The sequence below is a fragment of the Syngnathus floridae genome, chromosome 3 (assembly GCF_059516105.1).
Source record: "Syngnathus floridae isolate MCC-2025c chromosome 3, RoL_Sflo_1.0, whole genome shotgun sequence".
In the NCBI taxonomy this organism is placed as follows: Eukaryota; Metazoa; Chordata; class Actinopteri; order Syngnathiformes; family Syngnathidae; genus Syngnathus; species Syngnathus floridae.
Window position 1 is genome coordinate 11,628,684 of NC_142415.1, and position 113,848 is coordinate 11,742,531.

General features: G+C 40.7%; 6 protein-coding genes and 3 long non-coding RNA genes across 29 annotated transcripts; 4 read left to right on the top strand and 5 right to left on the bottom strand.

The window, feature by feature from the left end:
• Window positions 1-19,143: 19,143 nt before the first annotated feature.
• Window positions 19,144-33,767, bottom strand: stk33 (serine/threonine kinase 33). Of its 13 annotated transcripts, none has more exons than XR_015857699.1 (16): window positions 28,498-28,826; window positions 27,103-27,207; window positions 26,547-26,660; window positions 26,207-26,311; window positions 25,971-26,109; window positions 25,503-25,585; window positions 24,552-24,639; window positions 24,290-24,365; window positions 23,724-23,836; window positions 23,497-23,582; window positions 23,339-23,411; window positions 22,148-22,290; window positions 21,521-21,604; window positions 20,980-21,102; window positions 20,415-20,602; window positions 19,144-19,812 (listed from the first exon to the last, which is right to left on the bottom strand). XR_015857699.1 is itself a non-coding variant. In XM_088371843.1 (16 exons), exons 2-16 carry the CDS (start codon window positions 32,702-32,704, stop codon window positions 20,525-20,527), a joined length of 1,461 nt encoding a protein of 486 aa, XP_088227969.1. In that variant the 5' UTR covers window positions 32,705-32,790; window positions 33,704-33,767; the 3' UTR covers window positions 19,144-20,524. The 13 variants fall into 13 exon arrangements, 8 of the variants coding, with proteins under 8 accessions (XP_088227969.1, XP_088227971.1, XP_088227973.1 ...); XR_015857698.1 differs by having other exon boundaries at window positions 19,144-19,906; XR_015857701.1 differs by having other exon boundaries at window positions 20,415-20,513; window positions 28,498-28,812.
• On the top strand, window positions 28,865-30,565 carry LOC148400525 (uncharacterized). Its single transcript, XR_015857703.1, has 2 exons — window positions 28,865-28,902; window positions 30,134-30,565. It is a non-coding gene; the product is annotated as an uncharacterized LOC148400525 (long non-coding RNA).
• Window positions 33,768-33,901: 134 nt separating the features above from the next.
• Window positions 33,902-35,575, top strand: LOC148400526 (uncharacterized). The gene is made up of 3 exons (XM_088371792.1): window positions 33,902-34,050; window positions 34,180-34,224; window positions 34,390-35,575. Exons 2-3 carry the CDS (start codon window positions 34,185-34,187, stop codon window positions 35,121-35,123), a joined length of 774 nt encoding a protein of 257 aa, XP_088227918.1. The 5' UTR covers window positions 33,902-34,050; window positions 34,180-34,184; the 3' UTR covers window positions 35,124-35,575.
• Window positions 35,576-36,133: 558 nt separating this feature from the next.
• On the bottom strand, window positions 36,134-51,161 carry trim66 (tripartite motif containing 66). Of its 2 annotated transcripts, XM_088371791.1 has the most exons (19): window positions 51,087-51,161; window positions 50,935-50,998; window positions 48,127-48,329; window positions 47,334-47,517; window positions 45,139-45,268; window positions 44,740-44,856; window positions 44,061-44,175; window positions 43,696-43,842; window positions 43,482-43,599; window positions 42,177-42,988; window positions 40,527-40,745; window positions 40,294-40,423; window positions 40,138-40,213; window positions 39,889-40,057; window positions 38,969-39,813; window positions 38,758-38,881; window positions 38,596-38,670; window positions 37,980-38,132; window positions 36,134-37,900 (listed from the first exon to the last, which is right to left on the bottom strand). In XM_088371791.1, the coding sequence occupies exons 3-19, from the start codon at window positions 48,133-48,135 to the stop codon at window positions 37,664-37,666; spliced, it is 3,660 nt and encodes a 1,219-aa protein (XP_088227917.1). In that variant the 5' UTR covers window positions 48,136-48,329; window positions 50,935-50,998; window positions 51,087-51,161; the 3' UTR covers window positions 36,134-37,663. The 2 variants fall into 2 exon arrangements, with proteins under 2 accessions (XP_088227917.1, XP_088227916.1); XM_088371790.1 differs by having other exon boundaries at window positions 50,935-51,159.
• A 1,022-nt stretch (window positions 51,162-52,183) lies between these two features.
• Window positions 52,184-84,009, bottom strand: dennd2b (DENN domain containing 2B). Of its 2 annotated transcripts, none has more exons than XM_088370847.1 (20): window positions 83,872-84,009; window positions 73,691-73,789; window positions 69,120-70,394; window positions 68,604-68,749; window positions 65,051-65,172; window positions 64,693-64,908; window positions 64,163-64,259; window positions 63,989-64,033; window positions 63,500-63,684; window positions 61,954-62,063; window positions 61,572-61,641; window positions 59,784-59,861; window positions 59,385-59,525; window positions 59,074-59,222; window positions 54,724-54,901; window positions 54,385-54,426; window positions 54,148-54,259; window positions 53,262-53,501; window positions 52,875-52,961; window positions 52,184-52,550 (listed from the first exon to the last, which is right to left on the bottom strand). In XM_088370847.1, the coding sequence occupies exons 2-20, from the start codon at window positions 73,762-73,764 to the stop codon at window positions 52,516-52,518; spliced, it is 3,402 nt and encodes a 1,133-aa protein (XP_088226973.1). In that variant the 5' UTR covers window positions 73,765-73,789; window positions 83,872-84,009; the 3' UTR covers window positions 52,184-52,515. The 2 variants fall into 2 exon arrangements, with proteins under 2 accessions (XP_088226973.1, XP_088226972.1); XM_088370846.1 differs by lacking the exon at window positions 83,872-84,009 and adding an exon at window positions 81,188-81,592.
• Window positions 55,924-59,767, top strand: LOC148400529 (uncharacterized). Its single transcript, XR_015857463.1, has 3 exons — window positions 55,924-56,024; window positions 57,995-58,138; window positions 59,045-59,767. It is a non-coding gene; the product is annotated as an uncharacterized LOC148400529 (long non-coding RNA).
• On the top strand, window positions 59,774-62,304 carry LOC148400530 (uncharacterized). Its single transcript, XR_015857462.1, has 2 exons — window positions 59,774-60,394; window positions 61,435-62,304. It is a non-coding gene; the product is annotated as an uncharacterized LOC148400530 (long non-coding RNA).
• A 1,437-nt stretch (window positions 84,010-85,446) lies between the features above and the next one.
• Window positions 85,447-90,637, bottom strand: tmem9b (TMEM9 domain family, member B). The gene is made up of 5 exons (XM_088370848.1): window positions 90,385-90,637; window positions 89,484-89,575; window positions 89,303-89,411; window positions 88,683-88,817; window positions 85,447-86,407 (listed from the first exon to the last, which is right to left on the bottom strand). The coding sequence occupies exons 1-5, from the start codon at window positions 90,454-90,456 to the stop codon at window positions 86,252-86,254; spliced, it is 564 nt and encodes a 187-aa protein (XP_088226974.1). The 5' UTR covers window positions 90,457-90,637; the 3' UTR covers window positions 85,447-86,251.
• Window positions 90,638-91,280: 643 nt separating this feature from the next.
• scube2 (signal peptide, CUB domain, EGF-like 2) lies at window positions 91,281-113,128 on the bottom strand. Of its 7 annotated transcripts, none has more exons than XM_088371569.1 (23): window positions 112,813-113,128; window positions 112,346-112,465; window positions 111,193-111,318; window positions 110,144-110,278; window positions 108,434-108,559; window positions 108,210-108,326; window positions 106,494-106,583; window positions 103,350-103,466; window positions 103,088-103,210; window positions 102,608-102,724; window positions 102,301-102,423; window positions 101,909-102,025; window positions 100,643-100,732; window positions 100,403-100,525; window positions 99,483-99,650; window positions 98,937-99,140; window positions 95,852-96,022; window positions 94,822-94,989; window positions 94,531-94,692; window positions 94,257-94,454; window positions 93,915-94,067; window positions 93,673-93,752; window positions 91,281-92,459 (listed from the first exon to the last, which is right to left on the bottom strand). In XM_088371569.1, the coding sequence occupies exons 1-23, from the start codon at window positions 112,898-112,900 to the stop codon at window positions 92,313-92,315; spliced, it is 3,063 nt and encodes a 1,020-aa protein (XP_088227695.1). In that variant the 5' UTR covers window positions 112,901-113,128; the 3' UTR covers window positions 91,281-92,312. The 7 variants fall into 7 exon arrangements, with proteins under 7 accessions (XP_088227695.1, XP_088227694.1, XP_088227693.1 ...); XM_088371568.1 differs by having other exon boundaries at window positions 98,937-99,143; window positions 112,346-112,462; window positions 112,813-113,127; XM_088371567.1 differs by having other exon boundaries at window positions 98,937-99,143; window positions 112,813-113,127.
• Between the last annotated feature and the right edge of the window lie 720 nt (window positions 113,129-113,848).

The following is a 113,848-nucleotide window of genomic DNA, read 5'->3' on the forward strand; positions in this document are numbered from 1 at the left end:
CGGGGCAGACTTTTTCTTTGTCAGCATTTGAGACATATTCAGAACATGCGTCTCTATTTGTGGAATATAACGGTTCACATCATTATTTTATTTTTTTTATTTTGCATAGCCTTTGCTGGCCTTTGTGAGATTTTTTCCAATGACATTGAGATAGTGACTTTCAAGTCATTTTCGTAAGTTGAGCATGGTTCTTCTGTAGGCAAAGCTAGTCAAGAAGTAAATTAGCCTCTCTTTGTTCAAACACTGAACAAAGCTCTTAAATTCATTCCTGCCCAAATTACATGCACACCGGGCGCCTCTAATTATTTGTTTGGTCATTAAAAACTCATTAAATTTAAATTGTTCATTTGCATACCACTGAGTGTTGCATCATACATTATTAATTGAAGACAAATAAATGAATCCAATTATCCAAAGTAAGTAATGCAACATATGCAGCAACAGAGATGTCGCACTTGTCTTTCTTTTGACATTGAGGCTGTACTTCAGCCCGCATCTAAAAGTGCAGACGTGAATAAACATGAATATTACTGTCGTTGCTGTGGTGTACGACTGCACTGCGCAAATGTGTTTATAATATTTTACCCCTCTATTGCCCTAAAGTACAGCAGACAGTAAAATTTAAAGTCACCACAATAAAAAGCCATTGGCGTCTTGAGAAAGGATCGAATCAAACTAGCATTTGAATAATAGGGGCTTGATCAAATCCTACTGTAATGACATAATTAAGTCGAATGCAGAAGAAATTAAACCACCTTTGAGTCCTTTGCTCCAGAGCACTGTAGCCCCACCCACTTTTTTTACCTCCAAACATGCATGCATTCAGTTGCCAGCACTGTGTTCTGATGAAATTACTTTAATTGGATTTATTTCATACAGTAATAATGAAGAAAGAAAAGCTCTTCAAATTGTAAGTGTCGCCAGAGTGTTCTGTACGTCATCACTGGCCGACTACACTATGTAAGGCATTTTCAAATTTACAGTGTGCTTTATCGTTTTTATATGGTTTTCAACTACATTTATAAGTCTGAGAAAGAGTATACATTGTATGATTTCCATGCAGCCTCAGTTCTCAGTGAATCATGCCTCTCTGTCACAAGTCTGAAAGTAAGCATATACGTATATGGCCCTAAGTGTGGAAAGCAGATGGCGCTGTAGTGAAATAAGTTAATTCATAATGCCCATTACTGTCACCCGCAGGACTGGAGTTGAAATGCACATTTTCAGGATTGTTCGGCCTTAACTGAAGTCAAATAGAATTGAGATGTAATTGCTTTTTTTGGGGTTAGGGTTTTTTAGATTGTTTAGGTGAAGCTATATGGCTGGGGATAAAATGTTCCATCATCTTCAATCTTAAGTGAGAGGCAATTCTTCTTATAACCTCTTTGTTTGTCTGCTGCTTGTGGTTGATCTTTTCTGAGAACTAAAGTTTTATCCCATGTTATTGTGAACAATTACCCAGCAACCCGGGTGGAAAGCACTCTTGCTCATTTACTTCTGACTGAGGCTGTTGTTCTTCTGGACGTCACAGTTATTTCTGTTAGTTTCTCTGCCCACTATTTCCCAGTTGCAGAGATTGATAAACACTCACCTATTTAAAATCACTTCATTAATTAAACGGGATTGAGGAAGTTTCTGAGCTAATGGATTAGACTGGGGCTGGCTGGTTCCGGCCTTTTTAGCCGAGGTCACATTTCATTTGCTGCCTATGTCAAACGACCAGCATTGGGACCTCGGAGGCAATCTAATCAATGTCTGTGTGCCGGAGCCCTCGACTGAATTCATTAAAGTTATGCGGATGCGTCCTACGGCTGAAGGAAAAAAGCCTCCCGATACCGCTGATAGAAATTAGCCATGAATTAAGATGGAGGCTGTGCTCATTCTGGATGCTCGCCAAAGAAAGAATTAATTGGCCATTAGAGCTTCTTGTGCGTTGAATCCCCATTTGTTTGCCGGCATCTTATGAAAGCACCTCCTCTGGTGCATCTAGTACTGAGCGAGACCCCAAACAACCACCCAAAAACTTGTTTTGTTAAATTCGGTGCTAAATTAGGTGTTAGGGCAGGGCAGTCCAAGGATTAGAAAGACATTTTTTTAAACATAGTTTCCACCAAGCAATTGAGTTTGCCATGGTACTCTTTTTTTGTGGTTTTATTTTACTAGTAACCAATGTGTGATGGTAAGAACTCAGTCTTGTCTTGTGTGTGTGTCTTGTATATAAATCACAAGTGAAGCACTGCTATCTGGTTCTTGAATTTGTGAAGTTTTTTCGTTGACTTTAGGAAGTGATTCCTTCACTCTTGTTCACTGAAAGGATTCGTTCTTTTGAACGACTCGTTCACTCACGAGCCAACACTACCGTCAATGTGCCCAACCGTTCGGCCATCGGTGCTTCGAAATAACTTCGTTCTATGGCTCCACATGTCCTCAGCACTGCAGACTTTTATGCCGGTACACCATATGAAGTAAATGACGGGATTTTTTTTTTACCTCATCTAATATGTATCAAGCATACGAGCTGGTGTTTTGGAACAGCCTAGGCAAGTAAAGAAAAAAGAAAAAAAGAAAAACTTGCTAAACTTCTAAAAAGTTACTGTCTTATTTTTTTCCCTGTTGAGAGAAGCGCACAATGCAATTCGGATAGTGCTGCGGGGAAAAGTTTGACAAGCTTTACTACTTTCATCCGCAGGGATGGGGAGTCGAACCCTAAATACGAGGTGCTCGAGCGCAGCGACGGAGCCACTCGCCAATCGTGACGACCTTCGAACGTCTTCTGCTTTCAGTTCGAGTCATTCTTATCCGTTCAGGAGTTCGTTCCCCGTTATTTTTTCAGTTCATATGACTTCAACCAGTAGGTGCCGGTAATGCACATTGAAGCTGGTGCCACCTCGCCGTAAAACAAAACGATAAAGAAAATGACGTAACTTCCCGTTCACGAACGAGTCGTGAATTGCATTTCCCGTTCCCCAACTGAACGGATCTGTGCGTGAACGAGTTAGTGAGTGAGTGGTTTGCATTTCCAGTTAATCGCGAGAACGGATCAGTGAGGGAAAGAATCCTGACTTTCCCGTTCGCGAGCGAGTTAATGGGTGAACTGCCTTCGCCTGTATCAACGGATCAGTCGGTAAACGTGTTGCGTCTCTTGGCGTGCACTATGTAAACCAGATTGTAGATTTACGATTTGCCAAGGAAATAAAGAACAGTGCACTCACTGCAACACCACTTCTTTTATGCACGTTTTCTCCAAACTAACGGCTAACTTTTTTGCATGAAGGGATGCGCCGTTATGCAACAACGGGGAGATTATGCTTATCTTTGGGTAATCTTAATTTTATAACATTTATAGTAGTTTTTCAGTAACGTGTATGTATATATACGCCTAAATATTGTTATCCAATACATCTACTGCAATGTCACATTAGATTGCTGGTTTGAAATTTACTTTTAATATTATTATTATTATTAAATAAACATTTATGTTAAAACTTGTCTGGTGTTTTATTCCTTGTTTTTATATTCGTCAATTAAAACATTAAAATAAGACATTTGGTTAACTGCTTCATATGACAATGTGTTTTACGTTGTTATGAGTTGGTGTCCCCCAAAATTACAAATGTCGGGATAACGTATTTTTTTCAACCTTTTATTCAAACACAAACACATTCGGTATAATAACACCACAACTACAATCCAACAAATACAAAATTAAAACACCAATGTCGGCTGGCATAGCAGCAACACTGGATTCCACCCAGCCTCCTAGGTAGTGGGCGTAATCCATTGGTTTGCTCCGCCAACTTGGGGGCGGGGCCACCTCAGTAGTTACACAAAAATACTTGCATTTGATTGCGTATGCATTCAAAGCGAAGTTTCAATTCTAAAAGCACATAAAGGTATATGCACCTGGGATCGAACCAAGGTCTTACTAAGTGAGAGCCCGAGCCACTGACCAGTCGGCTATTTCCACCTGGCACCCAATCGCCGTCTGCACTCTTTTGTACTAGTGATGTGCATTCCAGTTTGAATTGCAGCTTTCGAATCGGTTCACTCAAAAGATTTGTTCAAAAGAATCGTTCACCGAATCGATCTGTGACGTCACTTGGACACTCCATTAGGTACACCGCCATTTTCAAGTGTACCTAATAACAGGCCACTTTATTAGGGAAATATCATGGTCAAATGTCACAGGTGTCAAGCTCTAGTCCTTAGGCCGCGTTCCAATATGTTTTCCAAGTGACCCTCGTTAAGCGCAGGTGCGTGAAAAGTTTTAGCTTCTTTCACGTGCAAAAGGAGCTAAAAGTTTTCACGCACCTGCACTTAACGAGGGAATTACAAGGACACTCCATTAGGTACACCGCCAATTTCAAGTGTACCTAATAACAGGCCACTTTATTAGGGAAATATCATGGTCAAATGTCACAGGTGTCAAGCGCTAGTCCTTAGGCTGCGTTCCAATATGTTTTCCAAGTGACCCTCGTTAAGCGCAGGTGCGTGAAAAGTTTTAGCTTCTTTCACGTGCAAAAGGAGCTAAAAGTTTTCACGCACCTGCACTTAACGAGGGAATTACACTGACACTCCATTAGGTACACCGCCATTTTCAAGTGTAGCTAATAACAGGCCACTTTATTAGGGAAATATCATGGTCAAAGGTCACAGGTGTCAAGCTCTAGTCCTCGGGGCCGCATTCCAACGTTTTCCAAGTTACACCTGACAAGACAATCGTGGTCAGAAAGTGGGGCTGAGGGCGGGTCTGGCACTTTTCACTTAAACCAGGGGTGTCGACCTCCAGTCCTCGAGGGGCCGCGTTCCAATATGTTTTCCAAGTTACCCTCGTTAAACACACCTGCGTGAAAAGATTTAGCTATTTTCACGTTCTGCAGGAGCTAAAACTTTTCACGCAGGTGCACTTAACGAGGGAATCTTGGAAAACATGTTGGAATACGGCCCCAAGGACTAGCGCTTGACACCTGTGACATTTTGACCATGATATTTCCCCTAATAAAATGGCCTGTTATTAGGTACACTTGAAAATGGCGGTGTACCTAATGGAGTGTCCAAGTGACGTCACAGATCGATTCGGTGAACGATTCTTTTGAACAAATCTTTTGAGTGAACCGATTCGAAAGCTGCAATTCAAACTGGAATGCACATCACTAGTACAAAAGAGTGCAGACGGCGATTGGGTGCCAGGTGGAAATAGCCGACTGGTCAGTGGCTCGGGCTCTCACTTGGTAAGACCTTGGTTCGATCCCAGGTGCATATACCTTTATGTGCTTTTAGAATTGAAACTTCGCTTTGAATGCATACGCAATCAAATGCAAGTATTTATGTGTAACTACTGAGGTGGCCCCGCCCCCAAGTTGGCGGAGCAAACCAATGGATTACGCCCACTACCTAGGAGGCTGGGTGGAATCCAGTGTTGCTGCTATGCCAGCCGACATTGGTGTTTTAATTTTGTATTTGTTGGATTGTAGTTGATGGTGTTATTATACCAAATGTGTTTGTGTTTGAATAAAAGGTTGAAAAAAAATATGTTATGCCAACATTTGTTATTTTGGGGGACACAACTCATATAGCAACGTAAAACACATATCATATGAAGCAGTTAATCAAATGTCTGATTTCTGTTTTAATTGGCTAATATAAAAATAAGGAATAAAACACCAGACAAGTTTTAACATAAATGTTTATTTAAAAATAACATTAAAAGTAAAATTCAAACCAGCAATCTAATGTGAAATTGCAATAGATATATTGGATAACAATATTTAGGCGTATATATGCATACACGTTATTGAAAAACTACTATAAGTGTTATAAAATCAAGATTACCCAAAGAGAAGCATAATCTCCCCGTTGTTGCATAACGGCGAATCCCTTCATGCAATAAAGTTAGCCGTTAGCTTGGAGAAAACGTGCATAAAAGAAGTGGTGTTGCAGTGAGTGCACTGTTCTTTCTTTCCTTGGCAAATCGTAAATCTACAATCTGGCTTACATAGTTCACGCCAGGAGACGCAACACGTTCACTGACTGATCCGTTGATGCACGGGAAGGCAGTTCACCCATTAACTCGTTTGCGAAAGGGAAAGTCAGGATTCGTTCCCTCGCTGATCCGTTCTCGCGATTAACCGGAAATGCAAACCACTCACTCACTCACTAACTCGTTCACTCACAGATCCGTTCAGTTGGGGAACGGGAAATGCAATTCAAGACTCGTTCATGAACAGGAAGTTACGTCATTTTCTTCTTCGTTTTGTTTTGCGGCGAGGTGGACCAAGCTTCAATGCGCATTACCGACACCTACTGGTTGAAGTCATATGAACTGAAAAAGAACGAATCACTTTAGGAAGTGATTCGTTCACTCACGTTCACTGAGGAAAAAATCGTTCTTTTGAACGAATTGTTCACTTACGAGCCAACACTACTGTAAAGCTCCAAGGTTGTTGGTCAGACATTGCCATTGTCATGAAGTTTCATGTTTTTTATCTACTAAGTAACATTTGCGGTTGTCAGTGTTAAGACTTGACAAATAGATTGCAATGAAATTTACTCCTGGCACTCGTGTCCTCCTCAGGCTACTGCTATAACTTTGCAATCCATTAAATTTTCCTTGAGCACCACCATCATTCAAAATGTTAATTTGCCAGCCTTTAGTTTCAAGACCAAATACGTGAATGGCCTTCCCATGGGTCCTAAGTACACTATACATTTATGTTAAATAATTTTTTGTTAAATACATTTTTGGTAAATAAAGAAAATGTAATTGAATTACTGTAAATTCTTCTTGGAAATTGCATTCATCTTCCTCTGCATTTTCATAACAGAAATTGATTCTGAGTATCCATCCATCCATCCATCCATCCATCCATCCATCCATCCATCCATCCATCCATCCATCCATCCATCCATCCATCCATCCATCCATCCATCCATCCATTCATCCATCCATCCATCCATCCATCCATCCAACCCCACCCTTCCATCCAACCGTCCGTCCATCTTTCCATCCATCCATCCATCTATTTTCCAAACAAACATTTTTAAATTTGAATATACAGTAGAGCAGCAACATATTATACACTTTTGTGGCAGCTAAGCGTGAAGTCGGCTGCTTTCCACAATCTGCATTCCGCCTTAAACGCAGCATCTCGCATCATTTACTTAATTTTTGAAGTTTGTAAAGCTTTAATAATTATTTCAGTTTCTTTATTTACAAGTGTGAATATTTTTTAAGTGTTTCTATTAAATCCACGGTCATTCAGCATTTCAGAAAAACTTGCTCAGTTAAGATCATTCAAACATTGCAAATGAAATCAAAGACACCTGCTAATACGTGCCACAATAATGATGAACACGGACACTCATGCTGCTCCATTTGAGCACAGACTCACCTTGACAAACTATGAGTTCTAACAACTTCCAAAAGCGCCGGCTGCTCCCAAATCATGCAGTCAAGCAAAATAAAAGCGAGCTCAGAGGAGAGGCCTCAAAGTGCTGCGGCGTACAGAAGTTTGCATATTGAACCCACTGGAGGGCCATTACAGTTCAAACATTCTCTCCACTGCACTGATAAACAACAATTCCCACTTTGCATGAGGTTTGGAGGCTTCGGCTCATGTAAGTGCTGGAGGTCAGAGAAAGAGCGTGTGCACAAAACACACGCAAAACACGCAAGTCCCAAAATGATGGCCATCAGTTCTTCCAAGGTGGTGTTGATGCTTGTCAAAGTTATTGTAATACACGCAATCATTCTTCGACAATATTTTTTTCAACATACTTACTATACTGAACAGCTTAGTTGTCTCAGTTCACAGTTAGATTTTTTTTTTGCAAACACTCTACATAGATGCTTGATGGATAGAATGAATGCTATTAGTCTCAAGCCAGCGTGACTGTACAGAGCAGAGTAGATAGGAAACAACATGAAAAGAAATGTCTAAAATAGAAGAACAAACCTGGATGCACAGTTATTATAATCATCCAATCAAGGAATTCAGTTACTTTCATGGAGCTCCACTTACACAATCTTGTACAGTATGTGGATGAGATCTCAAATGGTGCTTGTGCTTGCCCTCTTCCTCTGGTGCCAGAGTCACGCATCATTGTCAGCCAGCCAGCAAAACAAGATGAAATAAAATTCTAAGCCGTCCTGGCAGTCAAGGACACCATTCCCTCACCGTAATAGCCTGTATCGCCTAGCCACTCCATGTGTAGCTTTTCTTCATTGCTCTGGGCTTTTATTCCTGGCAATAAGCTCTTTATCACTCCTCAACACAATTCATTTAAAACCAGCGTCAAGAAGCAATCAAACCTTAAGTAAGCGGATTCAAAGTCAGTGTGTTATTGTTAAGCATAGGAGCGTTACTTCATTTCCATAACGCAACTGGACGGAGATGCCAAAGAAGGTAGTAACAATAATAATAATAATAATAGTGATAATAGTAATAATAATAGGAACAACAGTATTTTGTGTCCCTAATTAAAATGGTACTATATTGGTGCTTCTGGGTTTTGGTTCACCTCTTCTCATACTGCAGAATGACTTTATGCTTGGGCTTTGTTGTCTCCCCATCTTGGATGCCGATGATTTAGCAATTCTTGACATATCTATTACACCTCGCAGATTGGCTGCTCTCCTTTCCTGGGGTGAGTTGGTCACCTATAGAAATGACATGTACCTTTCCATTTTTTTCCCTTCAGACGTCCTCGATTCACAGGTGGCACATTTAGGAAAAAGTGGATTCTAATTTCAGCAGTGTTCCCTCACTATTAACCATAGCTACAGGAGACACATCAATCTTGACAAGGTCTTTTTGCACAACGTCCAAAACTGCAATACCACGGTGTGTTTTTCACCTGCTCGCCACAACGATGCCCCTGTATAGGCATTTCTGCTGCCGGGTTTATGATTAACTATCTGCATTATTTTGCTCTGGCTGTGTCCTCAGTGTGGAGATTTACATGCGGGAATTTAGTGGCAGAGATAAAATCACATAAACAATCATCTTTGTTCTGGTGGTCGGCTTCATGCGACCGCTCAGATGGATTGAGCTTCACCTGAATGTTTTTACAATTGTTTTCAATCTTGCCTCTGTATTGATGATGTCCATCAATCAAGTGAAAAGGGAAGACCATCCGGAAGCTAATATATGAGTGGAAGGATTTCGGCAAAACTGCAAGGTCACAGCAGCTAGGCCTTAGTCTGGAATAGTCACATGGTGTGACTTCAGTATTATTATTGCAAATGTGACCCAGTGATTATAGTGAGTCATATACGTACACCAAGTTTAAATCGTTCTGTGACCGAGCTTGTCATTCAGTTTACTTGTATATCAAATCAACGTTCCCCATTCAAACGAATTGAAGATTTTAAGGTTACACTGTAAAGAATCTATCAGTAAAATAACGGTTATTATTGTTTACTGATATCATAGAATACATTAAAATAGTCAATACAAGCTATGAGAGCAATGTCATAATTTCATTCTTGTAATAGACATGCCATACATTAACCAGGCCCAATAATCAAAAAAGTGTTCAAAACAAGTCTTGTTAGCCTGGTTACTAAATTAAATTCATTCGGCGTAGACTGAGGTCACCGAGAGCTGTTTGTAATATTTTGGTTAATATTTTGGTGATTTACCAACATAAAAAAAGACACAAAAAGATTCAAAACGACAAGATGTTGCAGTACACTTCCACCACTGCAAACATAATTCTGTTATAACAGATTCCTCTCTCTAGTGTTTCCTAGTTAATACGCCTACTTCATTACCAGGGGAATAAAGGCTAATGCCAAAAGAAACACAGCCCCAAATTGAAAGGAATTAGTGTAATTAGCATGCTACCAAATGGCTAATGTGATTTCAATTGTAACATTTCATTAGACAACATGTAATCTTACTCTTGAGAACCTCATTTTTAAATCATGCCTGAAGATGTAGCTTCATTTCGCATGTGACCATACCCGCGGCTAAACAAGCAGGTAGTAAAAGGTCTGAGACCAACTTGTCTCAGAAACTTGTATCAAGTACCCCAAAGCAATACTTGAGGAAAAGCACAAGTATCTTAAACTAAAAAACTGGTCATTTTGAATATTGTATCTGACATTTAGTCCAACCTGGTACCAAAATTATATTTTTGATATTAAATGTAACTAAGTATTGAAAGCAAAATATTAAAACAAGTGATTTGAATTTGTTATTATTATTATTATTATTATTATTATTATTATTATTATTATTATTATTATTATTATTATTATTATTTTTCATGTCAGTCATTTGCTTTACGCTACTGGTGTGGTGGTCAAAGGCATTGTTCATTGTTAACATTTACTGAATGGAAATCAGTAAGGCAAAGCAATGCCATTTGGTTAAATACAAAACTTGAAATTCTCTTTGTTTTGTTTAGTTTGGCAACAAACTTCAACTAGGAGTGGCAGTAAACAGATTGGGACCGCTTTCTGCTGCTTGTTGTGAAATGTGTTGATTTCATCACCACCATAAAGCGCTCATATCTCAGGGGGTTTTTACCAACAAGTCAAAGCAAATAATTGGTTGAATGACAGCTCTTATCCTGGCAAAAATAGTCGGTTAGCTCGAATCGTCTCTGCATTTGTGCTGCGTAACATTACAAGACTGCCACCACCACAGCAGGGAGCACAGCAAATAAAAAGCTGTGCTAACTGTTCTTTTGGCTCATAAACTCAGCTAATTAACACTAGCTTCAAGCTCTCTGTATTTTGCCAGCTCTCTGTATTGGTTTTTTTTTTCTCTCTCTCTCACAAGGCCGCAGGACGTAAGCTGTGCAAGGATCTGCGAGCCAATTGTCACCGAAAGAGAACGTGGGATGGTTACTCGTTTGTTGGCTGCGATCATGATTACATGCAGTGTTATTGTCCACTTTTCCCACCTTCTGCTCAATGCCGCCGTGGCTCTCATCTTTTTGCACCAGCCGGAATGAAAATAATAATAATAACGCTTAAGAATAGCACCACGTCAATCTCACTTTCAGTGATTACATTGTTCCAGCCGTTTCCTTTTCCGCTTAAATTATATTTAACTTCATCTGCTGCGCTTTGCAAACAGGATTACGGGTACTTATCTGAAATGAAAGTGCGTTTTTAACGCAGTTTAATAACGAGAGTGGAAAATCCAGTCCGTCGCAATAAAGCTGAAACTAATTCATTGCAATGGCTGTCAGCGGAGAGCGCTGGGAATCTCCCTCACAGGCTACATGCTACAAACAGTGAGAGAAAAGCGGCAGAGGGCCACTTGTGTAATCTGACATGAGCGTTGTGATCACAGCAACACTGAGGGATCTTCATCCCCCGTTTAAAAGCCTCTTCAAAGAGCCAATAAAGGCGACAAAGACAGCGATAATCAAAGTGGGCAACTTTTCTTAAGAGTCTGGAGGTGGCCGCTCGGCCTCATGCATCTCAAGTGGACAGCGGCTTGGAGCTTTCCGTGCGCGCCGCCGTTCCATTATGGTAATAGTGTAGCGGGCGGCCTGTTTGTTCGCCAAACACAATTAACAAGGTTTCTGCTGCACATCAATAGTGCCATTTGCATAGGATATTGATCTGCAGTCCTTATAATCACAAAATGTTAATTGCACCAATTAATTCTCAATCTGTTTGTGCCCTTGTCTGGCCGCCTGGAGCCCTGAAGGTCAGCGTGAAAATGAACTGCTCTTTGATTCTCCTCCAGGAAAAGATTTTTTCCCCAAGACAACAGAGTTTGCTACTCCCGAATCAAAAGGCCTGACCATCCTTTATCGTTATTATCATTCCCTGTGAGTAGCAGCTAATGGGTTTGAAATCGTCTGATCTGATTTGTCCTTTTAAACAAGGTTTTTCTTGTCTGCTTCATTAAGCAGGGCTGCCTCCTCTCCTCTGCAGAGCGTATTTACACCTCAAAAGCACACTATCCGCAGCCTGTGGTGCTGCTGCTGCACCATGTTATTACAGTACATGCTGAAACATGACCTCCTGCTTTATTCTCTCTTTGAGATGATCACAATAATAGTGGTCAGAACTGTCTGCTTGGCTGCTCCTCATGTGACACAGAGGAGGGTTCTGCGAGACTCATCTTTTTAATGATGATACTATGTCGCCGTAATGATTGGAAAATACATGCACTGGCAGCACATACTGTATCTACGATATAACGAGATACAATGCAGGAGATGTGTGGGAATTACTTTTGTTACAATTGGAACTGGAACAGCACTCAAAGCACAGACCTCTGCCAAGGCTACATACTTCTTGTTAAATGTATTTTTGGGGTCAACAAAATAGCACTCTATAGTCAGCGATAGTGTGGCCGAGTGTGTGATGTGAGGAGCTCTGACTTCAGCTCAGGTTGGCTATTTACCAAGCGGTGAGTTCATTGGTTGCATCTGCTCCATGCGCCTTGTAAATAATTTCAGTTTGTATGTGTGTATTTGATCATCCCGTTCATCAAATGGCAGAAAATTTTGCATCACTTCACTTTTTTTTATTATCGGTTATTTGTTACTATTGATCACTATGCATTATGATCTCTTGAATTATATGTAAGAGGGATTGGGGCCTGATTTAATTACTTTTTTAATATGATCAGCAACACTGATGGCTTTGCACCCCCCCACCCCATACCCCTCCCACCCCCAACATCAGTCCGTATCAGAGCAGGAGGACCTTTCCAGTGGCCGTCACCCATGCCTGAACAAAATGACAAATGAGGTGCACTGCGTGAAAGATGAATTTCAATCCACTACACCTGTGCAGCCCAACCAAATCAAAGGACTGATTGCCTCAAATTGCATATTTAGAATGCTTGATTCTTCCATTATGAAACCTATTTACATGAATTAGGGACAATTAGCATTTTCAGACCCACTTCAACTTTGTTCGCCCCCCATCCATTAACATTTGAAAGTGTCGACTGCCAGACACCAGAAAGCCTCGCCATCTGATTTGCGCTGACCCATATGTCGACTGCCTGGAAAGACATTTTATATTGTAACACCTTGCTAAATGAAGGGGCTGGCTCTTTACTCTGTAGACATTGTGGTTGATTGACAAAAGCCAATGTGTGGGAGCCAGAGGTGGGGAGAAAGTAGCAAAAATTTGCACTACAGTATATGGTTGCTTTAGAATGATGACACAAGCAAAATTAATAAATAGTCTCCAAATTATTACTTGAGTGACAGTAGGATTCAGTGGAAAAACTTCTCAAGTACCAAGTAGCTGGTGACTCATGATTAATTTGTTCTACAACAGCGCATTAATGTCAATATAAATATTACATATATCTTTTTATTAACAGAAACTAAGGCATCTTCATCAACAATAACTTGTTTTAAATGAATGTCATCGGGTCTCGTGCACATCTCGTGCACATAATAAACATTATGCAGCATTTGAGTGCATTCATGTCTGCATTGAAAGGATGACGCCCTCTTACTATCATAATTGTGCTATTGATTACACATAACTCACTTTGTCTTATTATGATTACATTTTAACATTGACTTTCTGCATGAGAGGAATTATCTCCTCTGGTGTCAGTCTTGTTGACTTGTATGATCTATGATTCATCAATACCATTGATTTTCCCAAAGTTCATCCAAAACGTTCAATACAACCGCATCAGTATTTTACATAAAAAAGATGGTAGGCAAGGCCAATCTGCATGTCAGCAAAATGTCACCATAATTGAGGCCGGCTGATGTTATTGTCCCTTAACGAAGTTCTGACTGTTTTATAAACAGGGTTGGGACAGGAGACATCAGTCATCAGGGAGCCTGTTAACATTACCAAGGACAGGAACATGTTGAATTAAGCAGCTAGGCGCAGATGTACCTTGCTCAACTCTCATGTGGAATTTTAATGTTCAATCGTGTGACCGTGACCAACACTGAGTGCATGTGTGCTCAGTAACTGGCCACATTATTAGGTATTTTTAGGCACTAATGTCAGATGTCATATATGTAAAAGTAACTAAACCAGTTTACATTTTTCCACAAAGAATATATGATTGTGTTATAATGTCTGTTCCGCCATCATTTGTGTTCAAATATCCATAGTCGAAAGATTTCTAACACTGAGACACCAATGTTACTCATTAGCTTGGCTATGGCATTTTGCATTGTTTTTTTAGCTTTAAGCTGAGCTGACTTTTATAAGCCAAGCCACGTGATTGTTTGAATCAGACAATGTGTATTTCTTTTTGTTTAATATTTAGTTTGATAGTAAAGTGGAGTTGAGCTGCGTCCGCTGCCACTATGCACTGCTCGAATCTCAAGTTTTTATTTGCAAGTATTAAAAAAAACAACATCTTGGTGCTCGAAAAATATGTGAGTCTGGTCATTGGTATTTCAAGGCACCACTGTAATTTGTTTTGCTAGCATTAAAGGATAGATTTAAAGCATTTTCAAGAAGTTCTTCATTAAGAAGTCTTTCAAGTTCAAATGGGCGCCCATGAGCCAAGAACAGATTCGTATCGCCCGTAAACCAATCTTTGTGAATGAAGCACGTTCGGGGAGTCAACAACATTGTTGATCTACAGGATAAAGACACGGGGTTGACCCATGTGGAACCCCGTGCAGTTTTATTTAATGATTTTTGGCCTTTCACACTGTTCACTTATATTTAGGACGTTGCATTGACATCCAGACCACAATCATCCCTCCTCGACTGAGGTATGCCTTGCTAGTTCTCATTGTTATGGTTGAATTTTTGACACAGCTTTTTTATCCCATCTAATTAGCTTGTGAAAGCGAATCCAGCTAATGAAATGGCCAGGGACTGTATAGTCACATCCCTGCTGTGTACTTTGCAGGGGTGCGAGGCTATTTGGTGCACGCACATCTGGATATCTATGGCTGTTGCTCTGCTGGTGGACACTGCGGTGGCAGCAGGCTGCCCTCTGAGGGCTCTGGATATCCAGTGTAAATCCAGCCCAGTGGAGCTGTGAAAAAAGCTAATAATATGTTATTGCAGTCTAGGTCCCCCTGTCGCCTCTCCATCAGAGCACCACTGTCACTTTACACATGGACCACGGTGTGATAATGGACAATAATGCCGAGTACAGCTGAGAGTGAGAACTCCAATCTGCCTCCTGAGTGGTAAAAGGGTTGAGAGAAAGTACAGCCCTCTGCTGTGTGAGAGCACGCCGTATGTCACACTAACACGTTCCTCTGGACATCAGTAAGCATACTTTTCATTGTCGTCTTATTCTATAAATCATGAAGTTTCCGTGTGAGCTGCATGGGGCTTTTCCCCATTCAAAACTCATAATTACCCTTTGTTGCAGTGTGGGAGCTCATTATTGTGCTTTGTTTTTGTTATTATTACAGTTTTAGGCCTCCATATAGCAGCTACTCTGAAGACCATTGGACAATTGTTTCATCATGTGTTTATTCATATTTAATGTAGATGCATTTTAGCCACAAAGAAACACGGTCATTAGTTGGAGCTTTGCAAGCATATAAACACAAAGATTAGTAGGGATAGAGTTTAAGTTGCTCAAAGAGAATTTTAAATGACGTGATCAGCACTGACTGCAGGCGCTACCGCACGCACTGTGGGCACATTGTTCTATAATAGTTGTGAAGTAAAAAAAATAAAATAAAATCCAAAGCGTGAATAAAAACTCTGTTTTTAAACATAAACATGGTAAATAGGAGTGCTTTGAAGCATGCATTGTTTCTCTACATAAGAACTGAGAATGGGGGAAAAGAAAAAAACCAACAACTCAATGGTGAGACATCAACATGACATGACACTTGAGAGTTGGAAGTCCTCCTCTATTACTGTTAGCAAAGGTGACAAAAAGATAGCACGGGTAGCTAGTTTAGGCGTGATTGTTAAATGAGGTTATATATTGCTTGTGAGCATTTGGCCTCAGCAGGCGCAGCATTTACAAGCCCCTTTAAGAATGCTTCCAGTCCTCACACAAGCGTTTCTAAATTCATCAGCTCTGAGTAAATTGCAACCCCCTTGTAATTATTGCAATGTTGAGAGGGCACAGGGGCCATTTTATTTTCTGTCCGATGATTGAATTTCTGCCCTTCCTCGACGGAAAGTTGCATTTGGTGCACGACACGAGCCTTTGTGCTTTTCCGAGCCTCATGGGTCCAATTCCCATTATTTACTTGACTGTGACCCCGTATCGTGAACCCTGAAGTCTCTCATTCTCCACAAGTCTACTTTTAAATTACCCGCCTAATGGCAACCTGCATTTTATACTGAACTGTAATGAACGCTCCAATTATGCTGAAGGTGATGGAGGTGATTTGGATATGAGAGACGGGGTGATTGGATCCCCCACACTTCATTTCACTATCTCTCTGCTCTTCTGGCATTCCCACAGACCTGTGGTCAGCACTTTCAGTTGGGAGGAAACTAAGCCTCCACTTGTGGTAATGCACCCACTCGGTGCGCTGCCAAGCCGTGCACCAATGAGGTGACTGCAGAATTAAGTGCTCGGAATAAATGAATTCATTCTGGCAGAAATGTGTCAAATGACCTTTCTGCTGCTCATTACACATGGCGCACATTACACCAGAGAAATGCTTCTGTTGTCAGCTCTCCTTTGTTTCCCTCATCCTCCCCCCTCCCCTTGTCAAAGGGGAGTGGTAATTAATTGAAATGATTTCCATGTGTTAGGTTGCGTGGATCCCTCCGCAAGGTGTGTCAGAGGGGTCGATAGATATTTGTGTGTATGGGGAGTCAGGTGCTAAGTACTGCAGTCGCACAACACTAAATGACTGCCCAAGCTCTACAAAACCAATTGGAGTGCAGAGGCGTTTGAGGGCAGGAAGTACCCGCGCAGAGAAAGGGAGACGGTGCGCGGGAGGCGCTGAGGCGAGGGCACTGCCCCCGGCTGCTGACGGCGGCGAGGGCAGTCGCCGTCTGAAGAAATTGAAATGTTTTGTACCATTCAAGGCCAGCCACATTTTTCATTTGCCGCCATTTTTCTCGATGATTAAAAGGCTGTTTATGAGAAGTGAACAGTCGCCTTGGAGGAGATAGCCTCCTACCTGCCTGAGCCAATGCGCACAGTAGAGGCTGAGGAGAGCTTATCCTCATACATAGGTTGCTTGGCAGGGAGCGCTGTGGCTTCATGAGGCCCATACATGCTGAATGATGATTGCTTTTTACAGAGTGGCTATGCAGAGACCAATAAATTAAATATGAATAAATTAAAAATGTACTCTGGCAGAAAATTGCTTGGAAAACAACCATCCCGCCATTAAAATATGTAGAATGCTTTTATGTGAAGCAACGTGGGATTAGATATCACTGCAAATTAGCACACCATCCAACCAGAGTCAAGAACTTTTCACTTTCTTTGCTGGATTTTAGTCATTAAAGTCCCTGTAAAGCAAAAATGAATGCCATGTAAATGTGAGACACCACAGAGAAAATGCTGGTGTTAACAATTCAAATTCGGTGTAAAAAATCTGGTGTATAAAATGAACTCCCAAATTCATGGGCGTTTTGGCAAACAGAGCCAGTGCGCCCCTAGCTCCTGACAATTTGCTTGTTCGGTGCTAGTCTACTGCATCAATATATCTTGAATTTCTGAGAAAACCTTTTGCTCTTCGTTGTATGAATTGATAATCATCTATACTGAGTAACGCTGATGAAAACATCCAGTTCTTCGTGACCACTCAGTCGGTTCTTCCATCACCGCGAGTCGTCTTTAACTAAAAATTCTTAGTTACATCCGTTAATTATTTGCAGAGGATGTACAGAAGCATATGAATGCGTTTGTCTCCGCTCCGAAGGCAACACAAACATGGAAGGGGATCAGGATCATCAGCATGTGTGATGAGCTCACACAGATAACGTGGCCACAACACTTCCATGACATTGTAGTTGTGTTACCTCATTACCGCAATGTCACAGCAGCAGCGTGGGGATGTTGTGTTTGGGGAAGTGGAGGGAGGGGGGATGAATGGGGGCATAATAAAGCCAGAGTACGAGGGGGTTGGGGGTCCGCTGCAGGTATCGGGCCTCTGCAGATGAGCTGATTAATTAAAAGGAGCTCAATTAAGGTTACTGAGCTGATCCCCTCCCCACCCCTCACTTTACTCATTGGAAAGAGGAGGATGGAGCAGAGGGGGGTTCAAGGGACGGGAAGCATCCTTGCTTCTTTTGACATTAACGCGCCTGCACTCACTACACGTGCACACATGCAAACACACACAAACACACGCACCACCTTGGCAGGAGTGACAGTCTTCAGGGTCTCAAATGGGGCCCACAGTGTTTTAATCCCTGCAGCCCATCAAGACACCCACCCACCCACACTTCCATCTGTCAGGGTGGAAGCGTTTGGGGGAAGGGGCACATGGTCGCATCTCGTTCCATCCCGGCGAATTTCCTTCGCTTCCTTGCTTTAGCCAAAATTCACACCCCTAAACTAGCCACCATAGCCTCAAGTCACTGAAAGCCAACATTTTTACAAAATACAATTTGTAAGTACCAGTATACATCTGGACCCACCTTCAAAGGTGCAGATTCTTCCAGATTCCCTCGACATCATCTCAAAATTAGATTTTTTTTTTAGCATGTTAAAAAGAAAACAATATGCTGATGTTATAAAACGTAAACTTTAAAAAGGAAGTCAAGTGAAAACTTTTTACAATATTATGTTCTGTGCAGCCCCACTAGTTTAAACACGGCAATCTGATTAACATTGCGCTTGTGGAATATGAAATAAGCAGCAAAATTCAGCCGTTTTCATCCCTCTTGGGCCATTTTGCATAAAGACAAGATCACGGTTACTATAGGGCTCACCTGAGCAAACTCAGAATACAGGTGAGACGTGATTACCGTCAAACATATTATTGTAAAGAACATTTCTGACTTGAGTTCGCCTTTAAAATCGGTAAAAAAAAATCAAAATGATTTATATCAGTCTAATTTTTTATATTACAATAACCTGGCATTCAAACTAGGATGAATAGACATTTTATAGCCACTGTAAACTTTAAAAAGTACAATTGTTGGATTATATATCACTCAATATGTAGATAACGTGCATTCCATTGTGCTGTAGCGTTTTACACTGCGCTCAAAGCGGCATAATCACTTTTATTACTGAATTTCAATGTGATTGGCTGTTGCAATAAGTCAACGGCAGCTACTGCATATCTCAGCCATTTATTTCTTTTGAAGACTCAAAAGGCTTATCATTTGTGAGACAGTGCACAGCATCACAGTTTTGACGAGCAATTTGTAATTAAACAATGTCAAAAAAAATAAACAGGTAGTAAACTTAAGCAACATCTCCAGGAAAATTCAGCATCTTAAAACAATCACAACTTAGATGTGTTTAAATCACAATTGCAGTACAATCTTATCCTAATATTTTATGGTTTGCTTCCTCAAAACAGTGGGGAGAAAAAGACAGTTGAACTTTGACGAACGTTTTAGTCATTTCTTGTGCGCAATACAAACAAATAGGTGGAAGAAAAGACGACAAGCAGCTTGTTTTTGAACACGGGAAAAAAAAGGCCCCGTTGCTGGCACTCATTCACTTTCAAGATGCAAATGGGCGGATTTGAAATTCAGCCTCTGTGTGTTCTGCTTGGCTACTTTAATGTTGTATCTATGCGAGGGATTATTCTCTCTACGGCGTGAAAAAACTGTGCTTGAATGGAAGCGCCCTCAAAGTAGCTACGGCTGCATTCAATGGCCTCCAAACAAGATTAGAGTCGTGGTGCCCTCCGGTCCCAATCCTCTGCATTCACACAGAGCAGAACCAGCCTGTGTGACAGTCTTTCTGTTTTGACACTGAGTGGGAGCAGTCGCTGTATTTGAAATTGAGAGGTCACAGCGTCAGAAGGAAAATCCTCATCGCCCGCTGTAGTGTTGGGGTATCATCTCCATTCAGTATCTGAATAACTGGGCAAATATAGCTTAGAAGACTATTATTTCTTTAGATGTAATAAAAGTGAAATTGTTCAACATTTTGGCACGACCATGAGATAAGCACATCGTATCTGCTACACAAAAATTTGCTCTAAACTTTATAGATAGAAAGAGGTAGCGCTGGCGAACTTTGACCTCAACTAACTAGAGTGGCCTTCCTTTGAGAGGAAAAAAAGGGGCTGAAATTTGGTACAATATAGCACTGCCATTGAACCACCAGACTGAAATAGGTCTCAAAGACACTATATGGTGAAAATAACTCAACTAGCAGAACTCCATCATCACGTCCCTCAATATGTACATGACAACAGACATTTATGGAGACCGGGACAGAGTTGGATATAGCGGCCATTAACAGTATTTCCCTACTTCCATAATACCAACATATTTCTAATAAATGGACTTTGCTGCTTTATAATGAAGAATTTTAAATGCCACCATTGATGTATATTTTCTGTATGTGCAAAGTGTGTTTGAATACCTTCAGAGAGCCTGTATTGTTCGGGCAGCCCGGCAACAGCTGGTGGTGAAAAAGTAAACATTTGCGCAGTCAATCTGCTCTGTCCCACAGACCGAGGTCCTTTGGCAAAATCAAGACAGGAGAGGAGAGATTCTGGATTCATACCAGGAGTTATAAAGTGCACACACCGGCCACATCATTAGGTACACCTGAAATGTTTGCAGCTCTTAGTATGAGATCAAATGTCCTGTACAAACAACAATAGTAACATTAAAGTGACATTTTCAAAACAGAACATTTTAATCTTTGCAACAAAGGCAGAATTTGAGCAGGTGTACTTAATAAAGTGTCCACTGAGTGCATAGAATTATTTATTTGTCACTGTCATCACCAGTCTCGACTCATTACTGTCACATTGCACTATTTTTTCACTTCCCTGCTAAGACCTTATTATTAAATATAGGAAATCTCTTTCAAATCTTTTCTTCATCAAACACTAAATCTAGTTTTTGAGGTCCTTCTTTGTCCCGCGAGGCATTTCTGTGCCTTTAGTCTTGTTTTGACAGTCCCTGACAGTCAGTCATACTTTTAAAGGAGATGGAGGAGATCTCTGTCCGTTTTCATGGGAAGCTGCTTTCTTCGGTGAGTTGACGTTTGTCTTGCATTGAGACTTGCGCGAACGCATACTTGGGCGGGGTTTCACGCCAGGCTGCAGGAATCAGATTCATATTCATATTACGTAATACAATTGTCAATCATATTCCTTTCAAAGGGGAAGAAAACAGCAACATGGTCCTGTCTTTAGTGCTTATTGGTGAAAGGCTATTTTGGCACCATCTAGTGGTGAAAACAAAAGTCTGCAGCATGGGGACTGCTTCAATCCTCCTGCAACATGGTTAAAAAAATGTAATGAGATCTTTTATATTGTTGGGGAGAAACAAACCTCAGCATGAATAAAATAGGTTAGAAAATCTGTCTGGTACACATGTATGCAATGTAGCACGGCAGACTGATTCTGACCGTTGCTTGAAAACGGCCTTGGCCAGTCTAGCTGATCATGCTTGACTATCTTTGCACCTAAGTAATGCAGATGACAGTGGAGCTGAAAAATATAAGTGACAACATACGTGTGGTGTTCTGGGCTTATGTGTCCCGGCAATCATTTTCTCCTTGTCCTGTTGATGGCCACAGCCCTCTTTGGTCTCTTTGGGCTAAAAAGTGTAACAAAAAAAGATGGCAACCATAAATTAAAAACAATCCACATTAAAAACTAAAATATAACATTTAACAGTGTTTTACCAAGTTGGCTGACATGGTGTCATAGTTGAAATGTGTGTGTGTGTGCGTGTGCCAGGTTGTTTCTTTTTCAAGATTTACCGTATTCATCCAGCTTCTACACTGCAAAAACTCTTGTATGAAATTTGTTTTCGTAGTTTAGTGCATACGCCTATGTAGAGACAAATAGACATTTGCTTTAAGTGAACCCGAATAAAGTTTGTCCTCTTGTGTAGTTTTTCCACTTTCAGAGGAAACTTCAACTTTATCTGGTTATGTACTTTTCGCCAGTGGGAAAGTGACGAATTATGTTTACGAATTGGAACTGCTAAGCACAGAATCCTTTATCATCAGAATGTAAAATGTGTATACTCCCGACTAAAACGCAAATCCTTTTTTAATAGAATGTTTACATGAGCGCCATACAGATCGCCAGTAAGGAAATGCATATTCGGGTCTAGTGAATGAGTGTCAAGTACCAGTTTGTTGGATGTGGAGGGTGAGGAGAAAAAGCCGCAGCGATCATCATGGTTTAAGCCATTGCTTTGGAGCTCTGGTGACACTGGTGAAGCTGCCCTGGGAACAAGGAAGGGGTCCAGGGTTTTGTTTGGCTCCTGTGTACCTGTGATGGGCAGCAGCAGAACAAGGTCTTGAAACTGGCTGATTTGTTGGAGGCAAGATGGTGTGTGTGTGTGGCGATCCTCCTATTGCTTTCAATTTATTTTCGGTTTTCAACGCTTTAATGGAAGTAATAACTTTTTGAATGACTATTTTTGACGCTTTTAGTGGGAGATTTTGATTCTTTCATTGCCGTTCGGTTCTCTGAGGCTTTCGATGGGGTGTGTATTCCTTCCTCAAACACAGAGGAACTCAGCTCTTGGTTCCACTCGTGCTGCCGTACTATCATGAATTTGGTGGGTCCATTAAAAAATTGTGCAGTCAAAAGTCACACCTGAGCCTTGGTTAAAGACAGAAATCATGCAGCTAAACACGAGTGCCACAAAGCTGAACGTATGTGGAAGAGAGACAGCTGCAGGTTTCTTATCACATTTTAACAGAAGCAGAAGAGAGAACGTCTGTCTGGTCAACCCTTATACAAGCTAACCAGCACAATCCACATGTACTATTCAAAACTATTGACTCTGTTCTTACCCTCCCCTCCTCAGTCTATTTGCACAGAGTCTTCTCCTGAAATGTGCAATTTATTGGATTCCTTCACTTTTGCATTGATAAGGTTGGGCTCTTATTTCAAACAGCACATTTAACCCCTTTGTCCATATCCCTTATTTGGCTGCTTTAAATATTTGGAGGGTGCTTCCTCTTCAAAATGCTTCACTGTAATGTAAAATAAAAGTTTGCACACCCCTGCTCAAATGCCAATGTTTTGATATATAAAAAAATTATCCAAAAGTAATTTCAATCATTATTCTTTTTTTCCGAGGGGGGGGGCAAGTAAAACCAAACAACCAAGTGGTGCATAAGTGTGCACACCCTCTTATCACTGAAGTGGCCGTGTTCAGAATTAACTTATCACATTCAAACTCGTGCTAAATGCTAGTGAACACACACCTACCACAAAGAAACGGCGATAATCTCCAAATAATATTCCCAATTTTGAAAAGGATTCGCAATGGATATTTTTGATTTACTTAAGAGTTAAAAGGTCTTACTCTTCTCCTGTTCATGGAAGTTGTGCATCATCTCCAACGCATTGAGAGGCATCGCGGGTGTATTGGTGTCACCCTGTAAACAAAACACCCAGTGAGCGCTCCTCGTTCCATTCACTTGGGTGCTTCGGGAATGCATTGACAAGAGGCGGGTTTCTTACTGTAACCCACGGGTTGTCTCGTAACTGATTAGCTGACATGCGGTAAGCGGGGTTTTCTTTCAGGAGGCACGTCACTACCGTTTTTGCTGTTGACAAATTCAAGTCATTCGGAGCATTTGTCATGTCTTTTGTCAGTGACACAAATGTTTCCTTCTTATTTTAAGCCCAATGTATTGTACATTTAGCTTGTGGGTATTTTGGATATGACATCTGCGATAAAATGTCACCTGCATCACTGACTGTGTCCCAGATGGCTGAAGAAAATTGGACTCCTATTGTTCTAATCTCCTTAAGTCGGTTTTCTTTTGATTTGGATACAAATGGAGGCTCCCCACACAGCCTGTTGGAGGACACAGATGAGGCTCATGGATTCATGGATAGTCTCAGGTTGCATGAATAGTTTATACGTGTGGATACAGTTAAGCTCATGATTGTTCACTCAAAACAATTTGTGGATTGAAGACTGTTTTGATTAATTGAGCGGATATCTCGATCATGGAAATGACACAAGAAAATAGTAAAAGTTGTGAAAAGTTCCCGTCTTTAGCATCATTCTACTGGATATCCACAAATGTCGTTCTAGTCAACTGCACCATTGCAACATTCCCTGTAGCATGAATAATGTGCGACGCGACTTTTTATACGCCTTGTTGTCGGCCATGAGTGCATGCATGTCCTAAACAGAAAACAAATGGGTTGAGAGAAAAGAAATTAAGATGCCACAGCATGGATGTCTACCAGGGCTTAATTCCAAATTTGGCCTGAGTATGCATAACAGGAAGTGTATACTTACAAAATATACATAATGACTCCTACGCTCCACATATCACACCAGTGTGTGTAACCACGTTGGCTTATCATTTCAGGAGCTATAATTAGAAACGTGGAATCATGTGAAAATGACAATGTCACATTTGCAACCCAAGCTAATTAAGTTCCAGCAAAGGCCCCCCGGCGGGAGAATCAAAGAAAGCCGACGACACACCGCAGCTCATGCCACCCTTGCTATCGTCATGATCATCATCTCGATGAGGGGATACAATTGTCATACCTACCCATGTACACGGGTGTCCCACAAACGTCTGACAGAATGCTTTCACTTCCAACACCCAAGGTTTTCACTGATAATCCAAAGTCTGCAACCTGGTTGGAGAAAAAAAAAAGCAAATGACATCATCTCATTGTTCCAAAGGAAACTTGCATTGTGTATTCCACCAAACTTGCATAATTTCTCACGGAAATGTGCCACTGCTGGTACGGAAACAGTCAAAAAGTAAAGGTGCATAAGAATGATTCTGGATAATTAGGATATCACATAGTTTGATGGTAGACGTTTTCATCCCAAAAAACAATGGTGTATAACAGAAAATAAAAACACCTTGCTCTGAAATATTGATTAGGGATTTATCCTCCTGAAAATATCTGTCATTCAAAAATTGATACACACGAGCTACCAAGATATACTCGTCTCAAGTCAAACCATAAGTAAGGAATGGTATAAATAACCAAATCACTGACCATACCTCAGCTACGAGGTGTCCAAGAAGGTGCAACATTAAACAGCAGCAACAACAGAGACTCGTAGCCTCAGAACTTTATATACAAATCACTGTAATACTATGTGTCGTCAAAAAAGATCACCATTCAAGCCATTTATTTACTGTGTTTGTTACGTTCGCAAATCGGAGCATGCAACTCAAGCACACACGGATAACAAGTTTGTCTCCCAAATTGGATCTGTTTAGAAAAGTAATGTAGCCAAGCTCCCTTTCAACCTGCACGGCACATATTGCAAAGCTGGCTTGTTATGAATACACAACATGCTGAGCTGAGCTGGTAGTTTGTTTTAAGTCACTGCTACTTTACTTTCGTTCAGGTGTTGAGACCAGAGGGGGGCTGTCCTAATGAGATGTAGTTATTGCTAAATATAGTGGGAATGGTGGGTGCACCCCAATGTCACAGGAGGAGACAGAAACTCTGATGTAAAGTTTTGGAATAATTGTTACCTTAATGTCAAGCTTGCCATTGTAGTCATCAAGAGAATTTTTCACCAAAATGTTCTCAAGTTTCAAATCACGATGCATAATATCTGCAAATGGAAAAAGCCTATTATTACATGCAATGTACCCTGCTGACATAAAAGCACTACGACCTAACAACAGTGAGTGGCCATTGAGGTCAACAAACCAAATGGGACCACACTCAACTAAAGGGAGTCTCTTGACACTCCAATACAACATCGTTAGTATTTGTAGAGCACAGTTGGATTTGCTGTTCAGAAAAACCCACGTCCAGCCGGTAGCAATTTGGTCTCGAGGCACATCCAAATGTAATTAAATGCAATGTTTGTTTTCAAGGGGGTTGTTGTTTGCTGTTCGTCTTTAAGAATCCAAGCACTGGGGTGTCACAAAGCTTTATATCAACGCTTAAGAAGAGGCGCACTGCTTGCAAAGTAACAAAGAGAAAGGTGGTACTTTTTTTGTGAAGGTAGGTGATGGCGTCAGCTAAGCAGCCGATGATGTGTCTTGCCTCCTCCTCAGGAAAGAACTGTTTTTGGTGTAACACCTGCTTCAACTCACCTCCCACACACAGCTCGGTGATCAAATATGTCATCTAGGGAAGAAGCATGGATACACCTCAGCACCCAAAGTGTAAATGTACCTGAATGTGCCCGTACACGATAATAAATGTGAATGACGGCAAGGCCTACCTGAGCTGTTTCGTAGATCTCCACCAGACGTAATATGTGAGGGTGGTCCACTTGTTTGAGTATTTTTATTTCTTGCTCCAGCATCTTGATCTTTGTACTTCCCGGCTAAAAAAAAATAAAAATACACAGTCACATTAAAATGGGATCTTGTTTTTCTCCCAAAGCATTAAAAAAAAAAAAAACAGTAGCGTAGTAGGCTCAAGTGTACATAATCAAAATGAGGCAAAAGTATGGGACACTATAAGACGATGCTGAGTTTGATAAATTCATTGAGTATGTCACATACCGCAGAATTACTGGATTAAACATTTTATTTAAAAAAGTATTTATAAACACTCACCTCTGCCTTGCAAACCGTCTTGATGGCCCACTTGGTCTGTGTCCTAATATGTGTTGCCTCATACACCACCCCATAACTTCCGTGGCCCAGTTTCTTTCCAAATATGTATATATCCTTTAGGGATGAAAAAACATCAACATATCTAATGTTTAACCTCAAACAGGTCAAAGATAGCAAAGGACTTTTAATGAGATTATGTCTTGGAATTAAGGTTCATTAAAGTGCTTCGGATAAATCATTAACCAGAATTCTGTTGTGTGTTGTCTCAATTTAAGATGCTGACAACGTACTGTTTTTCTCCCCCCTCAATCAGTGGAACTACAGAATATAGTAATTTCTATTCAAATGACAAATGATGAGTTTGCCTCTGCATTTGGTTTCAATCTCAGGTCTAATTAACTCACTCATTATCTGTGTGCACGCAAGGCTAGTCACTAGTGCTTTGTGTATTTGAGCTACTGTATACTGCCACAAAATAAACTTTTGATACACATGGTCTGGATTGCAGATGTAAAAAGTGCGTGACTGTGACTGAGAAAAAAAATTCCCACTTTACCTCCACGTCGCCATCACCAATCAGACGAATGTGAGGCACATCCCTCTCAGAGATGCCCTTGGTCCCAGTGTTTTTTCCTAAGGCACTAAATGCTGCTTCTGCCATCTAGAGACAAAAAAAAGTGTTGTTATATTTGTCATAATTGATCAACAATAACTGCTTGGTTGCAATTACAAATGTAACTGAAAAAATCAGTGGGATTGGTTTTCAAGCTACTGGTCGATTAAATAGAGTCCCTCCATAATTGTTTTAAAGACAATTGTTTTTGTTGTATACTGAAGATATTTGTGTTTCAGACCAAAACATAGAAGACAAAAGTCCAGAATTCCATCATTTACTTCATAGTATTTACAATTAGATGCGTTAAACAACTCAGGACACACCAGCTTTAAGCATCTTCTTAGAATCCAATACACACAAAATTTTTATTGATAATGCATTCATGATGGACACCATAGAATGAATTCTGAAGTCGACAAAACCATTTTTGTCTGACATTTTTCAGAAAAACTCCTCCATGGTGTTAATTTATTTTCTACAATAGATCTTGATGGGTAAATGATTACCTATTATCCGATTTGTTGACTAACCTGCTATAAAACAAAGGAACAGTTCGCCCCCATGTATGCATGTAACTTATGCAGGTTTACTTTTACAGGTTTTTTTTATCATCTCAAGCGACATTCTTGTGTTAGCTATGTTAATTAAATGAGTAACTCTGACTCAATCTCACACTTAATACCTTTATTGTAGCTTGTCATTTTTTAATCACTCGTCTATGACCAAACTGCTGTCTCTGTCTGAGCCCATATTAACTTCAAGCGCAATTTAACCACCTTGAAAAACAGTCTCTGTAGCCAAATTAAATGTAAAGCAATTATCAAGTGATGACTGGGCGCAATGAAGTGGATCCACCACACGCACAGCAATTAATTATTAACAAGGAAGCTGTGTCTTTAACCTCTTCACTCTGGTGCATCATTTTAGCCCTGACAGGGCTCTAATAACAGGCCTGTCTTTTCCATTATCTCCTGTCTATTTTCACATCAAAATGATTGTGACAGCTTTTGGAAATTGCAATCACCACAATCATATCTTATTTGTGGAAGGTAGATGTATGTAATGAGTGTATCAAGGGGAGGTGAAAGATAAGAAGAGGCAGGTTCTGGTTCTGGGTACTTCCGATGTCACTACAGACATAAGCTCTTTTAGACCCAGATTCTCATCAAAGGGGAGTAAATTGTCTATTCAGAATTTCCTGATTAAAAGGACACCATCAGAAAAAAATATATAGAATGGTGTTCTAATCCAAAAGCATCTGCATCCAAACGACAATAATAATCCCATCCATCAGGTGACAAAAAGATTATTTGTGACAAGGACGAATCAACCTACCAGTGTTATTCCAGCTCGACTTTCCTCTAAAACAACAACCCCAACAAGAGAACACCAAAATGTTGGCATGTTTCACATTTCTTGGCCAGCCAAAACGGGTCTGGGAAAGGCGCTTCCCTCCCGAGCAGAGGCAGCTTTGGGTCGGCTTTAAAGAGCCGTGATCAACATGAGGAAGCAATGTGCTGCAATTGTCTTGTCTTCTGACAAGAAGATGAGATGCGAGCAAAATGAATAAATAAGAATTTAAAAAAAAAAAGCGCAAGAGAAAGACGGGCATGACGTCATAACCAGGTTGCGTCAACAAACTGCTTTTGTGATCCGTTTTGCCCTTCATGAAATACATCAGGGCGGTGCAGCGACTGACTAAAACGAACATACCAGCTGACTTCAACACACATTAACCAGGTAAAGTTCGACTGGCGTTTATTATACACCCCACCCCATCCCTTGAAAAAAAAAAAGTATACGAATAACTAAATGGAAATTCCTTTTTCCAAAATGAAACTAAAACAAAGGTAAACACATCGTTGGCATTGTTACGCGTGCGAGGTATATGATCCGATAATTGATCATTCGAATCACAAATTTAATTGGTTTTTAAGTCAAATCAATTTGCCGCATTGAAAGATGTTTTCATTGTCTTTTATTTTTAAGTCAAATGAATTTACCGCATTAAAAGAAGTTCGGAAGTCGAACCTGCGAGATGAGCCGGGAGGACCTGAGAAAACCCGACCGCGCGGCCCGGATGCCGACTGACTCCGTTATTGTATTTTCGTTACTTTGAGGATTGTATGAACCTCTAATCATGCCTCCAAAGAAACCAAGTGGGAGCAGTAAAGCCATTCTAAAACACAAAGACGCTCTTGAAGCAATGCGACGGTGAGCGCCCGGCGCGCTGCGGTTGCGCGGTCGGACCAAATTAAGCTCCCTGCGCAATGAGGTCCACTTAAATTTTGGAAAGTACATCAGGACGTTAAAAATATTTTCTAAATTTCAGAGACGGCTCTGTCACAATAATGCGACCAGCTGGTGCAGTTGCGCGGTCGGCGACGCGTTACGGTTGCGCGTTCGGCGGTGCGCTGCAGTTGCGCAATCGGACAAAAATGCGCAGATGAAAAAATGCTTTAAAAAAGGCGGGTTTTTTGTCTTGGAACGGATTATATTTTTTCCCATTATTTGTAATGGGAAAAATAGATTCGGAATTCGACCGATTCGCTTCTCAAACCGCCTTCTGGAACAGATTGTGGTCAAAAACCAAGGCTTGATGGTATCTCTTTTTTGTAAAATTTTAGCACTTGATGATGAACCTCCACTACTGGTTGGGGCTAGGGACCATGTCCTATGGCGGCCGACAGGGGCAAACGCGGAAAATACAGGAATGCTGCAGTGGAAACATTCTTCCTTTGCATGTTTTTTTTGTTGTTGTTGTTGTTGTTTTTAAGCTTTGGTTCGACTTTTCTTTTTTTGCTTGCAGCATTCCTGGACCTGTTGTGTCTCAACCCGATTTTATTGGATTAAAAAGAGTGTTAAAGTTAGTTTCAATGCTTTGTTATGAATGTTGATAGTCGTCCTGGCCAAAACTGACCCAAAAGTAACAGAGGAAAAAACTACAGTGATTATATTTGTTCCCTTCCAGGAAAAACAGAAGCGAAGAGCAAACATCAGTGTTGTGCCAAGCAGACTTTGACTGAGCTCCGTCTCATCTCCAGTTTCTGCAGGAAGTAATTAGAACCTATACTTCATTCAAGTCAAGTCCATACTTTCTCCATCATCCCGACAGAGAGCAATCTCTGCTTATTTATACTCTAAATGGCTTGAAAAAAAGCATTGTGCTTGGTTACCACATTTTGGTCAAAGCACACAGTGGCACAAATAGATCATAACCTTACAAATGTTAGTCGTGATTGAGTTCCCTTCCTGATCAACTATGCTTATCTTTATTCTAACTAATTTTTTGAGTGTTGTTATAATTGCTAGGCTGTACATAGTGAACGCATATCTTTGAATGAATGAATGAATACATAAATAAATGTATAATATATAATAAAATTAGAATATTTAATGGTCACACATAGTATTTCTTCTCACCATTAAATTGTGAACAACACCCTCCAAAATATGGCCAATCTTTAGTGTTAGTGTCAAATATTTAGGAATTACAGTGGGAAAAGTTTTGAAATGTTTTATCTTGGTCTAATTATAAAAAAAAAAAAACGCATTTGAAAATTGGTGAGTAGAATTTTCCTATCCAATGTAATTGATCAATCTCTGGCATTTCTCTGATCCCATCTGGCATATGGAAATGAAACTTCAGTCTTGTACCGGCCACACCAACTGCATTTCAATCTCAGTCACGTTATTGAGCTAACACTTTAATTATTGCACAGACTCTCTGGAGGTTTGTTTTCTTTAATAGCTGAACACATTTGGCTCAAGCAGCACTTTGGCTGTAAAAAAGCAGCCACTAAAATACAGCGACATCAAACAAAGTCTCTCTTCCTAACTGCAATTAACGTGTAAGCTCAATCAATTTTGCTAGAGACCAAAAGTTACATTTTTCAAATGTGGAACTTAATCATTTATTGACAGCTTGGCTTTGATGACAAATGATAAACTTCACAGTCCTAATGAAGCGTGGAATTACATTACCTGATGAGGCAAGAAATTGCATGTTTAGAATGCAAATATAGCACTCATCTTCGTCACCAAGTGATGAGGTGAAACCTAATATCATGCAGGCAGATTATCAAAGCTTGCCGTCTAAATCTGATACAGCGAGGACGTCACGCCGAAGCGCAGAACACATCACTGAGGAAAATGTAGTGGACACTTTATTAGGTACACTAGCACAGTCAAATTGCTCCAATGCAATACAACAGTGCAAATTCAATGGATTTCATTTTTTTTGCAACAAAAAGAAGTCTATAACGTTATGCCATATATAAGGTAAGGCACAGGTGTCAAACCCAAGGCCCGGGGGCCAGATACAGCCCGCCACATCATTCTATGTGGCCCGCAAAGGCAAATTGTGCATCAAATTCATGTGTCATTACTAAAATTGCAAATTGTCTTCACTTTTAATAATATATATATATTTTTTTATATTTGACCAGTTTTTACTCGTCTGATTTGAAAATGAGTTATTTGTCAGTTTGTTTTGTAGCTTTTACTGTCTATGAGGTGCTCATACATTTATTTGGGTTGACCGTCATAATGGCCTTCCGAAAGAAGCTATGACTACAATGCGGCCCACGAAAAAAGAGTTTTGACACCCCTGGTCTAGATGTTTCTCCACCCTGGGTGTTCAAATATCTGTTGCTTAAATGATTATTTTATAATGGGAATAAACAGTTTCAAGCCTTTTCTTTGAAGAATTGTCTAGATGTCATTATATCGTCAAAACTTAACTCGTGTTTTGACTTGACTTATAGACACCACTTGCCCACAATGCTAAGAAAATGAATATACATCACCATCCTGACCCCCGCCCCCTAAGAATTCCGTTTCTAGTGGCCTTGTTTGCTAAGTGTCATCTGGCATGAAAACACGCTTTGCCAAAAGGGAAGCGAAAGATCAACTTGTGCCATTTGCTCAGAGCCCTCCACATGTTGCTGGGAGATAAGGGCCAACAAATTCATTTTTTTTTCCTCATTGGTTTAATCCCGGTTAAAGCCAATCTGTGCCCTCAGCCTTTGGGACGCAACGCGGGCAGACGTCTGGAGAAATGTGGGCAGTGGCAGAAACAAGTCCAATTCCATTGCAATGACAAGCCAGAGAAGTCAGCACATTTCTAGATCAAGTCGACCGCACAGCAGCAACAACTTGGAGTTTTTATGAAAAATCATTCAAACTGACTCGCCCCTCATGTACCACAGCGAAAACACTTAAAACTCCAAAGAGTAACGTTAATCGCACAGTTTGCAGACATTTTTCACCTTTTAACAACAGCCGAAAGAGAATACACAATTTGATCGGATTTCCTAACGGGTGCGTTCGCTGGGAAACGTCGTCATGGCAACGACTGTGAAGCAGAACAAACGCTTGCTATGGACGCTTTTGCAGTGCTCCCAAAACACACATTTATACAAATATCGATCTAAAATTATGACAAAAGTGGCAGTGGGTGATTCTAAACAATCCGATAAACGCGCCTTACCTTGTGGGAGTTTTCATTTTTGAAAGACTTCAAACGAGAAGTCGACAGCATACGGTAAGGGAAGAGGGACGAAAACTGTCGAGTTTAGCCGGTCTCAAGACGCGGTTTACAGCGTCCCGACGAGGTCATGTGTGTTACTACAAGAAATCACATCCATTAGAACCACATCCATCTTTACTTTTGTCCCGGTCAGTCGTCGCCCTCCCGCGGATACAATTGCTACTGCAGGTATTCAATTTAATGCCTTTTTCTCGGCTTGATTGATCATTGGATTTAAGTAAATTAAATGCATTTTGATAGAGGTGACAAAATTACTCACAGGCTATTTAAGCACAAATTTAAAAATAGTAATTTAATTTCAGTTATATTCAATAACATTTTGATAACGTGGCACAATTGGGAAAAAAAATCACTCAATAAGTAGTTTCTGTTTTGTTTTTTCTGGAGCAGTGTGATTTCAAGGTTGGCACATCTGCCTCACAGTCCTGAGGTTCTGGGTTTGAATCTGAGCTCTGGTTAACATGTTAAGCCCGTGTTTCAAACAGCTTCCTCATTTCAAAACCATGAATACTGCACATTAAGATGACCCGCCCCCCCACAATTTTTTTTTTAAACTAAATTGTCCATAGAAATAGAAATTGCATGGTTGTTATTCTATATATGATATACAACTGGCTGGATAGAGACGTGCTCATGTTTTTCCAATCCCCCAATGCAATCATCTCTTGCTTTTCAATCAACATTATTACTATTTTCAGATTTGAGTGACAGTCACAACAGCTACATTATTAAAAGAATAGGATTGTCAATATCAGATTAGCCGTTACCTTGGAAGTTTACTTCGCACCCAGTATTGCTTTTCAGTTCAATGTTGGTTCCATTTCTCCACCCCCATCAAAAGTATATAATAATAACAATTTTTATAAGGCCAGCGCAAGAAGTTTGTGTATTTTTTTCTATTTATTTTGCAGCCTACACATAATGTCTTATACTTTAAGTTTCTAGGGTCAAATGTCATCCTGGTACATGAATTTAGGAAGTTAGACTCACTAGGTTGTGCCATGTCAACGTTATTGTAGCTGTTGTTATTGAATGACTACCCCATGTGAAAAAAATGACACATAGAATTTATCATCATGATGATGACATCATGTGTGCTGTCCCAATATGCTTTAATCAAAGCATTTTGAGTCAATGCTTACAAAGAGTGTGTGATGTCACTGAGCATTTATGTCTCCACTGTATTAGTATGCGTTATATTGAACCATGTTCAGATTCAGTTCTGGGGCGATAATTAAAAGTTCATGTTTTTAAAATGCCACAATTTGGAAACCCATACCAAATTACCTCCGACTGCAGTCTGAAGTCATCTACTTGAGCAGTCTGCTGAGCTGAAGGTACATGTAGGGTACTACACGTAACGGGGTGGGCAAACTTGTGTGTGAGGGCTTATTGACATTTGTATAAGTATCAGTCTTATTTGATGTTTTACTTGCTTACTGAATCAAGTGTTTGATTCCTTTTAGATAAAATGGATGGCCAAGGAGACGGAGACCACAACGGTCCAAATCGTAAGTGGATGAATCCTGATTTCTAGAGCATTTTGTCTCAGCTACACTATATTTGCTGGTTTTGGTGTTGTGGGGCGGTCCCCAGCTCTGGCCGCATAGCAAGTGGCAAAGCTAACATGGATGGATGCATGGAAGAATCATCTCCAAGTCTTAATTATCTTGCAGGCTATCGTACGTCCATACCACTAGGAGATCTACCGCCAACTGATAGTGATGATGATGTTGATGATGATAATGATGACCATGACGATGTTGGCGGTGATGAGGAAGACATGGATTCTGTTTTCCTCATGCATTTGTTTGTGAATCATTACATGAAATTCTTTGTACATCCGCAAGCGTCACTGCAGCAAGCTAACGCTGAAAATGAAAACATTGTGCGTGATTTCAAGATTGAAAAGAGTAATGCTGATGATCTCATTGACCATGAAGATGAGTTGGACGTCACAGTCGGGGTCGAGGCCGAGTTGGGAATCAGCCACACAATGGAGGAGGAAGAAGAGCCCCAGCCGGGACCATCGAGGAACAGAACCAGAGATGATGAGGAGGAAGAAGAAATGAGGAGCAGCAGCAGATATTTCCGCTGGTGGCACGAATTTGATAACAGTTCTGATGGCAGCACTGATTTAGATAATGACGAACAAGACCCCATGCCCGGTGGAGCTAAGAAAAGGTCACGGGATGACTTGGACGGGAATTTGAGACTACAGGGCGACCTGTCCCTGATGACTCTGAGTGGGCATCACGTTCACAGTTTCAAGAATCCCGCGAACGAGGCACGAGGAGCTACCAAGGTGGGCGACTTTCATTTTGGTGCGCAAGAGACTATGGAAGACACGCAGTCCAGAGAAAACTATGATAAAGAAAATAAGAGCGGCAAGAAACGATTCAAAAGATGAGAAATGTTGTGGCTTTTGTCAGAGGGTGGAAAAAAAAGACTGCACATGAAGTTTTCACTTCATTTTAGAGCCACATTTCATTGAGACAAAATTGTTTTGAGTGAAGCAAATAAGTGTTTTTTTTTTTTTTTTTTAGTGATGCAAGCAAGACATTTGGTGCTTCAAATTATAGCCTACATATATCAAAGTCTAATACAAATCTGACTACAGCGGATATTTTGGTACACCATATTTGTAGCGAGCATGTACATAACACTGAATGTCTACATGATGACAAAAATATGGGTTTATGTCATAATCTGGAAAATACTGTTTTTATGCTTTACAAATATACTGAAACTGGATGCAAACTTTGGTACTGTGGACATTTTGGTTTGCATCTGTTACAGGTCTGAAGATGGCATGCAAAATGCACTTTGTTTGAGTCAAGTTATTAAATGTTTTTCACTTCATTTTGGGGCCACTTTTTTTCGTTTTGTATACTTGTCCACGGAGATGCTGGTACGTTTATCCACTGTCACCACGACTAAAATGTAAACAAATAATGGGACCACCTTAATAAATAGCACAATCCCCGCATCAAATAGAATAAATAATCATGTGATTTTTAAGCCACAATCTTATCTTGATTTCAGAGACTGCTGCACTTGTCAGGAATTGTTTTTCTCTCTTATTTCTTTCCTGTCCACCCTTTTCATTGTTTATCAGAGGCTACAGTTGTGTCTAATTAGCATTTGGCAGTATGACTGCTGACTGAAAGGTCACCAACCTTGTGCAACAATGAAACTTAGCAAGTTGCCTGCTGACCATAGGGGTGTGCCACTGCCTTGTTCCTGTAGCGCGTCTATAAAAAGAAACACAAGAATAGCATCATTATACCATGTTTGGGACCAATTATATAAAGCTTAAAAGATTAAGATGTCTCCAAATGTTTTTTTTCTACCGAAAGGGAAACAGTGATCTAGCATTTTTTTTATAGCTTTATACAAGCGCAAACTAAAATGAGTGAATTTCATCAGTGTAATAACTTTATTTCTAAAGCACTTTTCAAAATAGGTTACAAAGTGTTGTGCACACAATATTGTGAACATATACTGTAAAGGTCCAGCTATCATCCGTTGAAAGAAGCAAAACCTAATAGGAAATTGTGCTACAGCTAAAGAAAGTTGCTTAGAATAACACAAGAGCAGGTCTGATTATCAGGAATAAATAGTAATATTGTATCTTACACAGTTACTGCATGGGCCTGAGATACTTGGGCTTACTGGGTAAACCATTTCCTGCAAATCTGGTGAGACTGAAACATTAAGAACAGACAGAAACGTAATATGGCACTATTAAAATGCACACATAAATGCACCGATTAAATACTATTGGTAAGTGGCACTCATCGTTTAATCCAGATCTAAGTAAAGTCTCTGGCATCTATTGTTTTAGTGGAAAAAACAAGCAGCAATTATTTCGAGCAAAACATATACTGTGTCATTACGTGAAGAAATAAAGTACAGTACATACAATGTATGCCACTATATACGCCTTTATATGCCACGGACTATAAATGACATTACAATTTGAATCAGACAGGAAGCTTGACTGTCTCTTATATATAAATAGTATTTACATTAATCAAGTGCAATCCTTTTAGCAACTATGATGAAATCTTAATATGACTTGTTGTGTAAAGTTACACATGTACACGTTTACTCTCACAATCTCAAAAGACAGATTTTCCAAACATAACAAATCAAGGTACTGTGTATAATACAATTTAGCTACATATGGGCAAGTGGTTGTTAGTGCATAAAGGGCGGGGGAATTTTAATGAACAAAATATGTAATATTTATAATACTATTATCTGCAACAGGTTACACAACCTAACGCTCAAAGCACTGAATTCGTTTCAAGATGTCATTATCACGTTTTTTGATTCTTCCAAGGATGCTCCCAGCACATTCCTTAACAACCCAAATGTTGAGCTAAAATATAATAAATCATTAAATAAATACAGATAAAAAAAATATATGTACATTTTTGGTGAATCCAATTCAGTGTTGTTGGTTGGATCGTATCAGATCAGGTTTTGGTTTGTGCTTATGTATGATATTCATAGCTATAAGGAAGTGAAATTTGACCAAGATCCAAAATTCCTTCTTGCTGCCAGGGAACCAAACATCAATATCACAATCAAAGCCACTTAGTGATTTTGTTACTGGAAAAGGTTTTAACCTTAGCACTCTGAGAGTGCTTTTGTTGGATCCATCAATCCATTCATTTTCTACACCACTTGAAGGCTATCCCAGATAACCTTGCGTTAATGTCAGGGTACACCCTGGACTGACTCACGCAAAAAACGTTCATTCTCACGTTTTAGAGGCAATAACGACTCAACTTTACAGACATACTTTTGGACTGTAGAAGAAAGCCAAAATAACAAGGCAAATACCAGCTCCACCAAAAGTCCCAACCTGGATCCCAACCCAAAGCAGATGCACGCTCGAGTTATTCCAAGAAAACACAATCGAAATACACCATTAATAGTTTACATGTGATGTCTCCTTGACTTAAGCGATTGCCTCCTCTTCCTCTTCCTGTGGCACTGTTCCCTCCGCTCCGGCCAGGAGCAACCACCCTCGGTTGCTCGGAAGGCCTCATCATACTCATCGCTGTCACTGTCCGCCTCAGCCACTGGGAAAACTCTGCCTGGGAACACTTCTTCCAGCTTGGTCGCGAAAAAGGCCTCGAGGTCGCGGCCCGCTTGCGCCACCTCCGAATCGGGCTGAGGTTGGACAGGATGACAAAACGCTCACAGCAATCGGCAATAACCAGAACATATGGAAGTTAATATATCAACTTACATAGTTGAACTTGGCACAGTTGTGGAACATGAGATAGACATCCGCCACAAACTGCTCGGGTGAGTTGTAATGTTGTGTGCTCCTCTTATTGAGTCGTGCTCGGATGATGGACAAGTCAATTGGCCTCTTGATGATCTGATAGTAATGACGAGCCTGCAACAAGAAGAATCAACATTTGATATTTTGACTTCAACCCTCAACCCAGCACCACTGATTTCAGATTCACCAACATTCATCCATCCTCTGATTGATTGGTGAGAGCAAAACTAGTCGACTTCTACAAGCAAAACATGTCCGTGGTGATCTGCACACATGACTACGCTTCATAATCTCTCTCTGGTGAATGCTGTTTCACTTTTTTATGTTTTTGTCACATTCTCTAAATATTGATTAAGAATTGATTATGTATGTGGCGCAGTTGCATACTGCCGATGCTATGTTGCAATCTGATAGCGATAGCTCCATTCACCTTGATAAGCGCAGCTAGATTCTTGGTGCCTCAAGGACAACATTGAAGACATCGCACAAATATTAGATAGATAATAAGAACTTCACTTTTTGCATGGAGGCTTTTGACTTGCATTAATTTTCATGAAAGAGGAAAAGCGACACTCACAAGTGGACTGACAGGCTCGTGAAAGGGAGCACTCAGGATGTTATTGAGGATCAGGAGGGTCAAACGTTCACATTTCTAAAAGATAGTTTTTAAAAATAGAGCAAGAGCACAAGTGAGCGTGTGAATCATCAGCAATGGTTTGTAAAAGGATTTCCCACTTACTCTCTGATCACATGCAGACAAGCCTTGCCCTGATGTGTGCTCCCCAGATGTTCTTCTATTTTCACAGTCATACTCAACTTCTGGTTGCACAACATCTCTGCACAAGCTGCAAAGCCAGTCACCTCTGAAAATGACAAGGAAACAGTTGCTTTGGAGACTAGTGCTGAATCGGTGAAAACTTGTATTCTGAGCAAGAGAAGTGGAAACTTACGAAGGGAAGCTTAGCAGAGGTGGGATGTGACACGACAAATGGTAAACCTTAGGACAGCGATCACAGCATAAAAGGTCCCCGCCGATCAGACACACGCCACAGAAGTCCTCACTCTCAGTTTCCTCATTGTCCGCCTCAACTTCTTCTGTCCTCTTTGGCAGGCCAGGATTTGCAATTAGAAGTGGCCTCTGAGCAGGTCCAATGGTGAAGTCTTCCTCGAGGTCAGAACGCAGAGGCTGTGGGTCATCTGGTGTTTCATGCTCAGATTCTATGTCAAGTTCAGACTCCACGGAGTCCTGAGAATCCACATGCTGATCGGACAAATGCTCTGAATCTTTTTCTGCGTCCACCATGGCGTCAGCTTCTGGTTGGGCATCTGATTCGGTTTCTGTGGCACCTGAGTCTGCATCAGCACCTAATTCTCCTTGCCCGTCTTCAGATCCTGCTCCTGAAGCTGATTCTGAAAATGCGTCACATTCAAGACTTGGATCAGAAGCCTCCATAGACTCGTTTCTGTTGCAGCTTTTCAGAACTTCATTCTCTTGGCCTGGACCTTCCAGTTCTGTCTCTGAGGAGAACTCCGGTGATGTATCGGAGTCGAATTGTTCTTCGACTTGAGAGGCGACAGCCTCTGCTGAGACTGACTTGGGGTCAGAGTCAGAGTCAAAGTCGGGTGCAGAGGTATTATCCAGAGGGTCATCAGGTGGCAATCTGGATGCTTTTGGAAAGCTGGCCCTTGGGCGAGTATCCCACTCACTGTCAACTGTGAGCCACTGATGATTTTCAGGAGACCGTGATGATGTGATTGCGTGGGTCTTTATGGTATCAGGACCTCTTGACACAGCCTATAAGAAAAAGAATGAGAAGAAATGTCAGTACTCTATATAGCTTTAGACATCCTGATGATACTTGTATGTTACATTGTGCCAGGTTTGCTGCTGCAAATTATCCTTCTCCATCGTGCCTGCAGGTAAGGGGTCGCTCTGCCTTCGTCCATGTGGGGGAAGTTGAGAGATAAGAACTTTCAGGCGTTCGAGGCAAACCACTGGAACTCTGGCTCTTTCGGAGTCCCTCTCAGAATCTCTGATGCTTCACAAGATCATGAGTGACAAAGTGTAAAAATTGTAAACACCTCAGCTTATATAAATACCACGCTTGACTCTGCATACCCGTTGTGACCGTTTCTTGACACACTGTGCCTTTCCTTGGCATCATGACGGCCCTCGTCATTTAAGTATGGAGGATCTAACAAGGGGGTAAATACGGAGCTTAAATCGCATCATCAGTGACGTTAATAAGTTTAAGAATTAGTCACTTCCCATCACCTGGCTCCGTTTTATAGGAGAGTAATGGAGCCCGCCGACTCCTGGTCAGGATTACGTCGGCTGAGGTTTCCTTGACAATGCAAAGAACACCATCTGAAGCTCTTCTCTGCCTCGAGTCTGTACCGACGTACTAAACACAAAATAATCACCATTACAAATTGTGTTTCAAGACTTCACCAGACACTCGAACTTAAATCTGTATCTGTATGGAATCTTATGGATGAAGTATCTACCTTCCTTGTTGTCATATTTGGAGCTCCCACATCAGGACTGTGAGTAGATCTGGTTGGCCTTTCAGAATAAGAGCCGCCGGCTGGCGCTGCTAGCTCTACAGGGATACTCTGTGAACGTATCTTCCCGCCTGTGCACGCTGAACTTGGGTTGAGTCTGCACTGCTCCACATTAGAGCCACAATTGTTGGCTGTCACAGACACGTCCAGGGACGTAGATCTCTGTGGGGAACACGCATGAGCATAACTCAACAGTGTTTCAAGCTGTGCCACATGCACAGGTGCACCTGTTTGTGTCATGAACAGCAGACAGAGCGAGGATGTGAAGACAACAAAAACATCAGTCAGAGCCGAGCCTGGCACTAATTCAAAGCAAGTGGTCCTTTAGAATCACAGCCGCATAGATTACTCTTATTGTTTATGCAATGAAAGGATTGTTTACAGCAATAACTACGGCATGTAAATTCCTCATTTAGAAAGCAGTGTGTTCCTTTCATGAAAGTAGAAGCAAGAAATTGCCCTTAGGTTTTGGGGGTGTTTTTTCTTTGCTTTTGTTTCTTGCTGCAGAAGTAAAGTTGAAAGAAATCTGAACAACAAAGAATGTTTTGGGGTTTTTTTTGCTTTGACTTGAGGTGCTAGTATTGTATGGTGGCATAATGTATTGCATTTGTCTGACATCGAATCGAGCGTCTTCAAAAAATTGAGACGAGTCTTTAGCTGGTGCAAGTGGGAGGCTGGAAAATCATTTGCTTTTTATACACACACCCTTCTTTCCAAATTGAGGTCAGGACGATACAGAGCACCTGCTCCTGAGGATCATGCGATTAAAACAGTCACCTGCTCCGTACCTCCTCAGCAGATATAGTATAAAGGATTGTGACCGCTTCAGAACATACTTTAATCCTTCTCAGAAATGGTGGGGCAATTTGTCAGTGTGCTAACGGAAGCTGAAATGAGTGTTCCACGATTCCCTGAGTGGCTCATTATCATGGCAGGTTAAGTTACAGGAGTCATTACGCTCAAGTGGGTTTATGTCATGTTCACAGGCTGTGACACAAAATAATGCATCTCGATGCTTCTGTCGCTCTCTTTGTGATCAAGCATCCTGAGGATTTTTAGAGGGATCATTATTGTGGTTGTGTCAGTAAATTGTGACTGTGTTTTTGGATGCTTTGATGTGAAATACGAAAATTCAGTTTCTCTGTCATCCTTTCGTCATGAAAGCAGAAACTACTTTGTGTTGTACCATCTGTTATCAGGCAAGCTGTCAGCTGTGAGATTTGATCATTCTGGCAGTAAATTAAACTGTGTGTTTTTAGTTAAAGGAGTTTGTAGATTGTAATTAAAATAGAATAATCTTGCTCTCTCTTAAAACACAAGTAAATCAGTCACTGCCTGGGTGCCACTATCATATTTGGGTATTAATTTAATAGAATTTTGTCTGTGCCAGTAAGTGAATGATATGAATAATATGAAATGGTTTTGAATCTGTGCCAGTTTTTGAGAAGTATATACGTACAGTAAGTATTTTATTCACTCACCGAACACATCATCTGCAGAACGTAATTCATTACTATTATGATTGTGCTGTTTTATTTAGTATTTTTTTAATTCCTTATTAAGCAATGCAATAGTTGGAAAACTTTCTCTCACCTGGCCAGTCGTTGGTAGTAACAGGGCAGGAGTGATTCGCTGCTGTTCTTTCCTCGCTGCTGAAGAAATCTGAACCTGTTGATGTTGGACAGAACTCTTCTCGCTTCTGTTGGGAAGTGGCCACTCATGTTCTGCCACAACTCTTTGCCCATGACTCTTTTCCACTCTGCATCGCTCGTCCTGACTTTCCTCAGCCACGACGTCTTGCTCCACAATCGTATCACAGAGTACCTCCTGCAGACTTGCGCTGCTCGACAACGTCTCCTGTGATGGGACGTGGCTAGGGTTTGACTGAGGTTGGTCTGCACTCTGCAGACCATTGCTGACTGGAAGCGACCCTCTCTGATGATGGTGACGGAGATGAGATTCAGGAAGTGACTGGGGCTCGGAGGTGCTTGCTTGTGGCTGGGATGCAGGCCTACGACTGCAATTACTCTGGATTGGTCCTCTGAGGGGGGCATGTGATGGAGGCGAAGGGCATTGGGAAGATGTTTGCAAGGCACAGGAGTCACTTGAGTCCCAGCACCTCAGCAGCTGCTGGCTCTGCACCTGGCACCCAGGGCCAGTTGGAACATAGCTGGACTTGTAGAGTGGACCTCCGACTTGGTTCTTGTCCAGATCTGTCTGAGAAGGCATGCCATGCAGGCAACACACTTGGGGCTCATAGCACATCTGGCAGCCACAGACAGGCTCTCGTCCTCTGTGGCAAACGGGTGGCAGAGCCAAGCATGTGATAGGCTGGGGCCTTAGAACGGTGGAGCATGACAAGCTCTGAGGGTAGTGGCAGTTTCCACCTTCCACAGTCAGCTGACCTGCGTAGCACACAGTTACAGTAGAACATATGCAGAAAAATGTCTCACTCAATCATTTATTGTCAGTAAAAAGTATGATTCAGGAGGGCTTGAAATGGTGCCCTGAAGTAAGGGGACTTTTGTAGTTAATAGCATTAAAATTAGTAGTATTAATTCTTACTTTATTTGTTTAAAATTTGTAACTTTTAAAAGAAACTATTCAGTAAGAGGCAACGTCTCAGCTGCAACTGTTATTGAAGGAGCATTTGAAATATGAGCCTGTGAGAAAAGTGACTGTTTATGTTCACATTTATACTTTAGAGCTCAATCAGTCATTTTCTTGCAGTTTGCTCAGTAAAAAGAAAATATTTAGAAACTGGATCATTTATATTAGGTGTTATTTTACATGAACATTATTGCAAAAATCTCATTTCATTCTTGTGGACTCAATCTCATGAGACTTTTTGGATTTGTATCTCGTCCCATCCCTATCGTCGTCTTGTTAGTATCTTACCTAAAGAGGACATCTGTTTGGTCCAGTAGCTGGCATCCCAATTGAATTTGATTTTCACAGGATTCCAAGTTTCAGACTGCAGTAACGAGTCACGCAATTGTTGCATTTGCAGAGAAATCTGAAAGGAAAAATAAATAGTCAAGTAAAGGGATTTACCATTTTATTTCCTTCCGCTTTGCTGGAACAGATTAACATCAGGATTCTGTTGGCGTACCAGTCTCCTGCTGAAGAGCACTGGGCCCCGGCAATGGTGGGTCGTTGCCCAACTGATGAACTTCTGCAAATGGTTGAGTTGGGCACATGTCTCTATTGCCCCCTGCAGCTGATCCTCCAGAGGCTGCTGTAAGTCCTCTGAAATTTTCTGCAGAGAAACAGTAACATCTTTTGTGGCCACTGGCACACAGAGACCAATCACCAAACGACTCTCCACTCAATTTCCGTACATGTTGTCTTAAGATAATTTGATTCAGCACACTGGGTTTTCGTTTGCTTCCTTTAAGGACTAATAACTGATTCCTTACACGTACAAACGCTAACTAGCCGAGAGATAAGAAGGAAAGAAAAAGAAAAAGTAATTACCTCCAGTTGCTCTATTAATAGGTTAGCTCGTTTGTTAAGCTCGTTCATCATAATCATCTTTGCCATCTTAATCTGGTTCTCAGCTTTCCTGTGTGCAATCTTAACTCCATGAACTCTGCAAAAAGACAGAAAATGGGAAATAAAGCTCATTTGGTAGGTCAAAAAAAAATCCCACTTGCATAAGATTGTAAAATAAATTCACAAAGCACAATGTTCAGTCTACAATGGATACAAAAGATCAACAAAAGCGTGTGTTTTTGTGATGGAAAAAAAATCAAGACACTAAAATGATTTCAAAACTTTTTTCCACCATTGATGTGACCTTATAACCTGTACAACTCCAATGAAGAAAAAAAAAATCTTGTTTTTCTGACTATATTTTGCTTTCTACCAGAAGCCTAAAGGTTGTGTTCTAACCCTGAGTACTGAGTTGTTCACAATGCCTTCACCTTGTGAAAATCCCGAGTTCTACCTGAAGAAAACAGCCCCAGAGCATACTTTGACTACATCCCAGGGTCGAGGAACAACAACAGGAGATTCATTTATGCATGCGCTAGCCTTGCCTAATAAAAACAGTACTTTGCCACCATTTAAAAAGAGACCATTTGTTATGTTAAGTTCTTGCTGTCACAATATGACACACAAGTGAAGTCACTAATTTCTTTTGACCCGAACCAACCTGTCCTCTATCTGCTTTGCATTGTTCTCCACTGCAGACCTCCTCTCTTCCACTTGTACCATTAGGCTTTCAAAGAGCCATCGCTGATCCTGGAGAGCCTTCCCAATCTGCACCACCCTGCACACATTAGGTGTAGCATTCACAGCAGGCACCGCAGACGGGAAGTTCATGAATAAACAACGCCAGAAGGAAATGCGTTTCTCCCGGGATGCAGGTGACCTTAGAGCCGACTGCAACATCACCGAAAAACAAAAGCATATGAATACTGAATAGATATGAGGTGAGCCAAGGGGAGTGTTTATGCAGATAGTAATGATAAAAGTCGAACTTTTTAACCTGCACTAAGTCCTTCTTTGCCGTGTCCTTGTGCTATCTGAGCGTGCATGTGTGAAGGCTGACCTGTGGGTTTTGTGGGAGGACAGGTGACAGCCGCTGCAGCAAAGGAGGTCACAAGACTCACAAAGCAGCTCTAGGGGCTGCTGTCCATGGGACTGGCATATAAGGAGGGAGCAAGGATACGACCCTGTACCTGACCAAAAAAAAGACAATATTCAACAGCAATTACAAAACAGGCAACTCGGGATGCACCAAGCAGGAGCATTTGTGCAACAGGTGTGGATGCATGATAACTAGCCGCCTCATTAGGGACATATGCACAGTGTAAACAAAAATCTGGAAAAATAGTTTTGAAGGACCTATTAATTTAACATTAGTGTATTGTTAACGGTGGCACGGTGGACCACTGGTTAGCACGTCCGCCTCACAGATAGAAGGGTGCGATTCAAACCTTGTGTGAAGTTTCTAGGAGTTGGTAATCCTCAAATATTGAATCAAGTCAACTGGCTTTGTCTTGCTTGTCAAACTGCTTTGTTTCTTGCATTGAAAGGAAAATATGCTATGAGGTTAACAATATGTTTATAATGGTTGGTGTAGTGTAATCGTAATATGGGGGCTTCCTTCACCAATGGGGCTGTAAACACAATATACACACAATACATCGTGCATATTTGCGATTGGACACTTGTGACTCACTTATTTACAAATATTTTTATGCACCTATACTATTCTGTTTTTGTGTAATATAAATGTATTGTTTTGGTGCCACCCTGTTGCTATCTTTGTGCTTAGGAACTATGTTGAAGTAAACTGAGAAGCTTTACGTACTGCTTTGGTGCATCTACAATATGTCCTTACTATTCATTGCTACAGATCATCCAACTGCATGAATTCAGACAATTATTTAAGTTTGCCACTACAAAACCAATCTGAGTGAGTCAGCAACAAAGAAAGTGAACAATATCTCAAGCGATCCAATCAAGTGTTTGATGCCGCAGCCAGCTGCACTCCAAAATAACTTTCATTCGCTTGGAAATAGGTCAGCATGGAGAGTGCCAAATACAGCCTTACTGCTCTTTGTTGGCCACCTCACCTCGGCTGACCCGCTCAGGCGCTCACTCACACTTGCGTGGCTTATGAGCGCAACGTTGTTCGGCGTTCACAAACCTAATGTGACTGCCCACTTCCTGTCTGCCAGCTCTTCTCATACTGCACACGTACTAAGACGAAGGGCTCATCATGAGCGAGCGCAGAGGACAAACGAGTGGTCTACAAAAGCTTCTACTCCACTTGAGACTCTTTAAATAGCTGCAAGCTAATATTAGCAAATAATGAAACCTTACAGCCTCTTTACAAATCTGGGACACTTATTTAAATAAAGGTGTGATTAAAATAGCGATCTTCAGGAACCATTTACCACTTTTACTAAAAGGCATACCTTAAATAATGGCCTGGGTGTATTTGAAGTACTGTATGCCTTTTGTGTTTTTAAAGAAGAAAAATAGGATAATGTATTATTAAAAAGACAGTGAAGAATGGAACACTTTTTTTCAAGTCAGACATTGTAGGTGTGCTCATCTTGGCCACCTGAGACAGTAATAAAAGGCAATAAAAGTTTGTCATTGACGTTTGATGTTTACTAACGATAGTTTTCTTGGTAAATAAAGTGGACAGGAATTGGTAAACGTAATTTTTTCGATGGGATGCAATATTTTAAATGAACAGCATTTCCTACTACAAATACTTTACTTATAAAGTATGTATACGATAGCTGCTAAAAAAATAGGCACATTTAAAGTATAACAGCAAATTTTGACATCTTTGATTGCGATTTCACTGAGAAATGATACTACTTTTACTAGAGTATTTTTTTCACTGAGTTGTTAAGTAATTATTTGGAGGACTTCTTTCCACAAGTAGTAAGCCATATTTTTGTAAATGTACAGTATTCTACCAACCTCCACTTGCTGAACCTTATTTTGCTGATTACTTTTATACCATACACTTGAAAACATACTGTATCTGTATTTTCACTTCCTTACTTTGCCAAAAAAAGACTTAATGATAGTTTTCCTCAACCTCCACAAATCATGACACTATCTTAAAACACTTGAATAGGAAAAAAATGTATATTCAACTGGACTTCTGATTGGGATCCGGGGCAGAAAACACAAGGACATGGAGGACCGAGAACACCAAACTGTCAGACGGGCCAGTATAGAAAAGTAGAATAAAGGACTCAATGAAAGAAGGCTTGCCTGGTCCAGAGCCGGAGCCTCTCTGGTGCAATTCGGGCTTTTGCTGGTCGTGCAGGTCTGTGCACTGGGATGATGCTGTGGCTCTCTGATGCTGATGCACATCTGTGCACTGGTAACACAACCACTTGTTGCACAGTGTGCACAAGCTCTGTGCAAGTGTCATCTCTGAGCACTCTGAGCAACTCTGATGAAGGGGAACAGAAGAAAACAACACTTTTAGCAAATAGAACAAAACAAAGGGGTGAGATCTTTTTGCATATTCTCACTCGATTATAGATTTGTTGTCACCCGGTAGACATGTTTTATTTGGATTACATTCACATGTTGTGTCTATGTTAGTAATCAACGTTAGGACTGAACAATTGACCAAATTCAAAACAACTTTGCAAGTAGTAGAATGTAATTTTAAAATCGCAAAGGCGATTGGGGAAAAAAACCAGCTAGTCAGTAGACTTTTTTTTTTATATATATGTGTTGTGTGTTCTACTTATTTCCTTATTTATTTATTAAGAGTCAAGTTAGGTTTATTGCATGACTTTATTGTCTATGAGCATAACTTTTAAGTGTCTATTGTAATCCTGAAGGTTAACTTCAGTGAAGCTTTCACCAGAGAAGATTCACTGATTAGATCAGCATGAATAATAATTTTGAAGGATATAAAAATATTTCTGCATGCATTTAGGAGTGCCAACAGAAACATACTGTCAAAACCTCAGCAGAACCCCAGTATGTGGTACACCAAAGCAACAAATCACACAGCAAAACAAATTATCAATGCAATCCAAAACCTTACCTTCTCCATTTCCGTGCCTTGGCAGAGTGGCGTCGCCTTTGCAAAGAAAAGCGTGAGCTGCCTGGCGCCTCCCTCGGCAGCGGGAACACCGAGAACGCTTCTACCTGAGGCTGGAAGCTCTGTACCCCGGAGGAGACCGCTTAGATGACAGCCTCACGGCACGCTCTCCTTCTCACTTCATCCGTGCGAAGGACCCCCCCTCGCTGCAGCGGAGGAGAGAGAGAGCAAGAGGGTGTCACACTTAAATTCATCCGCTGCTTGCACCGCACAAATTGGGAAAATGTCCCTTTTTAAATAAGACCATGCATAATAATTGGGAATTAGGGAGATGAGATAATTATGGTTTTCTTTTTTAATGGGGCAAAATTTCCCCAGAAGCTCTTTTCATGGAATGGAGGAGGACATTTGTTTGCCAGCAGGTAGGCAAGTCCAAAAGAAGGGTGTTTGGGACAAGACAGATGCAGCTGTGGCCTTCTTCCGTAGCCCTGTGTCAGCATGAGTGTGAGGGCATACAGGAGCTAATGTGGCTCATCAAAAGCAGGTCAGCCTCTGATAAGCTCCAGATGGGACCGGGTTACATTCCTGCAACCCGTGCTAAAATTATGAAATCAATTAAGATTCTCGCGCAGACTGAATGAGATCATTACAATCTAGACCACAGCCCGGATGGGTGATTACATCAACCGATATTAGGCCTTCTCAAATTAATAATTATCATCCGGAGTTTTAACAATTTTAAGGTTGACATAATCTCAGGTTTTCATAAAAAGGGTAACTGCAACTCTGTCAAAGATGATATGTGGCCTCTATGGTTTTTATATGGAAGTCATCACTTTATGGCAAAGAAAATGGAGCAGAAGATATGTAGTTCAAGGTTAAAGGCAATGATCCACAGATCACGTTTTGCTAGTAATTTCACTTCTTAGGTTTCTTATGTACTGCATACATTTATGGTCTAAATCTAAAGCAAAATACATCATACACCCAAAGTTGGGTCAAATTTTTTTTTTTTTTCTTGAAACATTATGGTCACTGTATCAATTGAAACACAAGGTAAAATCTGCACTGCGCAAGCTTTTATAGGTAAAAAAATAATAATTATCTCAAAAACCTGAAAAAATTAAATACACATGTTCAACTAGCTTCAAAAATATGTTTTCTGACCAGTTTAATAAGCCAATTCATCAGTTATCAGAATTATTTTCTCAAATTCACAAATCAAGATTGTGTTGCAAAAGCTCTCTGAAGGTGTTATTTGTCTGCCTGACAACAACCTCTGCAGCAGGCTGACCTACAAATGTGGTAAATTTCACATCCTTGGGTGCTTCAGTAGGGTGCTCAGAGCAAATCCGTTCCCCGCAGTGTGCCCATGGACCCAATTTGAAAACACAATTAGTCGGTCGTCATTCACTCGGCTTTTAATATGGGCACAATGGAACAAAAAGGGCACAGAGCTGTCTCCTGTTAGCTTCCATTGCACAAAGCTAGAATAACATGCCAAAGGCATCACAGTTTGTCTGTTGACTGCCTTTTACTAAAGACCCCTCGCAAGAGATTAAACATTTGCAGTCCAAATTGTGGAATGCACTTCGTTTTGAAACGAGAACTGTTTCTTCATGGAGTATTTTTTTAAAAGCAGATAAATGAATAAAATAAATACACAGGATGTTGAACTACATTGGTGTGATTTATTTTGTAGTTTAATTCAATTTAATTGTATTTATTATTTTATTTGTATTTTTATTGCATTATAAATGTAATTAACATTTCTTTATTCCAATGATTCAATTTGATTATTTTGATTGGAATTGTGTTTTACTGTAAAATAAATGACTGTATTCCACAAGTAGATTGCTTTATTTATTTTGTATTTTACTTTTAATGTAATTTCATTAGATTTCCAATGTTTTCATTTGTGTTTTCATTTTGATTTATTTTTGCGTTTTTATCCTATTATTTGTATTATTTTCTATTTTTTAGTTATATTCCGACATTAATGTCTTATTTGACTACACTCATCTGCGTTTTTGGTTGTGTTAACTATAAAATGTATGACTGATAACGTTACACAGTTAAATTGTTTTGACTCATTTTGGATTTTATTTTATTGGTCCCAACTGACTTTGGGTGAGAAGTTGGCTACGACGTAGACTGGTCAGCCAGCAACCAATCTCGTGCTCCCAGTACTAGAGTGACATTATGCAATTCTATTGTGCATATAGTAGAGTCTAAGTGGTATTAATTGTACCAGTAGCGTGCAGGTATCAACTATAGGCTGCACAACTTTGCCTCACCAGTAACAGTGTTGTCCCACTAATATGCCGAAAGTTGTCCAACAACTGTTCAGATTGATCATACGAATGATCATACAGTTGCAAAAGGAAGTAGAGTAGTGCAAAACAACTTTACGAATAGGACATATATGTGACTAGCGCGCTGAGGGCAAATGACGTTCTGTTCTGTAACTGTTCAAATGTGATAGTGAGAAAATAAATTCCCCCTCGCCTTGCGATAATGATCCACCTGAGCATTAAAATGTCTCAAATGCAAAAACAGGACAGTGAAGCGTCACAAGCCCCGCCTCCCGCATCAAGCGCCTGCAGCTTCAGCATCAGAACACATTTTGGGAGATGACGCACCTATCTATCGTGGCAGCGTGGCGCAGTATAATAAAAAATAAATCAACATTACACAACAACCCCCGACAACGCCGATCACAAATATTAGGTTTATCACTAATGCTGGCAAAATAATGTTTGGAGTAGTCCGAATGTGCTAGTTAAGTGCATCCTGAAGTAAACATCCTACCAGGTGTGCGTCAATTCCCTGTGCGCAGCTCCAGTCCCGCCGAGACTTTCTTTCTTCCTCTTCCCTGAGTGTGTCACAGCTTCAATGTCAGCCTCCCAAATTTTGCTTCGTGCACCCTTCTTCGACTTGTTTGTTAGTTTGTGTTTTTGAACCTTGCTCTCATGCAGCATCTCAAGCGTCGGTCACCGCCAGCGGATGTCGCTCTTTGGGCCGGTCAAATTTGGGAGCTTCACATCTCGCGAATTTATCGCGAGACTCCGTAGTTCTCGTGGATTACTTCTGACGTCTTGTATAACGGGTCATTTTCTTTCCTAATAAAAACAGAAATGTAGATCATTCACGGGTGATTATTTAGGCACTAATATTGTTTTAATACTGGCCACTTTGATCACTTCAACACATCATCATGGTCAAAAGCAACACTCTCATCATGAGGTTGAAACTTTGTGCTTAATTTTTCACATCCTTTCACCTATTTTCCCACGACACCACAGGTGTCAAACTCAAGGGGGTTAGGGTTAGGGTTAGGGTTAGGGTAGGATACGGCCAGATACGGCCCGCCACATCATTTTATGTGGCCCGCGAAGACAAATTGTGCATCAAATTCGTGTGTCATTATTAGAATTGCAAATTGTCTTCACTTTCAATAGTATCTTTTTTTTTAAAATATTTGACCAGTTTTTACTCGTCTGATTTGAAAAGGAGTTATTTGTCGGTTTGTTTTGTAGCTTTTGCTGTAGAGAATATGAGGTGCTCATACATTTATTTAGGTTGACAGTCATAATGGCCCTCCGAAAGTAGCTATGACTACAATGCGGCCCCCGAAAAAAATGGGTTTGACACCCCTGCACTACACTGTACTAATTCTGCTTCACTTTGGCAACTGCCTATAATAATTGCCCAATAGTAAGATTGCCTCTGAGTCGATGGTACTGCTACCATAGTTGCACACAGTGATTTCATCTTAGTTGGAGTGAAGAGTTAAGTGCAGACAAGCAGTGGAAAAGAAACATGTCAGCCCGAGTCAACGGGGAACTAATGAGAGCATGGCAGTGACAGCCACCAGAGATGAAACCAGACATAATTAGGTTAACATAGCTGCTGTTAGACTTACCAGGCCGTATGGGATTTCTGCAGAGGCCTCGGTGGATGCTGGGTGTAAGCTGCTTCTCTTTGGGACACTTGAATGATTTAGAGGAGACAACCAAAGATAGTGATGAAGTTTAACATGTACAACATGCATTCAGAGTTGTTTTAATGAAGATTTTTATTGAAAGATTGCAAAATATCTTTACAGTTCACCTTCTTGATGCACTTTAGAATAGATTCCATTGCTTCTGCCTTGAACTGATGCAGCATGGACGCATACAAACTGTACATTTTATGCCATTGTCGTGTCACATACACTCTTTACAAGTCTACCAGTGGTTTCAGTATGGCCAACCGGCTGTGTATCCTCCTGCCATGGTTATAGTTCATACTCTGACCAGTATCAAGGCCAGCTCACATTGAAATATGTACTGTACAAGTTTACATAAAATAACTGCAGAACGCCAGGCTTGAAATTGGGACGTGGCCACCTCAGTTCTTCTTGTGGAGAAACTTCATTTTGCTCCCTGGAAACGTCCAAACAAACCATAGTAATTAGTTTTTATGTAACACACCTTAAATCATTTTGATAGCACAGTTAGAATAAATAAAAAAATGATTAACGGCTAGTCATAGTTTTATATTTCCCCATCCATTTTCCATAATTAGGGTCGTGGCTGAGCTGGAGCCTATCTGAGGTGGCTTTGGGTTCCACAGTCAATTACAGGACACATATAAACAACCAACCACATTGAAAAACACTCCTATGAACAATTCAGTCTTGAATTAAACTAATACTGCACGGATTTGAATTGCACTCATTCTTTTAAGAAGTCCATCAGAAACCTCACCAAGGCCTTTGAGGAACTTGTTGACGCCACTCTGTTCCGTGTCTGGCAGCTCCTCCAGATACTGATCCACCCTCTGCTCGAACAGACCTGTCCCGGTATAGCCACAAGAGGTCAGTATTACTCCTGCGGTAAGCAGTACAGCTTGAACACAAAGGAGGTCAACACTCGAAACAGAGTGGGAATATGAAAAGCTGTTTGAACGTATTCCTTTGATAACAACATGAAGCCAAAGTTGTCAAATATACAGAAGGGGAAAACTGTTACTGGTAAGACACAGTCATCCTACTAGCCAGCCCACTGGACTAGTATTATTATCTCAAGCAGGACACAAAAGATATCAAATAAATGGTCAAATTGCATTCCTTATGTGACAAACTGAGAGCCTACCTTTGGCACGATTCTTCCTGAGCTCTCGGTCTTGGATGAAGCCGGCGAACATCTGTGACTCCATAAAAACCCCCAGGAAACGGCGAATGCTCTTGGACGCCACCGACTTGCGGAAGGCGTCCCTCTGGAAAAGGCGCTCGCCGCGTTCGTTCTGGGTGATGAACAGAGAGTAGTGGCCGATTGTCTCCAGGAAGAAGCGAATGAAGGCCTCCGACACCAAACTGTTTAAAGAGTTGTACTCTGCAAACACACAAAAGGAGAAAATAACTTTGGATGGCAGGCTGACATGTTTGAAAGGAAAGAAGAGGTCTTTTAGTTGCTCCTATTTTAAGGAGAAACAGAAGTTTGGCTGGACTGGGCAATAAAATGCACCCGCTGCTCTTGACAGCACAGTGCAGATTGAGCTACACGGCTCGTAAACTTTCCGTCCACTGGGCCTGAAATTAACGAACAAGTGATCTCAATTAATGGACACTGTAGGTTTATGACCTTCAAGTCATTCCCCCAGTATCTCATTGAGCTCACAAAATCACAAAGCCACACAGATGGTCAAAAAGACTCCTCCAGAAACTGCCTGAGGTCAACATTTGACATTTTGCTGCCTTTCAGAGACACTTTCCTGTTATGTGTACTGTCTTCTTATACTAACTGCATCACACTAACTGATGTGAAATCCTCCGAATAAATTGTGTTATACAATAGTGTTTGAATTTATTAAAATGTGCCTTTATACTACTTAATGTCATTGGGTCACGGAAAGAACATGTCATCAAGCAGCGCAATTTCTTTTTAACTACGTATACATATTTGCATATAGAAGGTATTGTTGTACTTAACACGGAAGGCATGTTCTGTGTCACAGTGAGATAGTTTGTCGCTTCTTTACCTTCGTCCGACTCGCTGTCTGAGTCCTGACTGATGATATCATTCCTCTGCTCCAGCGCTTGTTCCAGAGCTGCTTGAAGTTTCCGTGGCAACAGCGAGGCCTCGTCATCCATCTATAAACATACGTATAAAAAGACAAACAGCACAATCACTTGAGATAAACAACATTTTACGGGATGATTTTCAATGTGTTTTACAGCCTTGTTAAGGCTCATGCGCCACACGTTAAAGGACAAACCTGTCTGATGAAACGGTCAGTTCCGAGGTCCACCATTAATGCCTGATGAGAAGAAGAAAACTGTCAGAAAACAACGACATCGCCTCGCTATTGTTTACACTCACTAAGCACAACGTGATGACAACAGTGGTATCAAAATATTTGTGTTTGCAAAATAGGGGTAAAAAAAAATGTTTGTGACATAACAGACAGAATAGAAAACCAATGGAAGTATAGAATTGTGAAAAATGGTTTGATACATGCGACAACTACAACATACAAATAAAACTGCTTTACATTGGTCCATCTAATCATTTTATAAAATTGGTAGTGAGGTGAGGACAAACACACTGTACTCACTTCTTCTACAGGCAATTCTTTGAGCTTGGGCAAGGAGTTGGACAGCAGCCCCACCAAGAAGGGAGTAGGACAGCAGACAATGTCCAACATGGACCCGGGCAGAACGGGGATGAAGGTGTGTTGCCAGGAGAAAGGGTAGAGTAGCGCGACCACGGCATGCATGCAGCTGGACAGCGTACTGGCAGAGGGAGGGAGACAAACACGCATAATTACATCACTGCATTGTAGAGGCCACTAAATGAATCTGCTATGAACATTTTGCAAATGTTGTTCCCTATTGGGGCTTTGTGGTGACCACCATTAGACAAACAGGGGGAAAAAAAACTGAATTCTGTCACCACAGAATTTTTCAGATTCTAAACTACAGTAAAATGATACTCGGAAGAGGTCAGACCTCTACCAAGGCTAGGGTTGCAAAATTCTGAAACTTTTCATGTGAAGAAAATTGCGCAATTGCATCTTAGTCTAAAATAAGTGCCTTAATTGGAGGACCTGTAGTTGAAAATAAATGCTGAACACTCAAGCAAATTTTCATACAAACCAAGTTGAACTTTTACTTTTTACATCCCAAAAGTGACTTGGGTGAATATTAAGCTATTAGTGTTATAAAGTTGCTGATCCTTCATACTTTGTCCTTTTGTGGGAATTTTGTTTTATTTACATACAAATTTTCATGACATTTTTTATCAAAAAATAAATACTTGTGATACCTTATAATACTAAACTTGTTTTAGTATACTATTAATTTAACAAAATGTTTCAATATTTCAATTTCTTTCTAGTAACTTTCTTATTCAAGCCATGCTTTTTGTTTTATTATTAAAATATGTGACAGGCCAAGAAAAAAATGTGCAGTGGGCCGTACGTATAGCCACACACTTTATTGACTGCTATGATAAAATGAAATACATTTGTGTGTGAACCCACGTCGAGGCACATGGACACAGAGGAGTTAGTATGATGAATTATTGAGTCACAACCACTGAACATGCTGCAACAGTTAAATCGGAGCCCCGTTGACGCAAATAGCCCCAAAAATGCAGCAGTTCTGTTCCCTTTTGACAGCTGCGGTATAACATCCAGATCCCAAATAGCAGCCCGTCTTTCTCACGATCCGTCACTTGTTGACAGTGGCTGACCCTCCTCTTCTTCCTCCTTCCCCCTCGTCCGCTACGTACGCTGCAGTGCGTTTCACAAGAGAGTGAAAATAAACTGCGGCCCGATCAGATACACACATACGCACACAACAGAGGACCAACAAATCAGTATGGATCAAGAACAAGACCCAAGGATCAAACATGGTATGCAAACACGCCCCACTTGAGATACACTTTTAATGAGAAATGTTTATCTGTGCTCGCTGTCATCAAGAGTCAGCATAAACAAAAGCTGCTCTATCCTTTCTCATTTCACAAACACACACACACACACAGCCCAGTGAAACATAATCAATCTGTACTGATAGACTATGATAGCATGTTTGGTCATTTGGAGTGAAAGGATCATTGCTAAAATATGTTTTCTTGACAGGGTAGAATTAAACTCCATTGGTTGAAACCCAAATTGCAGCATTTTCAGTCAATAAATAACAAGGAGCGCTTGTAGTTTTGTTTTGGCCGATGGAAGGCTTGATAATTCCAAACAGATCAGGTCCCAACAGGGGCTGATGGGGCACAGATCTCGGAAGAGCTTCCTCACAGGCTAAACACAGACACACAAATGGTGATACCAAAAAGATCACTTACATTGAACCGCCCCCGTACCACCACCACACACACCATGGGGGAAGATGAACTTGCAGTGAAAACACTCAGCACTGCCTTTGCGGGCCACGTAAAATGATGTAGCAGGCCGTATCTGCCCCCCGGGCCTTGAGTTTGACACCTATGCTCTAAGTGGTAGAAATATGAAGTATCTACAGGTTGTAAACAGTTCAGACTATTTCCATATCAAACATGTTGAGGACTTATAAGTGGACTCCAAGTCTGTTTATATATTTGAAGAAACTGTTGGAATGTATGGGAATGTTAACGAATGTCATGTGGGTGGGTAGAAAATCAGTTTCACTCCAGTGAGAAGCTATTGTCACTGATGATTTTAAAAAAAAAAGTACTGTTTGCAGGCTGTACAGAATTCCAATTTCTGCAGTAATTGGGTGAGTTCACTTAGAAGAAGGGTAAAAATAAATTGTACCCTTGTAACAACAAATAGTTCTGACTTTCTGCTCTCAGGTTCCTAACACAACTACAGCCATCCTTAACATTCAAATAGCTTCCCCGTGCGCGCTCATCTGAAAGCAACCAGAGAATGATGGAGACTCTCAAGAGGGAAGGAGGGGAGGAGGTGAATAGGCAAAGGTTGTCGTTAAGTGTGCGGGCGTAAACTGTGATGAGTGAGACCAACTGATGTGAAAATCAGGTGGTCCGCCTCCTCCTGACTTGTCTCGTTTTTTGGACAACACCACATTTTTTTGAGTGTGTAGCTTTCAAAAAGATATATACAATATAAATAAACATTCAATCATATTACTAATCGTTAAATGCAGTAAAGTGCGGTGATCCCGCTCAGAAAATCAAACACTATCAAACAAAGTGATCTGCTACTATGGGTTTTATTACTAACACAAGGGAAGGCAATGAAGTCTGAAGTAATAAAAATAAGCTGATAAATATGCTGACAGTTTGAAAAAAAAAATGTATAAGTAGGATGACTATTTTTTTGCACACAAGGCAAAAAAAGTCCATTACATTTATGGGATGGGAGGAGCTTTATTTTGTCTCTATTTTGTGATGTGTTCTGTTGCTGTATTGTTGTTTTACATTATACGTTCTGTCAAGTGCAAAGTAAAAAGTTCTGTTGTGTAAGCGCTCTATAAATAAACATTTATGGTGTTGTATTGTATTTCTTACGGAGCAATAATCATTTTATTATATTCATTTATCATATAATTTTATTTCTTCATGAGTGTATGATGTGTTTAGCATTATTAACTAATTGAACTTGACAACAGAGTGCTCACTCCCAGTCTCTTCAGTTTACCGAGTCAAAGGTGGCATAGCCGATGGTGATGTCATCCAGTTAAACATTCGACATGTAAGAACAAACGATACGTTGAAAATAAATTACCCTTAAAGGAATGTAGGATAACAATGTCCTTGAAAGTGTGTGAAATTCCAGTACAATAGTAACATGCAGACTGAATGGCTACAGAACAAAGAACTATTGTCCAACAGCTTTTCCTCTCACTGTTTCTCTCTTTTTTTGGATGTAGATTTCGAGGGAAAGACGCATACATAATGTTCCACGGAGGAGCTATTTTGGGAATGAATAACGTGCCAAGAGCCCAGAGGGAGCAGCCCTTTTATCATGGCAGCCATTAATACGACATTGATGCAAGGAAATAAGAGCCCTGCACGTAAGCATGCTTACTAATCCAAACAGAGAGCCATTAGTCAGCAGCTCCACTGACTCTATCATTAAGTCTTGTAGATTTTGTAATTACAGACATGATGCGCGTTTCGTGACTCACGATGTTATCTCCTGTAACATCGACCGTTTGGTTTTGTGGTTTCGTGTCAACACTTGCACACGTGGGCTGACGCGTACGGCGTCAGAAGACAAACGGTAACAGCCGATCAGCACACAGGAAGTGCATTCTGTCCCCTGCGCAGTCACTGCCCTCGCTGATGTTTGTTTAAAGTGGCCTATTTTGCGTGGGGACTCTTTTGCATCTCCTCCCTCGCCGCCAGCGTTTGAAAAACGCCTCACTAGCCTGCGACATGTCGACATGCCGGGTCTCTTGAGACTCCTTGCGCCTGACTTAGAGAATATAATTGCCGTACTTATCTTCACTCATCTATTTGTTACTTCTTCCCGGTTTGTGGTGGATGACGTAGGAAGTTACAAATGGATTCGAATGGCATTTGTTTCCGAGTGAATGCTGCATTTGTGTCACAATGACGTACGTGGCAAGCAGTCAAAATACATTGTGTAATCAAATCTTTTATCTGGAGCTCCACCTTAATCTAACAGCTTTTCCCTGGCCCATCAAATACGTTTTGTGGCAGTAACGTATGAGTTTGTGTCACTGTGCCAATAACTATATTTCAGCCAAATTTGGGGTGAAAGGGAATTTGAGCCATTTTTTTTTATCATGGCTAGTTCAATGAGGTTCTCACGAATACTGTATCAATTGAAACTAACCCATACCAAATACTGCAAATATTTTCAAAGTAAATGCTTCTGATTATGTTTTTATTAAATATGGATAATAAGAAAACATTCCACCTTTAATGCAACAATCAATCTGACATTGTTTTAGTGTTTGCGAACTACGGCAGGGAGCCTCACCTGAGTTTATCAGCCACAAAGATGACCCTGCGCTCCAGCAGAAGCGAGGCAAAGACCCGAACAACCTGCCGAACGCCCAGGCAACCAAACAGACTGTCAAAGTCCACGTGCTCCAGTCTGGAGTCGGTGGGCCGCCTAAGCTCGATGACCTGAACAACCACAGAATTAACATCTAACAGTGTAGAGCCAGATAATATCACGTATTAGAAACAAGAAGAGGCTTTCACCAACTTGCCGTTTAAATGACAAGTACAATGAGCATTTAATGTATGTGATGAAAGTGCTAACACAAATGTGTTGACTGTTCTGACCTCATTTCCCGCACCGGGCAGAAAGGTCTTGACTTTGATGAGCTTTCCGGGCGCAGGAAAGGGAGACTCCATCAGGCTCCTCATGAAGGGATAGACCAGCGCTGCTGATACCCCTCGCCGCCGCTCGACCTCATCTAAGATCTAGACGGCAAGAGTGTGTAACATTAAAATTTATTTTTAACACTAAGCCTGCTGCAATTTGAATTATAACATTGTTCTCACCATACACCATAATCAAAAGTGGGCATATTTAATTTGTCTGACCAAAGAATAGCTCTGGGAATTCCGAAACTAAAATAACTAAACAAGAACAAACATAGCGCCGTTTGAAATTGAACCAAAACCACCCACACCGCTTATCTAGGGTACATGTGCTTGAGTGTGTTTGCATGAACTCACAGTGGAGAACAAGTCAAAACAGCCTAGCCTGCTGATGACACAGTAAACTTCTGGAAGCCGAGGTCCTTTCCCACTCGGCTGCAAGAGAAAAGACCAAATTAAACAGCAGCGATGACAGACTTATCAGCTGAGGCTGTTTTTTTTTTATGAGTGAAAGAAGGAAGGGGTAGCAGCAAAGGTTAAAAGGCGTGGAATTCATCTAAAAATAGAACCCTGGCTTTTTTTTTCTATATTCTCACTGACATCTCCAATCTATTTGAGGTGAGCCGCTTCCTAAACACAGGTGCTTTATCTATGCCTCCTGATGCTATCTACCTTCCAAACATACATTCAAAGGACGAGACGTTCCTCGAGACACTCGCGCAAGGCCTCAAGAAACGGCAAACCTCTTGTCCATATTAGGTAGAGCATTTTCCCTTGTTTCTTCTCTGCCTTTCCAAATGGATGATTAAATCAACTGTGTGGAGCTTGATTCAAGTGCTCAGGAATGCTCACTTGCTGCCAACTTGCTGGACAGACAGGAGGGAGGAAACAAAGCCACCGAAGGAGAGCGGCTCACCTCTTGTTCTACCTTCATTAAAATCTTCGATCAACATTCACTTGGCTACAAAGTACGAGTGAAGGAATTCACTACATTGACCTTGCCAGTGACCCTTTGAAAATGTACATAAACATTCGCAGAATGACCAAATTGCAAATTCTGCATCATGAAGCTCAGTACCCACAAACTATAAACTGGGCAAGCAGCTCAATCAAAAAGCTCAATAAAAAAAAAAGTTCAAACAGTTCTGCGGTCTCATTATGCAGAAGAAATGTCCTAAAATTACAAAGTTAAAAACTTTTATGGTTTCAGTTGGTTTTGCCTTCACTCCTTATATGCTTATGAATTTAAAAATCTCAGCAAATCTGTCCTGAAGAAACACTAGTGACAGCTTGTAAAAACTCCCCACGCAGACGGGATCAGATGGCCCATCTGACTTGATCAGAGTGAAAATGGCAGGCGAACTCCAGCAGCATCTTTGACTTTGCTATTTTTATGACAAATACCACTATGGAAACTTCACTATTCAGACATTATGATGAAAAAGACAGCATGTGGTCCTGACCAAGCGTGTACTGACGTTTAGCTGTAGTTATTTTGGCCATCTTGGATCAAAATTTCTGTAGTAATTTCCTTGTTTGGGCACAAGAGCAACAATCCCTGAAAAAAAGCCGGAAAGCCATTTAAGCATTGAATTGAAAGTCTTGATATGCATTTTAAAGTTCAATGTAAAAGTACACTCTCTGTTTGTTCTCACCAATAACAGAACCTTTGCCCCATTGTCTAACAAAGCACGTACTAGTACTTTTTTTTTTTAAAATCTTATTTCTAATCATCCTATATAAGCTGTTGTAAAATCAGCTACACTTTTCACACTATTTGGAAAACGATTTTATAGTATTTCTTAACACACACATATTCGCGTGATGCCTGATTCATAGTTTTTTTTTTTAAACCTGATCTTTTTATGTACTTGTGCACGTCACATAAAAATACATCTTCTATTGTGGATGATGTGACACACATGCGCACAAAGCACGACATCACAAGGCACGGTGTTAACGGAAGCAAATCTTTTTCATTGTGTTCGTACGTTTATCTTCCTCCAAGCCCAGAAATTCAACTATGACGTCACCACTGGAAAAGCCGAGCTCATGTGCAAATGAAAAGGTCTGTCACAACAAACAAGGCTCAGCAGGATGTGCACAGAAGCACGGAGAGGGTGGGGGAGGTGAACGGTAGCTCACCAGCAAGCGTCTGCAGTAGCCGAACCTCCTGCTACCGTCTTCTCCGGTCAACATGAAGGAGAAGGTCTCGCTGTAGCATAGAACAATTCACACAGGGTAAGGCATGACAAAGAATATTTTCTAAAGGCTTCATATGAAATGCAATGTAAAGAAGTGACAAATTCCAATACTAAAAATAATAGGCCAGAATCCTGCAACCGTTTTGAAATTATGGTCAGAAATGCTTCTGGGTCAACATACAGCAGTTTCAGCTTATTGCTTATACTCGAGTTAGGAATAAAGGCTTATAAATATATATGTATTATTTATATATCCATTCACCCATCCATTTTATACTTTTTTCATGTGATGCATGTGTTTCTAAATACACCGTCAGCCATACCTGGAAAACTCTGTGACAGGATTCCAGTCTTTGGCATCAGGGAAACAGAACTGAGGGATAGCTTTGAGCCTCTGTTCTGCCTCTCTCATCTGCTTGGTGAGCCTCTCCAGCTGCAGGTCCAGTGGAAAAGAAAAGACATCTAGATTGTTCTACCCACAAAGATCTGTGTGACATCTGTGTTTAATACAACAACTAAACATGGGCATTGCCGTTTTGACAGATGGGTTAAAGTATGTAAGAAAACAATCCCTTATGCTACTTTGGCACGACTGTATTTGTATAGTACTAGCATGAGTCCAAGGGTGTTAAGCTGATTGTCTAAAGCTAATATAAATTATATCATTTCCTGTATCTTTGTAACTCTTTATTTTACGATTTTTCTTTATACCAAAAAGGATAATAATGCACCCATTTTTCAAACTGATTGTCCTCACAAGTGTTGCAGGCGTGTAGGAGCCTACCCCAGCTGACTGACCTGAACTGGTTGCCAGCCAATCGCAGGGCACACTTAGACAAACAGCCATTTGCACTCACAATCACACCTACGGATAAGTTGGAGTGCTCAATCTGCCTACCATGCATGGTTTTGGGATGTAGGAGGAAACGCACGCAGGCACGGGGAGAACATGCAAACTCCACACACGAAGGCCAGAGTTGAAGTGAACCCAGGGGTGAACGTGCTAACCGGTGTGCTACCGTGCCGATAATAATAATGATAATTTTAAAAAGAATAAAATAAAATAATTGAGTTTTTGTCCATGAGCAGAGTCTAGAAGCAATTCAGTAATATTTGATGGGCTTTTTCACCTTTATCGTGCACACACACAAAAGCGCATATGGCCCGCTGCCATACCATGCGACACGGCCTAACATGACTTAAGTGGAACATCATGAAATAAAATTCCAGTTGCTGACTTTCCGCATCTAAAAAGACATGCCAGCATAGTGCAGGCAAAATGAGAAGCAGCTGGAAGAACATTTCCGCTTGTGTAACCATTTTTTGAAATCCGAGAAACAAAAATTATTAGGGTCGTTTCAACACGCTTCGACAATTGAGGAAGGCCTCTCCCAAGCCACAGTTTTGGCAGTGCTGTCCCAAATTTCAAACCATCCTGGATGGGCACAAACTGTACAACCAATTGCCACCCATTTGGAACAAGATAAAACAATACAAAACAAAACAAAAAATATGACTTTTATGTGGTTGCTGGCTTCCCCAAATATCAACTGCGGGAGAGTTATTCCCAGTTACTGAGTAATGCTTGTTTGTATTCCATTAACATTCCCAATTCCACCCTTTTGAATTTCATTTTGCAGCCCTCCACTTTTACACCTGTTGCCAACAACATGTGTAATCACAATCAAGTGGCCAGTATTTGGGTTACATGTAAATCAGGCCTTAGGTGAGACGGTAGGTTGCTTTTTGTCGGACCGCGCATGAGAGAAAATAAATCACGTTCCTTCAAATTCTTGTCACGCCAGATAAAAGTAAAATATGTCTGAGAGAACCAGCAGCAGATTTTAGTTACGATGTTCATACCCTCACCTTGGGGAACTGGTAAGTGACCTCTGGGGAGTAAGAGTTCTTGCTCTGCTTCTTTTTCAAAGACACAACGACAAAATACTCAAAGAGTTCTCTCTCCTGCCACTCAATTAGTTGCAGCTCCAGCGTGCGGTAGCTGGGGGCCCGTCGAAGGATGGATTGCAATTTCAACAACCTCTGGGTGTGAGCTGAGGAGGCAATGAAAGGAAATACAAAAAAAAATATTGTTCGATCATTAATTAGTAAATTAACAAAGGCGATCTTATGGTACCTGCTGGAACGCACTAAAGATGCTAATGGCATATTGTAAACTTTCTGAAATCTTTGTTAAAGTTCTGTGAACTACTGTGAACTACTGAAATCCCATTCATTTGGCAGAATTTGTAAGGTCAAGCCAGGTCCCATCATAAAAACAAAACTGACATGGGAAACTGCTCCACCCTCACACAAGTCTAGCACCTCAACCTGGAAACTGGCGATGTGGTCACGCACCTTTGAACCTGTCATCAGAATCGCTCTCGCTCTCGCTGTTGTCATCTGGGGGGGCAGACATGAGACAGAAAAGAAGCTTTTCTTTGGTGCAAAGGGCAATTTCACAAACACGTGTTAAGGCATTGGGAAAGACATAGCAAGTTGAGGCCGTTTTGATGACAACGTTCTCCCTACCTCTCAAAGATGAGGTGTCGAGATTGGTCATGGACAGCTTTTTAAGTCTCTTCTTTCCACGTTTACTGCAGTAAATGGAGTTGATTCTCTGGACCAACTGTAGACAGAATACACTGTAGCTTAATCTCAGCAAGAAAACAAAGCACTGGTGTCACAAGTTATAGTTTATAAAACTATCATTACTCCTGAAATGAATACCGTACTCTATGATTTACTCTAAACAAGCCCCATCGTTAGACGTGCTCTACTCTCTCACCGAGGGAACTAAACAGCAACGCATTTTCCTTTCTCACGAGTCAGGTTACAATTTCAAATTGACACATTTAAAATGTTCTTTACTTTTATGATTTAAAATGTTCTTTATTTTTATCATGCTGCTGCACGTTACACTGAAGTCATCTGGCACCCCTCACGGAAACCGCTGATCTGAACCAAAGCAATATAAGAATCCTAGAAGTGTGGAACGGAACACAAGTGGGGCTCTGCGAGGGCTAAGTGGAGATGTTTGTGTTGGATCCAGCGACGTGTACCTTGGGAATCCGCCAATGCCTGTGTGAGGCCAGGTTATCACCGGTCCCGCAAAGGCTATCATCCAGCAGACCACAAGAGGAAGGTGATACACCCATCTGCGGGAGGAGCAACGTTTCATCATGACTGTGGCGTTTGGACAGCTCTGACACTCGGTGGCTCTTTCGGTCATTGGTGCTCAGAAGGCGAAGGGACTGACTGCTGGGTTTGGACGGCAACTAATGACAGAAAGTGGAATATGAAATGATTAGTATTTGGTCGAATGCCAGCTCCTCTGTTGAAAACCTCAGGTCACTTGAACCCCATATCATAAAAGAAAAACAACATGTAATATTCAGAAAAGTGAAGCCTTTGGTTTACCTGAGGTGGAGAGTTTTGCTTCCGGTCCATGGCAGTCCAGGATCTGCTGCTCTCCAAATGACAAGTTTTCCGACCCAAGCTCCTTCGCTTTAGGTCAACATCCTCATATGGGTTCTCCTTCTCTGTGGACAGGATATTCATATTCAGTAAACATTAAATTATAATGAATTTACTCAGGCGTGAAATCCAAAAGACAAATCAAACTGTGCGCTCAAAAAGGGCAGCTGAAGGTGTCAGGAGAACCAGAAAATCATACTCTGATTTGTGTGTAACGTAAGAAATCAGGGAAGGTAAGCCAAAGGTCATTCTCAGCTGGATCATACTGTTTCAAAACAGTTGTTGGCACTGGGCCCCCGCAGAACCCAGTGAGCCGAGCTGAAGCAGATGAGTCACTGTCCAGGCATGCAAACTGTCTGCTCTACTGAGGAAGAGGAGGCTCATCTTCGAAAAGATTTTTTTTGTGATGAAACTGAGAGATAAATAGTTCCTGTGAGCTGGGAAATCTGATTAGGTCTCACAGTACAAATATAAAAAATTAAAACAAGCTTCTACCCATACACTGTTGGTATTGCATTGCAACTTCAGAAAGGGCAGTATCGATCGATCGATCGATCGATCGATCGATCGATCGATCGATCGATCGATCTATCTATCTATCGATCTATCTATCTATCTATCTATCTATCTATCTATCTATCTATCTATCTATCTATCTATCTATCTATCTATCTATCTATCTATCTATCTATCTATCTATCTATCTATCTATCTATCTATCTATCGCTGCCCGTCCGTCCACCCGGGCCAATGTCAATGCTGCTCTGACAATTGCTTTCACCTCAAAGGGCCGTCAACAATGAGTCTTGGGTGTTCTGTTCTGGTCACAGTTTGTGATGTTCCACCACTGTCTCATACTACTGCAAATCATAAGCCAACAAATTCCCAGTTTGACTTCCGAGCCGGAAAAAAAGCAGGCAAAACGTCAGCTTCCGTCTGCATGACCTCAAGTGATTATAAAGTATAGGGCACTTTTTCTGACATGTCAAACGTGACACTGTATTAAAACTTTAATGTGCACACTGTACTTACTGTATGTTTCAGCAAGTAAATTATGCTACAAATTATGCACATTATAGAGAAATGCAGCCTGACAGAAGGCCAACTTAAATAAAGGGAACATTTGTCATGAGTCCAGCTCAACTCTGATGGTTACACTGAGAAAAACCTTTTGGCAGGATCTGACAACTGTGAGAAAGTAAGGGAGTCAAATCAACCAGATGGGAAAATGGGGACTGAATATACAGTAAGTCAGAGCCTATACTTCACACTCCAAAATAATAGGGCGCAACATTTCTGGCAGCTCATTGGACGTGTAATCATTCAGTGAGTCGCCTGACTTAACACAATGGCAAAGAAGACAATCACTTCTTCTAAGTTGTGTGTGACATTTATTTTGGTGATGTGAGTAGCACAAACAACATGCAATCTCGTCTTTTCCGGGAACAATTTAGGATGCTTCAATATGTGGCCCCAAACATCCTATCTGTCTCACAATGCAACATCAGTCTGACCCATTCATACAGAAGCAAAACTTACAAATGGATATGATATGACAGGATAAGCTGGCTCCGGTTGCTAACATGTTTTAAATTTCATACACAGCATCCTTAAAAGAAATAAATGTAATTGTAACTTACAAAGGATAAGAAAATAATGTTTTGCTACTTCCAGAGGGTGAACTCTCGTGTACTCAGGATGTCAAACAATGAGAGTACATAGACTGTGTTAACCTGCAACCCGATATTTGTTTTGTTATTTTAAGGTTAATTTTTAAACTTTAAGGGTAGGACAGAGACAAAAAGATTAGCTTTCCTGAGTTACGTGTATCATCAGAGTTGAGCAAAATGAGAAAGACGTGCACGGCTCCATGCTGGGCAGCAAGTCTATTAAAGTGAAGCAGTGCTGTAATGAGAGCCTGCTGGGAAAATTACACGTCTGGGAGGCAGCTAATGTACTGCGGGGTACAATTTACTCCTCTCCAACATAGTATAATGCAGAGGGTGGACACACCTCGACTCCACTCTGTGATTGAACATCTCTGTGTACACAATGGAATCTCCAGCCAGGGTGAGGCACTGAACAAACTACGTCTGTATCCGCTTACCCGGTGAAATGGACACACTACAGTATCGAGCCCTGATTGTACGTGACAAATAAAGTACATTTGGCAGCACACAATTTCGTCTTTCCTGAAATCATTCTGCCTCGAATCTCATAAGACAAACCACATTGAGCAACGAACAACTTTTCTTAACTAGCTAAATGATACAATTGCAACCTGATCCTGTGTATTCCAAAAACTTTTGGCAGATGTATTTACAAGAGTCTAAGCAGGAAACTACGTCAATGACGGTAACACATAAGACTTGTGTCGCTTAAATCATCAACACAGATGGCTGAATCATGGTATCAATGTTGTAAAGAGTGTGATTCGTCCTTTGCTTCAACGGTTCCCTCACTGACACATCATTAATACATTGCACTCGTCTGGCCGCTTTACCTCAGTGATGCAACTAAACAGCCACAGCAGGACAACAACTGACTTACAGTCGAATGTCTAAAAAATAGTAAGCGAAGACCAGAAGCTTGTACTTTTAAGATCATTTAAAGTGAAGTCAGAAATCTGTTACTACGTTTGATACGCTCTGGTAACAAATGCAAAGACTGAGAACTTAATTTTTTCACCATTTCAGTTTCTCAAATTTTTGGGGTTGTGGCTACAAAAGGCCCAGTAACGCCCCTCCTTCATTTTAAAGTTCAACCTCTACTTAATGTGGCAAACAATAAGCCCTTAGTTGGGATTTCAATGTTCTTATTATCTCTGGAAGATGCATCCTCATAGTCAATCATTCAAAAAGAACTTGAAAAAAATAATATGATCATGTCCCAATATTTGGATTTTATTAGGAATGTATCATTCAAGCATTTTCTTTTAAACCAAATTTCACACAATATCTATGCTATTCCAAGCCAAGCTTTACTCACGCTGACACTCATTTTCAGCACATTAAATACGCCCATGGGAGCTGACAACGGGAATTGGGCAGAAGGCCTGGGGGCATTTTCTTGTGGAAAGGAATTTGGGCTTCAACATGTCCAGCGTTTCATGCGCACATGATCTCACAAGTAATGACTCAGTGCAGTTACAGTAAACTACTCAAGATCCATGTGAGAATGCCTTCAGCTTTACTTCTGTTTTTGTGGGCAGATGGAAAATCAAGATAACTGATTACAAAGTGTTATTCAGTTCTAGTTTGGTTTCAAAATGTAAACTGTAAAGAAATGCAAACAATCTGTTCAGTAGCCAAACATGTTAAGTGCTAATCTCATCAATTAAAGTCTCAGACTTCACGGACCAATTTCACTTTTGTTTGATTTTATATACTTACTCAACAACTGTCACTTAAATACACATATCAGCGACTTTAATCATTTACATCCAAAGGTGTAGTTAGTAGGAAAAGGAGGCTTTCCCTCCTTCAAGTATGCTTACCTATTATATCCTCATACGCATTCTCCTCTAAAGTGCTTTTGGAATTGGGTTGAATCAGCGTCTCTGTGGTTAGTGTGCCATTCTCTGTCGGCAAAGAGGGTTGTGACGACAGCAGACTTGTCGATTCCGCTGATTCACAAGGCTCTCTAAAGGATAAAGTAAAATTGAGCAGATTGCAATGATTGAGTATTGATAGAGGGCAAACAAATTAAAAAACAAAGTTATCATGCATAAAAGAAGTAAAAACTCAAACTGCCTTAATCAGCAAATGATAACAGAAATAAATGTATTTTTTAAAAGGTTGCCAGACATTATCGTATTTTAGTAGCGTGGATATTTACTTGTTTTTCTGACTACTCATTCCACATAGATGTACACATACCAGACATCTTGGGTATGTTTTTGGTGCATTAGAGCTAAGGTCGACATTATGTCACTGCTGAAAGCTTGTGGCTTTTGTCTTTAGGACATAGATGAGTGAGTAGAAAAAGAAATGCTTGAAGATGCCCATCTCACCTGTTTTGTGTTGGGCTGGAAGTGCCACCCACCAACTTCACCGTCCGTGTGGTGCTTGGTGCAGGGGTCGAGGGCAGGGGGGGTGGAGACTCACAGTCTGGAGGTAGTCCATTCATTGACAATGTGCCCTTGTCCTCACGTTTGGCGTCATACTCAAAAGTTCGCTTGGGTTTGGGTAGGGGATTGATGGGAGGTCCACCAGACATCTGTTGGCTGGCTGGTTCTGGGCTTATCGACCTGACTGAAGCCACGCTGAACCTTTGCCTGTGTTTTGCCAACTTATCAGGTACCGAAAGAGAATCCGGTTCCGTGGCTATGGAGTAAATACTACTACGCTTGCTGGTGCATGTGCTATTAAAGTCTTCACCGATCACAAAAGATTTTTGTCTTGTCTTGTCTGAAGCGTAGCATTTACTCAGATAACGAGGAGGGGGCGGGCTGGGATTTTCCTTCAGGGCTTGTTCTATTTTTTGTATCCTGTTGAGGACCGCCGAGGTCTCCTTACGAGCAGACGGCGAGCGTACAAATGCCCCGAATGATTCAGTCTTTGTTATCCGTTTCTGGAAGCGGCCTAAGCCATCTTTGTCGGAAGCTCCTTCCTCTTCCTCTGTCTCTGTGTAGGAGCATTCTGAGAAAGCTGTGCTCATCCTGCGAATCCCCTTAAAGTCAAAAGCCTTCTCGCTACAGGGAGAAGAGAGCAGACTTGGGCAGCCCTCACTGCCTCCGATGCGCTCTCGCCCTGACCTTTTATCCAGACACAAGCTCATCCTAGGCAAAGTGACCCTTCTGCACTCCCATTCTGAAATCTTTTTGCGGACTGTGGTGGGAAGAACACCCGTTAATGGCCTGTTAATAGAAAGGTTGCGCTTGTGATCTTGGTTAGAGAGAGACCCGAGTGAAAGTGTACTCCAACTCAGGGGTCTACCATTAAATCCCTCCGATGGAGAAACACCCCCTTGGTTCTCTTTTTGCTCCTGGGCGTCTTGACTTTCGCAATACTCCTTAGCTTGAGGCTTATAGATGGAGAGACGGTTGTCCAGGCAGCTGATGCTCTTTGACTTTGTCAGACGGTGTCGTGACTCGAGATCACCCGTGAAGGACGATCCGCTGCCAAAGTTTGCGGTCTTGCTGTTCCAGCCAGCACGTGCCAAAAAGCGTCCGTCTGTCCTGAGGTACTTGCTCTGTTTCTCGTAATGCTTCCCGTCACCGAGGAGAGGTGGCTCGCTCGGGCCCTTGCCACTGGACACAGCAGGAGAGGGAGATGCAGACTGGCACCTAATAAGAGACATGAATGAATAAGCAATTCAAGTATTGAAATATTTATTGACAAGAGCACTCAATAGAGCACCAACATTTGTCCACAAATTGGACTCTTTCTTCCTTCTACTTTAGGAAACAGTCCAAGACACAAACCATTTTTAAGAGTCAAGAGCTTTTTAAGTTTGAATGTCCTTAGGAAAAATTGACTTTTTAATTGATCGTAAACACACACTGGTGTCTTCTCATCTATCGAGGGACATCAATATCACACAATGGTAATTTATGAGTTGCTTATTTCTGAGAATTTGACTGTGATCAAACTATTGTGAATTTTGCCAGAGGGTGACGTAGTGTGGCAAACTTAATAACTAGTCAAGCGGCAGCTGTAATGACTGAAACTCTCTGTGAAGTGGTTGACGACTACCAGGCCAATGATTTCATCCTACCATTTGAAGGCTGTCCCATATCAAAGCCTTCCTAAATGGAGCCCACGTTTCTTGCAGAATGCAAAAGATGGGAACATCTTCCATGCCCTCCCATTTAACAAGGGATGGCACAGCTACTGAAGGAGCATAGGCCAGGTCCTTCAAAGGGTGGAGCTCCGAAATTGGGTCACAGCAAGTGACACATAAAACGCCATCTTTTGTGTCCATCCACAACTAAATTTAACGACTTCCTCTCCAGCCCATCCCACACCTTTCCATAAAGTTATGGAAACTGGTTTTGTAATTTGAGTCAGATTGGTAACAACATGCAGTGGATACAAATGCAGGTAGGTAATCAACCACAGATGTGGAAGAAGTCAAATGAGCGACAGAATTAGCAATTCTGACATTAGCAGTACATTTCCATTTCCGTTTTAGTATAATCACAGCAAACTATTCAGTATCTTGCATCAGGAGTGTGAAACTGTTGCCAAAACAAATCCCCCTGCATTACAATGTCAACATAGGTTTTTCCAAATCTCAATCTATCTGTAGACCTCACACAGTAAACAGTTTAAAGATTTAATCAAATGTATAGCGTGTTTTACCTGTAAGTGTCTTCTCAATCCTCGACCGTCCAAAGCTGAGCTGTTAAGTGATACTAGATGCTTATCCTAATGCTGCCTGGACCTGTCGCTTTCTCATCATATTTCATTCTTCAGCTTTCTCCAGAAAGGCAAACATTCCCTGTAGACTGCACCCTTACGTCACGCACCGCACGACTCATAAATGTTGAGTCGACTTCTAATGACTTGGAAGCTGGGTTAGTATTGCAAAAGTGAAGCGTTATGAGATCTGATGTCACAGCTTTGGTTAGAATAACAAGCAACGTGGGAGGAGGAGGCTGGGAGCTGTGGAACTGCGATCCGACAATGCAGGTTGGGACAAATCTCTCCTCACACCTGTCTGCCCTTCCCTGGTTTCGATCCTCATGCTTCAGGGTGGGAGAACACTTTAAAACCTGTTTGCTCCTATGAGATGAAGCCTTTAAAAACATCTATGTTTACACAGACCAAAATCAGTTCAAAATTATTCTATAAATTGGCTTTGGCATGATTATTAATTAATGATAATACAAATCACGCATTACAAATTTGTTTGATGAAGAACGCTATCAGATCCAGCAGAGGACATGATGGATTGGAGTCAAAGGGGGATAAAAGAATGTATTCTGAAGTCGCTCTGGGTTCTTGGAAAAGTTCCAAACTAAATGACCAAATCAGATGTCTACCATGGGAAGGCGACAGAGAAGCTAAATATTAATGAGAATGTTTAGGAAGTAACAGACACAAAAGCTCACTAACATCTCTTCGTTGTTAATCATTCACTTTTTCACAAGTGAAGTTTACCTTTTGAGATGTTTCGTTAGTCATATGTCTCTTATTTGACTTCAGGAATGGGGTCAGTTTACATTTGTGCCCAGTACACAGAGACTGTTGTCTGATGACATCATCTTACAGGCATAAAAGAATATATGAGCAAAACAACAGTCGATATGATACGTATAGTAAATGCATCCATTTTTACACTGTTTGACGTCACTAGGGTGACAAGTCTGGTCACAGGCTCAGTTTGTACTACAAAAGATCAATTCAAATCAATGATTTGGCCGAACTACAGTATTGAATTAAAACAAAATCAAAATATCTGACCTTTTTTTTTCTTTGTTCACAATGTAACTTAAAATGGTCAAGCTGTACCAACAAGGTACTAAATGCACTTGTAAACCATTTTGCTTAAATACAAGGTTGAAAAGCCATCCACCCATCCATCCATGGGGGGTTGCGAAGCAATCCTAAAATATATCATGACTCAGCACGATATGACTGTGTAGCCATTCAGCAACCACATCCTATACCGTGCCATGTAATTACATTGAGTGTGGTATGCCACCTAAAGTGGGCCAACTTTGTCATGCAAGTATAGTGAAAATCTTCAGGTCATTTGAGGTTGCGCTGTATGATAATCTACGGAAACATGCATTTTAAATTGAGTTCATTTTACCGTTAAGCACCAACGAGTGTTAAGACGAATATCTTCAATGAGTCCTATTTACGTGTTGAGCGCAAGGCGCAGCCTAACTGTCTGCATGGGTGGAGTTTTCTTTGTTTTGATATATTGTTCTCTAAAAATTGAAGCATAGAGAGTCTCTGTCACTTAAATATATAAATGGGGCAATCGCTGCAAAGAGGCTCTCATCATCTTTCTCTTTCACTTACTCCTTTTTTACTCTCGCTTGTTTCCTCTCTTTATTATCACAGAATCACAGCGGTAAAAGGTATTGCAGTTTGCGAAGTGTTGCCTTGCGCATCAGGCCCAGACTTAAACCCACAGCTCTAGCACGATGGTGCCTACAACTGTGATATGTAATCCATCAACAAGCATACCATCTTGAGTACTGGCTGATTTTTGCAAACCAAAAATGAGCTTGAGTACTGGCTGATTTTTGCAAACCAAAAATCAGCCAGTCCTCAAGCTGGTATGCTTGTTGACGTATTACATGTCATAGTTGTAGCCACCACAGCAAATTTATCTTTCTGTTTGAAGGAGTTTTCAGAGTCTGGAGCAAACAGATGACAGGATGACTGCCAAGCTAAGCAAGATATCCCATATCATTCCTGGAGCTTGTTTCTCTCATCAGCTCCTAACGTGCTCGCACAAGATGCAGCTCGCTACTGTTAATAGTTGGATGGGTCCCTTGTCCAAAATCTCGCAAAAGCTTTGGAAGTTGTTTCCCAGGAGTAAAAACAAATACTCATTACATCCCAAGAAGCAGTTACATAGTTTAGAGGCAGGACTGTAAGAACATGCGGCGGTATAACTAACCTGTCGGGGGGATCCTGTGGAGCTTTACCCCCTCCTGCATGAGGCACAGCCTTTGGACTCTTGTTGGCAGTCATACTTGCCTGCAAACCACCCACTCACCTAGTTAAAAAATACAAGCATTGTCATCAGTTTTGGAGTTGATTCACAGACCAAGACATAAATCATTATTAAATGCCAACTTAAATTGCCTTTTTTTTCAACAAGGTATACACAGTGGTTTAAAACTGGCAAATGGCAAGAATGTCAATTGATTAAATACACTTCAGGGTGAGGGGGAAAAGCAGTTTCTCCTCCCCATGTGTTTGCCCTCAGACAAGAGGCCATTACTCATGAAAATCACATTTTCCAAAGTAAAAATATGCAGAGCGCTGACAATAATTGCTCAACAGCACAATGAGGTCAAATGGAGATCCTCAGAGATCAGAGATGGAGGATGGGAGGGCGATGAGTAGCATGTCATGTTTACAGGAAGTTGTTATATGAAGAAGCCAGCCAACCAGAAGTGCGGCTGAGTCTTATAGAGACAGATGAGAAGAGCGGGAGCATTCCTGCTGTCAGCTATTTCCTGTGACTGTGGACCGTGCTGCAGGGATGCCATATGCATCACGATTAGATTGTTGTGAGAGAAACGATGCTCTCATGACACTGCAAAGGCGAAACAAAAATTGGCAAGTGATGTTAAACAATGGAAAAAAATTAAGATATGTGGGTTATGTTTTTGTCATGAATATTATAATAATATTTGTAATATGTGCACAAGGCCACATTTACCTGTCATCTTTGTTAAGCCATGGTCATGAAAAATATCTTGGATTGATTTTTTACTTCATTTTAAGAAATATAGTAATATGACAAACTGGAAAGAATTCTAACAAGTGTCATACAGATGTTTTTAATTGTGGCAGGATTCATTGTCTCATACCTGTTTTTTTAAATATTTAGAGTTAGACTATTGGTTAGACGTTTATTTATTTATTTATTTATTTATTTATTTATTTATTTATTTATTTATTTATTTATTTATTTATTCATTTATTTATTTATTTTCTGAACGCTGCAATCAGCGAGTCACAGGGGCCCAGGATGGACTTTTCAGTGTAAACAACAAGGCGTTAGCCAACTGACTTCCTGAACTCTGATAGCATCTCCCCTCGCAAAATCCCGGCCAGAAAAACAACAAACCTTTGGAATATTAATGCACTCCATTGTCACAGACCTACGATGTTATTTGAATAATTGAATAATTCATATGCTTGTATGACCGAATGAACTTAATTACAAATGACACATTTTATCAGAAACACATTCAAATTCTTACAAAAAAATTGTGCCTTGACTTACAAGTTTAAGACCTCTGGGAAAATGGGTGACGAGCTTTAAAGGTGATACTTTTTTTTTAAACCAGCTCGGAGTTGGTTCGTGTGACTTGTCCTTTTAGAAAAAAAACATCAAATGCAACTTGATGATAACAAAATTGCATTGTCTGAGATTGCAATTTCAATCCCAAAAAAAAACACATCGTTCAGCCCTAGCAACCACTACAACAGAACTTGGTGAATTGTATATTCGAAGATTTTCCAATGAGAAAATAGCCTGATGACATCAAAATATGCAGCTCAAGGATATACATATGTTCATGAGGTTCTCCTCAAAACGACACACCGACCAGCAATAGAAATCCTCAGCATCAAACAGTGTGAATGTAAAAAAAGCCAGAAGAAATGTTCCTGTTTTCAGAAAAACACATCTCATTTGTCAAGAGCGACTGGGAAAAATCCCCCAATCAGTCATCATCACAATGACTTAGCAAAGCCATCTCAAGTTTTTTTCCCCAGGTCTTGCCATGCTCTTGTCTACAAGTGCTGGAGAGGCTAATGAATGTTCCCTTATACGGGAAAGAGGAGAACAACGACGTCTTTATGAAACAAACAGATATTGCATAGAAGAGCCCTTTGTGTCTTTGAAAGGGAGGCAGGGTAGGGAAAAAAAATGTCTTATCAGCTTAGCTTATGTGCACATAAGTGTGTATAAGACAGAGACTTAATTAAGTTGACTGTCTTTCAAAAAAGGGCCAACGTGCCCTTGACCCTGTCACGTTTGACAGATCATCTGATATGCAGTTTGCCGCCCAACATGCAAGAATGTCCTAATATTTGCCCAATCCATCAAGCTGCCGCAGCTACACTGAAATTTATCAAAGACTGTTTTCATAGACTGGAAGCAACAAAAGAGAGAGATGAGAACGCATCATCAACTGCACAAACAAACTCCATGAAAGGGCACTACGACTTTTTAATCATTTAACAATGATATGATATCTCAACATTTCATTAATCAGTAGTTCTATTTTCATCCCAAAAGAAAAACAGAAGGACACAGCGGCGTCTCCAAAGGATTAAAATATTTGAAATTCCCCTCACTTGTCTCAAGCTACTCAACAGCTCAGCCTAATCTTGCCCTCAGTTTCTGCTGATCAGCAACCTGCTTGTTAGAAACCACAATGAAGCCGTGCAAGGGAAGCCAAGAGTCAGTGGGAAAAGGAAGAATTAAAATGCTCAGCTATTTCCAATTCTAACCATCAGCTCTCAAACTCATCTGCACCATTGTTTAAGTTCCTTGGAGATGAATAAAAAAATGTCCAATATGGACAAGGACAGTAAATATTGGATTGGTACCATGCAGTGGAAATGGGGCATTAGTCAAATTTCCATCCAGTGACATGTTTAAGCATGGACAGTACACATCAATTTTGTAAGACGGATTATTTATGACAGGAGGCTTGTTCGGTTCATAGCTTGTATCTCGAGAGGACAGTTTAAAGCTTCTATAATGTCTAAACGTCAAAGAGAAAACAACCACAGTTGACGTTACCGACCATATAATCATACCTATATAATTATCCCGTTGAACATATGCTTTGCCTTTTTATGTCCATTTTAGCTTTAGCAGTGCAGTCACGGTGTATTTTGGTAATCGCGGCGGGGGGGGGCTGACCCTCTGAGTAACCTAGATATGAGCATGCACAGCTGCAGAAGCAGGCATGTGGAAAACAGGCTTTTATCCATCTGTGCTGCAGGGGGTCAAAGAGTGTGTGTCATCTGACTTTTCCAAGGACATTAAGTGGATAAGATACATTTGTGTTGCTGTCTGGAAGTCTGAGTTCAGATGGTTTACTGAAAAGAATGACAGAAATTTTGACAGATGTTCTTTTGATGTTGATGGCCTGCTGTGTTTTAACCTAGTGATGGGTTAAATGATAATCAATTCACTTTTGGCAGATTGAGAGAGCTGTTACGGAACTGAAATAGCAAATTGTTAGCCTTACAGCATAATTGACAAAGTCATAACAGCAATAAAAAATACCATTGTGCTTGCTCTAAAAATGTTTTTGTTTGCAGACATTCTCAGTCATATACATAGGTCATGGTAATCCACAAATCAAGGCAACTTCATTCTTCTTGTTTGTAGAATGTGTTGCTGTTCTATTGCTGTTTATTGTTCAAACATTCACAAATGACTTTGGCAATCATACCATTAGGCCACTGAGATAAAGAAATTACCTTAAGGCCTAAAACACATCAGAGCACAGCATAACAATCCATAAATGCCATACAAATAAATATGCAGTCTGAAGTCTGTGAAGAATGACATTAAAGCAATTTGATTGGAGGACGGGTAAACACTTGGATGCCATGCCGTGACTTATCTGCTGCATCAAGGCTTTTCTGTCCTTTATCAGTCTTGGATCTTGGACTTGAAAAGGTCCAATATTTCAGAAGTGTTGGAGAAAGGTATTAGCGTGCCCTCAACAAATAAACTTCATATAATTATCTTTCAGTTCAAAAGCTATACTCATTCAAAGCCACTGACAGCTCCAGTACAGTGGCCCTAATTTTGGAGACAGCGTAAAAACTGGTTGTCACACACACAGGCGCATGATCGAAGGTGGAAGGTGGTCTCCGAGTCCGCCCATCGCAGCATCTGCAAGTTGCCATTTCTTACAAATGTACTTTGCATGCTCCAATGAATACTTGATACTGTCATGTAGACTACGCGTTTCTCCTGCGCTGAATTTAAAAGGAATGAGCTGAAGATAAAGTCCTCTGTGTTCACTCCCACAACGGCGTAGACACCCAATCCTAACTACTACATCCGTTGACGAAAATACCCATAGAAAACTCCACCCATGCGCACCACTACACTGCACTTTGCATTAGACATGCACTGTGGGGAAAAAAAGTAGCTAGGAGGGCGAGCAGTGAATGAGCGACAAAAACAAGAAAATTGTATGACTGTGAGGGCTTGCATTCACACAGCTGTCCACCACAATTTGGATGAAAAAAAATCTCATTTTACGCAACATCAAATAATTAACTTAAAAGTATGTTTTGACTTCCATTTTTGTACCATAATCCAACGGAAAGTCTAGAGGTGTTTAAAGAGGGTGTTTGCACTTGTTATTGTTGTTTTAAAGACATCGCAACACCTGACAAGAACAACTTATCAGAACACATGACCAACGAGGAGTCAATCATGGTGGACAGCATTCTTTGTGAGTATATATGCACTTTCATAATAGCATGCCATGAACGGCCATGCTTGAGACTCATGTCAGTGAGGGGGCACGGCTGGTCAGAGGTGCAACGACATCCAAATCTGTTCAAGAGAAAAATGAGAAAAAATAGTGGAACGTGAAGGAGAATATTTTGTGACCGGGATGCTACTATAAATGTGTTTCTTCAGCATTAAAGCGGGCATTGCACAAGAATCAGCGCTGTACTGCAAAGCTCACATTTCACTAGTCATTATGGGTTCTAACCTCGCCTGTGGTCAAGACCTTTGGGAAGTGACCAAAAGAATGAGACTGTGGATCCAAGCAGCTGACAGGAGTTTCCTCTGTGAGGTAGGTGGGCTTGCGTTTAGACATCTGGAGGGAGGCTTGGACTCGAGCTACTTGAATTTCCATCCAGAGGATTACCGAGGTGGTTTGGGCACCTGATTGGGATGGCGTCTTACATGGTGCTAATGCTATAACATTAACAAAGTTCCTGCTTGGTTAGAGCGGTAAAGGGGAGCATTCCAGGAATTGAGAGCAGTATCAAAACATTTCACCACTTTCTTCCCTCACGTACATGACACTCCCATTTTTACTTTTACATTGTATTCATGTTTCAAACTTGCTGATTTGCACAAACTGCACATGAAATGTGGAACTGGCGATAATTTGCCATCCTTGTAAACATGAACAGTGCAAAAGTGCCAAAAGCCTTAACCATCCTTCCAAACATTCCCCTCAAAAGCCACCAATGTCAACCAGCGCCTATGGAAAATCCACAGGATTCATCCTCTTGCAAACATCATTTTCAGCACATCATATCATATTTAGCGACTCATAGTTGGTGATATGGTTATGTTTGGTGCAACCAACAAACGGAAAGAAAAAAAACAAGGATTCTTAGTGTGGTTTTTAAAAGGCTCCTTTCCATGGAATTATTTGAAACCCAAAACAAGGCATTCTTTCTGAAGACTATAATGCTCATGCACCTCATATTTTCATAAAATCAGATTTTAATTCGACAAATACATTTACTCAATGGCTAGAAAATAAAGTCTGTCCCATTAAAGTGTCCTCTTCCATCAACAACTATATCAGCAATTCTTTCAAATATGTATTAGTACTAACAATCATAGATTTTTTAAGAAATTCTGCATGTACTGTTTTGTTAAATTTATCACAATCTGGATTAGAGCAAAAAAGAGCTGCATCATGCCCAAAATGACCCTTTTTGACACATTTGGTATATCTTTAGTATGGATAAGGAATTGCTTTGGGCCCAATACAGACGACCCCTTGTGGGACACCACAGTTTACTGGTGATTCATTGGCATTTAGTGTTACTTATATCTAAATTGATCATCATCCTAACATAATGACCAAGGTATTTTTTTCCAGTTTTTACAAATAAATGATTGCTTGAACTAATGATATAGATGATCTTAGCAAAGGCGACCACCATCTCGAGATGTTTATTAAATTTTTGGGGGCGGTGGGCTAATGGGGGATGATTTTAGTTCTTCAATTGATCTACACTAAAAAGGTTCTTTCATTTCCACATCTATCGGAAAAAGAATTTAAACATGCTATTTGTGAATTGGGAGTTAAAAAGATGTATGACATGATTTACAGGTGTGCGTAGCCGGACACGCACGCCTCAGCCTTGGAAAGAGATCTTTTATTGTATTTTTTTGAATGAACAAGAGTCCCTTTCAGGGAAAATGGGGAAAGGCCAAATTCTCTCTTGAATTACTGAAAAGGCACCAGCAAAGAATCTTCTCAATAGATTTTGTTGTGGGTCCTTTCTAGCAACACGGGACAGTGTTCAATATGCTCTAGAGAGAAAATGTATTATATAGTACACATGTGAAAGGAAATTACCAATAATTACCAACAGGTAGCAATTTTATGTTTGCATTGCTGCAGCCGCAAGGTTTAATTGTAAACAAAACATGTGTGAAACTATTGTGCGTTAATAAAGATGAGTTAGTGAGTCAGTCACTGTACATATTCAAATGTATTGCACATAAATAATGCATTTTACTGAATTTTAAAGTTATCACTAATTAGGTAATTAAAACTGCTCTGGATTTAAAAGTTTAAACAAGATCTATGCATGGTTTCAGAACTTATTCTCTTATGGGTGACTCGTTTTCCATGTTTTAAGTAATGAATGAATGATTTTTTTAAATTTTTAATTTAGTGATACTTTCATGCACCACTAGGGAGAGCCCGTGTACTAATAGTGCTCCTCATACTACACTTTGGCAGTCACCGTGACTGTGCTGCAGAACTTTTAAACTACGTATAATACAAAAATCCTATACATTACTAAAACACATTAAGATATCAAACACACTCAACATAAGCAAAATGGCTTTTTAAAACTTCATACCATATCAAACACAGAACATGCACTGCATTAAAAGAAGAGGAGCAATTTCTACAATCACAAATAACTCTCACAATAACAGTCACTGGAGACAAAACAATGTGATTCACTCTACTTTATCTTGCATGAAGGTTTAGGGGAAAATAAACATTCCCATTTCCCTTGATCCAAATTCCCAAAAGTGACTCACAGTCACCCTAAGTCACAGAGAACTTTGAGAACTGATTTTGGTTTTTGAGGACTTTTTATGAGGATAGACCTTTGGGGAGGACACGCAACTACCTCGACTTGTTAGTCAATGAAAACTCATTCCACTCAGACATAAACAGAGCAGATAGATGCTATGTTTAGCCATTTAGATCCACTTCATCGTTAAAGATGACCAAATATGGTCAAGTGGAGACCACTTTTTCAGACGCACCTTGAAACTTTTCACAGCACCTCTGCTGAATTCTGCAGCTACAACTTGTTTTAGCAACCGTGCAGCCTCGCAGATCGCTTTGAACTCCGGTGTGTGTATTGTGTTTTGTTTTTGTTTTGTTTTGTTTACCTCCGAGTAGTTCCTCGAGCGCATGACGGCTGACATTTTGAGATGTTAGTCCATTAAAGTTCTCCGGATACCTCTCCTTTGCAATAATGTCCCACTCATGTCTTTACAAGTAATACTGACCACAAAAAAAGAGAAAGAGAGGAATGAAGCTCTCCAGCCTCTTCTTTGGAAGGCTGGACTTGTTGCCATGGAAACGGGTAGCTTGCCCCCACTTTTGTAGTGATTTGGCCCCGGCGTCTTCCTTCTCTTCCTCTTGCAGGCATTCACACTCGCTCTCTCGCCTTGTTTATTGTCACGGTGGATGAATGGCAGATTTTGGATGAATATTCACGAGTGGACGTACGTATGCCGGCAGGGAGCAAAAATCTCACGAGGACTTCAAGACGTCCACTCACTAAGTCTTTCATAAACACTCACTGAACACACTGAAGGCGTTTGTTTCAACTCCGCGATCTATTACGTTCACCGTCTTCTAGTCATTAACTGAGACACTTGCCTAAAAAAAACACAACTATGTCCACCCCGTTGTGCAACTATTCAAAATCCGTCATATCCAATTTGAAACTCCATGCATCCTTTTGTCCTCACTCGTAAGACCATTCAGCTACACTCACTGAACTCACTGAAGGCGTTTGTATTCAACAACGCGAACTATTAAGTTCACCGTCTTCTAGTCATTAACTGTGACGCTTGCGTAAAAAAAAGAAAAAAAAAAACTTTGTCCACCCCGTTGAGCAACTATTCAACATCCGTCATGTCCAATTCCATAACCCAAACTCCATGGACATCCTTTGTCCTCACTAGTAATACCGCTCAGCTACAAATCAGCAAGTGTTACAATGCCTTACTGTTTTTTTTTACCTACTACTGGTGCTACTTTGAGCCTATTAGTACAAAATTTAACCTTACTTAAACTGTGCAGGGTTAGGCCCAAATACTAGTTGCGTATTAAAATATGCAAGTAAAAAAGCTGTTTTGTTTTGAACATTTGGCCCACATTATGCCAATATGTTAAAAAAAAGATAAGTCAAATTGTTTATTCATAATTTTATGGTTGTAATAGGGCTGCAGTGCATGATTTTCGTTTGACATTTTCGCCCCAAAATTCCATGGGGTATGCACATGTGAAGGTAAATGGCCCGTTGCATTATGGGAAAAGAATTCCAAATGAAAATCATGCACTGCAGTCACAATAAAACAAAACTGCAAATAAACAATTTTACATATCGTACTTTTACTTCGGTGCTTCACTTGTATTGACAATATAATGAGTAGAAGTATTGACAATATAATGACACTATCAGAGCACCAAATTGTCTTCCTAGTGAGGACAAAAAGCGTCTCGGTAGTCTACATAATAATAATAATAATGATGACAGCTGCTGTTAGCCACATGTCCTCTGTTCTCCTCAGGCCTCATTTGAACTTAGACGTTGTCCTCTGCGCGACTTCCCTCAGGAAATAAAACAGGAGCATCCACCAATCAAATCCAAGCAAAACTCTTCACTTCAACACATGGAGTGGCGTAGATTTAAAGACTTAACAAATGTGAATTTCAAAGTGAGCTGAGTTAACAGGCAATGCTTGCACACCTGCTCAATCCGCCATCACATTCATGATGTCAAATAAAACCGCTGAGCTCTACATGTGTTTGTTTAGGATTCAACACCAAGCCAAAATCCTCAAACATCTAAAGAGGATTATTCCACACAGCTCCGGGGATTTTGCCACCTTCTCTCCAAAAATTCATCACGGATGCTCTCGAAAAGTTGGAAACATTGAAGGCTTTGGCGAAAATGACTTTCTTAGCTGTCATAAATGCAGCGCCTTTTTACAATGAAAAGTCCATACATCCATAGTTGGACCACTGATCAAAACCACACTCACGGTCAATTTTGCATTAGTAATGCAGAAAAATCTCTGGTCATTTGTTTGACCTCAAATGTGCCCATTGTCATTAAAAATCACCAATCAAAATATTAGCAAAAGCTTTAATCTGGGCCCATTGTACGGTCGTCGATAGTCAAGCATCTGAAATGGAGGGGCCTGGGAATTTAGAATGACATTATAAAATTCTACTACTTAACCTCTGACGCTTCACTGGTACCACAACGAGTGCTCACCAGTCGTTGTCATAAAAAGCCGTGCAGTAAAGTCATACATTGCTGGATGGCAGTATATTGGTGAAAAGTAAAACCCAGTCGAGTGTGGCCTATTTGTTCTACTAGTATGCTCAGTTGTCAAGTCTGAATTGTTTATTGGTCACAAACTGAATCCACCGAGTCATCAAATGCAATGCAACTTGTTGAGACAAACAGTGCTTGAAAAGAGGAAAACAAGCAACAAGTATGCATCGATTTAACCGCGGGTGGTTTAGATTGAGCCATTTCATAGGCTGAGGCGCTACCTGTAGGCCAATTGTTGTAAACGCAGCTTTCTACTAGAAGTTTTTCCTATGCGTTAGTTAATGTGACATTTTGTGATGGGAAGACAAATACAATGTTACAGAGTTACGAGATCTTCAGTCGCTTTGATCGTGTACAATATGGAACAAACAAAGAACACCGAAATGTCTTTAGTCGGACACGCAATCACGGGTGGCTGACAAAGTTGGAGAAAAGTGTCAACTTTTCCAGTTGATGTTGACGTTTACAGCATCAAGTGAAGAAATGATCAAGCTCTACCTGTTTGTTTGCGTGGTTGACGTGTTTGCTCAGTGATCCATTCTCCAGCACTGTGTCGCTCTTCTTTGCGTGTGCAGCCCGAACACTTTTTTTCCTCTCCGGTGGAAAAAAAATCGTCTCCTCCGTGGAACTGCAGGGACGTGAGGAAAAAAAGTGAAATGGACAGGAAACGGTGACGCAACGTTGTGTGGATCTCGTCTCTGGATGAAAAGATGCGAATGGTGATTACATATTTGCTCAAGGATCCGCTAATTAGATGTGCCGCTTGAGTCCAACGGGATGAAACGAGCTCTTGATTTTACCCTGTGCGCTTTTTCCAATAGTTTACTTTTTCCCCTTCATCAGTTTAACATGGAACTCCGAGATGATGATATAGCGTGTCGCGCAACTTCAGCAAACACCGCGCGGCTCATGTTGGTTCCACATTGTTGACTCAAAACTTTAACTCCTAAAACCTTCCCATAACTCGACAACATTTAGATGATATTTTGGCGCATATGCATAAGTCAATATATGCACATGTGGCTACGGAACTGAAAGCAATTCAAGAGGGATTTTCCTGGAAGTCAAAGCCAAATGTGTTGTGGCAACGCGTGCTGAGTGAACAGTGTCATTATTATGGAGGCAATAAAAGGGAATATTAAAAGAAATATAAAAAATATACATTTATTTTGATATTTATTATTTCTGTTTTCACTTGTATTTTGTAATATATCATTTTTGTTGTTTTGCTTGAATTTCCTTCAAGATTAATAATACAACCACCGGCTGTTTTGTTCTCCCCCCACAATGGATGTAACATTATCATCTCCCTCTTCAATTCAAAAGGTCATAACAGTAAATCCAGAGTGACACGTTTAAGGATTAAAGCCAATCCAAGTACGTATCTGCACTTTTATGGCTTAAAAAGTATTTGGCATAATTGGCCAAGTGGAAAAACGGCACACATCCCAACAAAGCACATTGCTCGTGCATATTGATGAGAAGTCTGTTGTTACGACATGCCGAAATCAACTTTTATGCGCCGCTCTCTGCTCGGATTGAAGCCAAATGCAGCAAAAAGCGGGGGTAGAAATCAGTGTTTCACAGTGCAGGAAGTCTGATGACCTAAAACACACACGCCAAAGCAAACCGAGGGCTTTTCAAGACAAACAAATGGAATATTCTTGGCCAAGCAAGTCACCTGACCTCAACCCAAATGAGTCCCACAAAATTGCAGTCGAGGGCTTGCGCAACAGCCGATGGGAAGCCACGCAGCAGCTTGTGACGTCCGTCTGGGTTCAACTTGTAAAAATCATCTGTATATAAATATCAGTGGCTTTACAAATGTTGATGTGGAAATGAAACATGGTTTTCATCCCAAAATACAATGAGGTGAGGTTCCACTTCAGAGTCACATGATTTTGTTTGCCATCTATTGTGGTGGTGCACAGGAAAATTCTCAAAATAGTAAGCGTGTGTCTGTTCCAGATAACAAACAAATGTGACTGGATGCATTCACTTGGGTACGGACTGCACCTGAAGGGAAAGTTCACCACGATTTGGAGTACGATTGACTAAATGGCGACGGCACACTTGCAAGAATCACAAATCTTCACATCCATTTATTTCAAAGTTGTAAGGTAGCACACGTGTACAATGGTTAAGAACACTTTCAGAGGTCTCCCAAAATCAGTTAATAAAATAACTCTAGTGTGGGGTGTCCATCTTGACAAAACGGAGTCAATTTAACGGAATTAGAACGTTTGTACTGTACATCTTTTCTCCGTCTCTACATCAAGTTCACATTAGTCGTCACTCAGTAACTTTCTGTCCCAACGTGGAATCCATCTGGTGGATGTCAGGCGCATAAAGTTAAAAAAAAAAAAAAAAGTAGTCAAAACGTCACTAAATATTTACTAATAAATAGCAAGAGATCACCTACACCAGAAACTAAGATCAGTGAAGTTGTCAAATATATTAATTAGTGATTTCCAGTATTAGCTGTCACAAAGGGAAACGCCTACATGAGATGTCTTCGGCCTCTGCATATCATATTCTGAAAGACAGTTTAGTGCGTAGAATACACGAGATGATTCAACACGGCGCTGGTCCAGCAGTAACAACAAATTATCGCCGCCTAAGGTTTTTACCTGCTATTTATTACTCACATTTTCATAATCGATTCCCCGGAGACTTGTTGCCTCTGTGCACAAGTTGGGATGGATTAAACACAGTGCAACAATAGAAATACGAAAAAACCTCTTGCTGTCCCTTTTGATCTACTTTGTACTTCAGATTGACATTTACGGAGATACAAACCACAAAATGACAAAAGGAGAAGAGATACAAGTCACATACTCTGTCACAGTGAGTTGTTTTTTTTTCGTCCTCTTCACCTTTAACTGAGGACGACATGGCGATCAAACACAGACTTTCTCTGTTCCTGGACCTGCCTCCTCCAGCGCTGCTGAGCGTGTTCGACTTTGTTCAGCATGTTGGGCCGCGAGTGTGAGCGAGACAGGACGTTGTGAGCGTTAGCGAAAGGCTGCTGGTCCTGAAAACACAGATGAGAGGAAGGAAAATATAAAGGTTCTAATAATAGTTACTACACATATGACATTCCGTGCCTTATATTCCAAATATTTAGAATGTGGCACATTTAAATTTTTCAAAAACACAGCACTTCGGTCCACATGAATTATGAACAGTTATAAGTCGTTAGCCTAACTACATAGTTGCCTCTGGCATCTTGGAACACACACAAAAAAAAATAATCAAGAAACAAGAAAAGAGTGTCGCACTAGAATCAGTGGATAAAAAAAAAAAAAAAAAAAAAACTATGCACTGTCACACCTATGTTCAAATACAAAGTATAATGAACAATTGCAAATAGTTAGCATAATATCATAATTGCCTCCATTTAATGGCATAATCGGCCAGGGTAATTTTTGAACAGTTTTGGAAAATGGGGGGGGACGGGACAATAACAATAGTCTATTTGCACTCCAGGTGAAATAAAGTTGATATTTTCCTGTTCAAATGCAATAAATTATGAAGAGCTTCAAATCATCAAGATTTTTGGGCTTCTGATCCAACTTCTTAAAGGCGTGCTCTTTCTGATACCGATCCGGCATCAATACCTCTCCCCTGCTTTTTTTTTAATTCAACCTTAAAACGTGGAAAAAGGAATCATATATGGATGAAAGGAAGAGCACAGTTGTTTCTATTACAGTTAAATTCCCTTTCTATAATATTTTTCCCCCAATTTAATTGTGCAGGTTGTAGGTCACATTAAGTTTAACGCTTTAAAAAATTTTTTATTCAGTATGTCCCAAAACAATGTCACTTTCAAAGGACATTGAACGCACGACAGCAAAGGAAGTCCAGGTCAAAGATTATATTAGTTCATGTTTACTGTTAGCATTTTTTCCATCAACTGAAGCATTTTTTCTATCAACTGAATTTTCCACCGTGCTAATTTGCAAGCTCTTTGAGTGCCAAAAACTCTCCTGAGGACAGTTTGTACTTACTGGAAGAGTTTCAATTTCTACTCAGCATTTATTTTTTCCTCTAATGGAAGTATTAGAGACTAGAAGAATTACACAAGTATAAAGAGTGCACAATTAAGGTTACAATGCAAAAAAAATAATGCAACAAGTTTAGGATTAATTTTAATAGAAAAAAAAAGTTAGTATAATAGATCGTAAAATATTAAACAGTTTGAACATAATTTCCTGCACTAATATAATGGGCATCGTGTCTCGTCTATGGGCCTTGGCCAGCAGGGGGCAGTGTAACATACATACTGCAGAAATTTGACGATGAAAGGCAGAAGAAGACTGCCATAGCTGAGATGCAGCAATAATGGCATTTTTTTTTTGCAAAGGACAAAGGATATCTGTGAGCATTGTTAGGTTGTCAGTTTGCCATTGTTGCTTCTATTTGTGTCCAACATAGTAGATTGCTGTTTATCACTTCACTGGTTCTTTTGTATCAAACAAATTATTTTGGGTGCATTACCTGACATGTTTCGGCGGTTTCTTCCGCCTTCATCACAGTCTGATATAAAAGAACCAGTGAAGTGATTAAAAAGGAAAAACAAGATGAACTTAGTACAGCGCTTGCTGTTTATGATTACAGCTATATCAACGCTAGTTTTGTTCCCTGTTGTTTCCCTTTATGTGTCAGCATTGTTTCACTAAAATTCTATGCAACAAAGTCCTTAAATAAATAAATGGCAGCATAAGTGACGAGCTCCAATGAAAGAGCTGTCCATTATTTTTGTAGAGGCAGAATGTTTGACGGAACTCTTGTACAGAAGTGGATTTCATTTTATTTTGCAAGTGTACCCAAAGTTGATTGTTGGTACGTAAGAAGAGGGATATGACTGCATTTCCAATCTATCTAAATAATGAATGTGTTAAGAGCAGAAGAACTAGCGCACTAATGTGCGTGGGCACTCAGATGGATCCTACAGTCAGCTCACCCACTCATTACATCTGATGCAGCAAGAGAATTATTTCAAATAACACATTAATCCTTTCCACTCACAATTTCTTGCTGCATTCCATTACGAAAGCTACTCCATTTGTTTCTTCTGAATCCTACTTCTATCGTTTACGTTTCAGTATTTCAGACCTACAATCTCGTTAAACTTGATTTAGAAGTTTGGTGATGGGGAAAGATTTAACTTAAACACACAAACCCTCACAGTTAGATGTTTGTTCAGTGAATGTTTGAATAAGAAAAATATTATTATAAGACAATGGCCAGTGGTTAGGAAGGGTCTAACTTTTAAGCAACAAATGTTGAGGATTATGATCACATACCCCGACATCATCGTCACTTTGAATGAGCTGTGAGTGACCAAAGAGACGTCTTTTCAAGATGGGCTCCAGGAGTGTCAGGTAGACCATGTAGAGAAGCAGCAGGCCCAAAATGGACAAGTAGATTATGATAGTGACCTTAGGTAGGAGGAAAATTATTGGTTAAAAGAAAAAAGGGCCAAGATAATTCCATCTCCCGTGGACCATTTTGGGTAATTTCCATGGGAATTAATGAGAAGAAAAAGAAATCAAGTAAAAATGTGAACATTTACTGTACAAACCATATTCTATACAAATTATGTGATGAACAAAAACCCATTTCAAAAGTCATTATATAAGGAAAATTGATTAATTAAAAACATAACTAAACAGAATGTCTTAAAAAAAAGAAACATCATGATTGCATGCTTCAAATAAATTGACATTGTGCTGCTCTTACTGGTGCGCCCACCTCGACCACCAGGAGGCAGTGGAACACTTGCATATTAAAACAACATCAGAAATTTTACGAAACAAATCTTAGAATGAAGGTTTGAAATGTAGATTAATACTTCAGCCAGCAAAGAAGGACTGTATTTCTGGTTAAAACACTCAAACAGTAAATAGGAATGCAATGAACCTACCTTAATAGTGTCTGAACTTCTTTCCTCATATTTACACTCGCAGCGTAAACAGTAAGCCTCCACATCCTTTCCATCCACCGGCATTGGGTCCACTACATGCAGACAGTTACTGGAAAAGGCAAATACACATTAAAAGACATTTGTGCCAGGAAAACTTTCATCCCTAGCGAGAGAAACATACCAGTCTTTAAGAGACACATTCTGCTTGTAGATCTGTCCCTCGATTTCTTTGTATGGTGGACAGATGCATTTGCAACGGTTGTCTTCAGAATTCTGTGAGAGAATATAATTTGGTGTTATTATATCATATGATTTCAACCTAGACATATATGTCTGTTATCATTACGCCCACATTTTGACATTCGACTGCTTGCACATTCCTGAACTAATAACGGCTCACAAAATTCAAGACATGAAAGGAATCTAAGTTTATTATTCCCAAAATTCTCACTTTACCCAAAATTCACCTTTTCCACACAATGAGAAAATATTCAAGTGAGGGACAGCCAATATGTGGCATACTAGTCAGGAAAAACTGTACGAGTTGACAACTGCGTAATCCAAGCACTAACTGGTGACAACAACATTCTACTACTTAACTTCTAGTGCTTCACTAGTAGTGTGAAGTTGTCAACAATATCCTTCAAATATGTGTGTCATACAGTAGTGGGATCATGGGGGGGGGATTACTAGTAGACAACCATTCTACTAGTACACCCTTGTTGTTTACTGCGCTGAATGTTGCTAGTTTAGGCCGACTGTATAAGTACTACATTGACATGACATCAATAATGTACTGAATAAATCCTCTAACGCCTTTCTATAGTACGATAACATTGACATAAAGCCACATTAAAGCGACGTAGTCATTGTACTAGTAACATGGGACCTTACACTGGATATCAAAAATAAAAGCTCAAAATGATTCACGCTGCTAAGACCTGCAAATAGCAAAATTGACTAGAGGACCGACATTTCATATTATTTATCTGACAGTCACTGAACGCGTAAATGAGTTGTATTACATGAATAAAAGCTTTTATTTAAACCATTTCCCCTGTCCCGGCTAGCGTTAGCCTTACCGTCGCTGTCACTTCGCTTAACAGCAAAACACACACAAAGACAAAAATCTGTAGAGGAAACACGGCCTTCATTTTAAAGATATTTACAGTGCACAAAGAAGTCGAGGAAAACGATTTCCACGCAGCACGACGGTAGAATTGTTTTCTCTTAACGTATGGCTAAGTTAGCCATGATGCTACTACACAGCGAGATAAACTGCCTTAAAGCCTCGCAGCAGCTGACTTGGAGCTTCCGGAATATGGCGGCCAATTTCCACACATCGCCCCCTACCCAGATATTCTTTTAATTATACATTTTTGTAATTTTTTTCTCTAAAGTAATTTAATATCATTTTAAGCTACTTTAACACTGCGTAGTTTGAACAATGGTAAAAGGCGTTGAATAAAAAGTACCAAAGGAAAATAAATCTTTAAAAAATAAATCAGGTCTTAAAGATTAAATTATATGAAAATTAAATCATTAAAAAGTTTAATTAAATCTCATTTAATTTAAATGCCAAGGATATTAACTTAAATGCTTCGAAGATCTTTGTTACAGCTTAATGTGTAAATTGATTGTTAAAATTAAAAAATGTGTATCATAGAACTCAATGATACCACATGACTTTGACTGAGTGAAGCACATTGAGTTGCATTGTGTAAAATAAATAAAAAATGCCGTGTCTTGCCTTTAATGACAATACTTTTAGATTAGTCTAGTATAGTCCAGTAACTAAACATTCAAATGTTATATTTTTTATATATTAGTCTTGCCTACATTTAAGAGACCCTCACCAAAAAAAGAATGCACAGCTTTGGCTTATACATAATTTAATACTGCATTTAAAATGTGAATTTGAGCAGATGAAAATCAGTTTTGAAAAAATTATACTAATAATAAATGAAGGAAAATACTATGAGGTTTCTATCTTTATTTACAGCGTAGTAGATGTACAAAACCATAAAAATACATGCATGCACGCACACACACACACACACACACACACACACACACACACACACACACACACACACATCATTTATGACAGGTGAGTAGCTTCTGTTTTACAAGACTTTTCAATGACTTAACTCATTTTACTGTTACCCATAAACATGTCATACGCTCTGAATTGTCAGAAGAGTTTACAGCTGTCTTTGGTTGTTGGTTTACAAAACAAAACAGTGGAGGAATTGAGATGCCCTAATTTCATTTATTCTCTCTCTCTTTTTGGAATTCAGGATATTTTTAAAGTGATTTTCCCTAATGTGGAAACATCTGAAATATGAGTTGCGGTACTATTTGTGAAACATTTTGTCGCTACAGTATACTTCACCTAAAACTTTTTACATCATGTACAAAACATTCTTAGGGATAATTGCTTTTTGTGGTTGCACTACTTCCTTTATAGTGCTAAAGTTCCCAAGAACAACATTTGTGCTATCATTGTTTCTGTCATTGTGTATTTCTGTCACTTTTAAAAGTAGCCTATGTTAAAACTACATACACACTCTATTTACAATGTCACTGAGTTTCAGTATGTTTACTTTGCTACTCACTTCTCATCTGAACGGCATCAGCAAACGTTTCCTAGTGTTATAATGAGCGGATTGAGCAATATTCAATTAGATGAATATAGATAAGATGAAAATACAGAAGGCTCGTCAAACATCATAATGAGACGTATACATCTAAAAGTAGGTTATACAGTTAATGTAGTTGCTCTGTTTTATACCAACACAAAGTGGCAGAAATGATTCTGATGCTCTATCAAGGACAGAATGTGCCCCCGCTAAAAAGTCCAGTTCAAAAGTCTGCAACCTTGTTTCATTTCTTTTCAGGACTGCTTGCATCGGTTACGTGATCCACTTCAATGGTAAGCATATAACTAGAGAAAACATTGCAACCGGACAAATACTGGGGGCTTCTTTAACTATTCATCAGCACTCCCTTACGGACGGAGGAACCTCAGGACTTTGGAGCGCAGGAAGCGAATGAAGGATTTGGGGAACATTTCTCGGGATTCTTGTGCCGTGTAGTTGAAGAAGTTTTGCGGGTGTGCCAAAACATCGAACAAGGCCTTCATGAGCTTCTTGTCCTAACATAAGATCACAGGGAAAAATATGAGAAAAATATAAGTTAATGCTGTGTGTGCTCTCGTGACACAAAGAATATGTAGCATTAGATGTATTTCACACAAAAAACATATACATTTTGGATAATTCTTATAAATAAGTTAAAGTTATAAAAAGTTAATCAATCAGCAAATGTTGAGATAACATAAAGTAAGAGAATGGAAGAAAGAACCTAAGAAACCTAGGTGCAGGTTAGAAATCACCAGAAACCATGGGTGTCCAATGAGCTCAATTACTCAATTATGAATTTCATCACACCCACTAGGAGGCTTATTTGCAAAGAATAATATTTTGACCTGCTCATGTCACTAAATGAACATATTGTCGAATGAATCCTTTCTGATCATAACCTTGCAATTTTTTTTAATTTTTTTTTGTGGAAGCAGTATTTTGTGTGTTGGCTGCTATTAGATACTTCACGTTGTGGTCAGTGTGTGTATTGTAATATTTCAGCTTCATGAGAGAACAAGAAGCTACTTCATCTTGAATTTGTGGTGGGCCTCTGGAGAAGCTGGCGGTGTGGTGCTGCTCCAAACCAAAACATATTTGTTCTTGTGGCTTGTACGGGAGGGCAGCTACAGTTTGCATGGATGTCTTCTTCCTCATGAGAATAAGCACTAAAAAATTGCAAAAGCTAAACTGAAACGTGATTTCTTTATTATATTATTATTATTATCATCATTATTGTTATTGAAATTCTCACTAATTTTCTTTTCACTTTGCCCAAACCATTGGCACAAATAGATGCTTCTTGTAGTTCTATCTGTTTCCAAGAGAGGGCAGTGCCCACTTAGACAAACAAACAAACAAACAAACAAACAAACAAACAAACAAACAAACAAACAAAAGAAGTATAGAAATGTCTCTCGGTTCTCAAACTTAATACTGCCTCACACAAAGTGGAGTTTTTTAATTCCTAAGAAATGTTTTTAACATTTCGTTAGCCACATAATACTGTGCAGTTTGAACATTAACACTGATTAAATATGCGAAAAAGAAACACTGATTTTGTAATAACAATGATTCCATTAAAACTTACTGTATGTACAAGTAAAAATAAATATTGTCCCTAAAGAAAATGAAATTTAAGTTCTCAAAAGCCTAAAAATGTGAATGTATTGTACATAAAAATTCAATACAACTGAACTGTGGGGGGGGAAATCTTTGTATGTATACCTTGAGTATCTCTTGATGGTTCTCAGACGCATATAACCTCCCGTCCCTTACGATGTCCTCTATCAATTCTTGATAATCCTCTAAAATGAAAAGTCCATTGAGAAAAGTCATAAAGAGCATCAAAGTATAACAAGAATAATTTACATACATATAGACTGGGACAAGAAATGCATTATTTTCTCTCTCTCTCTCTCTCTCTCTCTCTCTCTCTCTCTCTCTCTCTCTCTCTCTCTCTGTCTCACCATCATATGTAACATAGGGGACCTGGAAGCCTTTCCCGCTGTTCCCTTCATTGGATCGGAACTGAATCCAGAGCCTCTTGGAGCGAGAGGTGAACGCAATGGGACGCTCGTATGTCTGGCACGTTTCGTAGGTGGTCACAGAGTTTAACAGAGCTGTAAAATTCAAAATTCAACGGCACATCAAGCACACATGCCCAATATAAACGCACTGTACACTATCATTCAAATTTGGTTGAGATGAGAAAAACACTCTTTTCTGTAGTGTCAAATTTTCCTTCTTATTGTACGAGATTAAACAAAGTTTAAGACATTATGGGAATAGACTGACACAAAATGACTCACCGGTTTTTCTCATGACTAAGTAGTCTCCACACTCATCCTCAATCGGCAGGAAGATTTCCGGCACCACAATAAGAATCCTGCGTTTGGGTGGCGGATTGATGGTCCACGTGCACTCCACGTTAGCGGGGTAGTTGCCGGGATAGTTGGGCGACTCGATGTAGCCAGTGAAGTCTCCCAGCTCACCTCCACACTGTCTGTCTGCAAAACGACAAAGTTTGGTCACCTCCTTGGAATTGTTCCTACCGTCCCAATGCTTGATAGTGTACACGCATACTTTTGCACTGCATGATGCTAGTGGAGCCATCAAAATCAGTGGAGGTGTTTCCAGGGCAGGCAGTGCAGTAGTTCTGACCAAACTCCACCTGAAAGGTGCCGGTCGGGCAGCGGATGCAGCGGTGTGTTGTTGTGTTGTAGTAATGGCCGGGAGAGCACTGAACTACAAAGAAAAGAACACGCATGTTAGTTAATTGAGTTGTATCATTGTCTTCAGAGGCAAATCAAATAAAATAAATTGTCTTGCAAGTGAGAAAAAGCCCATACTAGCATAGAATAAGAAGCAACACACCTTTGGTCTCACACTCTGGAAAGGTGACAGCACCACTGCGCTTGGTGACCAGGTTACCTCCACAAGGGAAGCAGGTGGTACGTCCCACTTCTGGCTGGTACGATCCCAGAGGACACACCAGACAAGGGGTGAAGCCATCTTGGGAGAACTGACCTGGGGGGCACTGACCTGAACACATACGCACTTCATAAGTTCAGCATGAACTCATTCCTGTTTTGGATTGATGTGTTGCAATTGCTTCTATGAAAACAAGAGAGCAGACGTTGGCGGGATAATCATGTTTTGTTTCGTTTTTTTTTATCTCCAATCACATCACACGTAGTAGCTGACTAATACAAAGTAGGCGCCTCTGGGAGTATACAGATAAATCTTGTTATTTAGTCTGTCAGGGGAGATGTGGATTTAAGCTATGGCATCACGCCACACGCTGAGTGCGATAACGACAAGCAGGGAAACCAAAACATGGTGGCTCGCCTTCAGCGTTTATTCCCAAAGAAGATAATAAGTTCACCGCAAAACTCGACTTCTTTGGTCTCACACAAAGCAGAGAATTTTTGGCAGCGCATCCTTATCGAGGCACCGTCGCATCCTGTGTGGTTTCTCATCATGAAAAAGTTTGTTACAAGCTGCCTTTTGTATTGCACGGTTTTATCGTTTTACTGTAAACTTCCATTCGTTCACATTATCAAGTTGTAGAAATCTAGGCCAGAATTCTTATTTTGGGTTCTGTTCGAAAGTACATCATAAGTACTTTCAAGGAAAATGAAAAAAAGAATGTGATTTTCATAACTTTAATTTTACTAATGTGCAGAGCACTTCCAGTGGTGTCTTTTTTTGTTATGTTTATGACAGAGAGAACGAGTATTTCTATTAAAATGTATAATCATGTTCGCAGATCAACAATAACCTTCACCTGTCCACTTTTAATTTTAAAATATTTTTTAATAGCATTAACTCAGCCTGTAAGGACTTGGACTTTGGAGTCAGTTTTTGTTATTCACATTCTTTTACATAGTCCACATTTTTTTACCTCCGCACTCTGAGATGTTTCGAGCTCCGGCCACTTTGGTGACGTCCCTTCCTTCCGGTGTGGGACACACCTCGCAGGACATCTGGCCCTCCTCATCCTGATATGTACCAGCTGGACACGTCACACACCTCCCTTGCTCGCCATCAAAGTACGTGCCAACACTGCAGCTCACTATTGGACAGGTGGGAAGTGACATTGGTATTTAACACGTCCGTGAAGAACCTTGCTCAAAAAAAAAAATCTAACTTGTCATGCTTGTGTTTATTTGACAAGGTGAATGTTTTGTCTTGTGGGGGTAAAAAAAAAACATCCCCTGAATAAAAATAGCCTTGTAATGTGGCATCTTGGTGCTTATGTACCCGAGCTGGTGTCAACACAAAACAAAAACAAAGAATTAAAAGAGTCAATGCTAAATGTTGTCTGTACTTGTAATTAACACCCATTTAAAAGCCAGATCAGTATGTGGCGTGTCATTAGAGCACCCCCGCCGCAAAAGCCATGAGAGGGCAAGCCAGACAACAAATAAACCAGTTTGCCCTGCGGCCTCACAAATCAAACGGGCCTGACAGCACTGCGGATTTACGCCATAAACGCAACACTTCAAGTGTGTAACAAGAACATAAAATTAAAGCAAGCCAGACTTCATCAGCACAGCAGTCGCCTTAAACGGAACCTGACGCGTAGGTGACGAAGCCCGTTATCTTTCAATCGCACGCTAATTCCCAACAGATTTTCACATTTTAACACAGCAATGACGAAAGGAAAAAAGTGTGGGTTTATTTGAAAGCAGTCACAGCCTCTGTTTTCCAGCAACAAGTACGTTTTGCTTCTGGGATAACTTTGGGAACTTGATGTTCCAAGGAAACCGGTGCAGTCTCAAAACATTGGGGGAAAATAGCACACTTCAATTATCTCATCCTGACAAGTGACATTGTGGAAAGCCGCTTCAGCATGACAATATATCCTTGACATCCAGTTTAGGGTCCACGTCTTGACTAGTAAGAAGATTTAAATAGTCACTGCTTCTAATCAATTTATTTTTGGGTGCATTTGGGATATAAGTTGCCCCTAACATCTGTAATTTATCAGGGAAAACAATGACTAAGCGCCACCTTCCTTCCGCATGAGCCTACCCATACAGACACGTGAAGTGAACATATGCATGCTCTCCTTCATATTAGCTAACGTATGATGCAAGACACTTCAGCCCATCCTGTAAACAACTGTCAAGGGCACATAAAAATGTACAAAATAGCGTCGTCGGGCCTTCAAGAGCCGACGCAAACCTGATGCCAAATGCATTCATGTAAAAAGCAGAGAGACAAAAGGGCTGCGGGCCTCGCCACAGCTGCCTCCCACTCCTTGATGGAGCTCGGCTGCTGTGTGTCGCCAAATGACTTTTAATGTCGCCATAAGCGCCCCAAACACAGAAGCAAATCAAAGAGCGCCTTTCCCTCTTCTTATCTCTTAAAACGCTTAATTAAAGGGACCCTTTGCTTGGGTTCCTCCCATTCAGACTGATGCCTGTAATTAATTTAGGAACCACTGTGTGTTATTCTTAAGAACCCGACTTGAGACGCTCCATGGTCACAAAGGCATTAATTAATTACATGTGGTTCAGCAAATTGTTCAATTTTCCCCTTTGAAAGAAAAAAGAAATATGTATATAATTCTCTCAAGAGCGGTTCAATTTTTGGAAGGCCCATTGTTTACTGTGAAAGAGCATGAGGAGCCATCATCGTATTGTCCGAACAGCTTTTATTTGACAGAGGAAAGCAGTGAGAGAAGAGACATAGTGAGAGTGAAAGAAAGAAAAAACCTTGAAGCCTTTCAAATGCAAAGAGCGCTTCCATAGAGTCCTCCAATTGATGGCCCCAAAGAGGTTTAAAAGACCTTTCACCTCTATTCAAGCCCTCAGTCTTTGCCCACTTGATGACATAGGAAAACACTCGGGTATCACAGTGGTAAGGAGCTGAACCCAATAAAAGGGGTCAGCTTTCTGAATCCCCCCATTCTGCTCGGCCCAATCGCTGCTCGCGCCCATCAGGCCGGGGCCCAAACAGCTGATGCTAATTGATTCCCATGGTGTGGCTGAAGTCAATTCTCTTTAGCAGTTTAGTGGCTGGGGGTCATGCAAAGTGGCCCCAGCTGGGGGGCACTTTGGATGCAGGAGGAGAGCGGGGGGCGACCAGCAAAACTGCCAGCTTGAATCAACAGGACTTCCTAAACAACTTAAAACAAACAAGGGGGGAGCTCATTTTGTCATTTTTCTATACCGTATGTAATAGTTAACCCTAAACCTTCAAACGACGCCACGGTGATCACAACAAAACCAGCTCAAAGGATGAATGCAAATGAAGACGAGCACAACGAAAGTGAAAGTGCCCCTCAACAAATTCACTGGAGGCCGCCTCATGTTGGAGCGCCTCATCGTTCCGAGTGAGCTTTTCAATGAAAGGCACCAAACTGCGGAGCTAAGCCAAAGTGGAAGAGGGGGGGGGGGGAGTAGAAGGGGGAAATATAGCTCCTTTAAAGAGCTGGAGGTTAAGAATGCCTTTCACTCACCCCCACTCCACCTCCGCCACCACCTCTTTTCTCCTAAATTACAAGTCCACCCCTGCCATGGCCAATAGACTGCTTAATGTTGACCTGAAAACTTGAGAGCTGCCTAGCTCACAGAGATTAAGTAAACATCAATTATCAGCACCACAAATTAGAAAGTCATTGAAATAAATCGACATCTTTCCCGATAACACAAAGTATATAGGTAGGATTGTCGGGAAGGCATCTAATATTGCTGTGTTCTCTGCGCACACTCATGGTCAACAATGAGGCACTCTAAAGCATCCATGCCCAGCCCAAAGACATTATTTTTTCAATTCTTCCTCACCTTTCCCTGCAGTTATACATTCACAGACAAAAACGAAGCACTCTATCTGCAGTCAGCAGACCATTTGAAGTAAAGTTGCATTTTTTGGCTCATAAACAGGTTGGGCATCTGTTCCCCTTTCAATCATGCTGATGAATTGATAATAAACACAGTCGAAAGTAATTAAGTAGAAAATAAAGTAGAACGCTAACTCACCACACCTCCTGCCCATCAGCACCTGTCCGGCCACGCAGTGTCCTGCCGCTTCCGATGGCTGCGCCATATTCTTGGCCAGCTCGTAGTCCGAGCCGGCAAAGTGCAGGTGGAACTGTTCCCGGTTGATAGACTTCCTCAGGGTACGGATGGTCTTCCTAAGCCTTTTCTCAGAGCGTCGTCTCACGCAGTTCAGGTCGCAGCCTTCTGCTGAGAGAAGAGCGAGATACCACAACTGTCTCCGGGAGGGGAGGAAAGGTGTCACTTTTGTGATTGGTGTCAACTGATCCCTTTTTGCATGCAAATATGGACATGCATGGAGACAAACACCCTCAGGATACAAACATACTCTTAGACAGGGATAGATTGTGTCGTTAAACTCCAAACATGAGATGATTGAGCCTCAAACTAGAGCCCACCACCATTGCAACACACACAAAACAGGAGATACTTTAACAGACAGCAGTCGAAGGAGGAGACAAGGAAGCCAAGTCAGGCAGGCAGGCAAGCAGGCAGGCAGGCAAGGCAGGCAGGCAGGCAGAGACCAACCTGTTACCTCCTCTAGGTTCACATCCAGTTCAAACTCGGCGGTGATGGACGAGCCGTCCTCTTCGCCCGCTTTCCTGCCGTGGCGGCTTCGCCCTCGGTGCGCCGACGAGGTGCAGCGCAAGCTCACGTAACTGAACTGAACGTTCTCGGTGAAGAGAAACCTGCTGTCTGTAGACAGTGGGAGAGCACGGCCCCATCAATTGGCAGACAATCAATAAACGGGATACAAATTGAGGCGGAATGGGACGTCCTCGTCGCCATTATGTCACAACGCTCGGATAGGTTTAGTGGCACACAGAAGCCCTCTGCAAGAACTCAAATATTCATACCATGTGTTTTTAACGGCCTGGGCTCAGAGTGGCTTGTAAAGAAGTCTTGCGCTAATTCCACCCTCGCTTGTTAGTGGCTACGCAGAGACCGTTAGGACAAATCAAACCACATCACTTGGCCCACAAATTTCCTTCACATATGCATCTGCTTTTCGGCTTTGTTTTGAAGCAGCCCGTGTATTTGCTTGATCTTCTTTATAGAGGGAAGCTCACAAATGTTCTGACTTCTTGGTAGAACCAAATGTCTTTTGAAGCAACAAAGCTCTGAGTTGTTGTCATTTTAGACGTCATATTTTATTTCACGGGGAGTCATTCGTATATACATATATTTTGTATTTTGGTTAACGGTTTATAGGAGATTTAGGCTGTTTGTTTGATTATTTGTAGGATACAAAATAGTGTTATACAAGGTGCACAATGACTGCATCCTATTTTTTTACTCATGATTATCACTCTTTTTTTTGTCCGCTCATAATTTTGGAGGAATCCTGTATTTCTCCAGCCCCACTTTTGAAGGGCCAATTAGGTTACCAAAAGTCCTTCCTCGCCCAAGCTGAGTGCACTTGTGTTGTATTGTTGCACCGTGTGTACCTGAGCGTGCTGAGTTCAAGCTCTCCCTGAGTCGCTCCTGGCTTCTTTTTAAGTTGCACTTGGTTGTGCCCGACTTGAATGTCGCTGTGGTCTTAATGCGAGGCACACCGAACATCTCTGGAGCTACAACGAGGGGGGCAAAAAAGAAACTCTTGTCATTTTGATCAAAGTAAACATCCAGTGAAAACACCCAAAGCCTGACAATCTTTGAATCGCCCACCGCCTGTGTTTTGTACTTGCCGAAGCATTGCAAGCCACTGTTGTTCTTTTGTGCGTCAGCCAAGCAGGGCAGGGGCATTCCACAGGTCACAGTGTAGGAATCCTCCGTCCCTGAAAAACACACACAAGAGGCCGCGGCACATACAAAAGTTAGGGCCACAAAGGCAAGTGAGCAGCATGTAGGAACACGATGCGTCTGTCTGCGGAAGGATGTTGACGTCTATTTGCACAGCGGATCCCACGGCAGGTTAATGTTTAAATCATGTTTTATAACAACACGACACCATTGAGGTCTTGTTCGCATTCTTGACTGGCGCAGCATGTCATTAAAATGAGGTTTCATTAAATGTACCAGACTAGTGGTGTTTATTATGATTTTCAAGCAGAAAAGCGTCGACGTGTACAGATTCGGTTATCTTGTGAGTACGTGCATTCATTTGTTATCCTTGATATCCAGCTAATGGTCCATGCACTAGTATGATCTTTGTCCACACTAGTAGCACCACTGTGCATCTTATAGAAACTCTTTCCAGAAGAGTGAAAACTGTGGATGTTGCAGGTGGAGCTTTTCACTTCCTGTCCATGCCAGGTGTCCCAATTCTTTTGTCCACATTGTGCGGTTAAATGTTTTTTTAGAGTGCAGCTTAGCCTCTGAGTTAACTTGAATGAATCAGTCAAAAGCAGGGTTGTGGATTTTGTGTATGTGTGCATGCGTGCGTGTGTGTGTGATCTTACATTTGTGGCATTATTAAAGGCTGTAGTGTGGTGGTGAATGGAAGAATGAGAAATCCTTTTGAACGGCATACAATATGAAACAGATGCAGGAAGTGTTGCGTGGGCTACAAAGGTTAAACCATCAAGGGTGGCACTGAAGTCAAAAATTGGCATTTGAGTGCCTTTAGAAGCAGACATACATGTTTTTGTTTCAAGAAATTGGTCACAGCTTAGCAGTCATTACAGAATTGCAGGACATTTTTTGCACAACACACACATATATGACATCAAATTTCAAAAGATCTATGCATGCATGTAAGTTGTAACATACATAATTGTGCCAAACCGCCATAAGTGGAAATTATCTCAGAAAAAGTGTGCCATTGAGTTGGATGATTCAAATTAAATGATGATTTCCAATCTATTTTTTTTACCATCACAAGATAATAAATGTATTAAAAAAAAAAAATCTGAAATTTTGGTGCTTGAATTTTTCTCCAATTCTGGAATTATACGAATAGCAGTGACGAAAATGTGACCTCTTTATTAAGCGGTGGGCCTGATCCAACTCACCACTGCTGATATGAACTTGTGACTGGCACGTCAGGAAGCAGCGGTCACCTCCCTCCTGCTTGCTACAGTTCAAAGTGGGCTTGGAGGCAGCTTTCACAGGTGGTAAACCCTCTGCCTCTAGATAGAAACCACAATAAAACTCCAAGGTAAAAGAGCACAAGGGGGCAAAGAGGAAGAGGAACCCAATTTCTGGACAGCGTCAGCAGCATAGCTCTGATTATTTTACAACCGCACATGAGAAACTGAGCGAGGGAGAATACAAGAGAAAAGAGAGCAGAATTCAAAGTATCTCCTGTTTTTGTCCCACACTCCCTCGGTCTTCCAAAAATGTCATACATACTTTGATTTGGTTAAAAATAGCAGCTTATCATGCAGAGGAGGCATTGACTCACCAATACAGTCCTTTTTGTTCCAGTGGAGCTTGTAGCCAGGGTTGCAGGAGCATTCAAACCCACCCTGGGTGTTCTCGCAACCCTGCTCACAACCGCCATTGTTAACGCTGCATTCATTTATATCTAAGAGGAAAGAGTGGAAGTAAGCTCAAATTGAGAGTTGCACAGAAAAACACAAAATATTTGCATCCAAACGTTTAAAGATTTGCAATTTAAGATTCCCTTTGAGGGTCATTGTGCATTTCAGCGTACAATATCGCAAACATTTTGCGAATAGTGCCTCCTCCTTCACCCAGCCTAATCTCACCTCCGCAGTGGGCCAGTCCGTACATGGTGTAGCCTTTGTTGCACAGACACTGGAAGCTACCGAGGGAGTTGACGCACGTGTGATCACACGTCCGCTCAAAGAAACACTCGTCTATATCTGTAATCATAAACCAATCACATGACATAAAAGCAGGGAACTGTTCATGAGGAGGGATTTCCCATCCGCGCAGACAAACAGGTGCATTCGAGTGAATGCTCAAATGGCTTTGGCGATAATTACAAGGGAGAAGAAAGTTTTACTGAGAGGCTGTGCAGTCTGGCATTACATGACACATCATAAACTTGCTGGGATGTAAAAGGTGATTTCGATTGCATCCTAACACAGAACGTGATAGAGAATAAAAGTGATAAGTGTTGTCTTACTTCAAAATAACCTAATCAGTCTGAATAGCATTGTATACTGCTGATATGTATTTTATCCCACACAAAACAGCAAGGTGCAGCAAGGTGCAGGTGGTACCTTGACACGAGCGTTCATCAGTCAGCAGCTTGAAGCCTTTCCTGCAGTTGCACTCAAAGCTGCCGATCGTGTTCCTGCAGAAGTGATCACAGCCGCCATTCTGAAGCTCACACTCGTCGATGTCTGCCGACAAAAGTGTATGCAAAGCATTTGAGCATTTATTCCACAATCTTGAAGCTCATATGGCTTGTCCTAAGATCACAGCATCTCAGCAAGATGACAAGAGTGGCAGTTGCGTGGCTGATCTGAGAGACGGACAGACCTTTGCACGTTTTGGCATCTGGCTGCAGTGTGAAGCCAACGGGGCAACTGCAGCGAACGCCCGTTGATGTGTCTTTACAAGTGCAGTCGCAGCCGCCGTTGTTGACTGCGCAGGTCTCTGCAAGGACGACACATAATATGCAAATGTATGGAAAAGATGAAATCCCATAATGGACACAACAGGTTCGATGATGGACAAGATGTGAGTATCCAAGCGACAGTGAAACATTTTCCTATTTGTATTTATAAATATGTGAGTTTTTGTGCATGTGTTTTGTTGTACCCTGGATTCTATGACGAAGATTTTGATTAATGTTAACACTTCCTATTACTTTTCTACATTTAGTAGACTGGTTTCTTTGTTGATGACTATATCTTCTAACTTTCTTTCATTTTGACTTTTTTTTCTACTGCTGCTCATAATGAAGAGGCAAACTCACATGGAAAGCTTTTTGAGCATTTATTCCATATCCTTGAAATCCAGTTTAAGTTTACGTAAAAGTTTGCTCTTTTTCCTCACTTATAAGACAATTTAACAAACTAGTAGGAACACGGTGTTACTAGTCAGGGGAAAACAGTGCACACTTCAAAATATGTGACGAGTGACATTCTAAATACTATTACTTAGTACGTACTTATTAGTATTGAACAAAAGTCAACTAGTGCCTGTTTTTCCCTCTCTGGTAACAAACACGTAAATGTTCTACTTGTATTTTAAAGTTGTCCTACTAATGAGGACACGGCGTATACTGGTACATGGACCTTGCATCACTTTATATTTACCATTTTTTCCCGACTAAAAGCCGTTACTTTTTGCACAAGCGTTGAACCCTGCGGTTTATAGTCCAGTGTGCCTTATCTATGGAGTTTTCATGGTTTTGATGATATTGTATAGTTTGTGGATATTCTCTTATATATGGAAATTAGGTATTAAAACATCTGTGCCTTATAATCCAGTGTGTCTTATATATGGAAAAGATTTTCCTCGAATTTGCAGCTTATGTTCGGGTGCGGTTTATGGTCCAGAAATTACGATACTCATACTGCATTATAATACACAGCACTAGTAGAAAATTGCAAACATGCTCATATTTGGTCCATGAATCTTAATATTGTACTAGAAGGCCAAATTTGGTATTCACCAGCATTGAAAAAAAACAACAACTAGTAATTACCTAGACATTTTACTAGTGCACTTAGTAATTATTACTAGTGAGGATAAAGTGTATACCAGTACATAAAACTGAAGCTGGATATTAAGAATATAGAATACATGCTCAAACGGCTTTCCAGGATAGCACTGTGGTTGTGGTTAACTAAAATGTTCATGTTACGCATTGTCAATGATCTTTGGAACCACTCGAAGTTGTCCTCGCAAAGAACACATTGTAGAGTCAGTGGACATAACATTAGGCATACCAGCACAATCTGATAAGATTCAATGAGCTACAGAATGGTGAAAAAAAATCTGCCTTTACAAAGACAACCAAAAATGTATCCCGCCGGGTAATCTCCAAATAAGTCAATGTGACTGAGCGATTGAACAGCATTTACCAAATGTATTGTACTGGATTGTTGTTGTATACAACATGGTACACGGTTTAAAAATGTATAAATTCACTCTTCGCATAGTACTAAAGGCAACCCGTACCACTAGGAGTAACACACTTTAAAAATCACGTGAATTATTATTTTGTGTGTCATGTTAATGACTCAAGGATTTAATTCATACGCACATGCTGGTTGTTATATGCCCTAATTTTTGTGTGATTTCTTTTCCCCCATCAAAATCTTGTCCCGGTATTCATACAACTGCTTGGTTTTACAAACAAACAAAAATAAAGTGCCACTCGTCCATTCATCTCCCAGAAATGATGCGCATACATACGAAGCATTTGGTAAAGTACATAAAAATGCAATTCAACAGATGATAAAGCATGTTACATAATGCAAAGTTATTTCTTTTTATGTCAATAACGCTCCCGGCTTCAAGAAAAATACTACATAGTTTCAAAATAAACACATGCTGTTTTATGAAACAGTTTCACCACAATTTCTTAAACCAGATTGTGGCCTATTCAAGTGACAATCAATAAACAAGCATAAAATAGTTTGAGGGTGACTATTAAATATGCCAAATTAGGTGTAGTGAGACTGTAATTAAACTGGCGTGCTTTTATTTGGAAGATTGATCTTTGTTGACAGTTTTGACTGTCTGGAATCGATTCCTCCTGTTTCACATTTTTTCCTAATGAAAATATTGTTTTGGATTACGCACCATTCTGATTTACTCAGACTGGAATGGATTCATCGCGAAAACCGAAGTTCCACTGTGCAGTATGACAGATTTCACTTATTTCAACTATACGAACACAGGTGTCAAACTTAAGACTCATGGGCCAGACCCGGCCATCCACATTTCCCATGGCCCACTGAAGCAAATCATGCGTGTCCACTTCATATTTCTTTCTAAAAGCTGTACCAGAATTGCAAATTGTCTTCACTTTTGTTTATTTTGTGATATTGCATTTTTTTTTATTTCTAAACCAGTTATGCATCAATTTGTTGTGTATATACATATATACGTATATATAATAATTCAATGAGGCGATTATTCATTTATATGGTTTCAGTCACAACAGCCCTCTAAAGGAAAGCATAACTATAATGTGACTGGCAAAGCCCCCGACTTAGAGTGAGCAACAGCTACTAATTAAATGATTATTTAACAATAAACTCCGGATAGGGGGCATTTAATGAAGTGCTGCCGTTGGTTGATTTACAGTTGCTTATGAACTTGAAAGAGCTCATATGGCAGCCACACATTTAGCAAAGTTTTATGACTAACATGTAAGGAGTGACCTGAAAATCTGTCAAATCCAAAGTGTCGAGACAAGGCTTTCACACTCGAGCCTTCCCAAATGGAAGGAAAATGTGAAATGTACCACACTGTCACAAGTGCATATTTTTCAGGGGAGAAGCAGTGGGCGAGACGGTGAGTGTGCAGTCATTTCACAGTTTGCTCAAATGGCTGAGGAATGCTCTGGTTTACTAGACATTTCGCCTCTTCAACGCCCAGCACTTCCTGGCAGCTCCGCATGCCATCGCACAAGCCAATGGACTGACGTTCAGACTGCTATATTACCCATCAGAAGCCTCCGCTTGACCCGTTTGTCCACCTCGGCGAAGGACGTGGCGTTGTGGTCCGACGACTCTGTGGTGGCCTCGTCTCGCTCTGCGACACAAAGCTCAAAGCTTAGGGCACACAGTCACTCGTCACACATACTGCTTGGGCATAAAAAAGCAAGTCACGATGAGCACTAATTGCCATTGCACTCACACTGCAAACATGGACTATGGATTGGAAAAGTCTACACACCCCTGTTGCCAGGCTTTTGTGAAGAAAATGTGGTTACATCCTCAGAACTGTGGCAGGTAGCTGTGTTCCGATTCAACCCATCATATTTAGGATTATGCTACTATTATTATTATTATACTTTACATATACACACACACAAACACACACACACACACACTATAACAACACTGATGTCCGTGTTCATCACCCAGCATGTTTACACTTGCACTTTTTGGCTCTGTGTGTGCCGCTATCTCAGCACAGCGGGAGACCCAATTTGGAAACAAGTCTGCAAAGATGTATGCTTGGACCTCACACACACACACATGCACGCACGCACACACACACACACACACACACACACACGGTACACGCATAACAGCCGCCACGGTGGAGCAAAGATATCACCTGATATCTGCAGCCTGATCCTTATCCTTCATGGTCCACTCAGAGAGCTTTTCCCGCTACCATGTTTTCATTCATTCATCAAAATAAGCTCTGCCTGACTAAAGAAACAAAGTTTGAAACTAAGCTGGCCCCCAGCCTGTGCCTTCGTCGACTTGCGGTAGAGTTTTCGTTCTATTTTGACAGGAAATATGACAAAACATACTAAAAACTATTTTAACAAGCAGTTTTGCCCTGTTACTTCTCCCCTGTGTAGGTCTGAGGTTGGAAAAGATCCTTAGCCCCACTCGCAATATCTGTTTTTATAGCTGCACCATTCCACCAAATGGAAATGTTCTGGATGCCTTTTGTACAACTTCATACACATTTACCCAAAATGAATGTTGACATATTTGGTATCTTTGGAAAGTACTGTATGTAATATCCAAAGAAAATCTACTCATTTGCATCTACATAGTCTGCATAGCATGAATTCACACTTGACTGACTTTCAAGGAGGTCTGCGCGCTTTTTATAGCTTAAACGACGACTTTAATGAAGTATTAATCTTTAGGGAGTCGTGTCGAAATTACAGCTTTGCTGGTTTGTCGGCTCTTGGTCAAGTTTAGTTCACTGAAACATTAGAAAATTTAACCGCAGAAGGTTGTTATGACTTTTCTTTTAATATGCTGATTTTAAGTTCAAAACAACTGATCAGCATTGTTACGTTTGTCAAGGCAGATTTTTCAACAGCTTTTGTATTGGATAGAAGACTTTATAAGAGGCAAGTGGTCAAAGTTATAGGTGGTATATAGTATAATGTCGTGTACTTGAAAACATAATTCTAATTCCTTATTCTGAGTTGTGGGGATCATATTAAACATTGGAACACTAAGGATCAAACTGTAGACACTTGGAAAGCCTTCTGAGCATTGATTAGCTATCCTTGACATTGCACTTAAGGCTTAATGCTTTGATTGGTCATGATTGAAGTCAGCTCTAACCACTCCTGCAGGTATGTGGGCGAGAACGTGGGTGTGTGTGTGCATGTGTGTGTGTGTGTGTGTGTGTGTGTGTGCATGACATACCCAAACATGAACATAAGGCTAAAAGACTTACCAACACAAGACCTCCTGTCTGGCTGCATGGTGTACCTGACGTGACATTTGCATATGGGGCCATTATCTGTGTCCTCACAGGTGTGCTGGCATCCCCCGTTGCCATGGTTACATGTCACTACGGGGTTCAACAAAAGCAACTATGAGCCACACAGTCAACGATTTGAAGCCGTGTAATGTTTTTACGTGTGTGTGTTTGTGGTGTAGCGAAAGCTTCACACTTACAGATGCAACCTTGCTGGTTGCGCGCCAGTTCGAACCCCGGGCGACACTCACAGGCCACGCCCCCCTTGGGTGTCTCTTTGCAGATGTGGGCGCAGCCGTGCTCCTTATTCATACAGTTGAGGCCCTCTGGGATGCACAGAGGAACACAATGAGACTCTCGAGATCCTACAGTGAGCGAGCAGCTCCACGCACAAGGCACTCATACTGAGAAATTAGCACGGGTCTGATTGTTCTCACGTTTTGGAAATATCCAAAAGCATTAGCTGGCATGTTATTTTAAACTACGAAAATACAGTGGTGATGCCGTAAACTACATGTGTAGATCGTATTGTGATGCAAATCATCTTTTCCCATTGAAATGAATGGACATGACATTAATCAGTTCCTGTCAAAAGTTCAACAAATAATTCTTGTTATGTGTAATAAAGATAAAGTAGCACTCCAAAATTAGACTTATGTCTAATTTATATAAACATATTCATTAAAAGAAATTCAACACTTGCACACTTTGGCCACCTGAGGGCAGTATACAACCAGCAGACGAATATAAGCGCAAATATGGATCCCACTTGAAGTCGAAGTCATGCCTCTTAATAGTCGCCAATCATATTGCACACCCTTAAAACGCTGAGAACAACCTTCTTTAGGTTAAAAATTGGACTGACCCAAGACGGGTTAATTTGACCCAACTTCCTGGGTCAGTCCAATATTCACCCGAGATAAGGTTGTTTTTAACTCAACATTTTAAGGGTGTGCAATATGATTGGCTACTCAACAATATGATTGGCTACTCAGTTTTAAGGGTGCAGCCGGGCATCTCTTGCAATCAAGTGAAATTCATCGTAACGCTTCATTGAGACGTCTTAACTCTATCAGTACAGCACTAATATAAGTGACTCTATGCAGAGGATAAAGAACATATGACTGGGAATACTGTCTGTCTAAATGTTGTGGTCATTGTGGTCTATTCACAGCTTATATTGTAGAGGCAAATTCGGGTGAGTATTTAGTTTAAGGACTGAAGGCTTTTGTCAATGTACGATTGGACAGTAAAATTACTCATGATGAATTGTTTAATATTTGCCAAACTGCTGCTTAGTGTAAAGTGTGTTGAGTTGCATTCACTGCTACTGTAAAGGGTGAATAAGCCATTCCAGAGGACACAATCAAACGGTCCTTGCGTGCGCTACCGGGCTCCCTTGATGCTTTCAGCTGGAAAATGAGGTATGGAGCATTTGTAAAGATGGGTCACAGCTGAGCGGCCAGGTCCTCGGGATTTAAAAGGCCTGTCGGGACCCGATGGAGTGGAGAGCACAAAGGCGCTCCAGTGTGATGTGTAACACAGAGCACACAGAGACGAGTGTTGCACATATTAACTTGTTTTGTTCTCGGTGATGCAGACATCCTTTTTCCCACAGCGTGTTGCCGCTGTGGATGAAAAGCGAAGGAGATGGAAGCCAGCTTGAAGCTGTCAGGCCGCATTGAACCCCCGAAGCTTCCAATGTGTATGTGAATTTGTTACTCAGAAGGAGACACAAGCATACTGAAATCTCACTTCAAAGTTTGAATGCTGACGTAAGTGCATGTGTGTACCGAAAGGCATTTGATCGTTATTCAATTTATTATCAGTTATTGAATATATTTTAAAAAAATTTTAAAATATGAAGGATGTAGAATAAGTGTTCAATTTGCCTCGTGTTGCACACTCACCAACAGAGCGGTGGATGCACGTGTGCTGGTTGTCACTGAGGAAGAAGCCATCCTTGCAGCGGCACTCGTAGCTGCCCATGGTGTTGACACAAGTGTGCTGGCAGCCGCCGTTGTTGAACTTACATTCGTCCACATCTGAAATTCAAAGTCAGAGCCATTCATGGATGTCTGCAAACCACGAACCGGGCGGACATTTGTGGCTCGTCAACCGTTTTTTTAGCTGCCCACGGTACATAAAAACTAAAATGAAAATTTGGCGCCACCAATATACAGTAGAAATAAAAAGAAAGTGTACACACCCCTGTAGAAATGCAGATCAAGGTACATCATTTCGAAGCTGCATCCACCATTAACCTACAACTATGTTGTGTGTCAAATTTACAAGACATTTTACAGGGACCTTTCCAGGAGGGAATAAAAAAATAAACAACGAATGTAATGTGATTGCAAAAGTGTGCACACCCCCTTACAACAGGAAGTATGACTGGGATCAGAATCAATCAGAACCCCATTACAACTCATCTTAAATGTCAGTGAGCCTAAAGTGCCTCTGGATAACGCCAAATAATGTTCAGTTGTTCTAGTAGATTTTTCCAGATTTTTTTTCGAATATGTATTTTGAATTTTTGAAATGTTTTATGTACATGAATAAATTATTAATTAAATTAAGGCGGAAAAATGTCAACCCTGGCATTGTTTAACGTTTCTATGTGCAGCCCATTGGTAGAAAAAGTCTGGACACCCCCTGGTTTAGATTCATTGGTTCAACTCAATCAACAAATGCAAATCCAGAACATCATTGTTTTGTTGAATACCCCAAACATACGGTTTTTCACCCCCTCTAGCTCATTTCATTTCAGACATAAATATTTATCTGACTTTTGAGGCAGCGCATGAACAAAACCAAAACTATTTGTATTAGGTTACATTTTCTCTCTGAGTGTGAGTTTGAAAGCAAGAAAAGAACTCCAGCCTCAGTGTGAGAAAGCTCGCATGGAGCCAACACAAATGTGATGTGTGCCATCAAAATCGCCCCCAGCTGATCTTACCTAAACAGTTGTGACCATCGTGGGCCAAATTGAAGCCGTCGTAGCAAGTGCAGCGATAATTTCCAGGTATATTGTTGCATTCGTGTACACAGCCGCCATTGTACTCCAAGTCGCATTCATCAATGTCTGGAGAGTAAGCAGCACATAAATCATTGAGGTTGAGCAACAGGAGTACAAGCTAATGATGCTTTGCTATGAAGGGCCGTCAGGGACGAACTGCAATTCCACAATTCGTGTACACAACTGAAAAGCTCACCCCTAATTGAAACACCCACATCCACACTACTGTAACACTTCTTCAAACACTACTGAAGCGCTCTCACACACAATCCTAAATGGCTCTCACACAGACAATTAAAATGATCTCATACAAGCTACTGAAATGGGCTCACGCACACAACTAAATGAAATGAACCACTGAGATATTTTTGCCAACACACACACAACTGAAATACACGCACACAATTTGCTCTTACATAAATGGTCCCATGACACAACCGAAGTGTTCTCACACAACAACTGAAATGATCTCCCGCACACTACTGACATTCTATTGCTCATACGTAGACACTACTGAATTGCTCTCTCACACATTACTGTAACGCACTCACGCTTACCACTGAAACATCTCACACACTACTGAAATGCTCTCATGCACATTCTGAAAGACTAATTCCACCATTGAAACGCTGTCATGCAGACTCCTGAAACACTGTCACCCCACAACAAACTTTCCACACACACTACTGAAACACTCTCATACACACCGGTGAAAGGCTCTAACACTCGCGAAATTCCCTCAAACACAAAACACTTTCACTACTGAAATTCTCATGCGCACTTTTAAACACTACTGAAACAATTTACAGTAGGAAAACACTCTCATATGCATCCCTGAAACGCTCTCATCCCTCTAAAGAATTTCACTCAAATTCACTCATATACACTAGTGAACCACTCTCATACACACTGCTGAAATGCTCCCACCACACCACTGGATATTTTCCACTTGAATAGACTTCAGAAACGCTTATATAGGCTACACACTACTACTATATTTTTTGAGTGTTTGAGTAGTACGTGTAAGAGGTCAACCTGGATGACGTCCCTGACGCCCCCCCAATAGTGATATGATGCTACGTGCACACATTACCTTCACAGTGTTGGCCGTCTCCTTTAAAGCCTGCTTTGCATGTGCACTTGTATGAGCTCTGAGTCGTCTGACAAATAGCATCTATGTGACAGCCATCACTGCCGTCTGCACATGGGTCTGCTTGGAATATCATACATACAGCACAGTCAATATGGATTTCAACAAGCATTGCCAGCCGCTGGATGCAAAAACGGGGGGGGGAAGTATTGCCAAAGTAATCAGGTAAAAATACATGCATTAGAGAAAACGATATATACACATTAGCTTCGCAATCATAAAGTAAACATGGGCAAAGAGGAAAGAAGAGCGCACTTTTGAAAGCGTGCGTAAAGAAGCCGTCTCAAACACACGCACACACATAAACACGCGTTCACATACGCGTGTGCGCGCGAGCACAGACACGCACACGCATACATATACATATGCACACGCGCACGCACGGACACACACGCACGCCATAGTCCCACCTCGAATCTCTGGAAGCGCAGCACTTTGGCGACTATTTAACAAGAGCAAAAACAAACAAAAGTCCCTTGTAGCCCAAATAGCTCCCATGGTGATACGATCCAAGTTTAGAGGTCTGCTCAAAAGGACGCGTACGCACTGGAGTCGTGACCGAGCGTCCGCCTCATTTTCATTCTAGCCTGTCAATCTGCCTCACAAGGGCCTTTTGAAAAGAGAAAGGAGTGAGTAATAGTGAATGTGTGGGTCTGCCTCTGCATGCGCGTGCGCGTGCGTGTGCGTGTATGTATGCCCGAGGGAGCGAGAATGAGGGCGTGCGCGTGTGCGCGTACACGGGAGTGAGGAGAGAGGGAAAGGCTTTTGAAGCGGTGCAGAGTCAAGGTGAAGTATTAACTTGTACATTACCGGAAATAGTTTACACAAAATAAAAGCTATAAGTGACCGTTCAGCAAAAATGCTTTTAGTTATGAAAATAATCAATCCACTGTTGGACGTATGTGTTGTGTCACTTGATAGGATTTGTCTTGGAAAAGCTCCGCAATCGTTTAATATGCTCACTGCTTTGTAAAATCAGCAATAATAAACTACGAAACTAGAAAAGCAAACATTTAGTGTTAGTGTAGCTAACACAATGGCTTTCCACTGGCTAACAGGTTGTTTGCTAATTTAGCTGCAAACATAAATATGGCAATAACGCTGACCTCACGACGCGGTTACTTAGCAACCGTTTTGTCACTCAACCGGAAACTTTAAGCAGTCACAATAAAAAGCCATACGTATATATTTGTGTTACAGAATATTAAGAGGACGTTACCTTGGCTGGATGCGGTTACTTTTCCTATTTCATAGTTAATGTTTATAGGGAAATACAAGGGCCAGGAAAGGCAACCAGTTTTCATCACAACTGCGAACGATTTCATCTTGATGATAAGAAACTATATAAAATATATATAACATTTTACACGCAAATGACCAACTGGCTGATGTTTCAATACCTCTTGCAGATTTTATTCTCTAACAAACGTTCTAAAGTTTAGGGAA

Bases quoted from the DNA above. Each gene is read 5' to 3' on its own strand.
- dennd2b (XM_088370847.1), bottom strand. From the start codon at position 73,764: ATGACTGCCAACAAGAGTCCAAAGGCTGTGCCTCATGCAGGAGGGGGT. The intron at 70,395-73,690 runs GTTAGTTATACC...GTCTCTTATTAG, and splicing joins CCACAGGATCCCCCCGACAG to GTGCCAGTCTGCATCTCCCT. The intron at 62,064-63,499 runs GTGAGGGTATGA...CTGGACCTGCAG, and splicing joins TCACTTACCAGTTCCCCAAG to CTGGAGAGGCTCACCAAGCA.
- tmem9b (XM_088370848.1), bottom strand. From the start codon at position 90,456: ATGAAGGCCGTGTTTCCTCTACAGATTTTTGTCTTTGTGTGTGTTTTG. The intron at 88,818-89,302 runs GTAGGTTCATTG...CTCCTACCTAAG, and splicing joins GAAGTTCAGACACTATTAAG to GTCACTATCATAATCTACTT. The intron at 86,408-88,682 runs GTATGTGATCAT...CTGTGTTTTCAG, and splicing joins AAAGTGACGATGATGTCGGG to GACCAGCAGCCTTTCGCTAA.
- stk33 (XM_088371842.1), bottom strand. From the start codon at position 28,566: ATGCCAACATTTTGGTGTTCTCTTGTTGGGGTTGTTGTTTTAGAGGAA. The intron at 22,291-23,338 runs GTAAGACCTTTT...TGCCCATCACAG, and splicing joins CTTCCATGAACAGGAGAAGA to GTACACAGGAGCCAAACAAA. The intron at 21,605-22,147 runs GTACTTGACACT...TACACTTTTTAG, and splicing joins CCTCCACATCCAACAAACTG to CCCAAAGAGACCAAAGAGGG.
- LOC148400526 (XM_088371792.1), top strand. From the start codon at position 34,185: ATGGATGGCCAAGGAGACGGAGACCACAACGGTCCAAATC. The intron at 34,225-34,389 runs GTAAGTGGATGA...ATTATCTTGCAG, and splicing joins AGACCACAACGGTCCAAATC to GCTATCGTACGTCCATACCA.
- trim66 (XM_088371791.1), bottom strand. The intron at 44,857-45,138 runs GTCAGCCTTCAC...TAATGTGTGCAG, and splicing joins TCCTCCCACAAAACCCACAG to GGTGGTGCAGATTGGGAAGG. The intron at 42,989-43,481 runs GTAAGATACTAA...TGTGCTACGCAG, and splicing joins CAAACAGATGTCCTCTTTAG to GTCAGCTGACTGTGGAAGGT.
- scube2 (XM_088371567.1), bottom strand. From the start codon at position 112,900: ATGGGAGCTATTTGGGCTACAAGGGACTTTTGTTTGTTTTTGCTCTTG. The intron at 112,466-112,812 runs GTGGGACTATGG...TGATATTCCAAG, and splicing joins TGCGCTTCCAGAGATTCGAG to CAGACCCATGTGCAGACGGC. The intron at 102,026-102,300 runs GTGAGTCAATGC...GTTTCTATCTAG, and splicing joins GAACAAAAAGGACTGTATTG to AGGCAGAGGGTTTACCACCT.